The sequence below is a fragment of the Ostrea edulis genome, chromosome 5 (genome assembly GCF_947568905.1).
Source record: "Ostrea edulis chromosome 5, xbOstEdul1.1, whole genome shotgun sequence".
Lineage (NCBI taxonomy): Eukaryota > Metazoa > Mollusca > Bivalvia > Ostreida > Ostreidae > Ostrea > Ostrea edulis.
The window spans coordinates 18,225,208-18,345,447 of NC_079168.1; the positions used below are offsets into that span (position 1 = coordinate 18,225,208).

Genomic DNA, 120,240 nt, shown 5'->3' on the forward strand with positions numbered 1-120,240 from the left:
TGGAACCATGATTAGAACACGGACATGTACACATCCTGCGCCTGCGCACGGTGGAGCTGATTGCGTGGGCTCTCCAACTCAACAATATAGATGTGTAAAGACCCATTACTGTCCAAGTAAGACTTGTTAGTTACATTTAGGGACAGAAAATAAGAAATATGTTCATGACCACTCTGAAAAGAAATATTCTAAAATGCTTACATACATGCAGTAAAGCGAAACTACACTGTAGAGGCGTAAAAATTAGATACATAAAAAAGGGTGTAATGACGGGAATGGATAACGCTTACGTACATATACAAGACCAAAGGCTTAATTAAACGTTTGTACATGTTTTTTACAGCCAATGGAGGGTGGAGTCATTGGGGAAGGTTTGGTGATTGTTCCGTGACGTGTGGTCATGGAACCATGATTAGAACACGGACATGTACACATCCTGCGCCTGCACACGGTGGAGCTGATTGCGTGGGCTCTCCAACTCAACAATATAGATGTGTAAAGACCCATTACTGTCCAAGTAAGACTTGTTAGTTACATTTAGGGACAGAAAATAAGAAATATGTTCATGACTACTGTAATAGTACTAAGCCTTCCATAACTGCAACACCACCAATCCCAGTTCCAAGACGATCAGCAGGGAACAAGACGAAACCCGCTTGGACAAAGGATTTTGTGATGATGAACCAGACAGTGCCTGAGTGGTTGCAGAGAGCAAAGTTCATGAAGGAGTTGATAGATAAAGGTTCCTTTAATGGATTAGATTCTTCAGTAGAAGGATTTTGTAGTCTGCTGTCAGTATTAAACTCTTTCTCAAAATCACGTCTATTCAAATGTATGTCTACCTAGCTTCTGAATAATATTCAGATACTCAAAACTGGCGGTAAAACTATAGAACCGAGAAAACCAACCAAATGCAACTTGACAATCACTGACCAATAAAAACCCTTCATACAAAATGACCACACTCAGATCCATGACCAAAGCCCCCAAGGTATATAAATTGTAAGTGTACCTTTGTGTAGTGATGTAAATAAAGGGGTGGATCTAAGATATAAATATGTATGAATATAAAAACATATATTTGTCAGTAATGGATTGTCAAAACTTAGTACTATTACAACCTCCCCCCAGTTACAGAATGACGTCCGCGTCATTCACCTGGACAGTTGTAAATATACTAAAAAAAGTACATACTTACCAGTAATGCAAATACCTAGTAAACAATTCAAGCAGCATAAAAGTACTTCTAATTTACAAGCTAAAATCAATGTGATGCAGATACAATGTTCACAAGTGCCATCTGGTATACTGAAGAATCTAATCCATTAAAGGAACCTTTATCTATCAACTCCTTCATGAACTTTGCTCTCTGCAACCACTCAGGCACTGTCTGGTTCATCATCACAAAATCCTTTGTCCAAGCGGGTTTCGTCTTGTTCCTTGCTGATCGTCTTGGAACTGGGATTGGTGGTGTTGCAGTTACGGAAGGCTGAACATCATCATCATCAAGGTCATCTTCATCATCATGATCACCATGATCGACTTCTTCACCATGATTAACTTCATCATAATCACCGTCATGCCGATCCTCAGTCTCATCATCCTGACGAGGAGCGTCCTCCTCTGGATCAATATCCGGAGCATCTCCTATCGACGACTGGTCGTCACCATCTCGACAGGAGGAACTTTCAACGGAGTTCTCATAAATCATTGTAGGGAGACCTACAAAAGAAAACTCACTTTCTGAATCAGAAATAGAAACAGTATCATTAGAACTTATACTTACTTCTGATTTTCTGTCTGCCTTTCTTCTCCTCACAGGTTTAGGGGGTGGAGGTGGAACTGTTGGGAATTTGGATCCTATCGGCAACAAAAGATTCCTATGTAGTGTTCTACATTTGCCTTCGCCATCCTCCCGTTTAACCTTGTAGACAGGAATGTCTTCATTGTCTTGATATAGTATGACATAAGGATTGCCTTCCCACTTATCCGCAATCTTATGTCTTCCGTCATAGGCCACTATCCTCACCAGTACCCGGTCTCCTACTTTCAAAGTGGATGCACGTGCCTTCAGGTCATAATTACCCCTTTGACGTTGCTGGGAGAACTGTGTAGCCTTCTGGGCCTGTTTGTAAGCTTCCTGTAATCGCTCCTTCATCTTGGTTATGTACTTGGTAGTGCACTGGTTCTCATCAATAGCATGGTGAATGGCTTCAGGATGGTAGGATTCATTCATAAGACATTCCACCTCATACTTCCAGAGTTCATAGGTAGATTCACTTTTGACATCTCCTGAGAAAGTAGAAATTCTTGGGTAATAGTGCTGATTTGCAGGTTTCCCATAAAAATTTGAAGGTGGTGGCAGTGGATAACTCGCAGGCATGGCATGGGTTTGTGGTTCCTTCTTTACTGTAGATCCTGGGGTATTATCCATGGAACTCAAACAATGCAAAAAATCCTCAGGGGTGTCTGCCTTTGGATTTACCTTTAATGCTTTGAAAGCAGAAACAATGTGGAGTCATGAAATCTTCTTTCAACTCCATCGCATCCTCATTCTGGACGGTTGCCTCCACTTTCTGGTCCATGGGTTCTGCTTCCTTTTCAGGGATTGACATGGTTGTAAGAGTGTTTAATTAATGTATGATAACAAACTGTTCAACAACACAATATCACTACTGAATATATTTGCAAATTTTCTGCAGCAATAAAAAAAAATGCTTTGGGCAAATAATTATTGTCAGGAATTTTATTTGAAATAAGGAGGGTAGTCCACCGAGAACTAAATAAATGTGGGCAAAATTAAAGCTTTAAACTGAAATATACCACACTAGTTGTTAACTAGGAGGGTAGTTCACTATAATGAACCGTAAATACAAGGGCTAACTAACCAAAACGAAACTAGAAATGCACTTCCGGTAATATGATTCGTTTCCAGTAACCGACGAATTGATTATTAAATTAATTCAATGCAACGCAAGTAAGAATGAAAACAACAACTGAGCAACACGAGGCAATCAGCTGATATATTTACAAGTCTAAATAAATGTTTAATTTACCTGAAATAACACCTGAAATGAAACAGACTCATTACGGCTGACATAAGTAAACACATGATTTAATGCTGAAAATAAATAAACCACAAACAACAAAGAAATGTTGAGAAATATATCAAAAATTAATAAAATCACATAATAGACACACTAATTTCATCTACATAATGCTAATTCTGTTTCATATGATAATTTTTACTTACTGATTTTCCACAATGAATGCAACTTGCCATGGCAAAAATTCTTGGTATAATGATAGAAATGGACATAGTTTGGACGTTAGTAAATTAATATACTGTATAGTATTCATTAATTTCAATTCAATTGCTCATCGTTAAAAGAGAGTATGCTCTGATCAATCGTCCCGACCACTGTTGCCATATACATGTATAAACATCCAAAAAATGTTGATCAAAATGAACATACCTTGGGCGTCGGTAAATTAATATATAGCATTCATCCCCTAATTTCAATTCAATTCAATTACTCATCGTTAACGGAGAGTATGCAATGATCAATCGTTCCGACCACTGTTGCTACATACTCAATGGGGCGAAACCACTTAGGACGAATCCACTTGGGGCGTACAGGTAAAGGTGCGAATCCACTAGGTGCGAATATGTAATTGGGACGAAACCACCCGTCACCTTTACGAACCACGTTTTCTCTAAACTTGTTTCCGGTAGAATAAATTACGACGGATATCGAGCTCGATCGGAAATTACGCAGATTTGAAGAAACCGATCCCGATATAATAATGAATGCGAAAGAAAACCGAACACGACCTAAAATAATAAACTGCCTGAAAAATAAACAAATTTATCAATAGGTATTAAAGGGAAAATGTATATGTGTATTGTTTATGAACTGTATGCAATATGTTGATATCAAACAACTCAAAACAACGCAACGAATTCACAGAATCACAGCCCAATTATAACACTGAGAAGAAGACCAAACCAATCTACCCAAACAACATAGATATCTCTAGTTGACCAGAGTATTGACTATAATATAGAATAGTTTGTCAAGTCTGTTCAATGTCAACGTCAAAAGGAGAGAGAATTAGTAATTGTAGATTAACTCAAATACTATTGGGTAATATATGAACGAGGGCTAAATGTGCGCTATTATATATCACTTACCACCCATGGCTCAAACTCTCTGTCACACCTATACGCTTACATACTATCTAACCCAAATAATAATATGCATACCAAAAATTGACCGCTAAGTAATGACAGACGGACGTTGATCAACAATATGACTTCCAAGAAAAAAAATATGTACAGTATATAATATATTTACAAATAATGGATTGTCAAAACTTAGTACTATTACAACCTCCCCCCAGTTACAGAATGACGTCCGCATCATTCACCTGGACAGTTGTAAATCAATATGATCCTCAGGTTCAGTAAAAGGATGTAAAAACTGACAAATAGCATCACTGACGGAAAGTGTCTCTGCATATGGCTGTCCGATCTGGCAAATAGCTTTAATCGAGTCACCAGAAATTTCCTCAGCATATGTTTCATGATCCAATCGTGATAAACCATCTGCGTCAGCATTGGATTTCCCTGGTCGATACACTATGTTGAAGTTATAGGATGCAAGAGCCGAAATCCATCGGTGACCAGTGGCATCCAACTTTGCTGTGCTGAGCGCATACGTCAAAGGATTATTGTCTGTGAATACAGTAAAGGGTTTACCCTGTAAATAATCCGAAAACTTTTCAGTTATTGACCACTTGAGAGCCAAAAACTCTAGTTTATGGGTGGGGTAGTTCTTCTCAGATTTGCTCAATCCTCTACTTGCATAAGCAATCACCCTGTCTAATCCATCTTGCTCCTGGTAAAGCACAGCACCCAGTCCTGTCTGGCACGCATCTGTGTGAAGCTTAAATGGCTTGCTGAAGTCTGGATAGGCCAACACAGGGGGTGATGTAAGCTTGTCCCTCAATTCATCAAAAGCTTGTTGTTGTTCTTGGTCCCAGTGCCACTTAGGGTCTACTTTGGGCTTAGCATTGCTTCTTGGTTTCTTTCCAACTGCCATAACGTCAATTAGTGGTCTGGCTATTTTGGCGAAATTGTGGATGAATTTTCGATAATATGCAGCAAATCCCAAAAATTGTCTAACTTGTTCAGAATTAGTTGGTGTAGGCCAGTTCTTTACCTTGGCAAGCTTGTCTGGATCAGGTTCAACTCCTTCCTTAGAAACAATATGTCCCACATATTTGACTCTTTTCATAAAAAAAGAACATTTCTTTGGAGAAAGTTTAAGACCATAATCTCTTATCCGTTGAAAAACTAGTTGGAGCCGATCAAGATGTTCCTGAAACGACGAAGAAAAAATGATTAAATCATCCAAATAAATGAAACAAACTTTAAGATGGAGATCACCTAGGCATTGTTCTTGAAGACGTTGATAAGTTGCCGGAGCATTTGCAAGACCAAAACTCATCTTGTTAAATTCGTAGAATCTTAAAGGACCTACAGTGAATGCTATTTGTCAGTTGTTACATCCTTTTACTGAACCTGAGGATCATATTGATTTACAACTGTCCAGGTGAATGATGCGGACGTCATTCTGTAACTGGGGGGAGGTTGTAATAGTACTAAGTTTTGACAATCCATTACTGACAAATATAAACCCTTCATACAAAATGACCACACTCAGATCCATGACCAAAGCCCCCAAGGTATATAAATTGTAAGTGTACCTTTGTGTAGTGATGTAAATAAAGGGGTGGATCTAAGATCTAAATATGTATGAATATAAAAACATATATTTGTCAGTAATGGATTGTCAAAACTTAGTACTATTACACTACTCTGAAAAGAAATATTTTAAAATGCTTACATACATGTAGTAAAGCGAAACTACAATGTAAAGGCGTACATATTAGATACATGTAAAAAGGGTGTAATGACGGGAATGGATAACGCTTACGTACATATACAAAACCAAAGGCTTAATAAAACGTTTGCACATGTTCTTGACAGCCAATGGAGGGTGGAGTCATTGGGGAAGTTTTGGTGATTGTTCCGTGACGTGTGGTCATGGAACCATGATTAGAACACGGACATGTACACATCCTGCGCCTGCGCACGGTGGAGCTGATTGCATGGGCTCTCCCACCGACTGTAACAAATGTGTAAAGACCCATTACTGTCCAAGTAAGACCATCTTAAAACTGCAGAATTGTATAGTAAATATAGATTTTATTGGATAATGTATGAACTATGAATAACCAACTTCTTGATTTTTTTTAGCCCACCTGAGCTAAACGTGAAGAGCTTTTTTGATCACCTGTTGTTTGGCGTCTGTCCGTCCATCAATCCATCTGTCCGTAAATGTTGCACTTTTCTACTTCCTCTCCAGAATCACAGGACCAATTTCAACCAATCTTGCCCTTTTAGCATCCTTGAATAAAAGGGACTCAAAATTGTTCAAATGAAAATTCAAATCCTTTTCAAGGGGGACATATTTGAGAAATAGTGAAAATATGTTGAAAATATTTAAAAATCTTCTCAAGAACCACTGTACCAGAAAGAACGAAGCTTTTATGAAAGCTTCCCAAATGAGCGGAGATGCAATATTGTACAAATCATTGACCTCGGAGGTAGGGTGTGTCAACAACATGGAATCAAAGTTTTACATGGGGATGTACAATTCTGTAAGCAAAAATCTTTTAAAGTCTTCTTAAGAGCAAGGCCTTCAATAATTATATTGATATGTAATCATTTTTAGCAAGTGCAGGTCTACGTTTGTTCAATTCATGGTCCCCGGGAGTAGGGTGGGTCCACAATTGGGGATCAAAGTTTTACATGGGAATATATAGTAAAAATCTTTAAATATTTTTCTTCTAATGAACAGCTAAGCCATTAATAGTCATGTTAATAGAAAAACATCTTCAGGTAGTGCAATTCAAAGATGTTGAAATCAATCTCTGGGGAGGAGTGGGGTTAAAGTTTTATTTGGGAACATACAAGAAACATCCAATATGGAATTACAGTTTTACATGGGGATATACATATGTATAAGAGAAATCTTTAAAATTCTTCTCAAGAACAGCAGGGTTACGACAAGTCATATTTTCAATACGCCAGCATCGTAAGGTAGTGCAGATTCAAGTTTCTTCAAATCATGGGGGGGGGGGGGGGGGGGGGGGGGGGGCTAGGGCGGGCCCACGATAAAGTAATAGTTTCATATGTTTATACTTGAAAATCTTTAAAACTCTTCGCAAGACCAGCATGGTATCCGGTAGTGCAGATTTCCGTTTATTTAAATCTAAGGGTAGATTGGTAATTCTTCCTCTATTGTGGAATTGTCAGACATGTATAACGTCTGTTTATAAACAGTTTGTCTTTCACTAAACGGACATTTTGATTTCTTTGTCTGGCTTCCTTGATGATAGGGATTTCCTGCGATCATTTATTTCCTTTGGAAATTGTTCATTTATCCAAAATGAAATGCCGCGTAATCGTAATTGACTTCGTATGTCATTTTCTAGTCATTGAATTTTACGGCAATGGGTCGTGTTCGATTAGATTTGCCCCCAACTCTATATGTCCTGTCAATTCTAGGATACATATTGTCAACTACATGCACAAAAGTCATCTATAATATCATTGCATGTCTTTGTGCCGTTTTCCTCACCTTCAGGTATACCATAAAACAATAAGTTCTCGCGCATAGACCTTCACTGCAGATCTAGCACCTCATTTGTCAATATTTAGTTTACCTTTTTTAATTCCTCAATTTCAGATTTGGTTTCAGTACACTCTGAAGTAATATCATTCACATTTGTTTCAATTCATTCACCCGTTTACACATAGTTGAAATTATATCATTGATTCTACTCACATTTTTCTCGGAAAACACTCAATCGTTCCATTTTCTCATCAGTCAAAATGTTTGGATACCCAGGGTGGTGCTTGATCCTCGGGTGTTAGAATAGGTGTGGTGGACAGAGGTAATTAAATGTATCTACACTATCATTCGATTGTTCATTTAAATCCAATCCCACTTCAGATTCGTCTTGATTATCACCAAGTTCATTCACATTGTCAGCCATATTTAAATTCACCCGTTTCGTTATTTTCTGAGTACGGCTAGGTTTACGCTTACGCTTTTTTCGTTGAAAAAATCACCGAACATGTAAATTGTCGTTGTACAAATTGTCAATTCGACCGGATACCGGTAAAATGATGAAAAATCCGCCAAGTCACGTTATAACTGTGAAGTTTCATATTGGACTAGGATTGGCTTAAATAGGGAACTAAAAGTTTTACATGAAAATCTATAGGAAATAAAAAAATCTAGGGTAGTAGGGCCACGATTAATCATATCAATGTGCAAATGTTCTGAATTCGGAATTCTTCATGGACCCTGCGGTTAGGATGGGACTAACATCAGGGATCAAATCTTACATAATACATGAATATTGTGGCACTACGCCTGATTAAGGAGACACTGCTAACGTTTTTAAAGATTTATTGAAAGTAAACTCCAAAAAGGAATCCAACCAACAAAAGAGTCAGTCTCGATCAAATAATAAATAGTCCATTTTGATAAAGTCAATTAGAAAGACCGTAACGTAGGTATTGGAGCTGAGATGCTAAAAGCTGCAGGCTCCAGATGCGTGCGTCTTTTATGTAGGAGGGTCGTTGATGTATCCATCTTATTTGGTAATGGGAATGAGAAAGTATCCAACTTCTTCATGAATATTTATTAAATACTAGGGAAGTTCAGAGGTTAACAGGTGGTCGGAAGTGTTCAGATGCAAGGTGAAGATAACGAGCAGTGATCAATCTCATAACTCCTATAAGCAATACAAAATAGATAGTTAGGCAAACACGGACCCCTGGACACACCAGAGGTGGGATCAGGTGCCTAGTAGGAGTAAGCATCCCCTGTTGACCGGTCAAACACGCCGTGAGCCCTATATCCTGATCTAACCCACTCTCCAGTGAATACATTGCACATGACATTCCTTATTGGTTGTACGGCCCAATCAGCAGAAATACGTGGTCAGCAAATACTAATACACTGTCCGTCAATTAGAATGGTCATATAGCTGTCATTTTCGTTACACTTAACTCACCACTGTAGAGTAGATTTGTGCACTCCGCATTCCCAGTAACATATGCACAAAGCATTCGTTAAACCCTTTAGGTTATGTATTATATCTAACCTACAAATGAACATACTCATGTCAGTAGTAAATGATTAGATATGATAATCAATATTTTAATAAATAAAATTTATGATCACTTTGTGTTACAATATAGGGGGATCTTTAAAATAATTATTCTCCAGAACAGCAAAGCCATGTTAGTCAAATTGATTTTGACGCATCCCCATGTTGTGTGAATTCAAATGCAGTTAAGCCACAACCCCGTAGTGCTTTGTCGGGGTCATAATATGGGGTTAAAATTGTTCGTGGGATTATAAAGGTAAGGATCTTTTAATAACATGCCCACAGGTCTTATCGGTCACCTGAGTATTAGCAAAAAATATCACTAGCTCCAAGGGCTGCCAAATCTATAATAATTTTCCACGGTCTGCATATCTAAGAGCTAAATTCTAATATTCAGCGACAGTATAAAACAAGATGTGTTCTTCATACATAAATGCCCCCGAAAGTGCTTATATTGATGCAAAAAACTTTACATAATATAAAATATGTAACACTAACACGATTTTGGTAAAGGACTAACTGCTCCTTCTAGACATCCATTTAGTTTCAATTCAGTATCAATAGCATTAAAGATGTTCAAAATGCTTTACACATAAACACTATGTATGTAATTTTGGTCCCGCCCTGGAGTCGGAACCTCTACCCCGGGGATCATGAAATTAAAAATTATCAGAGGCTTTCCTGCTCTACATCACTATGAGTTTAGCTTTTCTTACATCTGATGTGCGGTTGTAGAGAAGATTTTTGAAAACTAGTCAATGTTTACCTCGCCCTTAAGGCCCAAGGGGTGTAGAAGGTTTGAAATTTACAATACAATATATGTCTTTCTTGTCCCAAAGATGCTTCATACCAAATTTGAAAAGAATTGGAATGGTAGTTATTAAGAAGTTAAAAACGTTTAATTGTTGACGGACGCTGACCAATCTCAATAGGATTAAGGTGGTTCCGGTGAGTGTTGTGATTTATGGATCCCTTGTTGTTTTTATAGATTAAACATATTCTTATTATTTCTATGAATTAAGAGAGATGAGATTTATTTCTAACTAACTTGATAAGATATTTGCCAAGACTACAAGAAGAGAAACTCTTCTGATGTTTACAGTTCCCATATAGTTTTAAAAGTTGAAACTTATACGAGAACGGTTTTGCTTTTACTTGTTTAATAGTTGATGGAGGTTGGAGTGGGTGGAGTGCATTTGGCCATTGTTCAGTAACGTGTGGAAATGGTTACAAAACCAGAACGAGGTCATGCTCAAATCCTGCGCCTGATCATGACGGAGCTGATTGTCACGGTGATGCCCTTAACACGCACATCTGCAGAGAGCATCATTGTCCAAGTAAGAATTTTGACCAAATTGAAAGGGATCTCAAAGACTTCGATTTACTTTCCAGAAGATTGAAATGGCATTTCATGTTTGTTTCGTATTTGTTGATGTTCAAAACATTTCGACCGTGGTACCGACCTTTTTCATCCATGTCAATAGTATGTAATAATTCAAGGGTGTTTGTTTTTTGTTGTTTTTAAATCCTTCACAAAATTAATAAGAGAGACTGAACTAAAAAAAAAAAAGTCCACACAAACATGTTACTTTCCTCAATCATGAAATTTCACCCCAACAAATAATGAAATGCAATGAATGTGAATATTAATCATGGTAGACTTATTGTTATAACAGAATCATCAGAACACATAACATTCTTCACATTCCATCTTAGTCAATGGTGGTTGGAGCGCTTGGAACATTTGGAGTAAATGTTCTGTTACGTGTGGGACAGGAACGATATACAGATCTAGAACGTGCACACACCCTGCACCTGAGCACGGAGGCGTTAATTGTGTCGGACAACCAACTGAGTATAAAGAATGCGTATTTCACCATACGCGTCATTGTCCAGGTAATTCAATGCATAGTTGGTTGAATCTTGATTAAATTTTGACGGTCATTGATCAGTTGGATATTGAATTGTGTGACCTATCCTAAGAATAGTATATGAATTTTTATCATTTATGAAATATCGATGAAAATTAAAACCAGAACAGAGCCAGGGGCTATGAGCAACTATGTGTGCACACTTATCGTTAACAATTGAACATTTTAATTTTGTCATAACTACCATTCCAATTCTTTTCAAATATTTTGGGGACAAGGTGGACATAAATTGTAAATTTTAGGACTCCTGCATCCCTAGAGACTTAGAGGCGGAACATAAAGGGCTAAAAATTTACCAATATTAAAAAAAATCTTTTGTATTCTACCGCACATCTGTAAGAAAAACTAAATGCATAGTCATGTAAAGCAGGGGAGTCTCTACCAAAATGATAAATTTCATGATCCCCGGGGCAGCGATTCCGACTCCAGGGCGGGGCCAAACTTGATATATGGAGTTTATGTGTAAAACACTAAAGTATCTATGTATACATTTGTGTGTGTTTACGTGTATATGCGTGTTTAAAAACTTCTAACTTCTATCTAATCTGTATAAAGTGGACGGTGGCTGGAGTCAGTGGAGCACGTCGAGTCTGTGTACAGCGACTTGTGGTGGAGGGACACGGATCAGAACGCGCACATGTACTCAGCCTCGTCCTGAGTATGGCGGAGATCAATGTATGGGATTCCCTAACGAAACGCTGAGATGTGCCCAACAGGATTGTCCAGGTGAGAACTGTAAACAGGAAAAGGATCTACGACAATGCTGTCAAGTTTATTGGGGTTTTTCAATTTTGAATCGATGTACTGTTGTTTATAACTTCGTTTACACCATCTGAAGCATTATTATAGAACATTGACATGGGGAAATTACTAGGCATACTGTAAGTCCTTAGTCACCGTGAAATTTATTGTTACTTTCATAATATATTACTATTAAAACCAGCTTCAATGTAATGCTTATGTAAAAGTAAGAAAATTCAAGAGAACGTTAATTTCCAGTGGCCATTGAAAGTGCCTCCTTAAACACTATGTAAAAGTTAAACTAAACTTGGATAAGATCAGTCTTACATTTTAAAAACTAGATAGTTCAAATCTATATTACGCATACTGAATACACATATCTGTCTTGTACTTGTTCAACAATCCATTGGGTTGGAGCGAGTGGAGTGCGCTTAGCCGATGTTTAGTGACCTGTGGAAAAGGTCATATAATCAGACCGAAATTTTGTTCCAATACTGTACCTGTTGATGACTGAACTATCTGTTGCGGTGTTGAATTTGAGTCACGTCTGCAGAGAACAGATTTGTCCTGATAAGTAGCTTATTCAAGTGAACTGGAATGCGACTGTCACACTACGAGGTGTAGCAAAGACGTATGCTGACGAATGAAAAATAAAGCAAAAACGATTAAGATGTTTTAACAAGTTACGAGCAATGAAATACGGTGGTATAAGTTGTTATATGATAAGTACAAACCAAAATCCGGTGCATTCATAAAAAAGTCACCGCATTGCCAATATTTGAGTTTTAAGTTGGATGTATGCTACAGGAAAGAAATGCACAAGTCCACACGTTACACGAACACTCGTCAGAAATGCACAACTCCACACGTTACATGAACACCCGTCAGGAATGCTCAAGTTCACACGTGTTACATGAACACTCGTCAGAAATGCACAAGTCCACACGTTACACGAACAATCGTCAGGAATGCTCAAGTTCACACGTGTTACATGAACACTCCTCATATGTTGGCACACATTGGTGAACTGGTGTCGGTATACCTTATTTCTAAATAATTGGTAACGTACTTCTCAGTAACTTGTATCGGACGTTTAGAAAACCTATTTGGACGTATTCAGCGTTTGCCTGTCAACTTTAGAGCTTAGTCAACGTGTTTAAAACCTACAAAATACGCACTAAACGTGTTCGTAATTTACAGGCAGCGTATTCACAATAATGTTCTGTTGTTCAATTATTCATATATGTAACACAGATAAAAAGATGGAGGATATTAAGATGCTACGTCGTCAGTATTAAGGAACTGTATTACAGCATTACAATCAATCAACACCACATTTGTTGAGAGCCAATAGGCAATAGGATTAGGGTAAAAGGTCAACGCAGGAGGTAGAACTGGATAAGACCATGTATTGAGGCGATGGGATTTTGGCATGTACTACCAACTTATATTTGTACATGTAATGGGGACCTTACATAGTTTATCAACTTCCTACACACATCTCCATATATATATGATTAGCCGCAAAGTAGGATAAGTCCAAGAATTACCAAGAAGCATAGTACTTGAAGGGATCACATTGAGCCTGGCTAGGAGATTTTCATAACTTTGCGTCATATAGCCTGCGGAAACAGTTATTACACCTTAATGAAGTATGCATAACAAGTCCCCCCAAATGCCGTATCACTAATAGTGAGAGAGGTTTGCAAAGTCATCATTGACGAATACATGGATGAAGGACTGGTTTGTCCCACTACCTCCGAGGGTTGACGTGTCATAACGGACAAGTTCTATGAAAGGAGGGACTTCCCATGTGTGTGGGAACTAGATGGAAAACATGTTGCCTATCACTGCCCTCCAGAAAGTGGCTAATTACAAAGAATTTACTCGAATGTTCTAATAACACTTGTAGATGTCGACTATAGATTTATCTGGGCTGCTTTCGGGGGTGATGGGTCAACATCAGATCCATAGATATACAATGATTCGAGCTGAAGCAAGCTTGTTGAAAATTGTACCTTAGGATTACCAGCCCCAGAGCTTCCAAATGACACTTGAGATGTACACACTAGTACGTCTTTGTTGGCGACGATGTCTTTGTCCTTCGATCCATCATGATGAAGCCTTTAGCCAAAGAGGTCAGCAGAAAAGTCCTTGTTAGTTTCCATGTCTCGTGTATCCACCTTCCACTGCAAGATGAAAAGTAAATTATAGAGTGATATTTCACTGTCATTATTCAAATGACCATTTTCTCAAGAGTTCGAATTGTCCATTATATATACTTTTGATAGTTTTTTCTTGTCTTATTTTCACGATCATCTCATTGTCTCGTGAAACGTACTGTAGAAAAACATAAAGGTTGTACATACACAATTCACAGGCTCAGACCGGCTATATCGATGTCTTATCGCACCTATCATGAAACTGAAGTTATCTCCCACCGACTGCTCCATCTTTGTCAAGTTAGGAGGCACATCTCCACAAGCTTTCCATTTGTCGAGGCGTGGTTATGTGGTTATATAGAGACGGAGAATACCGCGTGTTGGTAAAATGGGTAGGCAAACCCGGGTTGGGGTACATTGACCCCCCCCCCTTTTTTTTTTTTTTGATTTTCATCCAATCGTAATGAAATTTTCAGATTATGTGCTAGAGTGCATATTTTCCTTAAAAAATGATTGATTTCTTCGGATTATCTGTCATGTATGTAGAAAGCCACTGGAATTTATAGACTACACTAAAACAAAACATGTTTAAAAACAAGCACTGACACATAGAAGTCTCCAATCAAAACAATAGTGTCATATGGTAGTAGCGGAATTTCATTTGAAAAATTTTGTTTATCTCCAAAAGAAGTCCCTTGTTTGCTAAAAAGCACTGAAGATCAGGGTGCTTTGTCAATTAGTGCACAAATTAGTCCAGGTAGAACGCAGGATGAAGAGTGTTGTAGATTTCATCATATGTTAGTTTTTTTATTTGTTCATTTGCCTTAGAACAGTATGAATTCAGCACTCTCTGATACTGTCCAGTAAGATTTCTATCCAACACCATACTTCTATTTACCTGTTGTGGTTTGCTTTGAACTGGTTCGCTTTTATCTGTGAAAGAACAGATGATATAGTAGATACGAAATCTCCACCGCTTGTAGATTCCTGACTTCCGTGACACAGAGATAATCTCGTCTTGTAGATTCCTGACTTCCGTGAGGTCTTGGCACATAGATAATCTCGTCTCCTATGTAATGAACATGCACTATTGGTGACTTCATGATCTGTCTAAATGGACACTCTTTGAAAACCAGCAGATCTTGTTTTATCGGCGCTTTTGATACTTATGTTAGAAGTATCCCTCCATATAATTGCATTTTGACTGGTATAGCCATCACCACCTTTGTTTACCCTTAGGTATTCATTATAAGACTAATCATTTTTTCTCACTTTCATCGGAAATCAAGTAAATGATGAATTTTGGGTAGCAAAAGAAAAACAAACCGATTCGTTCGAGTTTAGGGCCATCAAAATTGGTCAGTTGCAAACAGATATGCATCATGTCCGTGTAGTGGCTCAGACGGGCGTATCATGTACCCTAGTAATGTACTTTTTATATCTCAGTTCTGTCTCCTACCCGCAACTGTGCGAGTTTATTCTAGTAAAACAGTATATACTTGTTTTAGGTAACACTACCCGAAAACAATTTTGTTTTATACAAATTATACATTAAAGTCATATATTCTTTCTCTCTGAAGTGGATGGACAGTGGAGCGCGTGGAGTCGGTACAGTGACTGCACAACAACATGTGGAGTTGGAACAAAAACACGATATAGGTCATGTTCAAACCCTGCACCACTGAACGGAGGAAAGTTTTGTTCCGGACTTAAATCAGAGATTGACCAGTGTAACATTGCACCATGCCCAGGTAGAGTATGATGTACATTCAAGTTTGCTTGTAAGTTTGACAAGCTGTTTCGTTTTAGAAATGTATAGAGAGAAAATATAGGGTTCTTGTGTAGCTATTAAATCAGCAAAGAGATGTATAATATTTGATTGTTATATGTAAAATGACAAAATAACAGTGATGAACACGGATAATCTTTTCTTTTGTTTGTGCATTGTTTTATGTCCCATTCGGAGAGTTTTTACTCGTATGATCGCCATACAGCTTTAGATGAAGTGCCACAAATTTTTACCTATACACGGAACCTAGGATAGTAGCAGTGATGAGTCGTTATCGTGCATATGCTTACCATGACACGGGAACTCCGTTTTTCAGGTCACATTTGTAAGGCCCGTGACTTTCAGTTCGAATGCTGGACACTTGGTGAAGAAATATTCACTACCTATTTCAAACGTCTTAAGAGCCTGTATCGAGGATTAAACACGGGTGTTCATGAAGCTCTGACATTCCTCTAACTCTTACTCCCGCTTTTATATTGTAACATGTGCACATGTCACAATATAAAAGCTAGAGAAAGAGTCAGAGGAATTTCGAATTATTGTCAAGCGAGCACTCCAACCGATTGGCCACTGCGACCGGTAGTGAACTATTGGAGAGAATATGTTATTAGGGTTTTCTGACGAGTGTGAAATGTATATATGATGTTTGCCTTTGATATATAAACAAATTGTAATGAGGGTAATTTCCTCATGAACGCGCTGTAGTTTTAAACAATGCACGAATGAATACTTGATAAATATATAATGTAGATTGTAAATATGCAAAAATAGGGTATGAACTGCGACGCTTCACGCTAGCATACTTTGGTCGCAGTTCATATCCTTGTGTATCTTAAAAACTGAAAGTTCTCTTTTTTTTTGTACATTCTATTTCCATTTCTGTCGGAATTCCCAGTCGTAAAATAGACGTACTATATTCATTTGTATTCATTCGCACATTGTTTACAAGAGCAATGCATGCATGAGGAAATGGTCATCATTACAATTTGTAGAGATATCAAAGGCAAAAACATTGCTAATGTAAATATTTAAGAAATAAACAGTACTTTTAGCGATTCACAGAGAATTTGCCTCAAATCCAAATCCGTTCATATTGACCATGAACAGCTCTAAAGTGCTGTTCATTTCTTATATTCATATTTATTTACTAAATCACCGTTTGCTTACATTGCTTCTATTGTGTTGCATAAAACGAACTCTTAGCCTCTGTCACAGTAGTATTTTGACGTACGTCAACACATAGACATGACGTCATACTTCGTCTCGCCCTGCCTTTTATTAACATTGCACGGTGCACTGCATTTTGGAGTTAGGAGACCGCAAAATTGGGATGATAATCCACGTAAGTTCACAATCTTAATCCGAGGTGTGACTTGCGAGATCTTTGTAACACATGTTGTATATTTTCAAATTATTACGCTCTCTCAGTCGCGTGCTGTAAGCTAGTTCATAATCTGTTCATAGTCAATATGAACGGATTGTGTCGCGTGCTGAAATTGGTTGGTTCATACAGGAAAATGCGATTTGTAATATAAATTATTAAAAAAATGAATTTCATTTTTTGAAAATACATGAGATCATGAACTGCGACGCTTTACGCCAGCATACTTTATGAAGCGCGTTAGCGTAAAGAAAATATGTTCCTTATATACATTCTACTCTCATTTCTGTGGGAATTCTCATTCGTTGAAATTGACGTACTATATTTATCAAGATTCATACGCACATTGTCCTCATATGCATCGCACGCATGCCGGAAAAACTATTATTACAGTTGATGAAGATATTGAAGGCAAAACAGTGGAAATGTAAATGAACAATGGTGTGGGCTATCTTGATTAGCTTGCTATAGTATCAAATCCGGCAATCAATTAAGTGAAATGTGAAGTTTTATTCTCAATATAAATTTTAAGTAGTCTGTTAGTGGAGTTAATTACAGCAGTAATAAAGTTGTGTTTTGCTGTCCATATATCTACTATTGGGTCCTCAACAAACTGATGTACATTCCAATGTACAGGGGAAAATGATATCCAAATTTCTATATAGTTTAATTTCATTCATACCAAGTACAAATACATATCAACATATATTTTACATACAAAATTAAGTACCTCTTCAACTGAACATTTTACACGTTTGATCCCAGGCTGCGACATATCCGAGTTATTAAAAAGTAGCTCGACTGTTATACCGCCATGCGCTACGCAATAGAAAGGCGAAGATAACGAACAGTGATCAATCTCATAACTCCTATAGGCAATACAAAATAGAGAGTTGGGCAAACACGGACCCCTGGATATACCGGAGGTGGGATCAGGTGCCTAGAAGGATTAAGCATCCACTGTCGACCGGTCACACCCGCCGTGAGCCCTATATCTTGATCAGGTAAACGGAGTTATCCGTAGTCAAAATCAGTGTGCCAAGAGCGGCCTTACAATCGGCATGAAACACGTCAGACAGCATTTGACTCAATGATAGGTTGTACTGGCAAGCTAGATCGTATTAACGACTATAGAATTTGCGAAATGCTGATTTTAAACGACACTGCACCACCAACTTGTTTGTCAGTAGCCTGTTTCGATTGAAAAAACTGACCATACGCAGAAGAAGCTCATGTGTATCGAATCAGTTGAGATATATAAACACCATATGCAGGTGATAAAGGAATATTGCTACATAACTATGAGAAGTTGACGATGAAGAAGTTGAAATCATCCCGTTTGTGATGAAGTTGAGTTAGTTTGCCGTTGTCGCAAGTCTACTGGACGCGACCGTAAATATCGATGTCCCGTGACTCGGTAGGCTTTGACACATTAAAGAACCTTCCCTGCTACAGCCTTGAGGATCAGGCATGGGCCTTAATCTTTGTCACTTCAACTAAAGTCACATTTCTGTATGGGTGAACAATGCTGAAAATGACGTAAAATTCCAAACTACCCATCTAGATTGTATTGGGTGTTTTAAATCACTTAAGAAGTGCATATGACATACCTATCCTTATATCACTGATATGTAGTTGTTGGTCAGAAGGGGAATGGAATATTTGACTCAAAACTACACAAAATATATAAAAGGATACTTTCCACGACATTAAGATAAAGTATTATTGGATAATTTGTCAAAACGTTGTCATGAAAATGTTGAAATCTTTGTAGTGGACGGAGGCTGGGGTAGCTGGAGTAGTTACAGTCGCTGTTCTGTGACATGTGGTGTAGGAATACAGCAAAAGCAAAGAACCTGCACAGAACCTGCACCTGCTCATGGTGGCACTTCGTGTGTCGGCGAATCTGTAGTCAGTAGAAATTGTACACAAGTTGATTGTCCAGGTATATATGTTTCATACCTTTATTTTATATTCATCGCAAGACTGCCATTGATAATATCTTTAAATATAGCCAGTAACATGTTGATGAGTTTTCCAACGCTTCGAACCAACAGATAGTTTTTATATTCATAATATTGCACATGGTGTTTATGTCTCTCTACTGATCCGATACACGAGAGCATTGTCTACGTATGATAAATTTTTAAACAGACTAATTGCAAATAAGTTGATGTAATAGGGGTTGCAATTATAGTTTCCTTTAAAGTCAGCATTTCACAAACTCTATGATTGTTATAATCATCTTATTTGCAAACACAACCTGTGATTCGGTCGAATGCTGTTTAAAGTGTTTCATACCAATTGTTAGTCTATTCTTTACATACTGATTTTGACTACGGATTACTCCGTTTATCCGATCAAGACAGAAGGTTCATGGCAGGACCATTCAACAGGGGATGCGTCCTGGGCCCCTGATGCCACCTCTGGTGTTTCAAGAGGTCCATGTTTGACTTGCCTTCAATTTTTTATTCTTCATAGGATTTATGAGACGTTTTGTCTATTAAAACAATGATAGCTTTCATTCATATGTCGATTTGATATATCCCTGTGAGCTCGAAATAAAGGACACCACAGAGTCGTCCACTTCTGCTTCATACTAAGATATTTTATTGAAAGTAGACATTAATGGCAAACTAACAACTCAACTGTATGACAAACGGGATGATTTCAGCTTCTCCATCGTCAACTTCCCACATTTATGTAGCAATATTCCATTATCACCTGCATATGGTGTTTATATATCTCAACTGATTCGATATGCAAGAGCTTGTTCTGGGTATAGTCAGTTTTTAAATCGAGGTAAGCTACTGACAAATAAGTTGATGGTACAGGGATTTCAACAGTCTCGATTGAAGTCAGCATTTCGCAAATTCTATGGTCGTTATAACGATCTAGTTCGTCAATACAACATCGCATTGGGTCAAATGCTGTCTGACGTGTTTCGTACCGATTGTTAAGCCGTTCTTGGCACACTGATTTTGACTGTGGATAACTCCGTTTACCTGATCAGGATATGGGGCTCACGGCGGGTGTGACCGGTCAACAGGGGATGCTTACTCCTCCTAGGCACCTGAACCCACCTCTGGTGTGTCCAGGGGTCCGTGTTTGCCCAATTATCTATTTTGTATTGCTTGTAGGAGTTATGAGATTGATCACTGTTCGTTATCTTCACCTTTCATTGATCCTGTTCGTTATCTTCACTTTTGCATTGCATAATGTAGACTTAGCATGTTTACATTCTCTCCTCTTTCTTCATTTTTATAAAATAACCTTGTTTATACAAAACCTTCCGTAGCTACTGATATATTTACAATGCAAACGGTATATGAATAAGGTCCATGCATGATAAATGATAGATCTAAATAAAGCCATGAGTATTAGAAGAGTCATATATATTTGTCCAAAGCAAATATTCTATCCTTAATGATTTCAATTTTTTTTTTCATTAAAAAGCTGAAGAATTAAAAGTAACATATTGTAACGTTTCGTCCGTCAATGACTTGGGTTACAATAATCTTATGCGTGGGTCTCCTGTTTCTGAGATCTACCCTGAATCATTTAAAGCCAAACACGAGATGGGATTAATATATATATATATATATATATATATATATATATATATATATATAATGAATTGATTAATTATGATAATATATATAAAATATCAAATGTGGGAAACCTGAATAGTATATAAAGTTGACCGGGTCCAATGGGATACCCGGATAGATACAACAGTACAGTAGGAGCAAAAACTAATAATCACAAAAGGGTGGCACCAAATCATAGCCGGTTACTATAATACAGTAATGATAATTGAATAATTACCATCCTCTCTGGGTCTTCAGACTCCATTTTATAGTGAGAAGTGTATCTTAAGTCTCTCTCTTCTCTTCTGTCCACTTGGTCTCAAATGTCTGGCTTATATAGCAAACGTTTGAATAGGGCCGAATTACAGCACGAGCGACTCTCGTGGTACCGCATGTTTTAGCGCCATATTTGGAGAGATAGGAGATTTGTTCAATTGGCATAATCATGTTATTCGATCCGCGGACTTAACAATATCGTTATCATGGTTATATGTATAAAGATATATAATTATAGATGGTCGGTACACAGACTAAATAGTTACTAATACTTATACATTTTACTCATGTTAACTAATCGTGCTATTTATTCCATTTTTAAAAGTCACATTTACGGAATAAATGCTATCGTAAAGTCCGCGGATCGAATAACATGATTATGCCAGGAAATGGTGCCAGAGTTATGTCAGGTAAGGATGCCAAGTAAAATATTTTATATATTAAGGACTGCTGTTGCTACAAATGTATGTGCTTTGTTTCGAGTAAATTCGTGTTCCCGTATATAAATCATTACGATATGAATGTACAAAGCTTCTTTACATATTTAAGTTGATCAAATGATAGTTAAGTTCATCAATTCATATCGTATTATCGATAGTTGCACATAATCTAATTTTGAACTGGCCGTTACACATATAACGGCATAGGTTTTCACACTTTTTACTGATATTACCCAACATTTAAGTTGACGGTCATTGGGGTGAATGGAGCTTATTTGGATCCTGTAGTACAACATGTGGAAACGGAATACAAACACGTCACAGGAACTGTTCACAACCAGCGCCATCTAGAGGAGGAATGCCATGTACTGGGGATAGCACAGAAGCTGTACATTGTCAAATAAAACAGTGTCCTGGTAATTCACTTTCAATAGTCTTAGATTACAAAACGCTGGAATTCGTCTACTATGTTAAAGCAATACATATTATTTTATGTATGTCTGTACAAGTCGCCCATGATGTGTCTTTTATTAATCCTGAGCTGCTACCATTGCAGCGCCCACCACAAATAAGTGGGTGACGCTACCTTCAGAACGAGCCACAGTACCAACAACAACTAAGTGGGTGACGCTACCTTTGGATCACACCAGACAGTTTGTAACTATCAAGGTAAGCTGGATCATAGATAATGATTGAAGCAGTTACATCACTATTTATAGATGATGTTATCTAAATCTGTTAGGCGTATGGGTACTGTCGAGCATGTCGTCTGCATCTCGGCCCACAGGAACGCTTCAACCGGTGATTTTGTTGTAATGTTAGTAGGGGTCATATGCAAGGTGAAGATAACGAACAGTGATCAATCTCATAACTCCTATAAGCAATACAGAATAAGTAGTTGGGCAAACATGGACCCCTGGACACACCAGAGGTGGGATCAGGTGCTTATGAGGAGTAAGCATCCCCTGTTGACCGGTCACACCCGCCGTGAGCCCTATATCTTGATCAGGTAAACGGAGTTATCCGTAGTCAAAATCAGTGTGCCAAGAACGGCTTAATAATCGGTATGAAACACGTCATACAGCATTTGACCTATACTATACAACTTACTAATAAAATTATTATTACCCCTTATAGGGGGTGGTATGGTATAAGACCCCTATCATTATAACAGAAAAAATACCATGCAGTTTCTGTGCTCAGCCACACGTGTGCCGAACAAAACCTTGTCCATTCCCGTCTCATTCGATACCAGATAAGTTGATCTTACCTCTTAATATGTGGTTAATATCACCGAGCAAACACAATGAATTAATCCAAGTACAGAATTTGTTTTTACCTATTCGTCTTTTAGTAACTGTACTTTCAATTTCTCGAAGTGATAGCATGGCCGCGACTAGCACCTACAGTGTATAGTGACTATACCTACGCTGGTTACAATTAGATAGATTTGAACTTTTTAAACCCAAAAATAAATTCAAAAATTGGACTATTAATTTTTTTCATCATTGTTCACTCTCTTCTTTTACATTATGTTTTTTTGAAAGATTTAGTCTCATAACTGCCACGGTGTGTGCAAACAAATTTTCCTAACACTCGTTATTCAATTTGTATGCACACACCGTAGCAGTTATGAGACTACATCGTTCAAGAAATAATAATCCATTGCTTAATTATAACGTCCCTTAAGGTACATGCGCCGTATCAATTGGACATCATGAAAGGACTATATCAAGTAATATAAGTTATACACTTTATGCAAATTATACGATTGAACTCGATAGGATTGAAAAGCAATCAAACTAATTTTCTGTTTATCTGTTATCCTAGTAGGATGATATCGTGGTGTTTCTGATAATATTTTATATTCTGATAATATTTTATATTATAATATTTTCCTGCGCCATCAATCAGTCATAAATATTACAAAATTAACGTTTTGAACTTGCGTTGAATACACCAAAACTTCGTCAATGCCAGTCAATAATTTGTTGAAATTGTGAGATATTATTTGACATTGTTTATCATATTGACAAAATGTTGATCGAGTTTCCAACATCGAAAAAAAAATACTGTTTAATACGGAACATATACCTTTAAAATATTCAAAGCTGCACGTGCAGGTGGCATTATTGAAGGAAGGTGGGGAGTGTTCCTGTCTGACCTCGTCCATTGAAATGTCATTCACCCAAAGACCCTATGTTTTAAAACAAATATAAATAAAAATAATTTAAATAATGGTCTATTAGTATTTTATATATATACGAGAACTATTTTATTGATATAAAAAGCTATTATTTTTCAGAAAAAGAGAAGTTATCAACATTTGAACTTGGAATCTGGTAATCTGAAATAAATGTTTTAAAAATATTTTGTTGTTTGATGTTTTTCTAAAACTATACAATAAAACAAAATATCGACCTGAATTGCTTTCCGAAACAGTTATTGTCTTACAATTTCACTGTTTTGTATTTCTCTGAGAACGTTATGGCATTTCTTCATCAAGACAATATCTTCAATAAGCACAATCAATGTTTATGCCTCCTATGAGAAGAAACCGTCCAAGCAGTAACAAATAACCAAACACTCTAAAGCAGTTTTTTCGAATATGTCATTTATTGAATGACATATAAGGTAAATTGTTAAGTAAAAAGTATAACAAACCATTAAGGGGGATCACCTGAATAAACAATACCTTCTGAAACATGTACATAGGTGTCAGGTAAAGTGTGATCCCCCTTTGAGACTGACTAGAAAAATACATGAAGTGAAAGTACAATTACAAGTTATATAGCACATGGAACATGCATACAATATATACATAAATGAGTTAATCCTTGGAGGCGTCCAAAAATGCGCCAAATAAAACCTGCAACCTTGATAGTAACAATATGCAACTCTATATAAAAGAAACAGTATTGACAAAGGGTGGGTGGTGGGTTTTATTTTCACAGCACAATAACAGGCTTTGGAAAGTTTGGAAAAGGACGCTATCTAAACGAAGAATTTGATTGGTTCAAAATCCGTTGCTATCCGACGGTGTAAAAATTTACAAATTTCTCAAAGCGGCATAAATTGAATTATCTGTTGATAATATTGTTTTATTGTCATAATATTATGATAAATACTATCATACACACTATTTAGCATCCTATGTTTTTAAGGACACTCGCCCGGAAGTAACTACCAAAATTTGACTAGGGATACATTCAGATCTGAAATATATTGGCATTTTTGTTGTCATATCAGTAGTTTGGTTATCCGAATTCCGTGCGTGTTTAAAACTTAGCACTCTACGACCTGTTACCATGGTTATCTTTATCAGTTCTGAAAGTATGAGCATGTGCTACACAGCGTGGGTTATAGTCCTTCTCCTGTTACAGTCCTCAGGTAAAGAACTTCACCGTACTTTATTTTACTTGTCGCCTTAAACTGCATTTCGCCTTGTGTAAGGTATTCTTATGAAACAAGATCATTCTCTTACAAGACGTGAAGAATGTACTCGGTGGACCGTCAGTCCGATTTCAGGAACAAGGTAAATATCATGCATATATCATGTAAACAAGACACATTTGTGGTCTATGTTACGCGCGTTTTGAAGTAATGTGTAGAAAAATGCTTTGTAGATCAGTAAGTTGAAGATATTCAATTCTATATATCATAGATTGCCATGATAAGCTCGGACGGGGTTGTTTCAAATACACAGATGACCAGTGCGTTGGGAAGTACACCCTCTGGGCGAGAGAAAACTGTGCACTCAGGTGTGGGTATTGTCCACGTGAGTAGTTCTAATATTTTTGCGAATTTTCCAACATTTACACAAACCTGCATAATGTTGACATACATTTAATAATAACCTAACATTTCAAGATATGAAAAACATATTGAATGTGATTCATATAATAAATATTTGTTTAAGTTAAGTTTGATGTATGAACTTAATGAAGTTAGAGAGAAAAAAACCACCCTGCTTTTTTCAGAAAAATTGCCATGTGTTGATCATATCACATACTGTGACGAATACGAAGAAAGACTTTGTACTGAAGAACGGTATGGGCAATATATGAGAGAGAACTGCAGAAAAACCTGCAATTTATGCCAAAGTAGGTACATGTAATGATAAATATCTGATTATACAAAAAATATAACAAAACATACATAGTAGTTCAAATGAAATTTCCCAATGCATATATAACTTTAAAAGCTTGAATACTCTAAAAGTGATACTACTGTTCCTACATGTATATCTGGTTGTCGGCAGCAGTGTCTGCGATACAACTTATTTCAATTGTAGTCCCCACAGAATATTTAACATTACCAACAACGATGTCCACTACTGCTGGTAAGAAATTGTTTCTTCAAAGAGATAATTTAAGTATTTGAATCAACAGCAGATAAAATATCGATATATTATGATTAAAAAGAAGAAAAGAAAAGATGAATATGCCCGTAGTTGCTGGCATTCAACAAATTAAACTCATTGTGACAATCTAAAACAATCTTCTGTGTTATAAGTTTCCAGTTGGTGTTATGATAACGTCACCGATAATTCGTGTTGGTATTATGGAGACGAGCAGTGTACTGGTAGATATGAATTGTGGGCCAGGAAGTTTTGTCCCTACCGCTGTGGATATTGTCCAGGTAATGTTAGCCATTTTGATACATCGATATATCATATTGAGAAGATTGAACAGCATGCAAATGAGATTTGGAAGGATGTAGGCATAACCTGTTTAAATATATTATATTATCCATATACACACGAATGGATATCAAAACGTTCGCGAAGTAGTTGAATATTCCAGTGATGCACATTGTTCTTCCAGTCTTAATACAAATCTGCTATCGCCTAGGAGGAGTAAGCATCCCCTGTCGACCGGTCACACCCGCCGTGAGCCCTATATCCTAATCAGGTAAACGGAGTTATCCGTAGTCAAAATCTGAATATGACATTAAAAACGGAGGTCCCGTGTTGCGACAGGCGTTGGTACGATAAAGATATTCTGCGCTAAGCATAGGTCTAAATTTGTGATACTTCACCTACAACAGGTGACCTCTCAATATGGGTGAAAGTAAGGCAACCAACCAAATATTAGTTATAGAAATATCTTTCTAAGTTAGAGAGATATCTAAGTTAAAGAGATTCCTCTTTTGAATGGATACAAATAATTCGTCCAATAAATGGGACGAACCCGTCTAGAGGTATTTGGGGCTGTATAGGGGCTCAGATTGACTCAGTATATGATGTACGTCAGTGACAATTTACTGCCTTTTCAGATTTTCTGGTATATCATTGTCTCTAGTATAATTTATTTACGATAAGTTTTTTTTAATTTATTTCTATCGCTAAAGATGCAGTACCCCCATGTGAAGACGCAATATCATATTGTGGATCCTTTGATCGCTCTCTGTGCACCCAGCCAACGTACGCTGCCTATATGAGAGAGAATTGTAGGAAGACGTGTCAACTCTGTTCATGTAAGCAAAACGATACTCTAGATTTCTTAGTTTACAGAAGTTTTTGTTTCGTAGAACTTTAATATAAGTTTGATTGCGAAGATGCTTCCCGTACCTTAACGCGAACGATTATCGAATACTCTCATATACGGAAGATTTTGAATTCTTATAAATACGTCAGCATCACTTTTAACACACGTACATGCGTGTGTGTGTGCGTGTTTTAGTAGCGATGAATATTGAAATTTTATTCTACATGAACACTTTTGGTAACTTGTATCACACAGTAGATGTTCCGTGTAAGACGTCTTTGAATTGGATACTTTCACTGTATCACTTTTCAGATCCGGGAAAAATCCTTCCACCGAATACCTCCCCATCAGATCCCAGCACGCCTGTAACAGACGAGAAGATACCACAAACTTTCGGATAGTCATGAGAAACAAATACAATTACACTAAATAGTTTTTGAGTCGACTCGCATAGCGAGCTACTCCTTGGCATCTCGTCCGTCCTGCGGATTCACCGCTTCACTACCACCTTAGCTCATACGCAATTGAATATAGTTTGACTGACAGTGTATGTTTTATGAAATAAAATCATTGCCGTGCACATAAAATTCTTAATAATGTCATTGGAATGCACACAAGTTTTGTGAAAGAATATGAAAATATTTCAAAATCGGGCATCGAACTAGCAGGTCTGCAACTGAATACAGTCGGGAGAAGATGTGAAAGCAGACACTGCACGTCTTTCGTGGAGTTTTTAAAAGATTTGTTAACATGGTTTATAAAGTTATGTATGATATATTCATTAACCAACCGGTTATGGTAAAAGACTTGTGAAGTTATCGAAATAATATTTCTAATCGCGCAAGAATATAAGGAAGGGGAGGGTTAGAACTCGGGTCAGATGAATTAGGACTTCGATATATTGCATTCAACTTTCCATGAAAGTAAATGATATGGCGAGTCTTGAACTAATATTCTTACAGAATTCTGACGAAACTTTATCTGAAATGAATCAACGAATTCTATTTTTGCTTTGTTTAAATAAATAAATACCAAACGAGTTAACATCATTTATATATACGCACGTGGTACATTTTTGTGAGAATACTTCATGTAAACAAAACGAAGGAAGAGGCGATCAAGATATTTGAAGACTTCAAGAGAATAATTTGTATTGATACCTGCTACAAATTGTGTCTGGGCTGTTACTGTTTTGTCTTTTGCGTTAGACTTTTGATATTAAAATGTACCGATAAGTGATCATCTCGTGCAGATGTGCTGGAGATCATGGATAGTGACCTTTAATCTTGAACTTTTATGGTCACCCAACTTTTGAAGTTTTTATGGGTAAATTCCTCAGGCTGATGCGTCGTGTTTCTAATTTGTGACGTTGAAATTCTATGGATATCTAGTTAAGCATAATACTTATGCATGTACATTTTGTTTTACCATACTTTTAAGATTCTGACCCATTTAAAGCTTATAAGACGGTGCTGTATATACCCTACCACAACGACTGACGAGCGTGCAGTAACTCTGTTATGGTCAGCCTTTAGTTATGTAACATTAAAAAAAATCTTTTTCAATGACCTTTCAAAGAACCAATTAAACACTACAAGATTGAAACAAAAGATGCGCCTATGTATGCAAAGAAGGTGCTGTCCTTTATAAAAGGTCTTCAATACGCGGACCATAAGCATGTGTTTCTAACAGAAACTTAATATTCTTTGGTTGAAATAAAAACGATTTGTAAAACAGGTTTTTAAAAATCTTGAAACATGCAAATATTTCACCATAAGTCTTATTACTAGAGCTGTAATGATATATACCCTAGCTTGTATTTGATCTGGACCTTAATTAAAGGGACTGGTTCACGATTTTTGATAAAAATATTTTTCATTTTCGATGTTAAAAATGAAAAAATATAACTCATTTAATGTTGACAGCCAAAATTTTGACCTTCTAAATGCAAGAATAAAACCAATATTTTAACCTTAAATCTGTGTTATGTAAACAAAGACTCGAGTCTTTTTATGTATACAAACAAGTGAAATATTGATTTTGTAATATAAAGTATTTTAATTTTGCATAGTCACAAACTTTAACTTTTACATGACATATTTTACCCCAAAATGCTTGAAATGTGAAAGAAATGATAAATTTAGATCAATATCCATTTCTTTTGAAAATTTCGTAAACAATAACACACCGCAATCTTTGTTTACAAAACAAATAATAAACTCTCTAAAATGAGCTTCTGTGATAATGTATAACCTTAATTTTTATGTGAAATCTTTTAAACACATTAGACAATTGATTTTGATCATTAAAGGTGAAAAAGAAAATTTTGTGGAAAATCGTGAATCAGTTCCTTTAAAGTTCAAATTCAACAGGGGACACAATGTGGTCTAGATAATAACGCTCGAGTTTCATATTTTAATCCAATGATATAAATCTGACAATTGATCAATATTCGTTATCTCCACCTTTCATTGCTAAGGACAAGGTACGTTTGGGGGAAAATTTGGCCCCGCGTCCAAATTAAATGATATTCCTCAAAATTCTTTCATATGGTGTATACTTCCATAAAATGTTTATGATGTCTTCGTAAAAAGCTTTACTTGTGCATAATACATATGGGCCTTAATGTACCTTGCTCTTTCGACACACATGCACTTGTTCAATCCCGTGAGGTTAGAATAGGACCTCAGTACTCCTTGTGTGTCGTAAAAGGCGTCTAAATGCGGCGGCCTTTCAGATGAGACCGCAAAAACCAAGGCCCCGTGTCACAGCATGTGTGGCACGATAAAGATTCCTCCCTGCTCAAAGGCCGTAAGCGCCTAGGTTAGGCCTAAATTTTGCAGCTCTTTATCGGCATTGGTGACGTCTCAATATAAGTGAAAATTTTTCGAGTGGGACTTTAAACAATATTCAATCAACCAATATCAATCAATGTACTTGTGCATGCACAAGCTGACCCCTCCCCCAATGCGCACGGTTAAGTTTAAAATCTATAAATAAAGGTCGCGTGATTAAACTGCGGTGCAATCTGAACATCGTTTGGTCTTTTCAGTCTATCGAGAAAAAACCTAGTTTGTTGCGATTGGCTCCAGTGAAAACCTACATGCGCAAGCTGACTTTTCCTTTAGCAATCGGTTTAACCTCGCGTGTACAAGACCTAGTTTGCTTATCAACAATGTTAACTACAATTGAACCAAAGAACGATCGAACTGCCTTTGGTCGAAACCGGAAGAGGTGTTACTGCGCATGTCTGGTCTTAAAGAATGGCTAAACTTCAGTAATCAGACATGCGCACTGAAAGTCCAGAAGCAACCTAGGCATACACAATTAAGTTTCGGAAGTAGACAGCCAGTATAGTTGATGATGGAACTAAATCCATATTTTCTGCGTGGACATCTAGGTTCATGCCATAATCATACTTTGGATGCTTCATCTGACCTATTTTTCCCCAGTTGAATGACCGGAATACTGTGCGTTACTCGACGCTGATTGATACAATTTTTATATTATTTATAAATGTATACAACCATTCATTATTCAGATGCTTCACCTAACCTATATTTTCGGAATAAGTGCATGACCAGAATATGGTTTTTGCAATAGGTCCATTTCTCTATAACAACTGGATTCCAATAAGGTATGCTTACACGTTAATCTGTCACATATATTTTTTATGAATTTAATTCGCCTGGTGAGCTTTATTGCTTCTTCTTCCGTTTTAAACTCCCATATCCATGTTGTATATGTTTCCATAACATTTACAACAGTGCGGTTTAACCCTCTTTCGTTTCACATAAAAATAGTAATGCTAAAAGGTAAAGCATTTGTTTTATTTCAACAACCACAAGTATACAAAAATAGTGTCTATAAAATTTACATTCACTAAACAAAATCCAAACCACATTTATACCCTCATGCATGTATTATTTTATAAAGTCGTGTATATTCATATAGAAATATTCTTTATTGCACAAAATGTGGAAAACAACACTTAAATCAAGGAAAGCAATTCCTCCGAATATGAGTATTCTGTGATAAGGAATTGAAAAGGCACCAAAGGCATGGATTATTTCATCCTGTTCAAGTTTTTTTTCAAAGATATCCTAGCAGATCGCTGTAAATAAAAAAAAAAATGAGATAAACTGTTCTTAATATGTTTACTAATTCACGTATTCGTTATTTCTTTTTAAAAAAAATCACTTATGAATTACCTTTTTCAAGGTGACCCACATTTTGCTCGGCAGTGTGACAAAAGGGCGTTGTGTTGACGAAACTGTTAACAGAGTTGGAAGACACAACTATTAGGTCAAAGTCAGTTAACATTTAGGTATTTAAATTGGAATAATGTAATTAATCGGAATTAATGAATCACACCATGCGCCTAAGATAAACCACGCTTGGATTCGATTACCCGCCGCAACAGACTCCAGTCATTGATAAGTGTGGTTGATGTTCCTAAGCCAAACGGTCTACATTATAAAAGGTACAAGGAAGAGGTAATAATCCGTTGCTAAATGTAAAACTTATACGGTACCAATTTTGATGCACCAGATGCGCATTTCGACAAATAATGTCTCTTTAGTGATGCTCAACCGAAATGTTTGAAATCCGAAATAATAAATGTAGAGATGTCAAGGGCAAAACATTGGAAATGTAAATATTTGACATTAGACATAAAGAGAGATCTGCAGCAGATTGTTTGTCTTACCTTTACATGGCTGTTCGTTACATGCACTTGTTTGCACTGAAGATCCCGGGCAGAAGAGGCCACCGTTAGCAGGAACAGGGTTGTTGCAGGTACGGGACATGATCCTTATTCCTCCTCCACAGGGCTTGGAACACTTCAAAACCTCTCCCCAACTACTCCATCCTCCGTCAACTTCTGTGAGCAAATCCAATCAAATATCACATTTTCTAAACATTTGGATTTCTTACCTTTTAATTGTTTATTGATGAATAATTATTTACCACTCTTTTAAGATCACTTTCACGTGTAAGTATTAAAATGCATATGTATGTAAATATTCTGTGTGAAGGGTGTGTATGTATGTAAGTATCCTTTATATCCTTACTTTGGACAAGATTACATGATGCTGTACATTCTCGGGTTTCGGATTCTTTGATCCCACAACTATTACCACCAGAAACGTCTACTGTGCAGTTCTTTTCACGAGTTCGTGTCCGATATCCTCTTCCGTGGGTACATGAGCACAGACTAAACTCTGACCAAGAAGTCCATTCATCTGTTACAGATAGCATGGGTAGTACATATTTTAAGAGATATTGCGCAAAATGTTCAATGGTTCAATAAAAAAAACCCCATCTGATTCAATATTTGGCATTGTTATAGAACTCATCGTACTTGATAATTTTCAATAAAGAAATTAAAAGTAAACTATTTGTGTTTGTGAATGCTTTCAATCGTTCACACAAAGGCTTACATAATTTATGAACACTGTATGTACCTTCACATGGTTTCTCAAAGCATTCAATTTGTTCACTCGCCGGACCTAAACAATAAGAGCCGCCATTCATCGGTTCCGGATTAGTACAGGTTCTTGTTCGTAGCTGCGCCCCTTTCCCACACATGTTGGAACATCTACCAAAATTTGACCATTCGGACCAGTCACCATGATCTTTGTTCAAAGAAAAAGAAAGAGTGGCTCAATTGCCATTAAGTATATATACTATATAATATATATTAACAATCGGTATGAAACACATCAGACAGCATTTGACCCAATGATAGGTTGTATTAACGAACTAGATCGTTATAACGACCATAGAATTTGCGAAATGCTGACTTCAATCGAGATTGTTAAAACCCCTGTACCAAATATGATTATGTTGTACGTGTGATGTAACACGTATACATGCACACCGAGGACGTTCCCAAACGCTACCAAGTTGGTGTATTAAAGAATACATTGTTTTAATACATTATGAAACATCTTGCAACATCGGTTCATGATCCAGCTTGCAGTATACCAACTGCACAATTCCTAAGACTCTTATTTGTTTTATTTTTCTGACGCATTAAATGCGGAGAAACTACACTCAGTTAAAGTTTGAGAGTTTGTACTAAATATACTAATTAAACAATATACTTCTTAAACAGGAAACCATGTTTTAGCAAATGACCAAAACGCGTACTAAAAGTATTGAAAGTTTACAGGCACAGCGATCTATTCATAAAATTTCACAATTCTCGTTTTCAAAGATCCGGTGGGATGTGTATACTTGTCCGTTTCAGATCGTAATTGCAAAGGTTCCGCCATTAAAGTCTGTTAAATTGTGGTTTCTGCCTCTGAATAGAGGTTTTCATATTTTTTCTGCATTTAGCACAGTCGTAAGTGTCATAATGCAAGGTGAAGATAACGAACAGTGATCAATCTCATAACTCCTACAAGCAATACAAAATAGATAGTTGGGCAAACACGAAAATCTATGATTATATATAACATATTAAAAAACTTACGAGGTTCAGACGATGGAATATAGGAGAAAAGAATAAAGACGGCAATCCAATACATGCCATCAATACCTCGTATAGTGTTGCTTGAATCAATGAAGGCATGTAAAATGTTTGTGATGTATTTATAAGATGAAAGGTGAAGATAACGAAGTGATCAATTTCATGACCCCCTACACTTACGTACATACATGGACATTCTCCTGTCACGAGGCTTTCCAACGGTGATCATGCAGTACAACCAAATACAAGTAATATTGGTTTATGATTTGGATATTTAATCTCAGAAAATAATTCCATCAAATATTTGTCGAGGTTTATGGGAAGAATTATTCTTTGTTCTTGATTAATAGAATATATCAAATATCGCCATTTGTACTCTTTCGTGAGATCAAGGCCACAATATTTTGAAGCTTGTCTATCAGCAAAGGTTGTGAGATTTAAGACTTTGACTAGCAAAACCTTGCTACTTCCAAAATTATTTCTAATCCCAAGTTCTACCAATACGGGAAATTTATGAAGAAAGAAGGAACATTGTTTGGAACACAAAAAATGATAAATTTTGTTTTTTAAAACTCGATATCCTGTCAAAAAGTTAATAAAGATAGGCTATAATTTGAAATTGCAATTAGAATAATAATCAAAATGACAAGGAGAAAGAGAAAGAATAATTTTCATTAACAAGAAATTTAACTGAAAATAAATAATAAAGATGATAACAGGAAAAGTAAATGTAAATATCTGAAAACAATCCAAAATGTGTATACAAAAATATCCTATCTATCCACAAGGGCATGTCTACCATATGCAAGATGTTAGTGTTTTACGTCGCATTAAATTCGAAAATCGTTTACTCTTATAATACAATATACAGCCGGAGGTGTGTAAAATAAAAACAACTCCAATAGTTTTCATCGGCGATTGTTCAGTTATAAAGTTTGTTCCTCACAGAAAAAGAATTGAGCGAAAAAGAGTAATATCAAATAAAGTAACGAATAATGAGCAATGGTTGTTTATAAGTGTCTGACATGGAGTGTTTCATCGATAATTACATGTATGCAGTCATATCAGAATTGCCTGTGAAAAGCTGTTCCAGATAAAACAAATTTGGGACCGAGGTCAGCATATATAGTTACATATAACTGGACAGCTCTCTTCACGACAGGATGTTGTTATAAGCCGCATACACTCATCACGTGGGCGGACATTGGCTATATGCTAGATGATTTGGTTACCCTGGTATCACCTGAACCTGTCACGGTATAACGAACACTTGAATAACAGTCTGCGGTGCTTACTACAAAGGCGACAAAACCATTGACTGCTGTCAATCACTACTGTTTAATGCCGAAATTTGTCTATGGATAAAATGTTTTTCCAGTCTTGCATTGGGACTGTCTTCTAAATGAAAAGGTGAAGATAACGAACAATGATCAATCTCAGAACTCCTATAAGGAATACAAAATTATGAGTTGGATAATCACGGACCCAAGTGCCTGTCGACCGGTCACACCCGCCGTGAGCTCCGTAAACGGAGTCAAAATCAGTGTGTTGTGAAAGGATTAACAATTGGCATGAAACACGTCAGACAGCATTTGACCCAATGACAGAGTGTATCGGCAAACTACATTTAGATTGTTATAACGGTCATAAAATTTACGAAATGCTGACTTTAAAATGAGACTGTTGAAACCCCTGTAACATCATAAATATATAAAATTTTGTCGTTTGTTGATATTGCAACATAATGGGTTGGCAGTCAAGTTATAATCTGTTTTCATCAAGCGCGATGAATGTGAAAAAAATGTTCTCAAATAACGTTGTGAAAGAACTGATACCTAGCACGCTAGGAACAACAGCATAGAAAATGCTGTGCTTAAAATGCTGTTATATATCTCCCGTATATTTTTACGGACAAATGAGATGTTAATCCATAATATTAATGCTAAAATACAGACTTTTTACTTTAAAAGTGATACAAAATAAACTTACGAGTTGCAGCCGAAGAGAGATTGAAGAAAACGACGAGGACGACAATCAGATTCATGATGACTTCAGATGTGTTCCTTTAGTAATTTAATGCTGAATATGAAAGAATGTGGAATAATCTAGATGTATTTATAGTATCTCTAAACATCTATTCAGGCGAGGCATTCCTCTGTCACGGGGTTTTCTAACAGTGATCATGCAGTGCAATCAAATGACTGGTTAAAAATTAAATCTCAGGAAATTACCCCAATCATTTGATATCGAATTTTAACATGATTGGCTTATACGTTTAAGGTGAAAATACTATTGTCCTGTGAGTGATACAACAAATAAATCTATAGACGTCATTGCACTTTTCTCTAGGATTATGAGATTAAGGCTATATTTTCCTTTTATGTCTTACACTTTATATAACTCAACCAGATATTTTAGTTACATGTATTCATTTACTATATTTGATAGATTCGTTCTAGAAGAAACTCTTTTCAATTTTTTTCGTATGTGAAGTTTTCCGTTGATCCATTTTGGATGAAACTATATATATGCATTAATTAAAGAAGTCTTATTCTTGATTTTATATGGAAAACACGTTACTAATTCAAAGTAATCTTGTAATAAAACTCTATGCATATAGATATCAGAAATTACTTTGGAATGTTGTTGCAAATAAAAGTGTAATGTACAAATAAAGGTAAAATAATCTTAGCCTGAATATTTAACGAACGGCATAATTGACGTTACTTTTCATTCTGAATATGTTCAGATGGAGAGAGGTAGGAAAAACAGTAGGTAATGGTTATATCTACATATTCTGTGTAAGGTGGTCACGATCAATTTGTGCAACGCGTGTTTGGGTACTGCTGGTCGTGATTTAATCTTTGGTTTCGAGTGAACGGGATGAAATGTGAAGATAACGAACAGTGATCAATCTTACAACTCCTATAAGCAATACAAAATAGAGCTGGGCAAACACGGACCCCTGGATATACCAGAGGTGGGATCAGGTGCCTAGGAGGAGTAAGCATCCCCTGTCGACCGGTCACATCCGCTGTGAGACCTATATCTTCATCAAGTAAACGGAGTTATCCATAGTGAAAATCAGTGTACCAAGAACGGTCTAACAATCGGTATGAAACACGCCAGACAGCATTTGTCCCAATGATAGGTTGTATTGGCAAACTAGATCGTTATAACGACCATATAATTTGCGAAATGCTGACTTTAGAATAGACTGTTGGAACCCCATGCACCAGCAACTTGTTTGTCAGTAGCCTGCTTCGATTTAAAAACTGACAATAAGCAGAACAAGCTCTTGCATATCGAATCAGTTTAGAGATATAAACACCATGTGCAGGTGATAATGGAATATTCTACATAAATATGGAAAGTTGCTGATGAAGAAGCTGAAATCATCCCGTTTGTCATAGTGTTGAATTGTTAGTTTGCCGTTCATATATATTTTCAACAGAATATCTAAGTTTGAAGCAGAAGTGAACGATTCTGTGGTGTCTTTTATTTTGAGTTCACTGGGATATATCGAATCGACATATGACTGAAAATTATTGTTAATAGATAAAACGTCATCGATACATATCTACATGTCGAATTGAAGGCCACAGCAAGAGATTTTTTCTTCTCTCATAAAAGTTTTTGTTTAAATTCTATTTCATAGGAATATAAAAACAGGCCAGGTAACAAAGGAGCACAATTCGTGCTCATAGGGATTCCAACTCACTGTTCGAAGACCTGATCACCAAAGACCACGAAGATATTGTCAATGAGGTTCTCATGAGCATATTTTTTATATCAACTTCAGAGTACTTGTGCGTGGAATCATGGTGACTTTTAACAAAGTATTTTTTTGGATGACTGATCACTAGATAGGAATATTTTCGTTTTCCAGTTTTGTTGAAGAAGCAACTGTTTATGATATCAAAAAGTCTAGTCTTTAATTTATTGTGAGGAATGGTCGTATAAAGTGTTGAAAAGTGATATGTTTTGATGTTGATTTGAGAAACTTTTTGCGGTTTCAAATTTACTAAAAGTTTTTTTATATAATTTTTTCGAATCCACATTTGATTTACTACACTTCTGAGATGTGTAGTGGCACAGTACGTTTGAAGTATCCTTCACAGCTGTTCATATTTTCGTGAGGAGCAAAGATAGGGGCTTGGTAGAATATGTAATCTAGTAAACTATCATGTTATTCTAGATAACACGGATTTAATTGGAATTATTTCACCCTGGAAATTAGAACCATAGATTTGGTTTTTCCCAGGGTTATGTATATATCTAGCATGTGTTTGTAATATAACTTATATGCTAATTGATATTGTATCTGTATAATACCGCTGTCTTTATATATATTCTCAGGACCACAAAGTGAACAAGTTCTGAACTAATTGTGCTATCTTTTATGAATAAAGGACATCATTATTAATATTATTATAATAAGCAAGAAATAAATAATAGTAACTGGATTTTAAAATCTGGAAAATACTTAGTCTATATTTATTGTGGTGAAGTCAGTGAATTTGTTGATATTATGAGCCTGGTCTTGGTTATCAAATAACCAGTCTGTGTATCCAGAATATTTCCTTTCACTTTCTTTTGGAAACAGACCAATTTGGGTCATGGTGAATAAACACTATTGCCAAGTCATCACATCAGTGATTACTGTCATCAAAATTTGCAGTTACAGGCAAAATATTTTTGTTTCAGTAGAGGAACGGTGCTTGCAAAAATTTGTAGTTTCCCCAACATACTGCTTGTGGCAGACATCGCAACTGATAGATTGGTTTCTCAGGAAGCATCTTGCATCTGTAACCGCTAAACCTCTGAGTTATATATGCGTAATTGACATCTGAGGTTTGAGTAGGCTCTAAACTGTCCATTAGCTAAAGGGTTGTCCAGTCTAATCCTTACTATCCTGTCATGTAGGTTTCTTAATTAGCGTTGATTACCGGTCTGGATATTTCATTTCTTTGGATATGATTTCTTTGGATACTTCACCCCGATATACTGTTAAAGGCTAGAAAAAATAATTATTCGTATAGTTTGAAATGATCTATGCATGTGAAAGTTGAAAACGTTAGTAACTGTGATACTGTTCGCAGTCAGAACGCTGCAAATGCTATGTCATTTGTTTTCAATTGAAAAGAAATTGAGTTATAAATTTGAAAAAAAGAAACAAAACTGAAATATATTTAGCTATGCAATAAAGGAGTTACTAACTTACGTTGCTTAATATTAGCATTCAATGGTTGTAAACATTCACTTGGAAGTTTGCGAATATTTCCAACATCATTTATTTAGCCCCCTATTGTCCTCTAACTATCCAACTCATCTAACAAATCTACTAATCTGACCCAATGAACCAGAGTGACATTCGGTCGATGCCACAATATCGCATCGTGCGTTGTATTCTATTGTGACATGCTCGTGTTTTTCAAGGTTTGAAATGTGGAGGATATGGGAGCGTGTTCATAACTACCTAGGACGTTATTTGAATTTATGTTGTGTTTATTCCTGTCCGTAAAATGTCCCATAATGCAGTGTGCTGGATATCCGTGAAGAGATCCATGTTATCGCGTGCTTTCATGCTGATTTATGCAGGTTTTGGTACTATTTGTCGCCAGAAATTTACACGAAATAGCCAAAAGTCATGGAGATCAAATATATGCAGATTTCTGTTACAATCCGCAACACTCATCATCACCCTAATCACAAAACGATGACGTGAAAACACACATGGGGACGATATTGACAAATATGCACGTGTAAATCAATTTCTGTGGACCAGCAAAGAATTGTACCCCGTTAGCCTTTTTATTTCTTTTCATTGTATATGTAACTATATACGTTTCATATTCATTGTCTCAAAAAGAAAAGATCATAGAAAGTATACACTGATTATAGGCTAATATTCCCCCTATCTTCTGATTATTTCTACACTGTGTTATCATTTAGAAAACCACCATGTGTGTGTACAGGTTTAACTTCAGGTTCACTGAGGGCAGCGAGCATAGCGACATTAATATTGACACGGAATACACTTTAATGTGGGATTATCAGCGTCAATCAGACTCTTGTAAGAGAGATAAATGAACTGGTTGACATCTATTTTGAAACGAGTCAGTACTTTTCATTTATCAATCATACTAACGAATTAAACCCACACAAGCACCGATGTAGTAAATATGAAAATAGCATGGTCGTCAACAGAGTGATTGTGGGTCACAGTCATGGAAATGTGTCGTCTGTCTGTTAATCTTTTAAAATTTCGACTTCTAAAAAAGTTTCACAAATCATTCTTGAAGAATAGGAATGCAGGTTTTCAAATAAAATCCACTCCTCTATTTTAAGGGGACATAATGAGAAAATATTGAAAAATACAGTGTATTAGAAAATATATAATATTTTTCTGCGTATTCTCAGTTTTTAAATCGAAGCAGGCTACTGACAAACAAGTTGTTTAAAATCAGCAAATTCTATGATCGTTATAATGATCTAGTTTGCCAATTTAACCTATCATTGGGACAAATGCTGTCTGACGTGTTCATGGCCGTAATTGACACACTGATTTTGAGTACGGATAACGTTTACCTGATCAAGATATAGTGCTCACGGCGGGTGTGACCGGTCGACAGGAGATGCTTACTCCTCCTAGGCACCTGATCCTGATCCCACCTATGGTATAACCAGGGGTCCATGTTTGCCCAACTCTCTTTTTGAATGTTTTGTCCTACTAGTATATCTTGATCAGGGAAGCATATGAAAGCTAAGAAATGTACTATCTTCGGCACGTACATTGTAATATCAATTTGCATTATTATTAGCTGCAGAATTGTATTTCTCAGGGGGATTAGTACTTTAGCTTGATTGATATAAGATGTACATCAATTAAAAATAAGAAATTCTTCGACAGGGTGTACTACGATTTACTGTTTTTAAATCTGAGGCTACTTTGTTAATATGAGCTTTTTGCTTTCTACGTGATAAATAAGACTTGAACCAGTTTTATGTGATAGTTGTATATGGTTAACAGTATGAAAGACTCTGTAAGTGTAAATCCCCTTCGAAGTATTGCTCCTGATGTCATCCAAAAAGTGAACCATACAAAAGCAAGTGCGTTATATCACTAACTTGTGGCTTGAAGTTTAGAACCAGTAAGATTGTACCAAAAGCAGTTTTTCCTGACTCAAAGAAAGATGTCAACAGAGTTAGACCCAGAAATTACAATACTGACTGACACGTCGCCCATTATCCTTCGAGATATCAAACATCTGTCAAATGTACGGTCGTTAAATAGTCAGATTTGGTAAAGAAATGAAAATTCGTATACACGTACTCAAATTAAAGATGGCCATGTTCCATGAAGGGATATTTTTGATGATTCATTTTCAGATCTCATGTGCTCGATCCCAAACTGTTCAGTAAAAAACTATAAAACTTGTGATATATTGATCATTACAAATTCATATAGTAGTAATCTCACCGGATGTAGTTTCTGTACCAAAACATTCGAGAATTTCACCTGTAAATCTTCTAATGTTGTCTACGCTATTGAGTGTAACCTCGGTGGCTTATTTATGTCGGGGAAACTAAGGGTTTACTTAATAAAAGAATATCGGGACACATATTTCAAATAAATAATGGTGATAACCAACTTTATAAACATTTTAATTCTCCTAACAACTCCATCTTGTCCATGGGGGTCAGGATTCTAGACAAAATGTACCATCATACAAACAATCCAACTTTAAATACCCCTTTTTGTAGACAACGAGAAAATAACTGGATGAAGACTCTAGGTACTGCATTTCCATACGGATGTAATGATAATGTAAACAATGTCGGAAATTTGACTAGTCCACAAGGAAATAACGTGAATGTGTTGGGACATTTTTCAAATCCACAAAGACATAACGCAGTAATGGACGTCGTTCATATAAAAGACCAAGTATACACGATGCCACGCTTTATTCTCTTTTACATTATGTCAACAGACAATTAGGTCCACATGTTCGCACAAAACGTTACTCTGTTCCATTGATAGTTTTGAATTCGTTGTTAGAAGAAACCAAAGCCAGTCCATACTTGGATTTTTCAACACCAGAATATAGATTGAATTCTATGGTTATGGATGTTGTCCAATCACAGGTTCTTTAAACCACCGCAGGCTATCGACCATATTCCTTCCTAATCATGCCACCAGTTCCTTCAACTCATATTTACTAACAAAGGAATAGATGCCGTCAACATATGCAACATTCTTGGTTATAAAAAAGTCCAGTCTTGTATTTCAGCATATTTCATGATGAAGAATCAACCCTGCATTTCCTACAAATGTACCTCTACAATTGCGTCCAAACTTTTTAATAACAAAAAAACTTTGCAGTGCCTAGACATATACCATCTTATACTTAATTCACCTACGTGTTCTTATTCTTCGTCTTCTTTCAACTATAGTCATGCTGGAATATTAAAATCCAGTATTAGACACATTAATACAAAAGTACGTAGCATCTATCCTTCTGTGTTTAGTAAATCAGAAGTGATCAAAGAATTAGATGGTTACATGAGAAATATGTATTGGTTCTAGCTGACAAAGCTTGTAACAACATTTTCTTTCTTTGTAAGGCTCATTGTTGCAACTATTTTAAGCGAACTTGGTATTAATTCCACATTTGATAACTTATACTCCAACTGCCCTTTCAACAGATGAAATTCTTCAAAATCATTCTTCAGTTTTAAACACATTTAATATCCCAGTCGGATGAATATGAGTTACTGTGCATGTACTGGATTCCTAAACTTCACAAAAAACCCTTACATAGAGGATCGATTAAATGTTCTACCAAGCCCCTATCTTTGCCCCTCACGAAAATATTAACAACTGTGAAAGAGAAACTTCAAACGTACTGTGCCACAACATATGCCAGAAGTGATGTAAATCGAATGTGAATTCTAAAGATCTTTTAGTAAATTTGAAATTGCAAAACTTTTCTCAAATCAGCAACATTAAAACGTATGACTTTTCGACAGTTTATACGACCATTCCTCACGATAGATTAAAGAGAAGAGTTTTTGACATCATAGGCAGTTGCTTCTGAAACAAAAATGGAAAAAGGAAATATTCATATTTAGTGATCAGTCATCCAAAAAAATTACTTTGTTAAACTACACTCTGATTCCACACACAAGTACTCTGAAGTTGACATAAAGATATGCTGGAGTTCCCCATTGACAATAGTTTCGTAGTCTTTGGTGATCAGGCCTTCCAACAGTCTGTTGGAATTCCCATTTGCACGAATTGTGCTTCCATCTGAAAGAAAAATTGGATCTTTAAAAGCTAACATCATTTCAAATTTTGTAGGATTGTTAGTCATCATATGCAGTTCATCCTATTGCGCCGCCCTTTTATTTTGACAAATTTTACAGGAGTTATGGGACTTTGTTTTATTTGTACATGCTACACTATTTGGAATTTTTTTTGGACGCAACTCCTCCGAAACCGCTCAACGGATTTTGTTCAAATATTGTAGGATTGTTTGTCACCATATGTTGTTGATTATATTGCCATTTTGATTCGACAAATTTTACAGGAGTTATTGGGAAAATTATCTAAAATTCTCCTCATCTGAGTGAAATGTTTTCATGTAAAAAAAAAACCCAACAAAACAAAACCAACAGTGCGGTTCACTACGTTCATGAAAATATCTCCACATATATAAAAAAAAATAATAGATTTTCCAAGTAGGCAATTAATTTCGAAGTTTGATTAATGAATATGTATAGAAATATTGATGAAAAGATTATACAGTGTTTTCTTCTTTTGTCAAAAATCCATGTTTATGTGTGTTGTATATTTCAGCCATCTCATTTGATAAGCCACGTGTTTTGGGGTCAGTGCATTGTATAATGAATACGCTGTTGCTGTTCTTCGTTTGCATGGTTGTTTTGGTTATACAAAGAACACGTATGTATAGAAATATATATTTCTTTATTCTTTCTACACCAGAGCTATAAGTCGAAGTGGGCTTTATTACAAATCTGTTACATGCTTGGTGTGCAATCTCAACTCTTTTTTTTATATCCTTTTCGCTAGAACTGCCTCATTCCAACTAGGAAACTTGATATAGAGAAAAGGCTAGTTCTGGTAATTTAGTTGTCTTGGATGTGGAAAGTTGTCTTTGTCATAAATGTTGTAATTCAATAATCATTGGGCATTCATTCATCATCATAAATGATTTGAAATTGCACATGTATTTACTTCACATGTAAAATTAACAATATATATCTGATATTATCCTTATGCTTAAAAGAATCCACCGTGTGGACTTTTGTTGTTATTATTTCTCATTGATCCCCGGAAATTAATATCTATTGAGGTACAATAGTCTGAATAGCATTGATACGAACTGATAATCTAGTACTCAAATAGGTTATCATAACAGACATATTCGGGTCAAAAATGTCCGACATCGATATTCTCTAATCCATGTTTCGCCGTCTAAGATTATAAACAAGAGAATTCCAGACAACAAACGTTCGCCATAAGAATGAAGAATTCTTTTCTAACAATCCCGAAATTTTAACACTTATTGCCAATTTCAAAACCCACCTAATCATCAATTATATATGTAATCTAATAGTAAAATTCGTGAAAATGAATCTATTATATGTAGAAAACCATTCTGAATAGTATGGCGGCTTATTTCTGCCCCTGCGTGCAAGAGAATTTATGTCAACATGTAAGCTGATTATGTTAACAATAGATGCAACTTATTTATGTTGACATGCAACTTATTTATGTCGACATGCGAGATAAATATGTCGACATGCAACTTATCTATGGTGACATGCAACTTATTCATATTGACATGGGAGATAATTATGTCGACATGCAACTTATTTATGTCGACATGCGAGATATAAATAAGTTACCTATCAGCATAAATAAGTTGCATGTTGACATAAATAAGTTGCATGCTGTTATAAAAAAGTTGCATGTTGACATAAATAAGTTGCATGCTGACATAAATAAGTTGCATGTTGATATGAATAAGTTGCATGTTGATATGAATAGTTGCATGCTGACATAGATAAGTTGCATGCTGACATAAATAAGTTGCATGCTGACATAAATAAGTTGCATGTTGATATGAATAAGTTGCATGTTGATATGAATAGTTGCATGCTGACATAAATAAGTTGCATGTTGACATAAATAAGTTGCATGTTGACATAAATAAGTTGCATGTTGACATAAATAAGTTGCATGTTGACATAAATAAGTTGCATATTGATATGAATAAGTTGCATGCTGACATAGATAAGTTGCATGTCGACATAGATATTACATAGATCGACTATTGTACGTCAATAGATATTAATTTCCGGGGATCAATGAGAAATTATAACAACAAAGATCTACACATTGGATTCTTTTAATCAGAAACAGAATTTATTCAAAATCTCTCACTGTGGCCTTCAATTCGACATTGCGATATATCGATGACGTTTTGTCTATTAACAATAATAACTTTCATTCATATGTCAATTTGATATATCCCTGTGAGCTCGAAATAAAGGACACCACAGAGTCGTCCACTAGATATTTTATTGAAAGCAGACATTAACGGCAAACTGACAACTCAACTGTATGACAAACGGGATGATTTCAGCTTCTCCATCGTCAACTTCCCATATTTATGTAGCAATATTCCATTATCAACTGCATATGGTGTTTATATATCTCAACTGATTCGATATGCAAGAGTTTGTTCTGCGTATAGTCAGTTTTTAAATCGAGGTAAGCTACTGACAAACAAGTTGATGGTACAGGGGTTTCAACAGTCTCGATTCAAGTCAGCATTTCGCAAATTCTATGGTCGTTATAACGATCTAGTTCGTCAATACAACCTATCATTGGGTCAAATGCTGTCTGACGTGTTTCATACCGATTGTTAAACCGTTCTTGTTCTTGGCACACTGAGTTTGACTGCGGATAACTCCGTTTACCTGATCAGGATATAGGGCTCACGGCAGGTGTGACCGGTCGACAGGGGATGCTTACTCCTCCTAGGCATCTGATCCCACCTCTGGTGTGTCCAGGGGTCCGTATTTGCCCAACTATCTATTTTGTATTGCTTGTAGGAGTTATGAGATTGATCACGGTTCGTTATCTTCATCTTTCATAGATATGTTCCATGTCTGCATATTTATATCGCATGTCAACATAATTAAGATGGTACAGGGGTTTCAACACTCGATTAAAATCAGCATTTCGCAAATTCTATGGTCGTTATAACGATCTAGTTCGTTAATACAACCTATCATTTGGGTCAAATGTTGTCTTACGTGTTTCATACCGATTGTTAAGCTGTTCTTGGCACACTGATTTTGACCACGGATAACTCCGTTTACCTGATCAGGATATAGGGCTCACGGCGGGTGTGACTGTTCGACAGGGGATGCTTACTCCTCCTAGGCACCTGATCCCACCTCTGGCGTAAAAGTTTTGAGATTGATTGCTGATCGTTATCTTCAACTTTCATCAACATAAATAAGTTGCATCTAGCATGTTAGAAGTCAGACGTGGGCGATATTTGATAATTTTGGAACATTTTACAAATTCTTATCTAATTACATTTTTCTTGCATGTCAACATAGTTATGTTGCATGTTTACATAATTATCCTGCATGTCGACTTATTCATCTTGCATGTAGACATAAATTATAGAAAAATAACTTGTCTTCTTAATTATCTTGTATGTTAACATAAATAAGTCGCATAAACCCTTGGTGGTGTCAAATTCCTTTTGAGTACTGAAGATATGTTGAACCCCATCAAATTATGTGTATGAAGTTTAAAGGTAATCGCAGTAAAATAAGAATGTACTGTTATTATAAACTGTTATATGTAGTTCAGTATCCGGTTTATTAATTTTTTTACCTTCATTAATAATAATGGATGTCTTCTATCTGTAGACATGACCAAAGTACCCTGGTAAGAGAAATGTTAGCTTTTACAGAATCTGAAGTATTGCATTGCTCAGACGGATAGAGAAATGTTAGCTTTTACAGAATCTGAAGTATTGCATTGCTCAGGCAGATAGAGAAATGTTAGCTTTTACAGAATCTGAAGTATTGCATTGCTCATGCGGATAGAGAAATGTTAGCTTTTACAGAATCTGAAGTATTGCATTACTCAGGAGGATAGAAAATTTTTGTCTTTTACAGAATCTGAAGTATTGCATTGCTCGGGCGGATGGGTACAACAATGTAACCTAGACGCAAACCACAAAATACACTGCATCTGCGTTCCAAGTGAGTTGTGTAACACCATTGAATACTGTAGTTATTATTCAAGCCCTAAAAGAACCTGAGATATTTCAGCATATATTCTGCAGTAAAATATTTCTAGAAACAGTGATGATCTTAGATTGTCTTACATGTTTAGATGCTGTATGCCTTCTTTTCGGGCCTTAATGTTTGCTATGATCATTTGAGCTGCAGTAAATAATACCTAGTCATATTCAAAACTGCGCATACATGTAATTCACAATGAAATGAAACAGAATTTGCAAATAGTATTGACACCTCTCTCTCTCTCTCTCTCTCTCTCTCTCTCTATATATATATATATATATATATATTGTGTGTGTATATATATATATATATATATATTGTGTGTGTGTGTGTGTGTGTGTGTGTGTGTGTGTGTGTGTGTGTGTGTGAACAGCGACATGATAATACCAGCTTTTATAAAGAACATGCACGTGATAATATCAGATTCGTTTTAGCGACCCCTACTTGGACCCCTTGGGGTGAATGGACGTCCTGTACCGTTACTTGTGGGGAGGGGAATCACACACGATACCGAAGTTGTATAGGTCCACGTAATGGTAAATGTGTGGGGCCCACGGAGGATACACAGACGTGTGCAGGGATGACGCTGTGTCCAGGTGGGTCTCCTATCATATGAAAGAGTTTTTAACATCAGCACGAGCTGATTTAATGATGAGAGACATGATGAAATGTAACAAGTATATTATGTCAAAGAGGCAGCAATAATATGCAATTTTGGATAAGAAATATGATTTTCAAAAATTTATTTCAATAAATATGAACAAACGACTTTGAACACGGGAACTGCCGGTCACTAACTGGAAACTTCATCCACTGAGCTTCGATGATCGACAAAAAAATTGATCGATACAAATGTAGCCATCTTGTGACGTAGAGTCATAAAAAGATATAAGTCTTGTTGTTCTGTGCCACATTAAAGAAATTCTTGAAAAACTTGTCAAGTGCAATGCAAACTATTGAAACAAACTAACTGCATGCAGCCTGTTTTCCGTAGAACTTCAGATGATATGCGTTATATTATAATCATTTTCATTCATATGTTGATTCGATATATCCCTGTGAACTCAAAATAAAAGACACCACAGAGTCCTCCACATCTGCTTCGTACTTAGATATTTTATTGAGAATAAATATTAACAGCAAAATAACTCAACTTTATGATTTCAGTTTCTCCATCGTCAACGTATTTATGTAGCAAAATCCATTATCACATGCATATGGTATTTATACATGTATCTCTCAATTGATTCGATACACAAGAGCCTGTTCTACGTAAGATAAGTTTTTTTTAAAATCAAGACAGACTACTGACAAACAAGGTAATGTTACAGCGGTTTCAACAGTCTCGTTTAAAGTCAGCATTTCGCAAATTCTATGGTCGTTATAATGATCTAGTTTGCCAATACAACCTATCTTTGGGTCAAATCATGTGTCTTACCGATTGTTAGGCTGTTCTTGGCACGCTCGACTATGGATTACTCCGTTTACCTGATCAAGATATAGGGCTCACGGCGGGTGTGACCGGTCGACTCCTAGACACCTGATCCAACATATCGTATATCCAGGGGTCCGTGTTTGCCCAACTCTCTATTTCGTATTCCTTAAAGGAGTTATGAGATTGATCATTGTTCGTTATCTTTACCTTTCATACTTTTAGTTTAATTCTGGCCATTAAATTAATGTAAATAGATATTTGAGATTTGTTGAATTTTATCGGAAGGAATGCCCAGAGGGAGGTGTAATTGATTACGACTTGGGAAGAGGACTCGTAAAAGCTGTAGTTTTATTGTTGTAAAATTCTACATTCCACCATTCATACATTTTGGCAATTCCAGGGTCTTTGGTTTCATTCAAAGGCTTTTCATGATTCTTCATGAATTATTTGATACTTACTTAAACAATACCTCTTTAGACTACCAATATTTTTGTTTTGAAAAATCTTTATTTTAATTATATCTATTTTATACTTACAAACATTGTAGAGCGCATAGAAACCATATGTAATTTTGCGCTTTATAAATGAATAAAATAATAATAATAACTTAAACAATACCTTTTTAGACTACCAATATTTTCCTTTTGAAAAATCTTGATTTTAATGATTATCTATTTGAAAGTGGGATTTCGTACGTATTGCTATAGCTAAGGTGTTTGTTGTGTAGTCCTTGTCCTTTTAAATCAATTAACGAGATTCCATTCAATGCTTGAAAGTTATTTTTATTAATTCATTTCTGACATTAATTAAATTAACATTACAGGCATAATGGTACAACAAATATAGAGTTGTCATCACTACATTGTTTTCAAAAGAAATGTTATTTGGCAATTTTGTTCCTACTATATGTTAAAGAGTTCTTAACTCTTTTGTTCTCAAGGTACTTGGGGAAATTGGGGTGCCTACAAAGAATGCTCTCAAACCTGTGGTGGAGGACTTCAGATAAGGTCTCGGAACTGTTCAGCAGAGAACGGGTCCTTCTGTGTCGGAGACTCCATTTCTGTGTCAACCTGTAATACCCAAATATGTCCTGGTCCAGGTAAAAACTTCTCTATATACAGACAGACCAGACAGACATTAATAATCAAGTGTAAGTTTTCTGGATTACTACGAATCACGCCATTTATGGAAATATCACAGAGCTATCGTTAATTGAATCAAGCGCTTAGATTCCTTTTTAAGTTCCCTTGGTCGTGGCTAGGACAGGGTGGGTTTTTGTCATCACTGTCATGTCGATAAGAATGTTCCCTTGATGGTTTCCGAGACGTATTGTTACTTTTTTTTTTATATATATGGTCACCTTGGCTTTTGATTGATTGAGACAGCACCAGCTATCTCTTCAGAACGACTGGACCAATAGTTATTATGTAAAACTTATACGGTACCAATTTTGATGCACCAGATGCGCATTTCGACAAATAATGTCTCTTCAGTGATGCTCAACCGAAATGTTTGAAATCTGAAATAACAATGAATTGTAAGAGCTATTTTAGGGGAAAACAGAGTGCCAAAAAACTGGAGTCAAATTCGTCTTAGGATAAGAGCTATGCATGAGGGAGATAATCCTTAATTTTGAAATGAATTTCTAAATTTTACCACAGTTATTAAATATACATCCGTATTTTCAAGCTAGTAACGAAGTACTTAGCTACTGGGCTGTAGAGACCCTCGGGGACTAACAGTCCCCCAGCAGAGGCCTCGACCCAGGGGTCATAATGTAAAACTTATACATTACTATGTACAAGTGTTTCTGTAGTGGTCTCGAAGCTTCACGTTGCAATGTGAAATTCAATATTACCGCCAGGGCGTTTAATAAGCTGAAACAAATCCAATTTCCTCTGCATACTAAGCCACCATAAATGTACTCGGTGCAATGATTTTTCTCTAGTAGAAGTGTCTTTACATTTTTGAGGAATTCGAATTTCAGAATGGCCGTCATGGCATTTAATTGGCTGACTAAACATAAACTTCTCCAGAATTGTTGCAATCCTAAGCACCATCCGTTTTACGAATCTCTACATCAGTCCATCTGTTTAGGACTTTCTGTTTTATTTCTATCAACAATAGCTTCACATTACTTACTATTAGACTTAAACTATTATATCTAAACACTTGCACATAAATGAGCATGCATTCAATAATTATTTGATCGAAAATACCATTAATATTAATAAAACCTTTTGAAGATATTTCATAAATATCTATAACAGAAGAGTTACCTCATTTACATATCAAAATAAACAAATACATGTATAAACTGGGGGGGATTCGTGCGGTACCTCTTCAACGGATGCGTTGGGGCCTAAGAAACTATTGATTTTTTTTTTTGGGGGGGGTCTATATACACACTAAGCAGGAGTTTTTATCATTGATAGTTTATAGGTAGATTCTCTTAGGCACACCTACCTAGTTCGCCTTTTTAGATTTTGTGTTAGGTTTCGTTGTAAATGCATGCTAATTAAAAACGTGTTTTCTCAAGGTGTTTGGGGAAAATGGAGTGCGTACACAGATTGCTCTAAAACCTGTGGCGGTGGACTTAGGACGAGGTCCCGGAATTGTTCGGCGGAGAGCGGATCCTTTTGTATCGGGGACTCCCTTCAATCAGCTACTTGTAACACCCAAAAGTGCCCTGGTCCTGGTAAATATATACAAACACATGCTGTTCATTGAATACGTGTTCTTTGCTAATTACCGTGGTATCAGAATCCAGGTTTGTACTGTATTAACGGTTAAACAATTTTAGGTTCTTTAAACATTTCAATGGTAGGTAACATCTGTGGGTAAAAGGGAGAAATTGTGAATAGATGGCATGCATAGCCAACACCCCCTACCCACCACCCTCTCCCGAACACCCCATAGGTCATTAGCCAACATCCCCTACCCACCACCCTCTCCCGAACACCCCATAGGTCATTAGCCAACACCCCCTACCCACCACCCTCTCCCGAACACCCCATAGGTCATTAGCCAACACCCTTTACGCACCACCCTCTCCCAAACACCCCATAGGTCATTAGCTAACACCCCCTACCCACCACCCTCTCCCGAACACCCCATATATCATTAGCCAACACCCCCTACCCACCACCCTCTCCCGAACACCCCATAGGTCATTAGCCAACACCCTTTACCCACCACCCTCTCCCAAACACCCCATAGGTCATTATCTAACACCCCCTACCCACCACCCTCTCCCGAACACCCCATAGGCCATTAGCCAACACCCCCTACCCACCACCCTCTCCCGAACACCCCATAGGTCATTTTCCCATACAAACGTATGAATTTCAAAGGAAATACTTTATTAATAGGGTTTCTTTGATACGCATACACACATACCATGTACACTGTAAATTATCAAAAACAGGCACAAGTAGCATTAGTCAAATGGTTACACTTGACCAACATCAGGAATGTTATGGCTAGAACCAATGTCATATATGTTCAAACCAAAGTATGGGAACTGTTTGACGACGTATGAATGAAAGGTGAAGATAACGAACAGTGATCAATCTCATAACTCCCAATACAAAATAGAGAGTTGGGCAAACATGGACCCCTGGACACACCAGAGGTAGGATCTGGTGCCTAGGAGGACTAAGCATCCCCTGCCGACCGGTCATACCTGCCGTGAGCCCTATATCTTGATCTCTCTGTATCGGAGACTCTATTCAGGTCATTACTTGTAATATCTAAAAATGCCCTGTTTCAGGCAAGCATAAATTCATACGCATTAAGCAGGTAATTATATCTTGTATACTAAATATATGTTAATTCAATTTAATTCCTTTTTCCTTGACACTTTGCCCTTGTTTACAACAGTTGATGGCGTGTGGTCGGCCTGGGGCAGCTTTGGAGCCTGCAGTGTAACCTGTGGGACAGGGATCAGATTTAGAACAAGATCATGTTCTAACCCAGCACCAACAAATGGTGGATCCGATTGTTCTGGACACAGTGAAGATGCAGTGATATGTACAGAACAGTTATGTCCAGGTGTGTTCCTCAGGGATTTTATTCTTGGTCCAAAAAGGGTGCTTTTAACAGTTTTCTTTTTCTTCTTCAAATCATTTACCAGAAAAATCCGTTTTACTTTAGTATGTATTAAGTTGTATTTTTTTGTACTTCACTATTGAAGTGGATGGTGGTTGGTCAGAGTGGAGTGGCTATTCACATTGCAGTGTCACGTGTGGAAATGGTTTTAAAATACGAAGGAGAACGTGCACAAATCCGCAACCTAGCGGCGGTGGCGCCGACTGTGTAGGGGTGAATGAACAGGGACTGCTGTGCACAAAACAGGCATGTCCAGGTATTTCTGATCACTGATACTAATTTTCTTCAATTTCTGTTTTTAATTTTTTTTTAAATGTCTACTTATCTATTTTTTAACATCAAACCATGCAGGAAAAAAGAGAGACGAAAACAATATCCACTATTTATGGAGAAACATTTTAGAGACATTGTTGAAGGTTTTGCACGTTGACTTAACATAATGTCATTTTAGTTGATGGTGGATGGAGTGTCTGGTCTGATTACAAACAGTGCAGTGTATCCTGTGGTGGTGGTCACAGACTGAGACATAGGTCATGTGACAATCCACCACCATCTTATGGGGGACAAGACTGTCCTGGAAACTCCACAGAGTCCGAAATGTGTAATATCTCACCTTGTCCAGGTATAGAATTTGTTTTTGTCAAGGATGATGTTTACCCCATGTGGATGTGAGGTTGTGGACTTGAATGTTAATTTGGTTAAGTAATCAAGTTTCCATTACCTAACAGTGGTTTCTGGATATGGGCCACATACGAAAGTGCAAGAGCAATTAGTTAGTATAAACAAGTTGTTGTGATTTCAAGCAACAAGATTCTAGTCTTTTTCAATTTGAAGCAAGCAGCGCGACTCGTGATTTTCGGGTTTTCTCTCCGTTACACTGCATTCAACGCTCGTGATTCAAACAAAAGGTCACCGATTCTGGTCAGTCACTGAAATAGAGCAGTCGACGATACAATCAATCATCTCGCTTGCACTTTGTGTTTTGCTACTACAGCATTAAAGTCGATAACTGATAATTGAATTTTAAGATCATAATAATTATTCAATATACATGTATGTTGCAAAACAAATTTATGAATGACTGAAGAACATTTGTCATTCAATATAAGGTAGCAGGGGACAGTTTCGCACTATAGGCCCGGTCAACTTTTTCAAAAAATGGAATTACCCCGTATTTGAAGTGATATTACATGTGTAAAAATGTATACAATAATTTTAGGATGCATGTCAAATGTAGCTGAGTGCTTAGTAAAAATGTTGATATACAACATGTAGGTGTCACCATGATTCCTAGCATATAGATGGGTGCAAATACGAAACTAAGACACGTGGTCAGTTGCTGAAGAAATTCCGGTGAAAACATGCAGGGTCTAGCAAAAGGTCTGTAGCTGTGAGGGAAGGTGGATGGCCCCATATGAGAGGTAGATTTTTGAGAAGGGCAGATAGGGTTCTTGATTGTGCACAGTGTCTAAATCCCCATGTTTGGTACTGTGATGGTGTGGGGGTGGTGCGGATTAGCCCAAATGAGGGAAAATCAAAGCAAAAAAGGGGAACCTGCTCAGAGCATGTTTTGTGCACCAGCACCAGTATTTATAGATGACATGTAATTTAGGGTCATAATTTATTAACTACACTAATATGAAATACAAGTATGGACATAAAAGGGAAATATGATTTTTCATTAGTCTGTCATAATCTGACTTTGGTGTATACCCCCTATCCACATGTTTCAAAACCAAAGAAACTGTCCCCTGCCACCTAAATCAATCGTTTGCATTCCGAGATCGATGCACATGTACATTGTAAACAAACAAGTTTACCCTCTTCCACGAATGTGTAGTTTTATTGGACTGTGTATTGAAAGCAGTTGATATAACCCGTCAACATCAAACGAAATACTTGAAGTATTTTTTCAAAAGAGATCTAGTATACTCTACCACCTCACCTTTTTCGTCAGCAAAGAGTCCGTTTCGGAAACTGCATGACGTCACGGAGACCTAATTCGTAGCTGTATAGGTAAACGATCGGCTGTATATTTCTGGGCCGTAGTAGAATAGAAATAATGTTCTTCTACCCTAGGATGATGCAAGATAACCTCCTTGGTCTTGAAATGTTGTTTGAAATATAAAATCCTTGGCTAACACCTCGATTTTTATATTTCAAAACGACATTGCTCAACCTCGAAGGTCATCCTCCAAAATACACGAAAATGCGATCTTTATTTATTGAGTATATGACTCTATTGTATTTAATGATCTTTCGAAGATTGTCGTACATGACATGTATTTCACTGTAAACAAACTGCATCAAAGTAACATTATTTTATTTATTGATTTCATATAACTATTCATATTTTAATTGTAACATGTATTTTGTTTTAAATCTTTGACAGACTGGAGCACTTGGGGGACGTATAGTGCGTGCTCTAAATCATGTGGAGCAGGGTTTCGATATAGGTTTCGAACATGTCCTGTCCAGAACAAAACTTTATGCATTGGACTGAATTATCAGTACGCTTCCTGTGATCTTGGAGCATGTTCAGGTAAATAAAACTCCTTTTTAAACGACCAAAATTTGAAGTTTGTTTTTAAAAACTAAATTAAAAACGAACCTTAGATAACAAACTGTGACGCTTCCCGCCGACAAACTGTTCGGGAAGCGCTAACGCTGGCGTGAAGCATGAGCCGTTCATACTCTTACACTGTATGTATTTTAAAAATGAAATTTATTTCTTAATTATCTTTATTATCATTATCTCCGGTCGTGACAAATTAGTGATCAGGGTGCTCGTTTCGCTACCAGGATGATCCATGGTGGCTGCGTCAAACATTGGACATTTTAATTAGGTAGTGATTATTCCCTGGCGAAGCATTGAAAGTGACGAGATTTAAAACCAAAGTACCCGTATTACAGTGGATGTTGGCACACCAAGGACCTTCATTACTACCTCGTTGAGCATCTAGTCAAAAATTTGTAGCACTTTATCTTCATTTGGTAACGTCCTGATAATGAGTGAAAGATTCTCGAATGTCCTCGTCCGACAGTCATTCGAAGAAAAAGTAAAACTTAGGCTATTTCCATGTCGTCGTCGTTTGAAGATAATAAAATTCAATAGAGATGACAAAGGGTTTGGTTTTTCTTAATGACAAAAGTTAAAACTTAACCAATTGTATTCACCCACGCATTACTTTTCCAATTTGCTATGGTGCATATACTTGACAGACGGGAACAAAACCGTACGCTCATTCGGTTCGAGTTTATTTCAGTCTGTTTTGCATCACATTTATATTCAATTCTTGTAGTTTTGTCGTGCAGACACAGATTATCTACTCCAGTCACAATCAACGAATTAAAACACATTTATTTTTCTCATTTTGAAGAATGTCGGCAATTTAATATTAACTTCCGATACTAGTACAAGAAGCTCTCGCTGTAAAGTGATTTACATAGCATTTTATCAAGATAATCACCGAAGAACTAGAACTTAATTTTTAATAGTGGCATCGTGGATACTCGTATGGAACCCCGAGAGGATTCGTGTTAGAATAGGCCCTCATTACCTCTTACTTGTCGTAAGAGGCGACTAAATGGGCGGTCCTTCGGATGAGACCGAAAAAACTGAGGTCCAGTTTCACAGTAGGTGTGGCACGATAAAGATCCCTCCCTGCTCATACGCCGTATGCGCCGAACATAGGCCTGCATTTTGCAGCCCTTCACCGGCAATGGTGACGTCTCCATATGAGTGAAATATTCTGAAGAGGGACATAAAACAATATTTAATCAAAGCATCAATCGCACAGTTTTTGAGGTAATATCTGGAAGACCCGTGATTCCCATTTCTAAATGCCGAGAGTTTGGTGAAGCAGCAATCATTACGTATTTGAACGTCTTAGGTTTAACTCGGCCATGGCATGAACGGCGCTCGAACTCACGATAACAAATCGAACGCTCTTCCACCGTGTTACCACTACCGGTGGAATAGTATATGAGATGAATAGAATATCTACGATAGAAAATTATATATTTTCTTAAAGCTTCTTTGAATAAATTTCAGCTCTTTGAATAACGGAAATGTGAATGTGAAATGATCATAATTCTATTTTTATTTTACAGAACCGTTTGGATAAAATAATGTATACTTTTCACAACAAAAACGTTGGACCTTGCATGAAACATTTGATTGTTGTTTATTCGTACACGTGATCGATTTTTTTAAAATACACATTACGTTATACTTACACATAGTTATGTTGTTTTCAAAAATAAAATCTTATGTATACATTTGTTGTATTCCTTTGATGCACAAAAACGCCAAACATGTATTTCCTTCATTTTTGAATAATCAAAGGTCACACCTCAGACGACGACGGGAAGGGACATCGATCAGATAAAAACGTACGACCAGGATGCAAAAATGATATCAGTAGCTTAGGAAGGAAGGCTAGCTCATTATTTATGTATTTAATTTTGCAATAAGAAATCCACAGCAACATGATTAGATATGTCTAGTTGTAAGTCTCCGTCCCATTCGAATTTCCCTCAAACGTTCAACTCTTTGCTTCTTCTCAACCGGTCTATCTGAAATGACCACGCTCTTTCAAATTGATGAAGACAGAAATTATCTGTACAAAATGATGAAAATATTAATCCTAATCAGATTCCACCAATATTCAGCATAACAAACACCCTGTTGCTGGATCACTGCGCTCAAAATCACACGGCCTCTCACCTCTGTCGGCGCGGGTTCGAATAAGTGAGAAAGTTTCCCAGTTTACTTTCGGAAGGTCGGTGGTCTCTTCCCAGGTACATTGTATCTGGTTTCTCTCTTCCACCAATAAAAGCTGGGCGCCACCATATAACTGAAAATTTGTTGAGTGTGGCGGAAAACACCAATCAATCAATCAACTGGATCACTGCGTCTTCAAGATTAGCGGTGAGTATTTTAAAATAGCACTTTCTAAAATTTCCTAAATCGTCTCAAATAAATATATAAGCAATAAATGCCTGTCTTAAAAACATTCACTGCGCTAGGAAGTAGGGCAGCATGTGAACAATTCTATTGAGGAGCCCCTCACAGGATTTGATCACGTGACCGCCTCTTTTCATATATCCCTGTGATCTTTAGTATAGGGAAAGTTATATATATGTATGCACTCATTCCAATATAAGAATTTTTACATTTTTTAAATGCAGTGAGTACTAAATACGGATTCCCTCAAAGTCAGATTCTCTATATAGAGTAAGCCTTGGATTCCCCCCTCGCTAAGTACAGAATACAGTATCAAATTCTTTTTTAAATCGTTAAAATTGGATATCCAGTAATGACCATTACAGGTTTCCCTCCATTGTACAGTCAAGGGTACCATGACGTTCAAATTGCACGTGTTAATTCCTATTCGTTGCGTCATTTCCTTGTGACGTCATCGCACACAGTTTTTCAAAATGAAGTTATCCAAGACTTCAAAAATATCGATATGGACGTCTAGTTTGGTGACAATAGCTTTTCTCTGGTACATATACAAAAGGAAATATTCGGTAATGTACGAAACCTTTAAAATTCTATTTTCTTGATTATACAAACTTCTTATATACGCTTTCCTACTTGTTTTAATACTATTTACATTTGCAGCGACATTTTAGAAGAAAGGTAATTCGGCTTTTATATACTTCCTTATTAGAAGATGATGAAGATGATTCTGACGATACTTTATCGTCTACAGCATTAACAGATGATGACTATGAAGTGGAAATAAGCAATGTAAATGTTGAGGGGAGTGATGAAATTGTGAAGGACAAAATCCTTAACACAACAGAAAATAGTGAGGACACAAATCCAAACTCAACAGATAACACTGAAATCACAAACCCGAATTTAGTGGAGTATGAAGAAAGCATAGAACCAGATGGAGTGGATGACGCCGAAAGCACGTGTTCATCTTCATCAGAAAGTCTTGATCTTGCCACACCAGAAACAACGTCCTCTGTGTCCTCTACCCAGAATGAGAGAGTTAAAACAATGAAAAATTCAGTATTGAAAGTAGATATTGACGAAATTCAATCTTCTCTTGATGCTCAAATTTCCTCTCCTGTAGTTCGGACACTGTGTACAAATAAAGAATCGGTACAGAACGCGGAAAAATGTCGATCGACGGACGAGTTTCCATTTCTAATGGGTGGATCGACAGTGTGCGAGTATATCGGTAACAGTTATGAAGAAGTTGTTACTAAAAATAGTCCCAATACTGGAGTATTACGTGTACATGTTAACAATTCTTTAGTTGATGTGCACACTAAATAATTTCTGCAAGAGATGCATATAAATTGATACCGCCGTAATAAATGATACTACATGTAATTTTATGAAAATATATTTCCAGGACCAGGGTATTTGTTGTGGCATATGAAAACCTGATGAGCTTAAACAGGAGTGTGAAAAAGGAAATTAAAGTCGTAGTTACGAGATTGTATGTCGTCAAAAAGTCGTTATAACGAGATCTAAAAAGTTAAAATCCCAACTTTTTAGAGTTGTAATAACGAGATTTTAAAAATCGTAATTACGACTTTAAGAAAATGAAATAACATTTATCGATATTACAATGTTTTTGTAATATTTTGATAATATGTTTTTGTCTTTGATATCTTTACAAATTGTAATGATTTTGATAGCCCTCATGAATACGCCGCAGTTTTGTCCAGTACGTATATGAATCTTGATAAATGCAGTACGTCTATTTTGACAACTAGAAATTCCAACAGAAATGAAAGTAGAATGTAAATGTAAAATTAATTTCAATTTTGAAAATACACGAGGGTAGGAACTGCGACGCTTCACGGGGGCATACTTCATGAACCGCACGTATTTCCCAAAATGGAGGAAATGGTACATGTAATGTTTTATTTTACCCACCATATTAACCCGTTCATTAATTTCATTCTTTTAAATCATGCGTTCAAGTAGGCAATAGATTAAATAAGCGTAGGTGTAATTAGTTTGATTTCGCCAAAATTCAGGTTTTTAGTGTACATTAGATGCAACTATTCAAATATAATTGCATATCTAAATTTCAATTGCAAAATTTTAGCTAGTTAATTACGACTTCAGTTATATTTTACATTTTTTTTATCTCGTTAATACAACTCGTGAAGTCGTACATGTACATGTTGTCGTAAATACGATTTTTTAAATCTGTTACTATGACTTTTTATCTCTTTATTACATATTGGGAGTACTTTCTGTTTTAAAATTCACTCTATTATGACCTCACTAGGCTTTAGTAAGTGGCACATTGATTTTACATAATGTCTACGAGCGACCGTGAATTATAGTTCATGGCTGCTATTAAGAGTTTATGTATGGGAATTAACGTTTACTATGGTTTGTGATATCAAACTTCGCCTTTAGAATGACACATGCATTATAGATAAAACAATTAAACATAACGCAGGTGGACTTGAAAGTCATTAATGGGGAGGATTCCTAATACGCAATTTCCGAGTTGCCCAATAGTTCTTTCCCTTTGTGGAACTCTTACGCACAGTGAGACGCAAAACATACTTTCGCCCACACGCGATGGGTACAAATTCATATATTGCCTAAAGGATGATTATCAGACATCAAGCAATCACCCAAACTGCTGGGACACACAATTTTAGTAAGTTTGTGAGTATTTAACAATAAAATAGCAAAAACCGATAATCACCATTTTTCTTTGATTAAAGTATCACTAACGCAGAAGAGGAAATAAAAAAATAACTTATTTCATATATGATTTAATGGCCTAATGAAACAAATATTATTCTTCATATGGTCAGTTTAATGTATACCAACGGCTGATATAAACAAAATTTACGCTTTCATAACGTTTATCCTTATTTACATAGCTAGTCTATAATAATATCATGTATACATCTTGTACCCACCCAAGCGTTCAACAGAATACAGAACGTATTTCCATCACAGAAGAACTGATATCTCGGAAGTTGCGTATTACTGAAATACATCAAGAGGATACCGACGACATATTATACTTCTGAGCGCGTAGTCGTCAAACCGACCGGACCGCTTCGGAATGCGAGTCTAATACATGTAGTATGTATGTATCTTGTTTAACGTCTCACTCGGGAATTTTTCACTCATATGGAGACGTCACCAAGACCGTTGAAGGGCTTCAAATTTAGGCCTATGATCGTCGCTTACGGTCATTGAGCAGTGAGGGTTCTTGAGCGTGCCACACCTACTGTGACACGGGGCATTCGTTTTTAAGGTCATCTTCGAGGACCCGTGACATTTACACCTGATGCCGAGCGTTTGGCGATGGAATTGTCACTACCTGTTTTAACTTAGGTCTGTCGCGGCCGGGATTCGAATCCCGGTCTTCCGCATGCGGGGCGAATGCTCTAACCGCTAGACCACCGCAGCGGAGTCTAATGGATAAAACAAATAGTAATTCAGTTTTAGTTCAAATCCTGTTAAAGAGGAATCGGACATCGGAGAAATCTTATGGAAGGAAAGTAGAAGATGCTAAATGTGTACAAAAACAGTGATGTTTCTCTCTTTCTCTCTCTCTCTCTTAGTAATTGACAGTTTTATTTATCTCATTTAGTAAAAAATACAATTTTTGTAGAAAGTAATCTAAAAAAGAATTTACAACCAATGCTAGATTCGAATCGACGATCTGCAGATCTACACGTTCACCAGTTATAAATAAGGAAGACAGTACTGGTGTCTGTTTTTTTCCCATTTGTGTTTCAAAAGTCCTCCATTATGACGATATATCATTCCTCTTTAATTAAGTTACCGAACTAATCTAAAATCAAAACTAGTTTCTATTGGAAAAAAAATTGCGTGTGCAATGTTTTTTAATGTAAAATTGGTGTGCCATACTGTTGTGCCGTTTGTTGTTTGTTTTGTTTTTGTTTGTTTTTTAAGAGTGTATACACGTACATTATCTACCTATCTATTCATCTTTCTAAATCACTAAATACCAACAACTCCCGATACCTGGAACTGTCGGAAAGGATAGGTCGTACCGAAAAGACAATTTAATTGTTACTGTTGCTGGTCATTTTAATGTTTTGTGTGGTGAGAGAGAAACCAACACAAAATTTTAAAAAATTGTCATGTGTTTAAATTTGGTGGTTGATGGCATGTTTAAATTTGGTGGTTGATGGCATGTTTAAATTTACTGGTTGATGGCATGCAGTAAATTCACAACAAGGCAATTTCTTTTTAAGTTCAAATTTACAACATTTTCAGACTTCTTAACAAATAACTTGCTGTAATCAAAGAAAAGGGAAGAAAAGTTAGTGAGGGCAATAGAAGGTCCCACGTCCGTGAGCAGCAGACATTTTATGTATCTGGCTTTTCATCCATCATGGCGATAGGATTGACAAAGCTGGTGGGTCTCGCCTCTAAATTGGATGAATCTTTCTCAACAACAGACGGGTCTGTAAACATCGACTCCTGAAATAAAAGCGTGTTAATGAATAAGATTAGCTCGACGACCAAATCATCCATGCGTAAAACATAAGACAACGTTTTTACGACATTAATTTCATCAACAATCGAAATATTATTTTCATAATGTTTCACATATTTTCATGTTAACAACTGTAAGTGACAAAAATTCGAATTAAAGATAAACGTTTTACATTGAGGGGGGCGTTGTCGTATAGTGGGTTGTCAAAGCCCCGTGAGGAATCAAGTGCGGGTTGTTCTTCTTGTTCCAGACCCAGAGAACTTGGCATCATCTCTATATCCATAGGCTTCTCATTCTGTTCAATGAAAACACTAAGAATGATTACGATATATACATATACTAGGTTAAACACTAAGAACGATTACGATATATACATATACTAGGTTAAACACTAAAAATGATTACCATATATACATATACTAGGTTATTTTCACCTCTTGTTTTTCCCCGACCTTCTACACTATTTATAAGGCGTGAAATTATCAAATTCATAATTTCGCCCACTGACAACAGGGGCGAGTATTTTTCTGTACATATTTGAAATACTCGTTCAATTTTCCGGGACTATTTTCTTTTTCGATTGATGATATTGAGTTACTACGTAACGGAATATGGAGTTGTTTGGAGCTAGATCAAAAGACCCAAAGGATGGTCACCTGAACCAAATCAGTCTCTAACCAGAATAGTTGTGTAACGGTAGTCTAAAGTCACTTGCCTCTAGTTATAATTAGATATGTATTACCAAGCAAATCTTAAACAGAGCAATAAATCACAAGTCACATTGACAATCTCCAAATTCTGACTACAGTAAAAATACTTTAGTAAGAAAACAGATATAGTGAATTTACAGATACAGAGAGGATATCTGGATCCCGACATCATTCATAAATTAATCAGGATATGGCGAATTCATAGTTATATATTCAAGAAATACAATTGTATTTCCCCTGACGCATTTTAAAAGTAAAATGTATTTTTACCGGTTGATACCAATTTTTGTACCGCATTCAATGGACTGTTTACACTTACTTCAAGGGGGTTGTTTCCATACATCGGATTGTCGAAACCTTGAGAAGGCCCCACATTCTCCGGTCCACCAAACCGGAAACCAAAAGATGGTGGAACTTCCACACGCGGCTTTCGGAAGTTCGGTTTTTTAAAGGTGATCTTATCAAACACTTTAAATCCTAGGTCATCAGTAGTACTGCAAACATAACAATAGTGCACATCTAGAGAATTGCAATTCATAAGCAAAAGATACATGCATCATACAAAATGATGATAACCCACGTGCAAAACGGTTAAATGACAATTGTTTTGCCTCAGAGTAGAACGACGCTTTGTCATTGGATAAAACGGGTCATGTGATTGCCGTCTCAATTTCTTTAGACAGCAAGTAGCAAAATGCAATATGGCGCCCAGAACGTCTTTTAAATTATATTGCTTTCTTATACATATTTAGATATTAAACATATTGGTCCTCGACAAAACAAATCACTTGGTTTCTTACTGACTGTCTACAGAAATCTGTGCTGTCAAAGTTCATATATAGAAGGCTCGGCTGAACAACCCAACAAATTTAACAACCGCATTTCTGTAGAAAGTCAATAAGAAACTAATACGTAATATTGTGTTTCAAGGCATAACCGTTAGGGACGGACTCAGACGCGTAAGCCATTCTTAGCAGTCAGCTCAGAAGACCATTTTACTTGATATTCAAGATTGATTTCCGCGTCGGAATCGCAATATGACCCATTGGACTGTGATTTTCTTTTCTCTGTGTTGAAACTGGCAGAAGAAAATGTTTGCAAGAGGAAAGTTTTGTTGCCTTCTGACATGACAATTAACGTAGAATGTACTTTTTTCGCGGTCATTCTTCAGACTGGTTTGATTGTCCATATCCTGATGACTCAATGGATTGAAATGATAAACAAATTTGTTCTGTATGAAAATTACTTGAAATGTACATTAAATGCTTATTTATTCGATAAATACTCGTGAAGTCCTGTTAAATGCACACGGGACCATAGGGAGCAATTTCAAATGGGGGGTTGGAGACGAAATACACGTCTATGAAACATCTCGTTTCTACGATAATTTGCATCTCTTTATAATCAATTTAATTTCGCAATGTTGGCGACAAACTCTGCCGTCTTCTTTATTCTTACATACAGTCTATACATAAGTGAGCTTCGCTCTCGCGATTCTGAGAAGCTACCATCCACAGTAAAACTCAAAGGCATGCATGCGGATGGTTATATTTGATAGAAAATTAACAGCACCTCTTTTTTCTTCTATAAACGAATATGGCTGCTAAAAGCACCACCACCAAAAGCACAGCACCACCCACAACAAAGCCAGCTATTTCTCCTTTAGGCAGTGGTTCCGCTGGAGAACAAAAAGTTAAACCTGTGACTTATAATATAGATACAATGTCATGCAAAAGAACTTAGGCATCTCTCTCTCTCTCTCTCTCTCTCTCTCTCTCTCTCTCTCTCTCTATTTCGAATGAATATGACAATTCACACGAACAGCTTTCCTTTGTAATCGTGGTTGTAGGAGCTTTTAGGCCAAACTAATACTGTTGTATTTCAGGAGTCATAAACTTAATGAACTTGCATTTCTGAGCCCCCGCCGTTGGACCTGAGGAACTACCACCAACAGAAGTTTCTGTGATTACACTCAGCACGCTGTATCGAAAGCCACCAGCATTGATATCTGGAAAATAGTTGGTAAAAGGATGATCATGTCCGATCTATTTATTATATTAATACCTACAGTTTTAGCCAGACTTCTATATGCTGCCGGTGTAGTTAAGAATCATACCATTTTGTAGTTCCTTGTTGATTGCCCTTGCTAGTTGAGATGCTCTCACGCCGTCTGTATCTACCAGCGCCACCTGGACAACACCCTCGTCGATTTTAGAGGTGATCACTTGGATGTCTTTATATTCTGCTCTTCCGTCGATAACATTTCTGCGAATACCGTTCAACAAGGTATCGAACCGGAATCCGGAACCATATTTCATTACTACGACGCCACCTATTAAACGAGAGAGCACCTAACGATGATATTCACGACTTTTCCGAATGTGTCTGCAAAATAATTGGCGCAGTATTTCATAGACACTTTTAATTTGTTACTGCTTTAGCGTTATATATAAGAGAATGGTACTAAAAACTACTTCCATGCCTGACAGAAGACTGCAATAATTACACACCACATATGTCACAGCAGTGCCCTATCGGCTTCAATGGTGTACGGCATTGTGCTTTTGTGCATCGTTTTTGTTGTATTGCGCATATGCGGCTCAGCAACTGTGAAAATGAAAGAAAAAATGAGCAAACTCACATACCCCACGCTCCTACATTGCTTGACAATGGTTCACATAATGAATGTTAATGTTATGCATTACTGCAAGAACAGGACAGATGAGCTCGAAATTCTAAGTTCAAAAGGAGCATAACTTCCAGGAAAATTATTGAATCAGAATTTCCTGGGAATATGCACATCCATACAATGTTATTAACTACAGAAATTCTGTTGAGCGGTCTCAGAGGAGTTACGCTGACAAGAACAGGACAGACGGACTCGAAATTCTTAGTTCAAAAGGAGCATAACTCCCAGAAAAATTATTGAATCAGATCGAATTTCCTGGGAATATGCACATCTACACAATGTGTCCTTATTAGCTACAAAGTTACACGAAATTCTGTTAAGCGGTCTCAGAGGAGTTGCGCTGACAAGAACAGGACAGACGGACTCGAAATTCTACGTTCAAAAGGGGCATAACTCACAGAAAAATTATTGAATCAGAATTTCATGGGAATATGCACATCTACACAATGTGTCCTTTTTAACTACAAAGTTTCACGAAATTCTGTTGAGTGGTCTCAGAAGAGTTGGGCTGACAAGAAAGGGACTGATGGACGGACGGGTCAAAAACATTATACCCTCCGCAACGTCGATGCGTGGGGTATAATAATATTTGTATTTCACAGGCGTGTAGAATTTCATGCCGTCCGTAGTCTCATGAACATACACCATTTAAAAGATAAGAAACTGGAATGAGATACATCGTTCCACCGACCTCCTTCTGGTTGTTCCCACACTGACATCCCGTGGGGTCAGTACAGGGGCGTCTCAGGATGGTGACGGTAGATCTCTGGCCGTTGTTTGCGGGTAGAGGAAACATCCCTTTGCCTTGGTCAGTGGACAAAAAAGACTGAAATGTGGCTGTAGTATATGCCTAGAACAATAACGCAATTGTTGTTAATTCATGATTTATATTTTACGGTCGAAAGTGTTAAAAAAAATTCAATAAACCCTTTGACATACATGTATAAAGAAAACATTGCTTGGTTTTGGGTTTGTGTGTGTGTGTATTTCACATTATGTACAATGGCTGTAGTTCATAGAGAAGAACTGTACCTTAATTATTCATGTTTAAAGCACCACCCTGGTAGAATAGATATAATTACTTCGCCTTAAGCCTCGGATATTATTGAAGAATACTCATTTCGGTTTCGAGGCACTGTTAAATAAACTCAACCTTGGGGGTTATTTTCCAATAACTTCCTCATACGCAGTCATTTCTCCAATAAATGTTGTTAGAATTCCTAACTCGGAAATGTTTATACCTTTCCTGTAATTTTGAGAGTGTTGATCTTGACATCAAGGCCCGTCTCCAAATTAACGTAGAAAGAATTCCCAGATGGGTAGACAACATCGTCATTCATGCATGGCACTTTCTCAGAATCCAGTCTTGGAATGACCTTACAATCGCCAGTCTCCGAGTCCGTTTCGCACCAGTTGCTGGCATCGAACCAATCTCTGGGATACGTTACGTTAAACTCAACATCTTCAAAGAAATTACAATCGTTTAACAATCAATGATCATCAGTGTTATCAAAATGTACCAGTTCTCGATATTTAGAAGAAAAAAATTCCAGCACGTACCAGAAGAGTACGGTGTGCAGGTGGCGCTGTGATCTGGCTGCTCAGTAAAACCGAGTACAACATTGGCGCCGAACACTACTTCGCCGTTAATGGGCATGACCTAAAGGGAAAGCTACTGTGAAAATCTTCTGTGACTAAAACGTCTCTCTCCCAGACTACCGCTAATTTAATCAATCAGCACGTCAGACAATCAGTTTTGGGTTGTCGGCTTTAATCAAAGAGATAAATATTTGATTTCCTTTTTTTTTTTTAAATGTGTAAATGTATTGATGGTTTATGATTGAATATATACGTTTCCATTGTTTTTACTTTGATATCTTTACCAATTGAAATGATAGTCATTTACCCATGAATGTGAACAAAGTGCGTATGAATCTTGATAAACGTGTGACTATTTTAACGGCTGAGAATATTCCGACAGAAATGAAAGTAAAATGTAAATATAACAAAATAAGTTTCTTAACTAACCAATTCTTTGACAGTGGAATTGACTTGTAGAAACACCGCCGCACTCTCCTCGTGGATGACCGCTACATCGTTGCCACAAGGCGGACGCCCAGCGTTCCAGTTCGCGGGGTTGCCGAAGTTGGTATTGGACAGCCATCTTTTGAACGCACAGTTACAGAAGCCTTTCGATAGAAAGCTCATTCAAAATAGACAGATTAATGTAAATGTGAGTTTCATTTGAATCATGTGGGTTTTCCCCCTGGCTGGTTTCATTTTACCAAGTGAAAATTGAGTGAAATATCAGTAAATTAAAGTACAAGTAGTCTAACTTTTATACCGATTTTCATTTAGAAATTAAATTTATTTATATTGTACAAATTAATATAACATTATCAAACGATGGTTGATTTTCATTTGGAAATTAAATTCACCAGAGAGGACGATGCACTTCATGTTAAACCTCGACAAAATTCTCATCGATTTCATTCTCATTTAATTTACAAATATATACACAATACATCATACATGTATTTCTTTTTAAATTCACGACTCACCAAAGCAGAGTAACAGCAATATCCAGCGGTCCATGTTTCCGCCCCCAGTTGGATTTGTATGTTGAATATAAATATTCTATTTATGAACTGTACCATGCTGTACTTCGCAAGAATACTAATAAACCCCATTTTAATGTCCCATCAACATCATTACCTTGCGGATGATAACACTTGTCGGCACGTTTTACAATCCTTATCATCTCCTTTAATAACCTAAAACAAAATGAATTCATGATGCAGTATACCGCGATAGGATGTTCAGGTAGAGGAGTACTCAGAAGAGCCGAGGAAAATTTTACACATTGTTTTAATAAATTCATTGACACGCAAAAACATCAAGAACACTAATTATTTATATACATGTATCATAATGTAAATGACTCGTAAATTCACCATCTCGGATACCCACCTTATGGAGATGAGTAAAGGGCAATATTAAATGGGCTACAGTTTTTATTTTTTATAGGTTTTTTTTCAAAGTTCCAACTGTTTAAAACCGAGTTCAACATGATTATGCTTATAAATCACGGATTCTTCATGATTATGCTTATAAATCACGGATTCTTTATGATCATGTCATGATGTACGTTTCTTAACTCCAAACTGCGGTGGAATTAGAAATTAGCTATTCACTTACATAACTTTTAATACTGCTCATTGTAAAGTAGATGATATAAAAAAGAGTCGCGAACTATAACCTTCCGTCAACATTCGGAAATGTTTGTTTCACAAAAATGTGCAAAACACTGTTTTGTGCTTGATAAACTAGAATTAATACAGTTTACAAAGCCCAAAATTACGCATATAAAAGGTACATGTATTATGACAACACTTAAATCCCCGGAATTAAAAAAGAAATAGACATGACATGATGGTCCTTCGGGAAAAAAAACCTTTCTGGACAGAGGTTCCGATTAAAGTACGTGACAGAACCACAGACCCACTCGTACGGTCTGGATCATCCCAATGTTTGTGCATACTCCCATAAACGTTTGAAGACGCTCATAAACTTAAGCCATAGAAGCTAATGTACCTCCACTGAAAGAAAAAACAGATTTGGTGATCAGAACGTCTTACCTCCGGTAAAGATCGTCCCATCGTTTTTCTGAAAATTGTTTTATTGGAAACAAACTTTATGACCTTGACCATATTTGACCTACTTTTGAAAAATCTGGCATTGGTCATATTTCACCCATATAGACTGTAATTGTGGCAAAACCTTTCACCTGTTCTACGTGTATGATATTTATTTGACCTTTTACATTGACACTGCTCTTTGACCTACTTAAAACAGAAACTTTATTACTGTCAATGATTTTGAGAAGCGGTCGTAGAGACTTAAATGTAGCCGTGTGAAAATTTTGTAAATAACTTTTAAGTTTTATGATTAAAAAGAATTGAATTTGCAATTGATAAGATTGTATAATAAAGTTCTACTAGAAACTTATGCCAAAACAATGGCAAGCAGCTTTGATTTTATTTAATTTCCAATTTGATGTAATTAGTATTTTCCCGCCAAAAGTTTATTGCATGATGAGATCTATAAAGAGGAAGTTATTATGCAAGCAATTAGAAGGTCAGTCAGAGGTGAAGCTAGTAGAATCTTGATGAGATTGGGACCTGGTGTTAGAATTAAGGCTGTTCTAGAGAAATTTGAGAGTGTATATGGTACAGTTGATACAAAAGAAGAATTACTTGCAAAATTTTCACACGGCTACATAAGTGGTGAGGGCATTTACGTCATTCATTTTTTCAACTGGATAGGTTTCAGTAATAGATGTGTAATATGTTTGCACCAATGGGATCAGTATTGAACCACTAAATACTTAGTTGTAGCATCCTGTGCAGTTGTGCTCAAAAGCTCAGGAGCTAACTTTCAATAAGGTAGTTATAGCTCCTGAGCTTTTGAGCACAACTGCGCAGGATGCTACAACTAAATATTTAGTGGTTCATTACTGATCCCATTGGTGCAAACATATTGCACATTTATTACCTATCCAGTTGAAAATGTTTGTGTCAATTCAAATTTTGAAAGGGTTTGGCGGGGACTATATTTTGGGGCGGAGGGATTGATTAATCAAAAAGTTCTAAATCTGCATGATATTATAGTTTCTGTTTCTTCCAATGCAAGGTGAAGATAACGAACAGTGATCAATCTCATAATTCCTACAAGCAATACAAAATAGATAATTGGGCAAACACGGACCCCTGGACACACCAGAGGTGGGATCAGGTGCCTAGGAGGAGTAAGCATCCCCTGTTGACCGGTCACACCCGCCGTGAGCCCCATATCCTGATCAGGTAAACGGAGTTATCCGCAGTCAAAATCAGTGTGCCAAGAACGGCTTAACAATCGGTATGAAACACGTCAGACAGCATTTGACCCAATGCGAGGTTGTATTGACGAACGAGATCGTTATAACGACCAATATATCTTCTATTTTTATACCCCTATACGTGTATTTTAGTTTTACAATTCATTAAAACATGCAAGACCCCAAACAAGAAAATGCACTAATAAAATACTTCGTGAGTCTGTGACCTGTGACAAAATTCAACTCTAAATACCCAGTATTAATGACATATACAAAACTAAAATTGGCAGAGGCGAAGCAGCCATGACATAGCGCTAGCACGACCTCTACCAAAAGATTATACAAGTAGTTGAGACTTGGAACTAGTTCAAATGTTGTAATTTATTAAATTTGGTTGATATATTTTTTCAAAACAGAACACCGATTTTTAAAAACTTAAATTAATTTACTCGAAATTTTATGTAAAAATTCGGTATTTTCACCAATGATTCAAAAATTTGATCTCGAAGCCCTACTTTTTAAAGTTATTTTAAATTTTAAGACAAGGCCTTGAAAATTATGTAAAATTTTAGAAATTGACATTACTCCTGATATGTCCTTTTAAACTCTCAAATTTGAAATAATATTTAGTCGTATATCAAGTGCAAAAAAGTAATTATTTATTTGCATTTCTTGTATTAAACTTTTTTTAAAAATCTGTATTGTTAAAAGATATGATCATGCATCTATTTCATGAAATGATTGATTTGTGTTGCTTATTTAAGAAAAAAGATATCATTTTTGAGTGTTATTGGGATGTTGACACCAACACACAAATCAAGTTTAATTGAATAAATCTCGAGTCAATTTTAAAAGCAAAAAGGTCATGTTTAGAACACCGTAACTCAATAGCAAGCTTTGTGATTCCAGTTTTTCTTTAATTTCCTAATTCTACTTCAATGTAGAAATGAAAAATACACCCCCCCCCCCCCCCCAAATGACATTACTCCAAATCTCGGGTGCGAACGTCTTTAAGTCATTAGAGTGATTGTGCCTATTTTATATGTTGTTTTAACACTTTTTCTTAAGACCGTGGAACATTATTACAGGCAAGATTAGAAATATACAGCGGTCTTTACAGTCATAACAGTTGACGTCATTCTGGTCTGAAATTGTAGTTTTTGATATGAATTTCGATCCACTTTGAAATATCACATAAATGAGAATCCTAATAATCAGGCGAAACATGTGATATCTGCTGGAATACATTGATACTTGTGATAAATTGTAAGACATTTATTTGATTACCCTAACTCTTTTCATGATGTATTGTATGTCGCTTCCACAGGCATTTGTTTCTGTTAATAAGTTATGACGTCTCAGTGTATACTAATAATATAACAACGATGCTAGCCTAACTACACCGTGATGATAATGTTATTAGTATACAGACGTCATAACTTATTTACAGAAACAAGTGCTTCTGGTCGCTTTACAAAACTCAATAAATTAAATCAGCGAGGTTTTAGAGGCGATCCTTGTTGATTAACTTGTGTTAACTTTTCGAAGATAATTTGTAATGAACGGGAATTCCATTTTTCATTTACCTATTAATTCCTGTTGTTTTTACGGTATACAATATACATGTATCAATATATATTTCAAAAGGGTATCGGACCATTATCTACGTTTCTACATATGCCTTTTCTATGTATAGAAGGCCACATATGGTGGTATGGGACACCGCGCTCCATTATGTGATATACATTTCGTACTTCCTTTCGAAGTCGAGCTCAACTTTTTAAAAATTATCTATCTCCATCAATATTTATCCATAGAGTGTCAGTACAGCTTTTGGGATAGTTCGCAAGTTCGGATCTCGCGCAGGGTTTGCTGTTTGAAGAAATTTATAAACATTATTGTATTCTTTTGGCAAATTTTGAAAGCCGTGATTATCCATTCAATCTAATTAAAATCAGACTTCTTAGATCCGCGCCGTATACTCTGCCTATTGAAGCCATTGTGAGCGTATTCTAGGATCTGCTTTTAATTAGATTGCATGTTATCCATTGTATTTTTTTTATACATGTAATTGCAATTGGGTTAAATTCAATTTCGATCCAATGTTTTGATAATACTTTAATTAGAGAAGGTGGCTGATTAGTGCATTGCATTATTCTTCCCCGTTGTCATTCAAAATATTACAAAGCACATAACACAAATTGATCTTGTATCTACATCTCATTTTCACGTTCGTCTGAGCTGAATCTCCAATTCACGTTCATCTGCGCCGAATCTTCAATTCACGGTCGTCCTCGCTGAATCGCATTTGTCCTTTGTCACGTTCACCATGTTGCCACTTAATGTTCCGAGGTCTTATGTATCATGTACATACATGCAAGTTCGTGACTTTGAAATACTATCTTTTTTTTGGTTAGAAATGGCCATAGCTTTTGATATGTTGGGAGTAATTAAGGACTTTCATATTTCACACGAAAAGACATCGAGAATGGTACATGTACAGCAATATTTGGACGTGTGACTGAAGTTAACCTTAGATCTACTTTTCAAAAGCTTTAACATTGAAGTGGAAGTTTCTAATTGGCACCAAAACATATGACCTTGTCCTCTGATCAACTTAACCATCATCTGATACTGACCTTTGACCTATTTCTGCCAAAACTTCATAAATGGTCACGAGAGTTTTCGAGGTATCAGTGGGCTTTCGTATTTCACATGTGTAACCTACTATCGAGTGTATTACACGTATCTCTGGTCGTTATAAATCAGGAGATGTACTTTATAATCTATTTACAAATACATAAAGTATTTTACGTCGAGAAGTTATCTAGAAGCCAATGTACCAAGAAATATTTTTTTTACATTAGCAAGATTTAGAACAAGTAATTACAGATTATTTATAGAGACAGGCAGATGAAATGATGTATCCAGAAATCAGAGAATTTGTACTTTATGTGAAACTGTTTCATTACATCATGACTTGTTCGGCTTTAAGTGACAGTAGAAAGTTTTATTTACCTTCTAAATATACAAACAGGCCAAATGTCATAAAATTCTTTAATTTGTTTTCATGTAAAAAGGTATCTATTACGAGTAATCTATAAATATAATTCGCAAGAGTTACCCTTCCAGGTTAAAACTTTATGAACTGTACACTCTTGCAATGCATTGCATCAGTTGAAATCTTTGTTTAATATTGTGTGTATATGTATATCTTATCTATGTTGTTTAGTGCAATATGAGAACTGAATTGAATTACATGTATTAGAGGGCTTTCGTAATTCATATATGTAACCATCTATCGATTGTCTTATACCAACTGTGTAAATTTCATCACGTGAACATTTCTATGCTCATGGCCCTGTTGTTTTTACTTTATGATAAATTGGAAATATAGCATAATTATATCGAGGTCCAAGGACCTCAATTGTCATCCGATTATTACTAAATGAAAAACTTGTTTTATGTTGATAAAGCTACAGTGGCAGCTGTTAACCTCGGAGAATGGAAATGTGGTCAATCAAATAATAAAATGCTTTCTTTGGTTTGTTAAACAAGATATGAAGGTCGCAAACATTGCAGAAAAAATGCACTTGACCCGTGTTAAAGGGCTCCATTAACCACCAAAATTTTCGTAGAGGCTGGAAATGAGATTATGCACCCACATTTCTTACAATCATGCAATCTGCTCGATTTCCAACAGCAGATTAAAGCTTTTTAAAATTTTACTTATTTATAAAATGTTCCAGTGTGCGTGTTGGAGACGGATACAGTGATGCTTTCAAAGTGAGAGTAGGTGTACATTAGGGTTCTGTATTGAGCCCGCTGCTCTTCATCATCGTCCTGGAAGCCTTGTCACTCGAGCTGCGCATTGGCTGCCCTTGGGAGCTCTTGTACGCTGACGACCCTGCCATTGTCGACACCTCACTAGAGGCACTAGTTGAGTCACCACCTGGAAGTACATGTAGGGCATGGAAGCAAAGGGTCCAAGAGTGAACATGGGAGAAATCAAAGTAATGATTGCTGGACCAAACCTGAACTCCCCGAGATCAGGAAAGCAGCCTAGTTCGGTATGCCTTAGTGGAACAGGAAGAAACTTTATCTTGTGCACCAATTGCTCTTGCTGGGTTGACAAGAACTATAGTAGAATTAAAGGTCCACTCGTACCGGACCAACAATACTCATGCCCATGCTGTATGGACACAGCAAGACGAACAGACAGTAGGGAAGTAAGCGAGGTTGAAGGTGACACACTTGACGTGGTAGCTGACTTCTGTTACCTCGGAGATACCATGTCTTCCGGCGAGGGTGTGAGCTTGCAGCCATAGCATGGTGCAGGTCAGCCTCGAAAAATCCTTCCTATCCTCACTAACAAGCAACTCCCTGCTGCAATCAGAGGTCAGGTTTACTCCAGCTGTGTGAGGAGTGTCATGCTCTATGGTTCTGAAATGTGGGCAACATCAGCGAGCACCGTCAACGTAACAACAGAGCCATGATAAGATGGACCTGCCTGGTCAAGCCTAGAGATGACATCCACTTTGACTCTTCTATCTAGGCTCAAAATAAGAGACATTGCTGAAGTTCTCCAATTGGGCAGGCTGAGATGGCTTGGACACGTTGAGGGCAGCACAAGCTGGATCTCGCAGGTTAGATACGTTAACATTACAGCACAGTGGGGTCAAGGCAGACCAAAGCTTTCTTGGGACAAACTCGTGAAGCGTGATCGTGTAGCCCTGAACATGGACTCTACCAACCCAATGGATCGCCAGGTGTGGCGAGGAAGACTTCACTCTTGACAGACAGACAGGCCACACCCTTGACATGAGGATTAACCCATGGCCGGTATAATCAAAACTGGTTGATGATGATTCCAGAACCCAGCCTTTAAACCAGAAACTTAAGAATTTCAGTTTGGTTGAGATCTCCTTGTTCATTTCAGTTTGGTTGAGATCTCCTTGCTCACCATTCCCATCCACACAGTTTATATATTAGGTGTCCAGGAGTAGTGACATTTTTTAAAAACTTGCACAATTTTTCTAGATTTTGACCTGCCTATAAACTAACACCTAAACTGAAACCATGAAATGATTAAATGTTTAGCTTCCCTTTCTTAACAGATAATAGATATTACTTTATTCCAATGTTTAGCACCAAAGAGCATGACAAAAAAAAAGACAATACAAAAAAACGAAATGTCCAAAAACACAGTACGTACATGAATTTTTTATTTAGATGAATGTATAAAATCTAGAATGTATCACAATAAATCATTTGAATGTTTTATCAATGTACCACTATAATAGATGACACATATATATGTACCAAATTTGGTGAAAATTGGCAATGTAATTTTGGAAAAGTTGTTAATGGATGATACAGGACAAAAATAAATGGCAACAGGTCTAGGATGACCAACTAATGAATTTTTTCAAGCATTGATAGTCACCTGAGTGAGTTTTTTTTCAGAAGTCTCGCCTCCACAACCTTTTATTGACTGAATGAGACAGATACTGTTTTCATGCCTGTAGTGACATTGACGTCAATGACCTTGACAGTCAATATACCAGATACACGTATGTCTACCGGTGATAATCATTTCTAAAAAGTTATTTACAATTATATTGTAATAAATGTGTTTCCTCTTTTTTTTTTGGAAATCAGCCAACTGCAAGTGCATTTTGTGAAAAGGGTGCGAGTATATATAATTAATGCAGGAGAAAAAGGACTCTATTCTGAACATACAAGTATAAATGCTGAGAAAAGGCAATCTATTCTGTAGTAAACAATTTTCATTTCCACTAAAAAATAAAAATGTTGAAAAATCTTGTACATATATGTATAAAAAAAAAAATCAAGATTTTTCTAATCTTTTTAAATCAACAATCTGAATTTATACATGTATATAAAATGTAAGTAACAATTAAAAACCTGAATACTTGACTACACAGTTTTAAAATTAATATTGCATAATTCATTTGATTGAACACTGTAAATTGCACATGTTGAGGAGGACAATTTAAAAAATTGCAAATAAATTTTCAAATCAACAACCTTAAGAAAAACAACATTTGGCATTACATGTAATATTCAAACTTTAAATGAAATTATATATGCAATACACCGGAAAAAAAGCATACAGGTTTTTTTTTCTATCACAGAAATGTTAGTCACAGGGACAAGAAATTTGAAATTATAAATCAATATATCCGCATATTAAAAGAATTTCTGATCACATATTTTATGGGGGTTGTTTTGGTGAATGGAATATAAGTTTTCAGCAGGATGAATTAAATATATAAGCGGCATCCTTTCGAAATGGCTTCCTTAATGGTTTCAGTGGGCACGCTCTCCGCACAAAGGTTCACAAAGGCATACAGATGTTTGAAAGCATATCCAAATTGCTGAAACAAAGTAAAATTCAATTATACTGAGCATACAGAATCTAAGCAACTAAATATTCAGGGAATAACAAGAGGCCACCTTATCTGTCACCCAAGTATAAGTTTGAAGTATCACAAGCAGCAAGGGCTAGGAAATCAATAGTAATTTTCCTGTTCTGCATATCTAAGCTAAATTCTAATATTCAGCAGCAGTATAAAACAAGATGTGTTTTTTTAAAAACAAACATAGATGCCTCCAAAATTGTCCATGCTGATGAAAGACTTTACACAATATACAATTATGGACTGTTTAGCATGGAGACATCACAAACTATCAGGTCTTGATAGGGTTATCACCCAAGGGCGCCTATATAGTTTTATTATCCTAAAGAATCTGAACATTAAAAAAAACTATCGTACATTTATTTACTTGTACCATGTATCTTTTTTATTTAAAATATCAAAAAAAATTTATTCAAAATAACTTTCTCTTTAGAAAATTCTGATAAATTTTCAATAGTTTTTGAGGGGTGAAATCAATGTTACCCTCAACTACATACATTATTTTGTTTTATACTCAATGTCCTACATTTACTATGTAGGACATTATATACTATAATAATATGGTGATGAAAGCAAAACATAGAAGTTTGAGAAAGAGAAAGCTTTCAATTGTGACATCATAGAAGAATGACGCAAAAACAAAATGTCAAACGTAAACATTTCGTAACGTATTTCAAAACAAAAACGTAAACAACAAGTGAAAATGCAAAATTGCATTAGAATGGAAATAATTTTTTTTATTTGTCACCGTTAATGTTGATATTAGACTTGAAATATTGTTTACCCGAAATTTGTTTCAATGTCATTAACAGTTTGTGCACATTCAGAACTTCTCCAAGCATTTAACCTATAGGGACACTTGCATACTGTGTTTATATCATGCTGCAAAATACTGTCTTGCAAGAGAAATAATTATTTTCTTTATAAAAAGCTATGTTGCAAGGAGTGAAACTTTGTTATTTCACCTTCATTGTCATTCCTCGATTGAGTAAAAGGATGTAGACTTAAAATTACACTCACAAAAGCTCGTATTGCTTTAACGTCTCCTGTCTTTAGAAGACAATATAATACAACTGTAAACACACCTGTCTGAGTTCCAGCTGGGAACAGGTATCAGCCAAATGTTCCACTACTGCTTTATAACACTCAGGCCTAGCCAGTCCCATCCGTGAATTCAGGATGCGATCCACCTCTGTGTTATCATGGTTTTTTGCTATGGAAACAATCAACTTCACCAGGGGTGCAACTTTTCCTCGTCTCTATAACATTAAACAATGGCAACTCTGAGGGATTGTCTGTCACTGTATTCAAATAGCAGCAACTTGTACAAGACATATTGATCTAAAGTGCTCATTGCTACAAGTCCTCATTTGAATCTGAATAGTTAGAAAACAACTCCTTCTTCAAACCCCAAAATACATTTAGAACTATACAGATACACAGTTAATTGCAGTATGTTACTCAGTTAGTCTACATACCATGGATTCCTGTGCGATTTTTTCAGAATAGTATTTCCTTTCCTCGGCTGTTGTGGAAAGTTTGAATAGATTCATATTGATGTGTAGATCAACATCCTCTGAGGGAACCGCTCCAACCTACATTGTATACATACATGTATATATACAAAAACAAAGCCATACAAAATGTACATATTACAATCTTTCAATATGCACTTTTAAAGAATTGTTTTTTCATACATACATTTGGGTCAGGGATGGGCACGAATATTTGATTGGACTGGGCTGATCCTTGGAATTCAGATACTTTTAATGAATCCATTTTCTATAAATGAAAAAAAAAAACCTCTTGTGAATAATTACATTAATCACATTCAGCTACTAATGTTGTCTGCATTGTAATATTGAATATGTATGGATATCATCATTCATTGGAGTGTATGGTTAAAGTGTGCAGCAGAACCAGCTGTAGTTTGAGCAATCACATGTACATGTATGTAAATCTGACCCTAGAGACCTTGAACTTATTACACTCAGATGAATAGTTTCATATCAGGGATTTAAGTCATCTGACTATCCAAAGAGTGGGAGGAATGCATGCCCAACTTAGCCTTCTATATTTACTTTAATCATATCTTTCTTTATCATCCTTGACATGTTAAGTGCATACAATGCAGAGTGTGTATAAGAGGTATAAAACCAATATATTACCATGTCTCCAAATTGACAGACTGTGCTGGTGTTTGTCTCCTTCTTAACAATCTTGAATTGTTTTTCAATTGTCTCCTCGTTCAGATTTTCCTGTCAACATAAATAGCTTGTAATAGTACAATATCTATTCATTTTATTTTTTTGCCTTGTCCCATAGTATTGGATCACAATGTTCTTTTTCAGTTTTTCATTTTCAGTCAGAAAATTAAATTATGTACTGCCACACATTACTCTTACAAGAGCCTAGAGTGTCACATCATCATGCTGCTTATATACATGTACGCAGTATCAGAAAAACATTTAAATACTTAAAATATAACAAGAAGTCCAAGGGCCACATCGCTCACCTGAGTTACCTTGGCCCATATCTGAAGACTTTCCATATATATTTGCATGTAAAGCCTTAGTCCGTATTGTGGCCCCAACCTACCCCTGGAGGCCATGATTTTTACAAACTTGAATCTGCACTATGTCAGGAAGTTTTCATGTAAATCTCAGCTCTTCTGGCTCATTGGTTCTTGAGAAGATGATTTTTAAATATATTCTCTATTTATGCTCAAGTAAAACTTTGATCCACTATTGTGGCCCCAATCTACCCCAAGGAGCCATGATTTGGACAAACTTGAATCTGCACTATGTCAGGAAGCTTTCATGTAAATCTCAGCTCTTCTGGCTCATTGGTTCTTGAGAAGATGATTTTTAAATATATTCTCTATTTATGCTCAAGTAAAACTTTGATCCACTATTGTGGCCCCAATCTACCCCAACGAGCCATGATTTGGACAAACTTGAATCTGCACTATGTCAGGAAGCTTTCATGTAAATCTCAGCTCTTCTGGCTCATTGGTTCTTGAGAAGATGATTTTTAAATATATTCTCTATTTATGCTCAAGTAAAACTTTGATCCACTATTGTGGCCCCAATCTACCCCAACGAGTCATGATTGGTTCTTGAGAAGAAGATTTTTAAAGATTTTCCCTATATATTTCTATGTAAAACTTTGATCCCCTATTGTGGCCCCAACCTCCCCCTGGAGGCCATGATCTGAACAAACTTGAATCTGTACTATGTCAGGAAGCTTTCATGAAAATTTCAGCTCCTCTGGCTCAGTGGTTCTTGAGAAGAAGATTTTTAAATGACCCCACCCTATTTTTGCACTTTTGTGATTATCTCCGGGGGCATGGCCCTTTATTTGAACAAACTTGAAAGCCCTTTACCCAAGGATGCTTTTGACTAAGTTTGGTTACAATTGGCAGAGTGGTTCTTGAGAAGAAGGTGAAAAGTTTACGACGACGCCGACAACGACAGACAACGGACAAATTTTGATCAGAAAAGCTCACTTGAGCCTTCGCCTCAGGTGAGCTAATAAAAACAGAAACAAAGTGAATAACATGGAATAAAAGTATCACCACTGAACCTGTAGCTAGCTGAGTATTGGCACACCACTGACTAGTCTCATTCCAATGTGTATCCTTCTCACTCTTATAGAGATCAGATTCTTCTACACAGACAGGCTTTTCTAACTGATACACAAGAAGTAGGTAAATTTACCTTGTCCGAGTCCTCCATCCACTTGACACTAAAAACATCTCCAAGATATGTCTTCCTCTTCTTATCAAAGTAGCAGGCGTAGGAGGAAGTGGTGGCATTAGATGCCGTCACTGCCAAAACTGGAAATAACAACGAACAATGAGAGCTCTCAGACAGAGAAACTGACAGAAAGTCAAAAGGTGGAAATTTATAACTTTAGGTAATTTACGTTTTTCAAGGCAAGAAAACAAACTTTTAAGAATTGGAGACACTCAACGTGCAATTGCTATACACTCACTGTTTCTGTTTTTAGCCAGCAGATACTGGAACATTGATCCAGATTCACACGCCTCCATGTAAAACAGCAACTGAGAATATATGCAGAATATATGAACATGATTAGAATGAATCCACTATATTGTCACCAAATTTAGAATACAGAACATCATTTTGAATACATCTAAGATCTTTGAAGCACTATTTTATTTAACAGTTATCAATATCAATCAATTTAAATTTGTATGCAAAAGCAAATTTTCCCAGTAAACAAATATAGTTCTGTCACCAGCAATAATTTGAATGCCCTTTTCTTGTAGATATTTGTCAATGCAAACCAGACATTCATAGTATGTAAAGTACATGTACTTTTAATAGACAATACATACATGTACACTGTATGTATCATAAATTATCAATTCTATCTTTGATTTTTTTCAAAATAATGAGGGCATGAACTGTGGCACTTCATGCTGGAACGTTGTGAAACACAGCAGCCTGAAAAGTACGCTGGCAAGAAGCATGGCAGTTCATACCCTCATGTAGTTTCAAAACTGAAGTTTTATACTTCTTATATTTACATTTTACTTTCATTTCTGTCAGAATTCACAGCCATTAAAAGCAGATATTACTATATTTATCTGTATTCATACGTACATTAATGTTTACAACTGCATTGCATTCATATGAAAATGGCTATCATTGTAGTGACATCAATTACAAGCAAAAACAATGGAAATGTAAATACTGATCAATGAAGAGTAAAATGTACTCAATGTAAAGGCTTGTGTACAATATTACTGTGAACCACCATTTTATTTCTGACATCTTTTTTGTGGAATCATTTCAATACAATGGGACTAATTTTCATGGATTGTTAAGACTACAGTTTTGTTAGGGTGTGACAGTGGATATATCAATATACGGTTTCTGGACATTGAAACATATTAACATACAAATTGTACATTTCATTGTGGTTTGAAATTCATGGATAGGGGTAACCCACTAAATGAATTTGTGATTATACAAATAGGAAACTAAATATATTCATGACACCTACAAGTAATAAAATTGTGGTGCGTCATACTTTTAAAACAAAATATATGAATAACAACATACCTCGGCAAACTTTTTGTCTTTATGCATGTTATCAAGGGTTTCTATCAAGTCCATGGCATGCAGCTAGAAGATGAAATCGGGGCATCAAGCAATGTCATATTGAAATATGTCACATGTATATTTTGAAATTTAGGGAAATCCACATACTTCCTGATATACACCATTAAAATAAAAGAGAGCAAATTAATTCCCTTTATTTCAATTCTCTTGCAAGAACATTGGTAGATCCAGAACAAGGGGTGATAAATGGGTGAGCACTGGAGTTATTACATGTACAACAACACCCCCACCCCCTCCTTCTCCCTGGTCTGGTATGAAGAGAGAAAGAGTCGAGATCAGGGATAGTAATATTTCAATATTTTGTCTTAAATGTTTGTTGATCATTGGCAACATGAGAATTGAATCACCCAACACTAATATTATGTACATGTGCTCAAGTGACTTTAACATGTGTGTATGGTGTGGGGAAAATTGACAAATGACAGTAAATATCAGAGACAGATTATGTGAAACTGACAAATGACAGTAAATATCAGAGACAGATTATGTGAAACTGACAAATGACTGTAAATATCAGAGAAAGATTATGTGAAACTGACAAATGACTGTAAATATCAGAGACAGATTATGTAAAACTGACAAATGACTGTAAATATCAGAGACAGATTATGTGAAACTGACAAATGACAGTAAATATCAGAGAAAGATTATGTGAAACTGACAAATGACAGTAAATATCAGAGAAAGATTATGTGAAACTGACAAATGACAGAAAATATCAGAGAAAGATTATGTGAAACTAACAGTAAATATCAGAGACAGATTATGTGAAACTGACAAATGACAGTAAATATCAAAGACAGATTATGTGAAACTCACAGTTAATATCAGAGACAGATTATGTGAAACTGACAAATGAGAGTAAATATCAGAGACAGATTATGTGAAACTGACAAATGGCAGTAAATATCAGAGACAGATTATGTGAAACTCACAGTAAATATCAGAGACAGATTATGTGAAACTGACAAATGACAGTAAATATCAGAGACAGATTATGTGAAACTGACAAATGACAGTAAATATCAGAGACAGATTATGTGAAACTGACAAATGACAGTAAATATCAGAGACAGATTATGTAAACTGACAAATGACAGTAATATCAGAGACAGATTATGTGAAACTAACAGTAAATATCAGAGACAGATTATGTGAAACTAACAGTAAATATCATAGAAAGATTATGTGAAACTGACAAATGACATTAAATATCAGAGACAGATTATGTAAACTGACAAATGACAGTAAATATCAGAGACAGATTATGTGAAACTAACAGTAACAAGAGGTACTGTGATCAATGCTCACTAAGAATACCCCCCGCTTACCCCAATCTCCCAAAGGGTGTTGGTAATAGGTATAAACTACCTCTTTTCTGAGTGTAAAAAACAAATGGCATGACAAACTGAACCATATTGCTACTTCGATGTCCAGTGCGCATGACCTTTGACATTTTGACCCCAAAATCGATAGGGAACATCTTCATCCCATGGGTAGTCCATATGTATGATATGGTGACTGTAGGTGGAAAGGATAACGCTTTAGAGCCCGGAAACCATATTGCTACTTCGATGTCCAGTGCGCGTGACCTTTGACCTTTTGACCCCAAAATCGATAAGGAACATCTTCATCCCATGGGTAGTCCATATGTATGATATGATGACTGTAGGTGGAAAGGATAACGCTTTAGAGCCCGGAAACCATATTGCTACTTCGATGTCCAGTGTGCTTGACCTTTGACCTTTTGACTCCAAAATCGATAGGGAACATCTTCATCCCATGGGTAGTCCATATATATGATATGGTGACGGTAGGTGGAAAGGATAATGCTTTAGAGCCCGGAAACCATTGCGTCTACAGACGGACGGACGGACAACCCGATTCCAGTATACCCCCCCACAACTTGTTGCGGGGGGTATAAATATTAGAGACAGATTATGTGAAACTGACAAATGACAGTAAATATCAGAGACAGATTATGTGAAACTGACAAATGACTGTAAATATCAGAGACAGATTATGTAAACTGACAAATGACAGTAAATATCAGAGAAAGATTATGTGAAACTGACATATTGGACAGGAGGTCCATTAATAAATTAAAGAAGATTAAGTCTTTCTTTAACACTTTCAAATTTGGGGTTTTACGGGGGCTTTATCAAACATAGTCCTCTATACTTATTAAAGCTGAGGCATTGATTACCTCTGGTCTGATGTGTTTGATATTACTGATATGTCTTGAAGCAAAAAGGGGAAATAATAAATTTTCATAGTTTGATTGTGTACTTCAATACATTTTGCCACATATCTTTCTCCCATATGTAATTTTGGACACTGAAAATCACAAAATTAACCCCTACACAAAAACTATTTTACAATTCTTCTCAGTAACAGTGAAGTCAGAAACACATGACAGGATCTCCTACCATCACATGAATTAGCAACACTCTAATAACCTTCTCCGATTAGGACTGTCCATATCATAAATGAAAAAATGTTTCACAAATTTCAGCTGAACTCAGTCTGAGATAGTATATCTTACTGACCCCCACTCCCTCCCCGTGTATGATGCTAACTCTTTTTTAAAGCCTCCTCTGACTCCCGCCAGAAAATCTCTAAACCCTTTCCTCAGTGTGTATCATACATTTATGTTTTACAAACAAGAGTCCAGAGAAATATACATGGATACTTACAAACACTCTTCCAAATGCTACAATACCAGGACCACCATGGTCAACAAAATTTACAAAGACGTTGTCATTAGGGCCACTGCAATAATGAAAACAATCATCAAATTATCAGGTGCAAGTGCATTCCATTTAAAACATGAAAATATTCTAAACTTTAAAAAAAAATCCATTACATGTACTTCTATTAATGGTATGACATACTGTAGATCACTTTGATTTTGTCGTACCTATTTTCGAGTAGTACGTACAATGATGTATTTATTCGAATCATTATTTATTGCTTATGAGTAAGAGTCTAGCTTTCTCGAGAACTAAATGTTTGCAAATGGCTAGTCTCGCGAAATTGTGCATATAAGTGTTTTTGCAAATAAAATGTGATTTACAACATAGTCTTGGATAGAAGTACAATTGTCAAGATTAAAGTAGCACTCACCTGTCAATAACTTTTCCTGACCCAATACCCAAGAGTTCTTCTTTTTTACCTTGTAGAACTTTCAAGAAAATGTCTGGGAGAACTTCCTGTGAAAGAAATCAACTATCATGGTTGAATTTTGTGTTCGTGACTGATACGAACAAATTATATAACCTCTTTACTATGAAAAATTTAAATCTCTCTCAGTAATTCTACCAAGAAATGATATTTTAATATCAAATTTGATTGAAGGTCACTTTATTTTCACTCTAAGATTCATTTTTCTTCATTTTTTTTTTAATGCATTCCAGCATGGTTTAGAATGAAAAAACTTTTACGTCCTAGTTGACAGCCAAATGCCCCTTTGCGAAAATGTGCACGTGTTGATCATTGCTATTGGTTAGAAGTATCTTAAAAGATTAAAACATTATTTCTTATTTACAGTGTACTTGTACACTAAAATGTTAGTTTGAATCCACCCCATCCCACCCCCGGTGATCATATAATCTCGGCTTAGTCTACATTAGATATATGGAGGTTTAACTTGTGATAAGGCATATTTTCTAATCTTAGGGGGTAATGACTTTACTCTGTATTACACATAAACCTGGAATACATCAGTTGTCATGGCTAGAAAAAAAAATAACTAAACAGACATGAAGGAAGTGTCCAACCCATCTTGAAAGTAACCAACTCAAGAAGGAAGTACTCATTAGAAGGAAGTAACAGAGAAGGAAGTAATCAGATTGTTAATATTCTACCTTTAATCCTGTGTAATCCTTTGGTACGCCATGGTAAACATCATCACCATCGGGTCTGTTGATAATTTTACCCGGGGTAGGATTCCTGCATTGGACAAAGAGAAGTATATAGAACTAATGAGCATCACAATAACAAAGGCACTGCATTCCCTGACAACTGGGTGTGTCTATCAACACAACAATAAACATTATGTATTTTATATTAATGTTATGTTAACGTAGTTCCACCCTTCTGTGACGTCATAACGATTTTCCAAAGTCAATGATTTAATAAGATTCACATGTATCCATGACAGGAACATGAATTTTGTTGGGAGTCTTTTTCAATAGTTATTGTAAAAAATATTGTTAACCATAAAATATTTCAAAAGTCTAAGTTGTATATGAATAATCAATTCTATGTTTCAAAATATTAAATCCAAGGGCAATAACTGTTTTCATGAAATTATTTATCAAGTCCATTATGTCATAGATTTCCTTGATTTTTCACAAACATTTTGTATATTTCTTAAAGAAACAGTTTCATGAAATTGTTATGAATACTATTACATCGTTTCAACCAGATATTGAGAAATTTTGATAATGCTGCAATTTTCTGACGTTGATATAGGTACATGTATATATGTGCAGATTGATTTAAAAAATTATTAATACCGCAACATACTTATCTTATCATTTTCATTTGTTACTAAGATATACTATTTGAAGAATCAACAATCAAATATAACATTGAATCTATAATTCTAGATGGGTGGAGTTACCTTAAGTGGCAATTAGAAATGAAATATACAGCATTAATATCTGCCCATTGCATTGTGACGTGAAATATTTTGGCTGTAATGAAAATCATGAATCCTTTATATTTCATTTTTTGCCTCTTAATCATCTGTCAACTTTACTATGAGGAAAATAATGAGAAATACCAGTACTTTAATAGTGTGAATGTCAGGTGTTTACAGATCTTGGTGTATTTCACACAGTGACTTACCCTGTATGTAATGGAGCTGAAACGTTTCCTATAAAATTTAATATGATTTATCATATTAGCTGTTAATATTTACTAACATTTTATTATCTGCAATGTCGTCCACCATCATGACAACAATTTGTTCATCTGGTATTCCATGATTTTTCAGGATTTGGTAGGCATGACACACATCAGCCTAAAATAGAAAATATTTAAAAATGTATTAATGTCGAATTAAATTTTAAAGTACATTTTAATTTCATTGTAATTGAAAAATTGATTTTGACCAATTACATCTGTCAGGAACCCTGGCAACCTAGTCCATAATACTCAACAATGGTCAACATCAAGATTCTTACCATGAGACCAATAGAGCTGGTCCGAGCTACCATAGAGAGAGGGGGAGGGGGTTTACAGATCAAGGGTTGTGCACTCTATTTGGTGGGGGTGGGGGGATGAATAGGACTATAGATTTGCCTACCCAACCAGATCAACTATAATTGTGGTTTTATTTCATAAGTAAGTGTATTTAGTGCAAGAATTCTAATGCTCAAAGTTTGAGGAAAATAATATTAAGAATCTGAATTCTGATATGAATAAAGATGGCATAATTTTTACCACCAGTTTCAGTATTTTGATGTAAAGGCTTATTTTTCATAAAGATATAATTTATCATTTAGAAAACAACATACAACTTTATACTTGTGCCATAAATTTGGCAAAAAGTTTGCCACTGCCGCCAAAAAAAGTTGAAGCACAAAAGTTCCACTACTCCTGTAAAATGTGTAGAATCAAAATTGCAATGGAATATTATCAACTAAATATGGTGACTAACAATCCTACAAAATATGAAAGAAATCCGTTGAGCGGTTCGGAGGAGTTGCTTCCACAGAGTGTTCCTAATTGTAGCATGTACAAATTCAACAAAGTCCCATAACTCCTTTAAATTTTATCAAATTAAAATAGCAGCACAATGCGATCAACTATATATGGTGACTAACAATCCTAAAAACTTTGAACAAACTCTGGTGAGCAGTATTTGAGGAGTTGCGGTCCACAAAGTGTTCCTATAGTGTAGCATGTAGAAATTCAACAAAGTCCCACAACTCCTGTCAAATTTGTTGAATCAAAATGATGGCACAATATGATCAACTACATATGGTGACTAACAATCCTAAAAAAAAATTGAAGAAAATCTGTTGTGCAGTTTCTGAGGAGTTGCGTCCACAAAGTCAAGTGGGACAGACGGACGAACGAAAGGACACCGGTATTTCTATGTACCCTTCCGCGTTGCGGTGGGGAACAAAAATTTAGTACCAAAAGAAAGGTCTTGTCACAAGAAATGTAGATATTAAATATGAGTGCCCTATCAGATGATATGGGCAAGGTTAGAGTTTCAGACAGACAGAGGTCAAAAACAGTCCACGGTAATACCACCCCACCCCCCCCCCCCCCCCCCCCCCCCACCTCCACAGCAGGGGACAACAATTAGAACAAACTTGAGTCTGTACTACCACAAGATGCTTGCATATAATTCATCATGATCCTGTTACTCTTGAGGAGAAGATTTTTAAAAGATTTTTCCTATCCCCATGCAAAAATATTATTCCCTATATTGTGGCCCCACCCTACCCCCAGGGGCCATGATTTGAACAAACTTGAATCTACACTATGTCAGGAAGCTTTCATATAAATTTCAATTTTTCTGGCCCAGTGGTTCTTGGGAAGATCTTTAAATGACCAATGACCCTATTTTTGCCTTTCTTTGATTATCTCCCCTTTGAAGGAAGTATGACCCTTCATGTGAACAAACTTGAATCCCCTTTACCCAAGGATGATTTAAGTATGTTTGATTGAAATTGGCCTAATGGTTCTGGAGAAGGAGATGAAAATGTGAAAAGTTAACAACAGACATGGACAAATTCAATCAGAAATTCAATAGCTCACTTTGGTGATATATAAATTTCAAGTCAACTGAATGAATAATTACATTGCTCTGCAGCTATATCAATTATTGTAGAATAACCCCGTAGAGGTCAAGTGATTTTAAAAGGAAATCTCAATCACAAGGGAAGTATACTCTTCAACAATTCTGACATGAGGGTTGTCATATTTCTGTTCTATTACATAATTTCTGTAACAATCTGTGTACAGCTCTTCAGTATAAAAACAAACGCCATTTAAAAGATGTCATGGTGGTTATTGGAAATCTACACCAGCAGCTTCCTCTGATGTCTACGATTAATAGAATTTATCAAAGCCACCCATTACATTACTCCCTCCTCAAAGTTCAGTGACAGTCTGAATCCCTGCCCAAGGAGCCAAGAAATTTACAATAATGGAAGAAGGCCAACTGATCATCTTTAGTACAGTCAGTTCTAATTTGGCATCAACAGCAGAAAAGATCAGATTTAATCATTACAGATATTCCATTTTGGCCTCGCCCTAGAGACTGAACTACCTGCTTTACAGGTCATGAATCTGCAATTATGATAGAGGGCTTCCTGCTTTGCATTACTAAGCATTCAGTTTTCCGTTCAATTGTACAGAACTAGAGAAGAAGATTTTTGAAATTAGTCAAATGTTGGCAATTTTTGCTCTGCCCCTTTGGCCTCTGAAGTCATTAGATTTACAATTTAGGCCCCCCTTACCCTAAAGAGACTTTATGACAAATTTGAAAAGAAACAGTTTAGTGGTTATAATGAAGAAGTTAAAACTGTGTAATTGTTGATGCATGACAGACAACAACAGACAGATGCTGATTGATTGATTGCAATAAGTCACCTAAGTAATTCAGGTTACTGTCAGCCAGATCCAATATAGCGAATGTTACCACCAGCCTATGAGTTGGTCTATTTAGTAACCAGCCCTACTATCACTTTACCATCAAACAATATTGCATGTAGGTTGTCTTAACATCTACAAAATTTCATATTTCAAATTGATGATTTTAAAAATGCAGACCAATTTATGACAATGTAGACTGCATTTTAAATTATATTTTTTAATTTGAATTTTTTAATTCCATTAGATAAAATTTGGTCCTTAAAAAATAGTATATTTTCCTCATTAATTATTGCTACAAATATAGAAATCATTTGTATAGTGTACCTCCCACTTAAAACGAACTTGAAACCTTTCCCTAATTTATTCACAAGAATCATAACAGCATGCTCTTGAATTAATTCTATTTGATTAAAGATACTTAAAGTCATATCACATGATGTGCTGTATGTCTTCATTAACATAGGTCAACACTGGGTGTAGGCCATATCATAATATAATGATAAGATTTATCAGCTTTGTAACTGGTACATGATAGAGTTTCAAGTTGTAAATGATATTCTATGTTTTAGCTATCAACATGCACGTGATAATGATACAAGCTAAATATCTATTTATACATTTACCAAAATCGATCTTACTAATTGCACTAATATAAACGTTCATTTGTGGAATTAAGAAATCTAAACAAAATATTCTTTGGAATTTTTTTGAAATAAACATTTACTTTCTAGGCAACATTTTTCAAAATCTAGATGTGATATCCTAAATCTTATTAATTGTAGAGGCAGATCCACATATTTTCTAAAGAGGGTATATGCATTTATATGAACTTTTTCTGTTCCAAAAGGAAGATTGGAGCCCCCCCCCCCCCCCCCCCCCCTGCTCCCCCATATTATAGCAAAAATTAACCTATTTTTGAAAAGTAGGAGGTGGGGATGTTCAGCCCAGAAAAGTTAATTACCAATGATCATACATAAAGGGCAAATGAAATATCTAGGTATAAACTTTGTTCGAAAGTTTTTAAAATATGTATGCAAACATATATACATGTGCATCTCCAGTTTACCATGATGACTGAGGAAAAAATTTAGTTTTGAAAATATTTTTAGCATAGTAGTATATGATAACAAGTAGAAAATATGTAGTTTTTAACATGTATTCAAATCTGATCACAGAATAGGGTTTTCAGAATTTTGGTCTCATTCTTTCTCTTTTTCTTAGAATATAACAGTACTGGTGACACGTAACAAACATATGTATTAAGTCACCATGTCAGTTTTTCCTATATAGAATCTTGAACATCTATATATATCTTGAATACCTGTGGATCAATGTCAAAGTGAGTTGGACGTCACAACTACATTTTCTTTATCTATGTATTTTACCCTCAATATCTCGAATCCTCAGATATATTGAAGTTTTTCTCAGCCTGGTTGCCATCAAGTTCAAGAAGATGCATCTTCTAGCCAAGGATGGGGAGCGGAGTGGACCGAAAACCCTTGGCTAGCGAGGATGAAGAAGATGACGTTTGACTGCGCTTCATACAAAATTTTATCATTAAGTTTATTGAAAAAATCCAAAGGAATTTGAATTTTAACTTTATAATAGAAATATGTTGATTTGCACAACAATATTCAATAAATCTATTTTATTTATGAAAGGCTATTTATACTTAGAACTATAGAAAATCAGTGCAGTGAATTTCCATTTCGTTAAGGGTGCCAACAATTAACCATTTAACTGATTTATACTTGGTAAAAAAAAAATGCAAAACAAAAATGAAAACTGGAAAGAAAATTTGAAATATTAATTGGGTAACTTTAGTAAACAAATATTGTCATATACTGTACATATATGTATGTAAAGGGGGGGGGGGTTAGGAGGGGTACATGATATTAAAAGGTCTAGATGATGTTTTCAAAATTAACTCAATGGCTGATCCAACTTGATGATTTTCAAAGTAAACACCTAAGTAATTATACAATGAATATTGTCCAGATTGTATTTAAAATATGTATCTCCTTGAAATTAGTTCCCAATCAGATTCAAATTATGCATGCGTGAAATAATCTATATTTTACTGGGCAGTGATACACTAATACTTGTGTTGATAACAATTTACAGCCAGAGTCCACAGTCAGCAAGCATAGTTTTTACATTCATAATCAAAATGCCACCACAACATCTCATGCATGAAAATGGAGTCCAAGAAAGAGACAAAGTGTTTGTTACACTGTAGTGTGAACTATGGAAAGGACTTTTATGTCCTGTAGACTGTAGTGTGAACCATGGAAAGGACTTTTATGTCCTGTAGTTTAATAAGAGCTTTAGTGCCATCTTAACCAACTTCCTCCACAACAGAAATTATTGTAAACAAACTATGAAGCTGACTATAATCTCTGAATGGATATCCAATTTTAACATATTCTAAAGCTTTTTCTACTAGTGAGTACCATGACAGTTTGTTGTTGAAATGTAAAGATTTACTACATAGATAAGCATCCTTGAGTAGTTTAAATTCATTTAGGTTTTCAAGCCTGTACCAATAACAAATGATTGATTTCAAAATAGAAGACAGTAGGTTCATTTCTTAATTACCTGTACAAAATATAACACTGAAAGACACTAACTTAGTTCATATAGCATGAATAATAAAACTCCCAATCATTTTTCTTCTATAGATATATTAAGAATATAACAATTTTGGTTGATTTATATAATTCGACATCTGGAAGATTTGAAAATAAAAATCATCACACTCTGTTGGGAAATTCATGAAAATTAAATATAGCATGTTCCACTTAAAATTCATTTTTTCTCTCTCTCCTTACATATTCTGTAATATTATAATGATCCTATTTTTCTTCTTCCATGCACGTAACACAATTTTTTCTCAGATCATTGCATCAAAATTGAACCACAAATGACTTCAGAATAGACATGTCTTTTTGCAAGACTTGATAATTTATAGGGAAATTTTTTGTAATTATGCCTAGTACAGTTACCTGGTGTCTATAATTTCCCCAGCCATTGGAGCCAGCCACCAGCAGGGCCCAGTTCTTCCCCCCATTCTTTAGGGGTGGGAATACAAAGTCACTGGGGATGGATGTCGACCACTCAACAAAACACAGGAGCACTCCGAGCAGGACTAACACCTTCATTGTTCTGAAGTCTAGTTGTGTTGTTGGGTTTTTTTTTTTTTTTTTTTTTTTTTAGTAATCACGTGGTCTTCTGTCACATGTGTTGTTCTTCTGATGTTAAGTATGCAAACGCGTGATTTTGTCACATGAACCGAAGTATGATAGTCTTTGAATTGATTAACATTTTCAAGATCGGTTAAGAAACATGACAGATATATAACTATCTCTATATATACATCATAAGATATATATTATGGATGTTTTTATTTGTTTACGTTTCTACTTTCGGTTTGTCGTCAAGTACGAAAGTGTGGTTTGTTGGGTGGTGGAGACAATATGATGATTATTAAAGCACTATCAAATACCATTTGAAAAAGTCATTTTTGCACTATTCCAGAGGCGGAACAAATACCATTTAAGATTGCAACTCCAATTTATTTTTTTTTAATTTTTTTTTTTTTTATCCACCCCCGGTGGACATTAAGCGTTCGGATAGGGATTTAGACTATATTGTTGTTATCCTGGTCCCTCCGTCCGTCCGTTTGTCACAATATTTTCCACTCAATACATTTCAAATTTCAAACATGCGGTGGTTTATGGTGTACGGCGGCGTAGAGAGGCCAAGTAAAAAAATATATTATTCGTTCGGACGAATTAGTAATTCGTTCGGACGAATTAGCAATTTGTTCGGACGAATTAGCTATTCGTTCGGACAAATTAGCCATTCGTTCGGACGAATTAGCTATTTGTTCGGACAAATTAGTAATTCGTTCAGACGAATTAGCAATTTGTTCGGACGAAGTAGAAATTCGTTCGAACGAATAAGTAAATTTGTTCGAGCAAATAAGTAATTTGTTCGGACGAGTTAGCAATTTGTTCGGACGAATTTGTAATTAGCTATAAGGCAACACCAATGCCGTAGTGAAACATCATAAAGTGGTGGTTGGGAAGCACAAAACTTAAATTGGGGCACATGCTAAAATGGGATTCAATTCCAAAATTTTCCATATAAACATCATGAAGATGACGACGGTAAATACAGTAAGCTACATAACCACCCCAACCCCTGAAATAACAAGCTAGAAATGACAAAAAAGTTTTTCGATAGGACAAAATGATATATGCTGTCTTTATAGAGAGCTCTGTAGATACATTTACATGTAGGTACATGTATACATACATATACAGAGATCTATAAGCTTGTAGGGAGGGTTGGCAGCGGGTACTCGTCAGGGACATAGCAACAGGGAGGGAGGGGGACAGGAAGGGCCTGGTCCTCTCCCCACTTTTTAAAAAAATCTTCCCTTTTTTCTTTTTTTCACATATCAAAATTCTTTTTGGTCCGGCTGACCCCCCCCCCCCCCACTCCCTTTTGGCTGGCCCCCTTTCAAAAACGATGCCACGCGCCTGCTCGTGTCCCCATAACACTTTCAAAAGTAGGGAGTGGGGACAAGAGTATGTTTGTGCCCCCTCCTTACACTTCTGGGAAATTTATGTTCTAAAATTGTTAGGCCCCTAATTGCTATAAAGAAAAATTGGTATAAAATTTGGATATCCAGATTTGCGTTGACAAAACTTTGATAGGCTCTGATTGGCGCACAATTGCATTATTGTCGTCCTATACAAAAATTTAGTATCTTATTGAATGTGTTACACTCCGTTGTACAGAAAATGTTCCTTTAATATACTATTGCACGGGGAAGGGGCGGGGGAAGGGGTGGGGGTTGAGGCCTACCTCAAACTTTTAAGACTGAGCAAGGTGTAGGGATTCCCACAATTTTTAGCTTGTTATTTCAGGGGTTTGGGGGGGGGGGGTTATGAAGTTTACTGTATGTACCGTCGTCATCTTCATGATGTTTATATGAAAATTTTTGGAATTGAATCCCATTTTAGCATGTGCCCCAATTTAAGTTTTGTGCTTCCCAACCACCACTTTATGATGTTTCACTACGGCATTGGCGTTGCCTTATAGCTAATTACAAATTCGTCCGAACAAATTGCTAACTCGTCCGAACAAATTACTTATTTGCCCGAACAAATTTACTTATTCGTTCGAACGAATTTCTACTTCGTCCGAACAAATTACTAATTCGTCCGAACGAATTACTAATTTGTCCGAACAAATAGCTAATTCGTCCGAACGAATGGCTAATTTGTCCGAACAAATAGCTAATTCGTCCGAACAAATAACTTACTTGTTCGAACAAATAGCTAATTCGTCCGAACGAATAATTTTTTTTTTACTTGGCCTTTCTACGCCGCCGTAATGGTGGTATATGTAGGACATGCAAATATCTTTTTCCTTCGTATGGTGGAAAATTTTATGTCGTTCGAACGAGATATTATCTCGTTTGCATGACATAATATCTCGTTCGAACGACTTATTATCTCGTTCGAACGACATGACATCTCGATCGCACGACATAATACCTCGTTCGCACGACTTATTATATGTTGTTCGCATGAGATAAGTTTTTGCATTGTTTTTAGCTCACCTGAACCGAAGGTTCAAGTGAGCTATTCTGATCACATTTTGTCCGGCGTCCGTCTGTCTGTCTGTCCGTCTGTCTGTCCGTCCGTCTGTCCGTCTGTCTGTCTGTCCGTCTGTCTGTAAACTTTTCACATTTTCGACTTCTTCTCCAGAACCACGGGGCCAATTTCAACCTAACTTGGCCAAAAGCATCCTTGGGTGAAGGGCTTTCAAGTTTGTTCAAATGAAGGGCCATGTCCCTTTCAAAGGGGAGATAATCACAAAAATGCAAAAATAGGGTGGGGTCATTTAAAAATCTTCTTCTCAAGAACCACTGGGCCAGAAGAGCTGAAATTTACCTGAAAGCTTCCTGACATATTGCAGATTCAAGTTTGTACAAATCATGACCCCCGGTGGTAGGATGGGGTCACAAGGGGGGATCAAAGTTTTACATACAAATATATAGGGAAAAACTTTAAAAATCTTCTTCTCAAGAACCACTAAGCCAGAAAAGCTGAGATTTACATGAAAGCTTCCTGACATAATGCAGATTCAAGTTTGTTCAAATCATGGGCCCCGGGGGTTGGATGGGGCCACAATAGGGGATCAAAGTTTTACATACAAATATATAGGAAAAATCTTTAAAAATCTTCTTCTCAAGAACCACTAAGCCAGAAAAGCTGATTTTTACATGAAAACTTTCTGACATAGTGCAGATTCAAGTTTGTTCAAATCATGGCCCCCGGTGGTAGGATGGGGCCCCAAGGGGGGATCAAAGTTTTGCACACAAATATATAGGGAAAAACTTTAAAAATCTTCTTCTCAAGAACCACTAAGCCAGAAAAGCTGAGATTTACATGAAAGCTTCCTGACATAATACAGATTCAAGTTTGTTCAAATCATGGGCCCCGGGGGTTGGATGGGGCCACAATAGGGGATCAAAGTTTTACATACAAATATATAGGGAAAAACTTTAAAAATCTTCTTCTCAAGAACCACTAAGCCAGAAAAGCTGATTTTTACATGAAAACTTTCTGACATAGTGCAGATTCAAGTTTGTTCAAATCATGGCCCCCGGGGATAAGATGGGGCCCCAAGGGGGGGGGGGTAAAGTTTTACACACAAATATATAGGGAAAAACTTTAAAAATCTTCTTCTCAAGAACCACTAAGCCAGAAAAGCTGATTTTTACATGAAAGCTTCCTGACATAGTGCAGATTCAAGTTTGTTCAAATCATGGCCCCCGGGGATAAGATGGGGCCCCAAGGGGGGGATCAAAGTTTTACACACAAATATATAGGGAAAAACTTTAAAAATCTTCTTCTCAAGAACCACTAAGCCAGAAAAGCTGGCTTTTACATGAAAACTTTCTGACATAGTGCAGATTCAAGTTTGTTCAAATCATGGCCCCCGGGGATAAGATGGGGCCCCAAGGGGGGATCAAAGTTTTGCACACAAATATATAGGGAAAAACTTTAAAAATCTTCTTCTTAAGAACCACTAAGCCAGAAAAGCTGAGATTTACATGAAAGCTTCCTGACATCATGCAGATTCAAGTTTGTTCAAATTATGGGCTCCGGGGGTTGGATGGGGCTACAATTGGGGATCAAAGTTTTACATACAAATATATAGGAAAAATCTTCTTCTCAAGAACCACTGAGCCAGAAAAGCTGATTTTTACATGAAAACTTTCTGACATAGTGCAGATTCAAATTTCTTCAAATCATGGGCTCCGGGGGTAGGATGGGGCCACAAGGGGGATCAAAGTTTTACATACAAATATATAGTTAAAATCTTTTTCTCAATAACCACTGAGTCAGAAAAGCTGATATTTACAAGAAAACTTTCTGACATACTGCAGATTCAAGTTTGTTCAAATCATGGTCCCCGGGGGGTAGGATGGGGCCACAAGTGGGGGGGGGGTCAAAGTTTTACATACAAATATAGAAAAAAGCTTTAAAAGAACCATTGGGCCAAAGAAGTTGACATTTACATGAAAGCTTTCTGACATAGTGTAGATTCAAGTTTGCAAAGGGTAGTTTGGGCCATAATAGGGACCAAGGTTTTACATGCAAATATATATGGAAAGTCTTCAGATATGGGCCAAGGTGACTCAGGTGAGCGATGTGGCCCATGGGCCTCTTGTTTTTACTTTACACTTACTTTATAATTAACTGACCAAAGTCTATGGTATTCAGAAGTTGACTTCAGTATTAAAATATGGATGAGGGGAAAGTTGGAAATTTTATTCATGTGCCTCTAATAGTAATAGTACTTTTTGTGTAAATGGAATTAACCAGTTATTTCTTCGAAAAACAAAAGGACCTTTGCAAAATAAAAGAAATGAACTACATGTACATATTTATATATCTATCAAAAATACGTTCTTTGATTTCTTTGAGGGAGGGTGGTGGTGTCAAAGTTAAAAAACAAATGTCATGAGAGTGTAAATTCCGCAACTTGAATTATTCATTCTCTACATAAAAGATGTGCATGAATTCACTTGCACTTTCGTGGTGAACATCATAATTGACCAATTGATTGGTTATATTGTTTATGTCCCTTATAAGATTATTTCACACAAAACAACATATTTTCTGTATTTCCTACATGTATTTTGGAAGCCAACAAAACAGGAATATACACCTTGGTAACTAATTTAAAATGAGTCTCGCTTGGGTTTTTGCACCCCGCACTCATGGTTAAACTTAACCTTGTTTAAATATGAAATTATTCGTCCCCCCACCCCCGCAATGTAAAATAAGTCGTGCGATCGAGATATTATGTCGTGCGATCGACATGATAAGTCGTGCGAACGAGAGATTATCTCGTGCGAACGAGATATTATGTCGTGCGAACGAGATATTATATCGTGCGAACGAGATAATAAGTCGTTCGAACGAGATAATGTCTCGTGCGAACGAGATAATACGTCGTTCGAACGAGATAATACTTTCCAACATAAGAAGGAAAAAAATATTTGCATGTCCTAGATATACCACTGTACAAAGATCGGTAAAGTTGGCTACTAGTAACCAGCTACTAGTAACTGGCTACTTAAAAAGAGAAAAGTTGGCTACTAGTAGCCAGCTACTTGAACCAGGAAAAGTTAGCTACTAGTAGCCAGCTACTAAAAGTAAGAAAAGTTAGCTACTCGTAGCCAGCTACTACAAAATATAAAAGTTATAATTACTGATAGCTCGCTACCAGATAAAGGTTAATGAGTTTGAAAATTATTATCTATCAGATTTATTTCTAAAGAGGACGAGGAGTCGTATGATATTTCATGCTCAATTGTCCCCAGTTACATATCGTTGCAATGCAAAATACGAATAAACTTTTTCAACTGAGTGTTTACTTTAAAAGTGATACGGATTGAATTCAGACGTTCAATCATTTGATATACATCCATTTTGAGATATCTGCTACTTTTACAATTTGATTCGAGTTACCCCGAAATTTCAACATTTCAACAGGGGATGCTTACTCCTCCTAGGCACCTGATCCCACCCCTAGTATGTCCATGGGTCCGTGTTTGCCCAACTATATATTTTGTATTGCTTATAGGAGTTATGGGATTGATCACTGGTCGTTATCTTCGCCTTGCATCTGACTTGAAGTGGATCGACCATATTAATACCATCTGTGGGAAAGCTAACAAGACCTTAGGTTTTCTCTGTCGCAACCTCAACATTAGTTCAACGTCTGTCAAAGAGAACGCTTATAAATTATTAGTTAGGCCCCTGGTTGAATACGCGTCATCAATTTGGGACCCATATCATCAAAAGGACAATCACTGACTTGTCATGGTGCAACAAAGAGCAACTCACTATGCCAGAAACAGATATGGGAACAGATCTTATGTGGAGAGTATGATAGAACATCTCAACTGGAGACCATTAAACATCGTCGTAGACACGCCAGACTTACCATGCTATATAAAATTGTAAACAATGAAGTGCCCGTTGACAAGAGCGATAGACTTATACCATCTCAGCGCAAGACCGGGCATTCTCACCATCTTGCCTTCCAGCTACCATCATGCAATGGTTCCTATTGCGAATTCTCATTCTTACTCCGTACAATCAGGGAATGGAATGCGCCGCCAGGGATTGTATCACTTAAAACACCCGAAACCCTCAGGGGAGCTAGTGTCCCAATAAAACTTTTGAAACTTACATATTTATTTTTAACTCTTTTTTTTAACATGCGTTCTCTCTATGACAAAATAATCAATCAGTTCATTATGGCCATTACTAGACCATTACCAGAACCACTTCCAGAAATATTTGCCTTGAGCACCTTCGCACCCGCTTCCAAACTAATGTGGAAACAGCTTCTAAAGCTGCAGGAAAGAGAAACCAACACATAAGGCAGGCTTCTGGCAAACAAGTTGATGGTGCAGGGGTTTCAACAGTCTCGTTTAAAGTTAGCATTTCGCAAATTCTATGGTCGTTATAACGATCTAGTTGCCAATATAACCTATCATTGGGTCAAATGCTGTCTGTCGTATTTTCATACCGATTGTTAGACCGTTCGTGGCACACTGATTAACTCCGTCAAGATATAGGGCTCACAGCGAGTGTGACCGGTCGACAGGGGATGCTTACTCCTCATAAGCACCTGATCCCACCTCTGGTGTGTCCAGGGGTCCGTGTTTGCCCAACTTTCTATTTTGTATTGCTTATAGGAGTTATGAGATTGATTACTGTTCGTTATCTTCACCTTTTATAAGGATGACTTCGGTTCATACCCAAGTTAGTAGCGTAAATATTCCAATGTTCTTTCTAAGCCACATGTGTAATACTCCAACCAATTTCATCCATCGTTTGAAAACTGACACATGCTTAGTATCCTTGCAACGCCGACATGTTGCTACCACATTAACCCTCGTGAAAGGCAAAGTTACTTGGGTAGAGTTCAAATGCCACAATACGTCATATAAGAACTGAAACTCTCTCCATTCGATTGCAACTCGGGTGAGAACAACAAACTGTAAACAGTATGAACAACGAACTGTGAACATTTGTACTTAGTTGACAACGTCCATACATTGGAAATCCACTGATATCGACTGTCCATGACCCCAGAAAGTTGGAGGCGACAACCCTGGCAACATGTTCTATTCGCACATAAATCTTTAAATGGTACAGAGCTATGATTAATATGTACAACTAAAGAAATTAAATTTTCATGTGTAATATAGATACTGTATGCGTTTCACGCCAGTAATGGAATGTCCAGCTAGACTATAATTGAAGGTTTCGTTTAAGATACTGACTTGGCACTGCAAATTTTGTTTGTACTGTAATGAAAAAGTTTTGATGAAGTTAATAGTAGAAGTATATTTGTAGGAAATAAAGGATATACACTTGTACTTGAATAATGGTATACCAGACTGAATATTTTTATGACGACATCTACATAATATATATATTCCTTAGTGACAAATCTCTAAGCATTAGCTTGCTATAGCTTCTTCAAATAACGTATTTAAAACATTGAAGTTTTGTGTTAATTTGATGTAGACTTAATTGTTTGTTGACATATGGTAAAAGTGAATCAAATGAGAAGTTGTTTTTGCTTATTTCATTGATTCGTTATATAAATTCAAAACTAATTTTGTTTTTGAAAACTACTTAACACTCTTACCACCTGCACAACGTAAAGCACTTACAAGATTACGTACATCAGCGCACAATTTACCAGTAGAACGAGGTCGTTATTCAGGAATCCCGAGACATTTAAGATTTTGTACAAAGTGTTCTTCTTGTAAAATTGGTGATGAGATTCATCTGACTTTTTAATGTTCAACTTATAACTCACTCAGGCAGAACATGTATAAAATTATAAAACAACAATGTGAACATTTTTCTAGTCTTGACAACATAAATAGATTAATATTACTCAATTTTGAAAATACTGATGTACTTGTAGCCCTTTGCGATTTGATTAAAGAAGCAATATAAAATGAATCATGTGAAAGTTCAAACCAATATGTTTATACATAATTATGCACCCATTGTAAACATGACATGTTGACTTAGTACCAATGCACCGTCCTGTGGTATATTTTGCATTACAGTGGAGTATTAATCATATGTGCGGGCGTCACCGGTCAACAGGGGATGCTTACTCCTCCTAGGCACCTGATCCCACCTCAGGTGTGTCCAGGGGTCCGTGTTTGCCCAACTATCTATTTTGTATTGCTTAAAGGAGTTATGAGATTGAGCACTGTTCGTTATCTTCACCTTACATGTACTTGTACTACGTGCCTTTTACTATTATTTTGTCCGATTGCATATGGAAAAATTATACGGTACCAGATGCTCATTTCGACAAATAATGTCTCTTCAGTGATGCTCAACCGAAATGTTTGAAATCCGAAATAACAATGAAGTTTTAGAGCTATTTTAGGGGGAAATATATTGATATCATTTCCCCCTTGTGCATTTCTGACTGTTTTGGGATACACGGCGGTACTTGCATGTATTACATCAAGTATTATTATATGATTGAATAATTCCTAGCTCTCTAATTGGTTGAGATCCAACAATGTAGAAATCATCCTACGTTATGTTTACCTGCACGTGACCTTCCAGATGAACATAAGGAATTATTTTTTTCACATAGGACCAAAAATAGGTCGTTGAAACTTACAATTAAAGCACAGAAGAATCTTGAAGGGTTTTTTAATCATATAATAAAACAATTATTGCTGTTTTTGAGGTCAATACGATGATTTAGCCACCTTCGAAGTACAATATTCACCTTGCCCTTCGGGCTCGGTGAATATTGTTCTCCTCAGGTGTCTAAATCATCGTATTGACCTCAAAAAACAGCAATAATTGTATAATGTCTCATGTTATGTACATTATCTAAGCTCATACTGTTCAAAGTGAGGACCCCCTGGTTCCCTACAAACGTTTGTTTTTCGTTTTTCACCTTGTTATGATTTATATTTTCCCCAGTAAAACTCCGAACAGCTTAAGGGTTTAATAAAAGTGCAGAATAGCTTTGGGAATTGAAAATAGATGCAAAGGACAGAATCCACGAATTTTCAGGAAATTCTTAGTAGTTTTGTTTTACACATTAAATAGGGAGTCTGGGTCCAAACTTCAGATGCCTGTGCATGTAGAGACAGTTTTCTCCACAGTACACCTAATGATACATTTAACATCAGCTGCCTGTACACCTAATCGTTACGTCGAGTCATTTGCTCTGTCTGTGACCACCATTGCCTCAATTAGCGTCGGACATCCAGTAACCAATAATTTAGGAAATTATTCCCTAATAGACAATTACAGAAGATAAATGCTGCTGACTCAGTCCGAGGCAAAAGTGCTCACCTTTGTTTGTCTGAACTGACCTCTCCTCTTTATATATGCTCAGCCTGCGTCGACTCGCTGTCTTCGAACCAATCGATTTCCAAATTCAGAATGGAAAAGGAATACTTCAACTTTTGCATATCGTTGGTTTTGCTAGATATCTTAATATACATTGTATAATATGGGACTCCAACCTACACAATGTATTGGCAAACATCTCCGGAAAAGACGTTATAGAACGCCTACAATATTATATACCAGCTGAATAAGATGGTCGCATATTGTATATTACAGTATAACATAAAATAGGAGGTACTGAGGATGTAGGTAATTAGTCAGCATAAAGGGATGAAAGATTCCAAGAGGTTGTAGTCTCCCCAGCATTCTCATGTATTTATTACACTAATCCATGAACTAGCTGATTTGTTAAATTAAGCAAATAACATGGATATTATAAAACAGTGAAAGCTACATGCAATTTATCATTTCTTAGGGAAATACGGATAACCTCTCTTGTTTCTGTAAGTAATAGCTGAACTTATCGTATACCTATTAGATGTACATAGAATCACAAGTTTTTCATCAAATGGATTTATTTATTCAATATTCTTTTATAATTGTCAACGAAAATTTCCCTGGTACTCATCGTGCTTGACTATGAAAAAATCACTAGGAGAGCTTGTGTCCACTTGAAACGGCTTTCATAACCTGGGGAGGGGTACAAATTTTTTTCCTGTTTTTGAGTGGTTTTCTTCTGTTATAACAAAATATATTTCGGTCCAGATGTTGTCATTGTTATAGGAAAACACCAGCTGCAGACATAAACGGTGTACTTTGTTTAAAATGTATTATAGCAACTTTATACGGCAGATTCAATATAAAAACTGTACGTGCTGAAGGTCTTTTTCTTGAAGACGATGCCGCCTCAGAGTACCGCGGCATTGGTCATCGTTTTGCTGTTTATGATCTTACCAAGTTTTGAAGCTCAACATGTCAGCAAGCAACTTAGAGATACCCTACAAGTAAGTTCAAGGCATGATTCTCCCATTTTATCATGTTGCAAGAAACCTCAAATTTAAGCAGGTATAAATGTAGGCTTTTTATTTTGAAACGTTTTCGTTTGAAAGTTTCACAACAAAAACTTTAAAAATTCCAAAAATAGTATATGTATATTCAAAGGTCTTGCATTTATGTTTGTAGTATTTGAACCATGTTTATTTCAAAGGTTTGCATAAAAACATGAATTATACTTTTGTCTTCAGGCGATACCATCTGCTTACCAAGGAGTTGCCGTGCACGAGATTCACGAGATCCGCTCCCTCACCGATGTAACAGATGGCGGGAAAAACAGCGAAGACAAAGCAAAGGCCATTAGGAGAAGCAGGAGAAGTATGCGTTTTAGTAGATGGAAGAATAAAAGACTGCCAATGTGGTTTTAATCCATAAAGGTTTTGATATAACGGGAAATCATATTCTCCAAGTGGAATTATTCTTTCAATCTTTATTTTGTCGGGTTAATTTTTGTAGGGGGTAGGGTGGTAGGGGTTGCTCTCCCTTTTTATGGCTGTATTGTACGGCTATATTGTCCTTTCTTCTTCAGCAAATCCAAAGCGTGACCAAGAGTTTTTAGATATTCCGAAAATTTCATCTCTTTACGTCTTCAGTACCCATATTGTCTTCAAAATATATAAGATTTAAATAATCCTCCAACTTTGAAGACAATCAACAATTATAAGCTTGTAAGCAAGATGTACGACGCGTTAAGGTGGCTCACTACACCCTGAAACAGTTTCTCAAAACAGTACGAATTGATATAATCATAAAAGATATGATGATATATAATACGTACTTATGTCAAAAAGGTAGAAAATATGCAAATTTGGATAAAAACATTATTTTCAAAACTTTATTTCAACACATATGAACAAAAGACTCTGGCGGATTTAAAATCGAGATCTGCGGTTCACCAACCCAATGCTTTAACCAATGAGATCTGCGGTTCACCAGCCCAATGCTTTAACCAATGAGGTACGATGATAGACAAACAATTCGATCGATACAAGTAATTTCACAAAACATTTAAATCGCCATCTTGTGACGTAGTGTAGTGAGCTACCTTAATTCCATGCAGATTCACAGAGACAAAATTAACAATTACGCTTCTAGATATTGTCTTATTCAATCGGGGGGAAAATCAAATGTTACAGGGCGATGTAAAGGCGTTGTGTGTGAGAATGGAGGGACCATTAGAATACGTAGGGGCCAGTGTGTCTGTTCCTGTCCCCAGGGCTACGTTGGGTATAACTGTCAATACAGAGGTGAGTGTACTCCCCTTACTCCACTGAGTATCACCGCATTAAACTAAATGTTTTTCATTCAGTGATAGAAACATAAATGATAAACTTTCTCTTCTGAAAGGATATATGATTTCTATTGAAAGTGCAAGTGTATGTGCAATCTAATTAAAATCATATCTTCTCTAACCGGTATACTGGAGAAGGATATGACAGTATTGCGTTTGAGGTCAAGTTATTTCACCTTTCACACTTGACCAATCAAATGACGGTTTTCGCTAACATGAAAACCTACTCCAGTGTAACGGTTAGAGAAGATCTGATTTTAACTAGATTGAGTGTATGTGTATCTTTTAAGCCAACTGCAAACTTTCCGACTACACTGACTGTTTCCTGAAACAAACACACGCTGACCTGACCAGTGGTTACTGGGCTTTGAACTTCGTAAGATTTACTGTTTCCACGAACATTTAATGAAAAATAAAAAGGATGAGATACTGTCAACATTTGATTTCTATTATCCCTAGTATCACACGTTGTAAATTTCAGGCATAAAAAGAAAGAGAGTATTAAGGATTCTAAACGTCCAATCTTACGTACGTATTGTTTATCTGACCTTCTTAATTCATTTTCAGCAACACCACTTCCTTGCTGCACGAGCCAAGTATTCAAAGAAAATAAGTGTAATCAGCGAGGAGCTTTATCTAGGTTAGATATTTAAAAAAATATTGATATTTTTATTCAATAAAACATCACATGGATTCGTTAAAAGTGTTTGTAAGCGAGTCGAAACAGCCTTTCTTCATGCAATTCATGGAATATTTACAGGAAAACCTTACAAGCTAACGATCTCCTACACACAAAAAGCCCGACATAAGCATCATAGACCCAAGGCAGAAAACATGCTGACCGTAGTATGGAAGAAACAATATAAAAAGCCCAAGGTTCTCTTCAAGGAAAATTTCGGCCGATTCGAGGGAATTACAGGAAGTAAATGCGTCAATCTACCACGAGGATTTGGCGAGGTAGGAAGTAAACGTGATAATACAGCACTTTTTGTTAAAATAATTCAACTGTGGCGAATGTGAAACTTAATATGTATCAACTCATTAGATAACCATATATCAAATTTCAGATTCCTAAGTTAAGGTCCAGTATTATGTAGGGATCCGGGTTAGAATAGGTCCTCAACACCCCTTGCTTGTTGTAAGAGGCTATTAAAGTATGAAAAACTACATTCGGCGCAGTTTCATAAATCTCTTAAGAATCAGTGTAGCATCAAAATATCAAAGCATGGTGCAAACAGTCAACCATGAAACTAAGTGTTGCAGTTTTTGTTCGAATAGGCCAACAATAACCAAAGTGAAACTGGATATGGGTCTACTCATAAGGTAACCTTAATATCCAAGTCAAAGCATAGAGGGAAAAGTCCGGAAAACTATACAGACCCATATACCTCGTAACCATCCCTCAACTGTAAGGAAATTTCAACTTGATCTGTGAAAATACAGTACTGCACTACAGTACTGCACTACAGTAGTATATTCTAAATTAGGTTTATACTAGTAAATTCCAGGACCAGATGTTTCACTTATTAGAAGTAGTAAATACTTTGGTCATTTTAAGATGAAAATGCCTGTGTTAATACTGGTATTAGGTGCGTTGTTGCTTTGCTTATAACATGCCATCAGAGAGTTTGAGGAGACGTGGATCAATAAAATCAGCTCCAACAGATGTTCTGTCATCATGTTGACGTAAAAAAGCCAAAAACGTATCTTCGTTTATATTGGACATACAAACAGACAGACAATATAATTATAATCCAGTTTGATTGAGTAAATGGAAACAAGTTAGGACAACCATTAATTTATCTTTTTTTTCTGTGATGTTGCAGATAAGTATAACGTTTCGCTGCTGGAATCCTTACCACTGCAACATAGTGCCGCCACATGACACGCATTATATAAAGAAGAAAAACACCTCTTTCTTTCTGGACGGGGTTAATTTGGAACAAGGACGATGTTAGATTTGGATCGCATGTTCTTGATATTTGTAAATCAATGTTTACTGAATTAAAGACATGCTAAACAAGCTTTTTGAGAGTATTGCAAAAAAGCTACACATGCCCCCTACGGGCACCCCCTGTTTATTTGAGAGGTGTCATTATATGCAGACGATGTATATTTGGAGGAATGGGCGGATGCTACTTCTCCATACCAGGAAATATTGCACTTTCGATCTTTTGTAAATATATGCAATGATTCAGATGAGCTGCATTACAAATTGGTATACTTACTGCCCGTTACGTCTGCCAAATCGGTGTGCCCCGAATTATATAGATTTCATTATGAAAAGGCGAAGACAAAGAACAGTGATCAATCTCATAACTTCTATAAGGAATACAAAATGGAGAGTTGGGAAAACACGGACACCTGAAGAAAACAGAGGTGGGATCGGGTACCTAGGAGTAGTAAGCATACCCTACATCTTGATCAGGTAAACGGAGTAATCCATAGTCAAAATCAGTGTGCCAAGAACGATCTAACAATTGCTATCAAACACGTCAGACAGCATTTGAGTGAATTGATCCAATGACAGAATATTGGTAAACTAGATCGTTCTAACGACCATAGAATTTGCAAAATGCTGACTATAAATGAGACTATTGAAACCCCTGTAACATCAACTTGTTCGTCAGTAGCCTGTCTCGATTTAAAAACTGATCATACGCAGAACAAGCTCTTACGTATCGATCAGTTGGGAGAAATAAACACCATATTCTGGATAAAAATTAAAATGGGATCACATATGGATAGAGCTGCAATCCAACAAAATACACCAAAAAACCCACTAACGTAGAAAATATGAATGTCCAAAATAGCTTAATGACTAAATTATTCAAGCTTTCAAATAGATGTGCTTCCTGTTTAATTTCATTGCTTTACTATATTATGTTAGAATTAAGGGGATGCTTACTCTTCCTAGGTACCGTGTTTGTCCAACTCCTAATTTTGTATTCTTTGTGGGATTGATCACTGTTCTTATTAAATCATTAGTGATTGAAATATCAGAAAAAATCTTGGTTAACACCACACAAGCAGCAGCCAAGGTGAATGTTTGTGCCAACGCCCTCCATGACTCGGGACCTTCGTTTTTAAAGGCCATATCTGAAAGACTCAACTTCAGTTCACTTCTAATGCTTGGCGAAGGAAGAATTGCTACGTTTGTTAAACTCTCAATTTTTATGCGAAGAATCAATCCCAGGACCTCCGAGTTGCGAAACGATCACCCTAACTAGCCTACTGCAACCAGTCGTGCAATTGAAGTTCATCGTGAATTTACCTGTCGCAGTAGCTCAGTGTTAGAGCGTTCGCTTCGTAACCGGGAGCTCGTGAGTTCGAGCCCCGCCCGTCCAATGGCCGTGTCAAACTTAACTCAGAGACGTGAACATAGATAGCGATTGCTCCTTCACCAAACGCTCGGTATTTAGAAGTGACAATCACGGGTCTTTCGGATATAGCCTTAAAAACGGAGGTCCCGAGCCGCGACAGACGTTTGCACGTTAAGGAACCTTCACTGCCACGGCTCTGAGCACTAAGAATGAATATGAATTTGTGGTACTTCACCTACAACTGGCGATGTCTCAATATGAGAGCAAAATTTTCGACGGGATGTAAACTCCATCAAGTTTGTATTCGATTCTTATTAAAGTCACTGAAATGGACATTCTGGAATTCATTGTGTTCTGATGAAAGGGGAAGACAACGAAAGGCGATCAAACCCATAATTCCAATAAGCAATACCCCATGATATACCAGAGGTGGTACCAGACACCCAGTAGGGACAAGCATCCCCATCCGACCGCCCACACCCGCTGTGAGCCCCACATCCCCAAACTGCACCTGACCCAATGATAGGCTGCATCGGCAAACCAGATCACCATAACGACCACGGAACCCGCGAAATGCTGACCTCAAACGATACCGTTGAAACCCCTGCACCATCAACTTGTTTGTCAGTAGCCTGCCTCGATTTAAAATCAACCACACGCAGAACAAGCTCCCGCATACCGAACCAATCGAGAGACACGCATATCACACTCAGGAGACAACGGAACATTGCTGCATAAATACGGAAAGGCGATGACGGAGAAGCAGAAATCACCCCGACTGCCACAAAGCCGAGCTGCTAGTTTGCTGTTGATATCTATTTTCAATAAAACATCCAAGTATGAAGCAGTAGTGGACGATTCTATGGTATCTTTTAATTCGAGTTCACGGGGATATATCAAATTGACATATGAATGAAAATTATTATTTCATTATTTCAATATCACTCGCAGGATGATATACAAAATACAATGGTGACAGAAAACGCCTCGCAGTAGCGATGTAAGTGAGCGGGTCAAAGGATCTAGTTTTAATTAGATTGACTTACTGTATTTACAAGACCAAGGACCGATTAGAATGCTGGAAATCCAATGGTTTGATATTTTTTTTCATCTTTATATCGTCAGCTTGTCCATTTGTCTGTCTGTCCATCTGTCTGTGGATGATTTTGTTAATAAAAGATGTGTCGTTTTCTGACTTATGTACGATGAATAGTAGATACCAGAAATTATACCTGATCAGGATATGGGGCTCACGGCGGGTGTGACCGGTCAACAGGGGATGCTTACTCCTCCTAGGCACCTGATCCCACCTCTGGTGTGTCCAGGGGTCCGTGTTTGCCCAACTATCTATTTTGTATTGCTTATAGGAGTTATGAGATTGATCACTGTTCGTTATCTTCACCTTGCATTAAGCATATCTTCAATATTCTAAGTAACACTCTACTGCAGAATAAATATTCTTACATTTACGTTAATTGCTCCCAACAATCTTCATGTGAAAAAGATGTGTTTATTCTTCAAAGAGCACAAATTAACTATTTCCCACCCTCCAATGTGCCTTGTGTGGGCATTAGTTCCGCTAGAACAGTTCTAGTTGCGGGTGCAGCGTAGTGCAACGATCGTCTTTTCGATCGGGTGTTTACTGTGTGGTGCACTTGGTAACGCCATTCTTAGCAGACGCCATTTCCAAATCCTTGCTTCAAAATAGGCTCTGCTTTTCCTTTTTTTCTAAATATGTCATAGGCAGCCTGCTACATTGCTTCACGCGTGGTTCCGTCGTCCCGGGGCACTACTTGTTGGTAGTCCTTGAGGGCTTTGTCGATGGCACTGGTGAAGCACTTGCGTAGCGAAGGTACTTCCGATCAGGCAATGTTGATCCAATGACAGCCTATTTGCTTAGAGCGACGGATTTGTCTGGGTAGGTCGGTTGGTTGACTGTATATGCTGAACATCCCGTCGAGATTGTTTCACTCATATAGATACGTCACCATTGAAGGCGAAGGACTGAAAATGTTTAGGTATATGTTCAGCGCTTACGACCCTTGAGCAAGGGGGGATCTTTATCGTACCACACCTGCTGTGACACGGGGCCTCGGTTTTTGCGGTCCCATTTGCCCCTTACGACAAGCGATGGATACCATTATAACCCGGAAATGTCTGGGTCGGAGGTGTCCAACTGCTGCCAATATAGAGATTTGGGGTGCCTCCAGAAAACTCGATGACAAGACTTGTTTGGAAAAAAGGTGTTGATGAGTGCAAATCTCAAGTAGCCACGGTGTGTTTTTATTGAGCTAGCGAAGTGTCCTAAGCAGCGGGCCGGGAACTATGATCTGTGACAACTCTGGCGTTAAAATTTCCGAGTAGGAATAAGTGCTTATTCGCTAGTATTTATATGACATTAGCGTCAATGCAAGGCTCTCGTATAAAACAATCTTAACATCAACAGTTGAACAAAGTGTTGGGGCGGAAGTGAGGGTCAAGAGGAAGTTGTGAGACAGGGAATAGAACCGCGCTGCGTCCTGGAAAGGCGATTCAACTTAGGAAAGGGGTGAATTGCGTACTGCAAAGCCAACGCCATACATATGACACTCATCTGGTTCCAGTCCCTGCCAAAAGGACGTGTATCCTTGATGCTGCCGTTGGAGTGGGAAACATGTCGCCTGTAAACAATGTCAATGTTGAGCATGTATAGCTGGTGGTCGATGATGGTTGTTTTTCCGATGTTGTAAACTAGCACGAGATTGTCATATGTAGCAGGACACATTGTCTTCATGTTCGAAGTTACTAGTCGCAATGCTGGGAGTTCCTGATTTTTGTTCTGTTTTCTTGGTACGGTGATTACAGCTGTTTTGGGTTTTCACCTAAGCTCCAAGCAATTATTGAAGCAGGCAGACTATGGTGAGTCAATACCTTACCAGCTGGGGGTTCCATGGCTTGAGGCGGGTGATAGTTGACCAGTGGAACTGCGACGATCCCTCCCATCGTCGAGGACAGTCCGTAGCGCAAGATCTCACACAAATCTGCCAATCCACTCTAAGCTTAAAACTAATTAACTGCTGTTTCCCGTGTATATTTTGTTCGGACACAGCGACAATAGAATAACTACTCTTGGGAACATGCTTAAGTATAGGATCCCAGGGTGTCCAAAGTGTAGAATTTCCCCTTTCAGCGTTGCTGACAGAGACCATCAGAAAAAAACCCCAAGCAAATATAGTTGGTGCCAGATCATCTACCGGAGGGTTTCGGGAAGTTAAAAAAACTACCTTAGGGGCTCCATTCTTTGCCCCAATCGCGTTGTATCCTTTAAAGATTACTAGTACACACTTGTTTTATATAACACCAGCTTCCTATCAAAGTGACTGGGTTCCTCGTGACTGGTACAAAAACGTACATATCCTATCCTCCTTATATATATAAAAGTATTTTCCAGTCTGTACATATGTACTCTGGTTCTGTACCCATATTCAAACTTACTGGTTCTGTACCCATTTTCAATGTATATGTCTTAAACAGCAGACTGCTGAGAACACGACCAGCTCTTCAATTCTAAAGAATACATGGCTAGTATTGTACTCGAGTTTCTTCTATACTCGGAATAAATAATTTACACCGATTTCCATCATGATTTTTCTCTCAGTAGAATTCAGAATTACTGGTGCAGAGTGTTGTAAGCAAGAGGCGGTCATAGAGGCACCACACTGGCAACTTACCAATTACATTAAAGTAAAACAATCCTGAATATTTAACAGTTCATATATCTAGGTACAATGTACATGTAATTGACGACTCCATACCTGACATTCTTGAAACTGAAATGAACATCACATGATTTACAAAATAAATATTACAAGAATAAGTACCATGTGCAGGCTAGGCAAGAACATCACGAAGGTAGTGTGTAACTTTACAAGTCTGTCTTCTCACTATACGACACAAACCTAACTAAATGTTCAATCTTTTATCTAATATTATAGAATTCCTTAACCCATTTTAGGGAAGTTTCGACATTTCGTATAACATTGGAGTAATATAATCTTCCTATTCATCATTTTTGAGTGTTGACGGAATTTAGTACTTCTAGTCGAGGGCGTTACTAATCGCTATGCATTCTCTGAAAATAATGTCGTAAATCTCTCTCTCTCTCTCTCTCTCTCTCTCTCTCTCGCACACACGTTCATTTCTAATTCTTTGTATTTTTGAGAATCTGACTCCGCAATGAGAAATATTCTTTCACTATTTCAAACCTCAAGACGATGGAAAGACCTGTAATTGTTCGCGGACAATTAGGATTACTAGTTCGTTATTTTTGAGACTCTGACTCCACTCCCAGTTCCCAGAACTTTACGCCCTTAATTTCTCAATTGAAGTGACCAATAGCATCCATTCGATGTATCACTGGAAACAAAGATAACAATAGCAATCCGCCTCTTAGAAAATAATAATTATTGCTTTATATTTTGCAACACAGTAAGAATTTAAAATCATACACATAAATATCTTCCCGATGTCGTGCATCATTAGCTAGCGACCAGAATGAATGTAATAATTTTTACTCAATAAAAACTATCACTCTTGACATTAAACCTTATTTTTTAAATCAAAATTCCTTGAAATACAATTATTTTTACAATATCTACTCAACAGTTACAAAAATATCCAGTTTTAGATACGGATTTTATCAATGTTTCCTGACAATAGATATAAACCTAACTTCCTCTTACTATTCCTAGATATTTTTCATGTTGTTCAGATTGTATAAACAGGAAGTTTGTCTTCATCATATGGATACAGATACAAGTAGTTGAAGTTGTTCTCGATAGCTATATACATTGCCATGACCACCAGATGCATTTACAATGCACAGAGATAATTCTGTTACAGCATTATGTCGCGGTAGCTCAATGGTAGAGCGGATATGACCTTAACACAGGGGTCCCTATTGTCGCGGCAGGCGTTGGCACGTTAAATAACCCTCATTGATATGGCCTTGAGCGCTAAGCATGGGTCTACATTTGTGGTACTTAATCTGCAGCTGGTGATGTCTCAATATGAGTAACAAAATATGACAGGACGACAAACAAAGAACAACTGATTAATCTTATTTTACAATGGTTTGCTTGCTGATGTTGAATGCTAACAAAGCCTGCTGACTGAATGCTAGCCATCCTGATCCTATCCTATTAATCTGGGGCAATGCTAGTAAACGCAACTGAAACTACATGCAGCATCAATGCTACCAGAAGTAAAAGTTGATTGTTCTCTTCTTTGTCAAATCAAAATGAAGTTTATCATTTTGAAATCATGTATTTCTCCTACATTTACCTAATGCAAGTAATACTTTCTGTTTCATCGATATTTGTAAATATTACAAAATCAGCATCAATTGTCTGAAAGCGAGTACATGTAAATACTGATTTTCGTTGTTGACAATGTTTACAGGTTAAATGTTAAATCCTAGGCCTAGTTTTAGTGTTGATTGTTTACAAAATATGCAAATGTTACTTTATGTATTAAATATAGGTCTCATAATAAACATCAATAGCCATAAATACGTAAAGAATATCTGTCACTGTAGATAATTCCCGTCTTATAAATACGTAAAGAATATCTGTCACTGTAGATAATTCCCGTCTTATAAATACGTAAAGAATATCTGTCACTGTAGATAATTCCCGTCTTACAAATACGTAAAGAATATCTGTCACTGTAGATAATTCCCGTCTTATAAATACGTAAAGAATATCTGTCACTGTAGATAGTTCCCGTCTTGTTACTGGTATCATACCAACATTCTAAGCAACTGTGCAATGTAAAATAAACAGGAGGTCCTGGAGTACCACTCGGGGCAGCCGGAATTCTTCATGATGTGGATCCGCTTGCAATTGTGGGCCAAACAGTAATATCGCAACGCATCTTCATATTTGCCTAACTTGGTTGCTGTAACTGCAAGCATGATGTAGTTTAAATGCCTGTTGATCCGGTTAGAGAACGCTAGACAGTCTCTCAATGTTAGTGACAATTCCTCCACCACCTTCAGATTGCTCATGTTTGAATAGCAAAGTATTTTCAGAAACACAGAGTACATTTTTGGTGGGATGACAACACGAGACTCTGTGTGTTTCATCATGACCACTTCCAGGGCTATTTCAATAGGTACGAGAGGCATCATCCTAAAGATTTCGAAATCATACGAAACTGCAAGTGAAGCTTTTTCCATGGAACTAAATCCTTGTCCACACATATTTTCCTCATAATTCCCAAACGTTTGGACACCGTGACGACTGCTGCAGTATATGTATCCCAGACCAGCTTCTAAACGTTCATCATACTCTTTGATATATGATAGAGCTGCTGAAAATCTTCCAAGACAATAATGAGCAGTAGCTAGTGTAAGATTCCCTTTGCTGATGTCCGCAAATCGGGTGTGATTCAAGTAGCAAAATGCTTTCCTAATGTATTTGTAGCGGTCCCGAGTTGTACATTTTGTTAGTGAAATATTCAGGTATATCAATGCAAGCTGTGACAGATTGTGATAGCGACGTAACCTTATAATGTCCATATCTGAAGAATCCATATTTTCCTTTATCTCTAATGTCAGGGAATTCTTGAGTTCTAATTCAAGTATATCTAACGACGGCATTTTTGGTTTTCGTGCAAGTATTTCACTAAACAATCCACAATCGAGAATATCTTCTTTGCGTGTTCTACTTACAGGTTTGCTGTAAGATGACACAAGGATTTTATAGTCTTCCTCTGGTTTCGATATTGGAAAAGAATGTGGTGTTATCTCTTGTCTAGCGCGTTCCAAAGTCTTTTTAAGATGAGACAGAGAATGACATTTAAGCAAGCATCGCCAGCCTTCATTGTGTATTTCAGAGAGCCGAGAAGATATATATGCCAACTGCCATTCTTGTACTTTTCCTAAAAACATATTATTTTCTCTGATGAAATAGTTTGGACAGAATCCAGTTTCCACCCATGAAATCAGTCTTTGAAAGCAAATATCAACACAAAACACTAGATGCTCGGGCGTCCAATAATCGGACGGTGTCTCTTCAATTGTCCAATACAAAGCAGTTTTCAGGAAATAAGAGCAAAGACCGCTTTTCAGGATAGGATCTCTTGAGAAGACCTCCTGATTCAAAAGTTTGAATATACCATACGTCAAAAACTGAGTGTCATTGAAGGCGTAGACCAATGTCTTCTCAGCGACGGAAAAGGATAATCTCCATTGTAATGGGTCTTGTATCCACTCTGATTTATCAGACATAGTACAGTCTGTATAGTTCTCATTAAGTTGCTTTGATCCTATTGCCATTAAATGACATCCATTGCTCTTTATCCTGCTGACTAGTTCTTGAGAGGGCCATCCATGTGCTCTTCTTCTGATGATCCATTCGTCTGCGCATTTCGGCCATTCTTTGTATTCCAAGCAAAAGGCCCTATCGTGATCTGTTCCTAGATCGTCCGTCTCCAATACACAGGGTCCGTGACGAACGCCACCTTTCGAAGATTGTTGGAAGGTTTGTAAGAATGCTTCATTCGATAGATAGTACTCTCCACACATCTTCCTCGTTGCATCTCGAATGTGAGAAAGGGGAGTACAAGGTGTCAGAACAATAAGTTTGAAATAGCCTGGGGGAATACCTGGAGGGTTTACCATTTTAACCACCGCAAAATATTTTCCCAGATTTTCTGGAGTAACACTTACAACTTTAGTCAATTTATCGACATACATTAGGTCAACGTCTGATCCTTTTATACGAAAACCTTCTGCACAACTTCCAGATCTTATGATTTCAATCTGGTTACCAACCGAGTCCAGACGATCCAGAACGTCCAAAATGTGTCTTCTCAGTCGCTGATTCTGTGGGTCACCAACAGCATTCAGAAGATTATCAGCAATGAGATGCGAAAGATGTGCATCGTCTGTCCACAGATTTCTACTAGCACCTGTAAACAATAAAGACTCAACATTTCATTCGTCATTTGTAGATTTAAAAACTCAAGTTTTTATTCATCTTAGGATAACATGTTCCCATCATGAGTTTACCTTAAAATTCAATTGAACACCACAATTATAGTCATATGTAAACCAGACAGTAACATTCAAGTTTTAGCATACCTTCCATTATGCAGCACGTTTGGAGACTGTCTCTTTGTGGAGCATGTTCAACTGAACTATTGTTAAAACTGCAGGAAGTTTAAATCAAAATCTACCGGAAATCACTTCCAACTGCATGCAATAGGTCTATTGGTTCGATAGGATCATTTTTGTCAGTCTGTATACACACATATCTCGCATAGAATATTCATCAGTCTTCAAGAACCGTTCTGTCTTGTTTTATGTTTGATCCATTGAAAAGGGCATTTGGAATTAACAAAAATCCAGATTCAATGAACATGAAATGCATTATTGTCAATTTTGTTTGGCACATGAAGTGGATAACGGGAGTGTAGGCTTAAACCACAGCGCCTGTGATGTGGACTTCAGTGGAGTTCGGTGCGCATGCGTGCGTTTGGTCATAATTTCACTACTTAGGGATTCTTAACATACATTTATATTTATTTATAGACATAATAAGAAAGTCACTGCTATCTAAACCCCAATAGAAAAACAGCACACGTGCATATAGCTTATAGAATAGAATATATTTATTTCTAAATCAGAACCCCAATTGAATAGGCATTTAATGAGATGTTACATATATAAGGAAGGAAAAACCAAAAGACAGGGTTAACATGAATTGAAACAGGCTAAAATTACATTGGACAAAAAGGAAGAAGTCACTTCACTTCATATGGTTAAGTTCAAGTAAACAAATGGAGCTGAGGAATTTTCCTATAAGGAGTTCATTATTTCAATATCTTCGCAATTCAAAATTTAAAAAAAAATCTTCGTCAGATAAATCAGTAAATGTGTTCATTTTCGAATATGCTAATTTAAATAATTTCTCTCTGTTGACTAATTTGTCACAATGAACAGAGACCTATATAACATGCATGTCTCTGTAATGAAATGAATTCATCTTCTGCTACATTTTCTGCAGATACCTGTCCCGCAGTACTGTCCAATATATTTCTGAAAGGAAGATAAACGAAAGGTTCATGGCAAACCAGACCACCACAACGACCACGGAACCCGCGAAATGCTGACCTCAAACGATACCGTTGAAACCCCTGCACCATCAACTTGTTTGCCAGTAGCCTGCCTCGATTTAAAATCAACCACACGCAGAACAAGCTCCCGCATATCGAACCAATCGAGAGACACGAATACCACACTTAGGAGACAACGGAACATTCCTGCATAAATACGGAAAGGCGATGACGGAGAAGCAGAAATCACCCCGACTGCCACAAAGCCGAGCTGCTAGTTTGCTGTTGATATCTATTTTCAATAAAACATCCAAGTATTGAAGCAGAAGTGGACGATTCTATGGTATCTTTTATTTCATTATTTCAATATCACTCGCAGGATGATATACAAAATACAATGGTGCCAGAAAACGCCTCGCAGTAGCGATGTAAGTGAGCGGGTCAAAGGATCTAGTTTTAATTAGATTGACTTGCTGTATTTACAAGACCAAGGACCGATTAGAATGCTGGAAATCCAATGGCGTGATATTTTTTTTTCATCTTTATATCGTCAGCTTGTCCATTTGTCTGTCTGTCCATCTGTCTGTGGATGATTTTGTTAATAAAAGATGTGTCGTTTTCTGACTCATGAACGATGAATAGTAGATACCAGAAATTATATTAAGCATATCTTCAATATTCTAAGTAACACTCTACTGCAGAATAAATATTCTTACATTTACGTTAATTGCTCCCAACAATCTTCATGTGAAAAAGATGTGTTTATTCTTCAAAGAGCACAAATTAACTATTTCCCACCCTCCAATGTGCCTTGTGTGGGCATTAGTTCCGCTAGGACAGTTCTAGTTGCGGGTGCAGCGTAGTGCAGCGATCGTCTTTTCGATCGGGTGTTTACTGTGTGGTGCACTTGGTAACGCTATTCTTAGCAGACGCCATTTCCAAATCCTTGCTTCAAAATAGGCTCTGCTTTTCCTTTTTTTTCTAAATATGTCATAGGCAGCCTGCTACATTGCTTCACGCGTGGTTCCGTCGTGCCGGGGCACTACTTGTTGGTAGTCCTTGAGGGCTTTGTCGATGGCACTGGTGAAGCACTTGCGTAGCGAAGGTACTTCCGATCAGGCAATGTTGATCCAATGACAGCCTATTTGCTTAGAGCGACGGATTTGTCTGGGTAGGTCGGTTGGTTGACTGTATATGCTGAACATCCCGTCGAGATTGTTTCACTCATATAGATACGTCACCATTGAAGGCGAAGGACTGAAAATGTTTAGGTATATGTTCAGCGCTTACGACCCTTGAGCAAGGGGGGATCTTTATCGTACCACACCTGCTGTGACACGGGGCCTCGGTTTTTGCGGTCCCATTTCCCCCTTACGACAAGCGATGGATACCATTATAACCCGGAAATGTCTGGGTCGGAGGTGTCCAACTGCTGCCAATATAGAGATTTGGGGTGACTCCAGAAAACTCGATGACAAGACTTGTTTGGAAAAAAGGTGTTGATGAGTGCAAATCTCAAGTAACCACGGTGTGTTTTTATTGAGCTAGCGAAGTGTCCTAAGCAGCGGGCCGGGAACTATGATCTGTGACAACTCTGGCGTTAAAATTTCCGAGTAGGAATAAGTGCTTATTCGCTAGTATTTATATGACATTAGCGTCAATGCAAGGCTCTCGTATAAAACAATCTTAACATCAACAGTTGAACAAAGTGTTGGGGCGGAAGTGAGGGTCAAGAGGAAGTTGTGAGACAGGGAATAGAACCGCGCTGCGTCCTGGAAAGGCGATTCAACTTGGGAAAGGGGTGAATTGCGTACTGCAAAGCCAACGCCATGCATATGACACTCATCTGGTTCCAGTCCCTGCCAAAAGGACGTGTATCCTTGATGCTGCCGTTGGAGGGGGAAACATGTCGCCTGTATACAATGTCAATGTTGAGCCTGTATAGCTGGTGGTCGATGATGGTTGTTTTTCCGATGTTGTAAACTAGCACGAGATTGTCATATGTAGCAGGACACATTGTCTTCATGTTCGAAGTTACTAGTCGCAATGCTGGTAGTTCCTGATTTTTGTTCTGTTTTCTTGGTACGGTGATTACAGCTGTTTTGGGTTTTCACTTAAGCTCCAAGCAATTATTGAAGCAGGCAGATTGTGGTGAGTCAATACCTTACCAGCTGGGGATTCCACGGCTTGAGGCGGGTGATAGTTGACCAGTGGAACTGCGACGATCCCTCCCATCGTCGAGGACAGTCCGTAGCGCAAGATCTCACACAAATCTGCCAATCCACTCTAAGCTTAAAACTAATTAACTGCTGTTTCCCGTGTATATTTTGTTCGGACACAGCGACAATAGAATAACTACTCTAGGGAACATGCTTAAGTATAGGATCCCAGGGTGTCCAAAGTGTAGAATTTCCCCTTTCAGCGTTGCTGACAGAGACCATCAGAAAAAAAACCAAGCAAATATAGTTGGTGCCAGATCATCTACCGGAGGGTTTCGGGAAGTTAAAAAAACTACCTTAGGGGCTCCATTCTTTGCCCCAATCGCGTTGTATCCTTTAAAGATTACTAGTACACACTTGTTTTATATAACACCAGCTTCCTATCAAAGTGACTGGGTTCCTCGTGACTGGTACAAAAACGTACATATCCTATCCTCCTTATATATATAAAAGTATTTTCCAGTCTGTACATATGTACTCTGGTTCTGTACCCATATTCAAACTTACTGGTTCTGTACCCATTTTCAATGTATATGTCTTAAACAGCAGACTGCTGAGAACACGACCAGCTCTTCAATTCTAAAGAATACATGGCAAGTATTGTACTCGAGTTTCTTCTATACTCGGAATAAATGATTTACACCGATTTCCATCATGATTTTTCTCTCAGTAGAATTCAGAATTACTGGTGCAGAGTGTTGTAAGCAAGAGGCAGTCATAGAGGCACCACACTGGCAACTTACCAATTACATTAAAGTAAAACAATCCTGAATATTTAACAGTTCATATATCTAGGTACAATGTACATGTAATTGACGACTCCATACCTGACATTCTTGAAACTGAAATGAACATCACATGATTTACAAAATAAATATTACAAGAATAAGTAC

General features: G+C 36.7%; 7 protein-coding genes across 7 annotated transcripts; 4 read left to right on the top strand and 3 right to left on the bottom strand.

The window, feature by feature from the left end:
* The first annotated feature begins 280 nt into the window (after positions 1-280).
* Positions 281-23,933, top strand: LOC125651579 (coadhesin-like). The gene is made up of 10 exons (XM_048880236.2): positions 281-517; positions 6,056-6,229; positions 10,422-10,592; positions 10,972-11,151; positions 11,742-11,912; positions 15,670-15,840; positions 19,034-19,204; positions 21,811-21,981; positions 22,122-22,234; positions 23,871-23,933. Exons 1-10 carry the CDS (start codon positions 331-333, stop codon positions 23,919-23,921), a joined length of 1,560 nt encoding a protein of 519 aa, XP_048736193.2. The 5' UTR covers positions 281-330; the 3' UTR covers positions 23,922-23,933.
* Positions 23,934-24,879: 946 nt separating this feature from the next.
* Positions 24,880-27,641, top strand: LOC125651581 (uncharacterized). The gene is made up of 8 exons (XM_048880238.2): positions 24,880-24,955; positions 25,053-25,100; positions 25,230-25,343; positions 25,546-25,668; positions 25,860-25,907; positions 26,081-26,206; positions 26,918-27,043; positions 27,367-27,641. The coding sequence occupies exons 1-8, from the start codon at positions 24,901-24,903 to the stop codon at positions 27,453-27,455; spliced, it is 729 nt and encodes a 242-aa protein (XP_048736195.1). The 5' UTR covers positions 24,880-24,900; the 3' UTR covers positions 27,456-27,641.
* A 3,227-nt stretch (positions 27,642-30,868) lies between these two features.
* LOC125651583 (coadhesin-like) lies at positions 30,869-35,616 on the bottom strand. Its single transcript, XM_048880239.2, has 6 exons — positions 35,519-35,616; positions 32,520-32,690; positions 32,127-32,297; positions 31,763-31,936; positions 31,266-31,327; positions 30,869-31,168 (listed from the first exon to the last, which is right to left on the bottom strand). The coding sequence occupies exons 1-6, from the start codon at positions 35,571-35,573 to the stop codon at positions 31,121-31,123; spliced, it is 681 nt and encodes a 226-aa protein (XP_048736196.2). The 5' UTR covers positions 35,574-35,616; the 3' UTR covers positions 30,869-31,120.
* A 7,764-nt stretch (positions 35,617-43,380) lies between these two features.
* Positions 43,381-56,717, top strand: LOC125651580 (coadhesin-like). Its single transcript, XM_048880237.2, has 10 exons — positions 43,381-43,496; positions 46,763-46,849; positions 47,326-47,487; positions 49,267-49,425; positions 50,866-51,024; positions 52,209-52,379; positions 52,522-52,692; positions 52,888-53,058; positions 54,829-54,978; positions 56,550-56,717. Exons 1-10 carry the CDS (start codon positions 43,439-43,441, stop codon positions 56,561-56,563), a joined length of 1,302 nt encoding a protein of 433 aa, XP_048736194.2. The 5' UTR covers positions 43,381-43,438; the 3' UTR covers positions 56,564-56,717.
* A 929-nt stretch (positions 56,718-57,646) lies between these two features.
* Positions 57,647-59,149, top strand: LOC125651289 (uncharacterized). Its single transcript, XM_048879863.2, has 2 exons — positions 57,647-57,980; positions 58,066-59,149. The coding sequence occupies exons 1-2, from the start codon at positions 57,879-57,881 to the stop codon at positions 58,732-58,734; spliced, it is 771 nt and encodes a 256-aa protein (XP_048735820.1). The 5' UTR covers positions 57,647-57,878; the 3' UTR covers positions 58,735-59,149.
* A 2,509-nt stretch (positions 59,150-61,658) lies between these two features.
* On the bottom strand, positions 61,659-92,676 carry LOC125649614 (uncharacterized). The gene is made up of 24 exons (XM_056166845.1): positions 92,412-92,676; positions 86,718-86,815; positions 85,653-85,737; positions 84,913-84,998; positions 84,483-84,558; positions 81,727-81,789; positions 80,630-80,699; positions 80,353-80,471; positions 78,802-78,891; positions 78,335-78,415; positions 78,112-78,228; positions 77,719-77,892; positions 76,492-76,591; positions 67,343-67,503; positions 66,875-66,974; positions 66,556-66,776; positions 66,006-66,164; positions 65,136-65,232; positions 64,742-64,957; positions 64,535-64,633; positions 64,198-64,303; positions 62,945-63,119; positions 62,088-62,210; positions 61,659-61,899 (listed from the first exon to the last, which is right to left on the bottom strand). The coding sequence occupies exons 1-24, from the start codon at positions 92,565-92,567 to the stop codon at positions 61,786-61,788; spliced, it is 2,886 nt and encodes a 961-aa protein (XP_056022820.1). The 5' UTR covers positions 92,568-92,676; the 3' UTR covers positions 61,659-61,785.
* Positions 92,677-111,766: 19,090 nt separating this feature from the next.
* LOC125650862 (uncharacterized) lies at positions 111,767-116,558 on the bottom strand. The gene is made up of 2 exons (XM_048879420.2): positions 116,155-116,558; positions 111,767-115,982 (listed from the first exon to the last, which is right to left on the bottom strand). The coding sequence occupies exons 1-2, from the start codon at positions 116,159-116,161 to the stop codon at positions 113,809-113,811; spliced, it is 2,181 nt and encodes a 726-aa protein (XP_048735377.2). The 5' UTR covers positions 116,162-116,558; the 3' UTR covers positions 111,767-113,808.
* Positions 116,559-120,240: the final 3,682 nt, after the last annotated feature.

What these genes read in the sequence shown, in the direction of transcription:
- LOC125651583 (XM_048880239.2), bottom strand. Translation starts at nt 35,573, where the DNA reads ATGAATCTGATTGTCGTCCTCGTCGTTTTCTTCAATCTCTCTTCGGCT. An exon ending in ATCATGTAATCTTGTCCAAA is followed by an intron (nt 31,937 to 32,126) that starts GTAAGGATATAA and finishes ATTTGCTCACAG; the next exon opens with AAGTTGACGGAGGATGGAGT. An exon ending in TGTGGGTCACCTTGAAAAAG is followed by an intron (nt 31,169 to 31,265) that starts GTAATTCATAAG and finishes TTTTATTTACAG; the next exon opens with CGATCTGCTAGGATATCTTT.
- LOC125651580 (XM_048880237.2), top strand. Translation starts at nt 43,439, where the DNA reads ATGAATACGCTGTTGCTGTTCTTCGTTTGCATGGTTGTTTTGGTTATA. An exon ending in AGGGATGACGCTGTGTCCAG is followed by an intron (nt 47,488 to 49,266) that starts GTGGGTCTCCTA and finishes TTTGTTCTCAAG; the next exon opens with GTACTTGGGGAAATTGGGGT. An exon ending in TAATATCTCACCTTGTCCAG is followed by an intron (nt 53,059 to 54,828) that starts GTATAGAATTTG and finishes AATCTTTGACAG; the next exon opens with ACTGGAGCACTTGGGGGACG.
- LOC125651289 (XM_048879863.2), top strand. Translation starts at nt 57,879, where the DNA reads ATGAAGTTATCCAAGACTTCAAAAATATCGATATGGACGTCTAGTTTG. An exon ending in GGAAATATTCGGTAATGTAC is followed by an intron (nt 57,981 to 58,065) that starts GAAACCTTTAAA and finishes TTACATTTGCAG; the next exon opens with CGACATTTTAGAAGAAAGGT.
- LOC125651581 (XM_048880238.2), top strand. Translation starts at nt 24,901, where the DNA reads ATGAGCATGTGCTACACAGCGTGGGTTATAGTCCTTCTCCTGTTACAG. An exon ending in AACCTGCAATTTATGCCAAA is followed by an intron (nt 25,669 to 25,859) that starts GTAGGTACATGT and finishes TTTCAATTGTAG; the next exon opens with TCCCCACAGAATATTTAACA. An exon ending in AACGATGTCCACTACTGCTG is followed by an intron (nt 25,908 to 26,080) that starts GTAAGAAATTGT and finishes CTGTGTTATAAG; the next exon opens with TTTCCAGTTGGTGTTATGAT.
- LOC125649614 (XM_056166845.1), bottom strand. Translation starts at nt 92,567, where the DNA reads ATGAAGGTGTTAGTCCTGCTCGGAGTGCTCCTGTGTTTTGTTGAGTGG. An exon ending in AGGATTACACAGGATTAAAG is followed by an intron (nt 84,999 to 85,652) that starts GTAGAATATTAA and finishes TTTCTTTCACAG; the next exon opens with GAAGTTCTCCCAGACATTTT. An exon ending in AAGACAAAAAGTTTGCCGAG is followed by an intron (nt 80,700 to 81,726) that starts GTATGTTGTTAT and finishes ATATATTCTCAG; the next exon opens with TTGCTGTTTTACATGGAGGC.
- LOC125651579 (XM_048880236.2), top strand. Translation starts at nt 331, where the DNA reads ATGTTTTTTACAGCCAATGGAGGGTGGAGTCATTGGGGAAGGTTTGGT. An exon ending in AAAGACCCATTACTGTCCAA is followed by an intron (nt 6,230 to 10,421) that starts GTAAGACCATCT and finishes CTTGTTTAATAG; the next exon opens with TTGATGGAGGTTGGAGTGGG. An exon ending in TAACATTGCACCATGCCCAG is followed by an intron (nt 15,841 to 19,033) that starts GTAGAGTATGAT and finishes AAATCTTTGTAG; the next exon opens with TGGACGGAGGCTGGGGTAGC.